At 52.5% G+C, this 138,192-nt stretch overlaps 6 protein-coding genes, 1 long non-coding RNA gene and 1 other non-coding gene across 35 annotated transcripts in view; 3 read left to right on the forward strand and 5 right to left on the reverse strand.

Annotated features, from left to right (window-relative positions):
• LOC142821566 (uncharacterized) overlaps window positions 1-4,536 on the reverse strand; it is an 11,288-nt gene extending 6,752 nt beyond the window's left edge. Inside the window, exons 1-3 of one of the 2 annotated variants that reach the window (XM_075912883.1) lie at window positions 1,443-4,536; window positions 576-596; window positions 245-271 (exon numbers count right to left, since the gene is read on the reverse strand). In XM_075912883.1, coding sequence (XP_075768998.1) covers window positions 2,105-4,093 — 1,989 coding nt within the window. In that variant the 5' untranslated portion in view covers window positions 4,094-4,536 and the 3' untranslated portion in view covers window positions 245-271; window positions 576-596; window positions 1,443-2,104. Of the gene's footprint in view, window positions 1-244; window positions 272-575 lie in introns of both variants that reach the window. The other variant, XM_075912882.1, reaches the window with a different exon arrangement.
• A 22-nt stretch (window positions 4,537-4,558) lies between these two features.
• Window positions 4,559-8,603, reverse strand: LOC142821575 (uncharacterized). Its single transcript, XR_012898298.1, has 3 exons — window positions 8,199-8,603; window positions 7,819-7,841; window positions 4,559-6,558 (listed from the first exon to the last, which is right to left on the reverse strand). It is a non-coding gene; the product is annotated as an uncharacterized LOC142821575 (long non-coding RNA).
• Window positions 8,604-14,705: 6,102 nt separating this feature from the next.
• Window positions 14,706-27,124, forward strand: LOC102458661 (uncharacterized). The gene is made up of 10 exons (XM_075912839.1): window positions 14,706-14,940; window positions 16,452-16,918; window positions 18,361-18,456; window positions 19,038-19,268; window positions 19,556-19,578; window positions 20,203-20,318; window positions 21,194-21,253; window positions 23,198-23,398; window positions 24,534-24,647; window positions 24,858-27,124. Exons 2-10 carry the CDS (start codon window positions 16,547-16,549, stop codon window positions 25,973-25,975), a joined length of 2,331 nt encoding a protein of 776 aa, XP_075768954.1. The 5' UTR covers window positions 14,706-14,940; window positions 16,452-16,546; the 3' UTR covers window positions 25,976-27,124.
• A 7,935-nt stretch (window positions 27,125-35,059) lies between these two features.
• On the reverse strand, window positions 35,060-35,141 carry TRNAS-AGA (transfer RNA serine (anticodon AGA)). The gene has a single exon. It is a non-coding gene; the product is annotated as a tRNA-Ser (tRNA).
• Window positions 35,142-51,048: 15,907 nt separating this feature from the next.
• On the forward strand, window positions 51,049-61,077 carry LOC142821560 (uncharacterized). The gene is made up of 10 exons (XM_075912826.1): window positions 51,049-51,116; window positions 51,330-51,797; window positions 53,193-53,288; window positions 53,856-54,086; window positions 54,389-54,411; window positions 55,270-55,385; window positions 55,950-56,009; window positions 57,923-58,123; window positions 58,650-58,763; window positions 59,119-61,077. The coding sequence occupies exons 2-10, from the start codon at window positions 51,426-51,428 to the stop codon at window positions 60,291-60,293; spliced, it is 2,388 nt and encodes a 795-aa protein (XP_075768941.1). The 5' UTR covers window positions 51,049-51,116; window positions 51,330-51,425; the 3' UTR covers window positions 60,294-61,077.
• An 11,973-nt stretch (window positions 61,078-73,050) lies between these two features.
• Window positions 73,051-88,383, reverse strand: LOC142818192 (E3 ubiquitin-protein ligase TRIM7-like). Of its 18 annotated transcripts, none has more exons than XR_012898322.1 (8): window positions 88,245-88,383; window positions 87,267-87,726; window positions 85,466-85,561; window positions 84,670-84,879; window positions 84,338-84,360; window positions 79,503-81,881; window positions 79,205-79,278; window positions 73,051-76,094 (listed from the first exon to the last, which is right to left on the reverse strand). XR_012898322.1 is itself a non-coding variant. In XM_075913227.1 (7 exons), exons 5-7 carry the CDS (start codon window positions 81,865-81,867, stop codon window positions 75,901-75,903), a joined length of 492 nt encoding a protein of 163 aa, XP_075769342.1. In that variant the 5' UTR covers window positions 81,868-81,881; window positions 84,338-84,360; window positions 84,670-84,879; window positions 85,466-85,561; window positions 87,267-88,043; the 3' UTR covers window positions 73,051-75,900. The 18 variants fall into 18 exon arrangements, 4 of the variants coding, with proteins under 4 accessions (XP_075769342.1, XP_075769343.1, XP_075769344.1 ...); XR_012898323.1 differs by lacking the exon at window positions 88,245-88,383 and adding an exon at window positions 88,151-88,238; XR_012898321.1 differs by lacking the exon at window positions 88,245-88,383 and adding an exon at window positions 88,070-88,176.
• On the forward strand, window positions 88,182-94,451 carry LOC142821641 (zinc finger protein 620-like). 4 transcript variants are annotated; one of them, XM_075913226.1, is made up of 4 exons: window positions 88,182-88,227; window positions 90,799-91,065; window positions 93,757-93,867; window positions 94,162-94,451. In XM_075913226.1, the coding sequence occupies exons 2-4, from the start codon at window positions 90,879-90,881 to the stop codon at window positions 94,275-94,277; spliced, it is 414 nt and encodes a 137-aa protein (XP_075769341.1). In that variant the 5' UTR covers window positions 88,182-88,227; window positions 90,799-90,878; the 3' UTR covers window positions 94,278-94,451. The 4 variants fall into 4 exon arrangements, with proteins under 4 accessions (XP_075769341.1, XP_075769340.1, XP_075769338.1 ...); XM_075913225.1 differs by lacking the exon at window positions 88,182-88,227 and adding an exon at window positions 88,263-88,369; XM_075913223.1 differs by lacking the exon at window positions 88,182-88,227 and adding an exon at window positions 88,396-88,751.
• Window positions 94,452-115,256: 20,805 nt separating this feature from the next.
• LOC142818237 (uncharacterized) lies at window positions 115,257-127,859 on the reverse strand. Of its 7 annotated transcripts, none has more exons than XM_075913067.1 (10): window positions 127,724-127,859; window positions 126,731-127,197; window positions 125,390-125,485; window positions 124,386-124,616; window positions 124,056-124,078; window positions 123,244-123,359; window positions 122,641-122,700; window positions 120,555-120,755; window positions 118,254-118,367; window positions 115,257-117,951 (listed from the first exon to the last, which is right to left on the reverse strand). In XM_075913067.1, exons 2-10 carry the CDS (start codon window positions 127,100-127,102, stop codon window positions 116,783-116,785), a joined length of 2,382 nt encoding a protein of 793 aa, XP_075769182.1. In that variant the 5' UTR covers window positions 127,103-127,197; window positions 127,724-127,859; the 3' UTR covers window positions 115,257-116,782. The 7 variants fall into 7 exon arrangements, 6 of the variants coding, with proteins under 6 accessions (XP_075769182.1, XP_075769187.1, XP_075769186.1 ...); XM_075913072.1 differs by having other exon boundaries at window positions 127,714-127,831; XM_075913071.1 differs by having other exon boundaries at window positions 127,696-127,824.
• Window positions 127,860-138,192: the final 10,333 nt, after the last annotated feature.

A 138,192-nucleotide genomic window follows, 5' to 3' on the forward strand; every position in this document is an offset into this window, starting at 1 on the left:
CCTCTGGGCTCCAGCACCTGGCTTTGCCAGCAGGATGCCTGAGGTCCCCCAGCTCCCAGCCCTGGCCTGTGGGGTCCATGCCCAGTGGTGGGCCCAAGGGTCTGGGGTTATTGCTTCCCCAAGGGCTGGGCTATCTCCCAGCCTGGGGCACTGACACAGCGCCGGAGGGAGAGAGGGGAGAAGGGGGCCAGTCTCTCCCGGGGGCAGGAGCTGGAGTCACCAACACTGGAGCAAGGCCAGTTACCTGAAAATCCTCAGGCTCGCCTGAGTCCTGGAATAAGCGGAGAGAGAGAGGTGAGAATTCCCACTGCAGAGCCCCCCCCCCCCCCCCCCCCCCAGAGCAGGAGCAGGAACACCCTGGCCCCTCCCGCCACCCCCAGCTCTACCCTGGATCCTCACAGAGCAGGGTCCCACCGCCTCTGACTCCCTTCGGCTGTTCTGTCCCATGCTCCCCAGCTGGGCTCCCTCTGCCCCGATCCCTCGTGCCTGCCCAACCCAGGGGCTGCTCCGGGCGGGGGAACAGGCTCCCAGCAGCTGCTGTGCCTGGCCCTAGGGCAGCGCCCCGGGATCCTCACCTCTCTCCGCAGCCAGTGCCCCTGGAAGGGAAGAGAAAAACCCATCACTGGCGGGGGCAGTGCACAGGGCTCATGGCCCAGCTCTGCCCCGCGCTGCCAGAGGGACCCTGGGGAGTGAGGCCCAGGAACCAGCTTCTCTCAGGCATTTCCACCCCCAGCCACTCAGGCCCTGGGATTTCACCCACACCAGAACAGGAGAGGTGCCCAACTCCTATGGGCACCAGTGGGAGTTAGGGTCCCAAGCTGCTCTGGGGCTTTTGAAACTCCCATCAGGCACCTGTGTGACTCGCCGGGCACCTGCCTAGCTCTGAGCATCTGGCCCAAGGGGTTCAGACACCGGGCCCAGGCATGTGGCTGGTGTCAGCCAGGGAGGCTCCATGAACATCCAGAGAGCTGGGACTCGGGCTCTGAGTCTGTGACATCTCCCTTGGCAATCAGCTCCCAGCGTTCCCCAGAAACCTCCTGTCGGGAGGCTCGCCCCGGTCTCGGGGTTGCCACCCCCATCCGGGGCCTAACTCGGCCCGTCTGGGTCTAGCCCTCAAAGTACACTGCCCCTCTCTTAGGGGAAATACGGCCCAGCGGCCTAGTCCTCAGTTCGCAGGCCCAGCGGCCTAGTCCTCAGTTCGCAGGCCCAGCGGCCTAGTCCTCAGTTCGGGGTTTGTTGCCCTGCTCCCCACTTGCCCGGGTCTCGGGCAGCAGGGGTAGGGGGGTCCGGGCCCTCCCTCTCCACCGGACCCCAACCCAGGGCCCTAGTAGTTTCGGGTGGTTTCCACCACTGGCTCGGCGGGGGCTCCTCCCCGCAACGCCCCGAGCCCTCAGGGGCTTCTACAGCTCCCTGCCCTGGGTCGCAGCCTGCCGCGGTCCCACCTGTCGGCGTCGGTCGCCGGGCTGTAGTGGTCCTCCCCCTGGCAGCCGCAGAGTGGGCGGAGTCCGGTCCGGCGCTCGGGTCGCGGGTGGTCGGTCGGCGGCTCCGGCGTTGGGGCCGAGCCCGGCAGAGGCCCGGCAGCAGCACGCTCAGCTCCCTCGGCGACTCCCTCTCTAGCCAGTGGTCGCTAGCTCCTGCTCGGGCCGCCGTCTGCCCCTTCTGAGCAGGCCAGCAGCCTTTTGTATCCCTGCTCCCTTTGGAGCATGCCCAGTAGGGCTGTGTGGGTGGGGCCTTCTCCGCCCCCGGCCCCAGGTGGTTTCCCTGGGCTTGAGTGCAGGGCGGGGCCGCCCCGTCACACCCCCCCCCCCCTTAAGTGGGTACCTATCCCCTCGCTCGTCCCCGTCTCTTCTTCCCCCACCCTGGAAAGGAAATCAGCATTCGTGTGCGCCTTCCCTGGGCGATGGGTTATACTGAAATTGTACGGCTGTAAGGATAGATACCACCGCATTAAACGGGGGTTCGTCTCTTTCATGCTATTTAACCATTTCAGGGGGGCATGGTCTGTCACCACCTGAAACGTGTTGCCCAATAAATAATATCTTAGGGCGTCTATAGCCCACTTTATTGCCAGTGCCTCCTTTTCTATGGTAGCGTAGTTCTGTTCTCATGGGAAGAGCTTGCGGCTCAAGTATACTACCGGGTGCTCCCCTCCCTCTGCCTGTTGGGCCAGCACTGCCCCCAAGCCTCTTTCTAATGCATCCGTTTGCAGTAGGAAGGGTTTTGAAAAATCTGGGTGGAACAGGACCGGGGCTTTAGTAAGCTGGTCCTTCAGTGTCCTGAAAGCCTCCTCACAGTTTGCTGACCATTGTACCTTGTTCGGCTGGGTAATTTTCGTGAGGTCAGATAGAGGGGCTGCAATGTCCACAAAACCGGGGATAAACCAGCGATAGTACCCCGCAAGCTCCAAGAACTGGCGTACCTGCTTTTTGGTCGTGGGTGTCTTGCACTCCTGCACGGCTTTCACTTTGTCCACCAGCGGTCGTACTGTCCCTTGCCCGACCGTGTACCCCAAGTAGGTTACTTCCCGGCGTCCCAGCTGGCATTTCCGCGGGTTGGCTGTGAGGCCGGCCTCCTTCAGGGACTTCAATATGGCTTCTAGATGCTGCAGATGGGCCGTCCACGTTGGGCTATAGATCACCACGTCATCTATATATGCGGCTGCGTAGGCGTGATGGGGCTGTAACAATCGGTCCATTAATCGTTGGAATGTGGCCGCTGCCCCATGCAGTCCGAATGGCATGGTCACGAATTGAAACAGGCCCCATGGTGTAGGGAAGGTCGTCTTCTCCTTGGAGGCTGGTGTCAGGGGGATCTGCCAATACCCTTTCGTCATGTCCAGGATGGAGAAGTATTCCGCTTGGCCGAGCCGTTCCAAGAGCTCCTCGGTTCGGGGCATCGGGTAGGCATCGAACCGCGAGATGGCATTCACTTTTCGAAAGTCGATGCAAAATCGCGTCGTGCCGTCTGGTTTCGGGACTAGAACTATGGGACTCTTCCACTCACTACGAGATTCCTCCACCACTCCCATCTCTAGCATGGTCTGGAGTTCCCGCTGGACTTTTTCCCACATCTTCCTAGGGAGGGGCCTGTGTTGGTCTCGCACCTTATGGCCCGGCCGGGTAGCGATGTGGTGATGCGTGGTGTGGACGCGGCTGGGTTGAGTGGAGAAAAATGGCGCGAACCTCTGGGCCACTCGCTGTAATTCTCCCCGCTGTACTGGATTCAACTCGGGGCCCATCGTTACCTGAGCCTCCCCCTGGAGGTCCTCTACGGCTGGCCCGAGCTCTGGCTCCGGGGGATATGGGGTGACCAGTAGTCCTTCGGCGGTCTTCCACTCCTTCAAGAGGTTGATGTGGTATAGTCGTACCTCTCTCCTCCTCCCCGGCAGCCTCACTTCGTAGTCCACCGTCCCTATTCGCCAGACCACCTCGAACGGGCCTTGCCATCGGGCCAGTAGCTTGGACTCTCGGGATGGCAGCAGGACGAGGACGTGGTCCCCCGGTTCAAAAGAGCGGAGTTTGGCCCCTCGGTTGTAATATCGGGCTTGGACCTCCTGCGCCTGTAGGAGGTTAGCCCTGGCGAATTCCCCTACCTTCCGCAGGCGTTCCCGCAGCTGTAAGATATAGGGTACTGTCCCTTGGACACGCGATTCTTGTTCTTCCCAACTTTCTCGTAAAAGGTCGAGTATTCCCCTCGGCTGTCGCCCATACAGGAGCTCGAATGGGGAGAAACCCGTTGACGCCTGGGGGACCTCCCGAATGGCAAATAACAAGGCTGGTAGGAGCTTGTCCCAGTGTCGAGGGTCCTCAGCCACGAACTTACGCAGCATCGTCTTTAGCGTTTGGTTAAAACGCTCCACCAGGCCGTCTGTCTGGGGATGGTAAACCGTCATCCTCAGAGGGTGGATGTTCAGTAGCCGCGATAGTTCTGCCGTCAGCCGGGACGACACATTGGTCCCCTGGTCGGTCAGGATCTCCTTCGGTATCCCTACTCGTGCAAACAGTTTAAAAAGTTCTTCGGCAAGAGTGCGGGCGGTGGTATTACGTAGGGGAACCGCTTCTGGGTAACGGGTGGCGTAGTCCACCACCACCATAATGTACTGACAGCCTGAGCTGGCCTTTTCTAGGGGTCCCACCAGGTCCAACCCGATCCTCTCAAAGGGGACCCCTATCACGGGCAGGGCCACCAGGGGGGCTTTCGGCACCCCCCTTTCTACTGGTGAGTTGGCACTCGGGGCAGGATTCACAGAAGGCCCTCACGGCGTGGTGTATGCCCGGCCAAAAAAACCTCATCCCTATCCGTTGCAGGGTCTTTTCTCGCCCGAGGTGGCCAGCCCAAGGCAGCCGGTGCGCCAGCCGGAGTACGGCGTTCCTAAACCTGTGGGGGACCAGGAGCTGCCAGATGTCTTCCCCCGTCTGGGGTTCCCGGACCACCCTATATAGCCGATCTGCCTTCACACAGAACCGTGGGCCTTGGGGCTTATGGGGATCTTGGCTGGTCCCCTCCCCTGGGTCCTGTACCTGCTCCCAAGCTCGACTCAGGGTCTGGTCTTCCCTTTGCTCTCTCATAAAGTCGCCCTCTACTTCTAGGGTTTCGACTTCCTCCTCCCAGGCGGGGTGGTCTCCCCGGTTCGGTGGCAGGCCCGTCGCTGTTCCTGGGTTCGGCCTCTCCCCCCCCTTAGACTCCTGCCTTGGGCGGCTTCCTCCAGGTCGTGTGGGGGGGTGCCCTGCCACTGACTGCTGTCCCCACTCCCGCAACACCCGGCCTAGGCCTCTCCAATCGCGGCCTAATTTCACGGGGTAGGCGAGCGTCGGGACCAAACCCACGCTATAGACCCCCACCTCCTGGCCATCATCTAGCCGCACCCATGCTGTCGGGTACGCCCGTACGTCCCCGTGTACACACAACAACCGGATGGGGCCCCCGGCTGGCTCTGGCTCAGATATTAGGTTGGCCCTAACTAGGGTCTGGCTGCACCCTGAATCCACCAGTGCCACCGTGGGGTTCCCTTCTACCCTAAGTCTCACCACCATTTTAGCAGGGTCCGTTGGCCCCCTACCAGGCTCTGCAATCGGCGCTTGCCCAAAGGGGCAGACCCCGGGGGGCACCACCCTTCCCTGGGCCCCCAACTGGCTCGCGACCTCCCGCTCCCATCGGTCCTGTCGCTCTTGTAGGCCTGCCAACTGCCTCCGCAGTTCGGTCAGGTCCCCTTCATACCGCTGTCGCCAGGTCAGCAACCCCGGTTTCTGTCCCCGGGGTTCTCGCGGCCCGCGTCTACCAATCCCCTTTGCCAGCCCCTCTGCCCAGGGGCGGGGTCGTGTACTCACATTCTCCACCATGTGTCGGGGGGCTCGCCCCGGTCTCGGGGTTGCCACCCCCATCCGGGGCCTAACTCGGCCCGTCTGGGTCTAGCCCTCAAAGTACACTGCCCCTCTCTTAGGGGAAATACGGCCCACTGGCCTAGTTCCCAAGTACAATGTCCCTCTCTTAGGGGAAATACGGCCCAGCGGCCTAGTCCTCAGTTCGCAGGCCCAGCGGCCTAGTCCTCAGTTCAGGGTTTGTTGCCCTGCTCCCCACTTGCCCAGGTCTCGGGCAGCAGGGGTAGGGGGGTCCGGGCCCTCCCTCTCCACCGGACCCCGACCCAGGGCCCTAGTAGTTTCGGGTGGTTTCCACCACTGGCTCGGCGGGGGCTCCTCCCTGCAACGCCCCGAGCCCTCAGGGGCTTCTACAGCTCCCTGCCCTGGGTCGCTTCCTACCCCCTGCTCGCAGCCTGCCGCGGTCCCACCTGTCGGCGTCGGTCGCCGGGCTGTAGAGGTCCTCCACCTGGCAGCCGCAGAGTGGGCGGAGTCCGGTCCGGCGCTCGGGTCGCGGGTGGTCAGTCGGCGTCTCCAGCGTTGGGGCCGAGCCCGGCAGAGGCCCGGCAGCAGCACGCTCAGCGACTCCCTCTCTGGCCAGTGGTCGCTAGCTCCTGCTCGGGCCGCCGTCTGTCCCTTCTGAGCAGGCCAGCAGCCTTTTGTATCCCTGCTCCCTTTGGAGCATGCCCAGTAGGGCTGTGTGGGTGGGGCCTTCTCCGCCCCCGGCCCCAGGTGGTTTCCCTGGGCTTGAGTGCGGGGCGGGGCCGCCCCGTCACACCTCCCCCTGCCCCTCGGCCCACGCAGGCTGAGCTGGGGGACTCTCTGCTTAGCAGCAGGAGGGGGCGGCTGCAGGGACCAGGGCAGTGGGGGAGGCACTTTCACTCCCCGCACCTGTTCTCCACCATCCACGTCCCGCTGAGATCCTGTTGTTTTGCTCAGAGCAGCCCCACTCCTCCCCACCCCAGGCTCAAGAGCCCGCCAACCCCCCAGGAGCAGACCCTGGGATCTCAGGGACCCAGCTGGGCCTTTCCACGTCCCTTCCCACACCCTTATACAGTGAGAGAAGAGCCCCTAGCAGTGCCACCCAGTACCCAGGAATCTCATTATGTTTCCCTGGAAATTGTTCTCTCCTGGGAAGTCCCAGATTCTCCGCTCCAGTTCCAGGCACCTGGGCATCAGATGCGGCAACGTCGCCTCCTCACCCCTGCAGAGACACGAGGGTGTTATTGGTCTCCCACCTCGGCCCTTCAAAGCTAGACAAGGTTGCCAAGTGTCTGGTTTTGAACCGGACAGTCCAATACTTAAGCTTTCTCTCCGGGAAACAAATTGAGAAAATACCGGACACATAAATGTCTGGTATTTTCTAATTAAGTAAGTTTTATTATTTTCATGAGTATCAGTATGCAGTTGTGTACTCACACAGCATAAGCGTGTCTACCCGCAGGGGGGAAGGGGGGGAGTTGGGATGGGACGATGTGCAGGGCGGGCAGTGCCCCGGGATCTGCATGCGCCTGGGCTAGGCCCACTTCCCCCTGGCCGGTTCCCCCCCCAGCCATCTCCACTCCCCCCCAACCTCCTCCCAGCTAGCCCTGCTCCCAGCTGGCTGGTTCCCTCCATCCCTTGATCTCTCCCGGTCAGCCCCTCTCCCCTCGACCCCCTCCTGACCAGCCCTGCTCCCCACTGGCCAGTTCCCTCCCCAATCTCTCCCACCAGGCCCTGTGGCTGGTTCCCCTCCCCCATCTGAGATCAAGTGTGTCTGGTATTTTTGTCAAAACCATCTGGCAACCCTAAAGTGAGACAGGGGAGTGAGTGGGGTCTGGGCCCCGGGCCCCAGTGACCTCAGCTGCCCAGGGAGTTTCCTGCCAGCACAACCTGCTGGGCCCAGCCTGGGGCCTCTCTCCAGCCAGAGGAAAAACAGCCTGGGCAGCACCCAGCTTGGCTCCTGCACATCCGGCCCGACGCATGTGCCCCACTGGGGCCTGGCTGGGCCACTCCCAGGGCTGAGAGAGGGGCCTGTTCTCCGGGCGCAGCCACTCCTCAGCTTCTCTGCTCAGCCCCCAGGGGCCTCGTCACTCCGCAGGGCGTGGGGGCTCTGGGATGGGGACACTCCTCCCAAGGCCTGGCCTGAGACACTCGGCTCTTTCCCCATAGCTCTCTCCCTATGGGTCATGCCAAAGCTGGGACCAGGTCCCAGCTAGGCCTTTGGGATGACAGGCCTCAGCCCTATTAACAGTCCCCTGAGCCAGCCAGGTCCCAGGGAAGGTTCCCCATCCCAGAGCTGTGGGACAGTCCCCTACAGGGTGGCTCATACCCTGGCAGTGGCCCCCCGGGCGGTGGGTACAGAGAGGGCAGGGTTCAGAGGGTGAGACAGTCCCATTGTGGGGGGCTGGATTCACAGCCCAGGCTCTGAGCCTGCTCCCAGCATGACGGGGGGGGGGGGGGGGAAGATGGAGCCTGGACGTACCTGCTCTCGGTGCTTCTCACACCCTGGAAGAGAAGGAGACAGAGCAGAGAGTCAGTGCCCATGGCCCAGCCCAGCCGTCTGCTCTAGACGGGTCATGCTGCTCCCCTGCCCCACAGGGGGCTCCCCCAGGTGGGAGACCCACTGAAGGGCTGTGCTAGGGGAGCCGAGCCCCTTTTACATCTGCTGCTCTGCAGGAGGGGCAGGCCCAGCTTTTGACCAGCCTTCCCAATGGCCCAAACTCCTGTCCCTCGCTGCCCTGGGGCCCCGGCCCTGCAGCCACCGCGGGCCTGCTCCCTGTGCTGAATTACCCTGTGAGCCCTCAGTGACTCAGGGGGTCCCCTTCCTGCACTGGGCTCTGAGCGCATTTGACCCCTTCTCACCTGCAACAATTCCAGCACCGGCTGCTGACACTTCTCCTCCAGCTCCGAGATCAGGGCACTGAGCCAGGAAATCTCCTTGCCCAGGCAGGTGGCGTGTTCCTCCCTTCTCCTCCCAATCTCCTCGTCCAGCTCTCCCAGCCAGAGGCGCTCTCACTCCGCCAGGAACTGCTGCAGCCGCTCACACTCCCAGCCCACCAGCTGCCGCTCCACGTCCATCTGCCTCAGGGGGCACAGAGAGGGTGGGGCAGGAATGCAGGTGAACAGGGCCATGGGAAGTGGCAGGGCCTTGTCCGCGCTGCACGGAGCATTTCACTCCATGTCTTTGCCAGGCCTGCTGGGTCTGTCCCAGGTGTTGTTCCAGGGCAAAAGTGTCACCAAAAATCACCCCAACCTCCATCACTGCACCAACAGACTGAGGCAGGGGCGGCAGGTTTATATAATTTTTGGTGGTGCTCCATTAGCCACACCCTCTGACCCCTGCTAACCAGACCTCTGGAGGTAACACATTCAGGGCAAGATGGACACATGACCAGAAGTAAAAGGTGTAATGTCACCCCTCTCGAAGGACTTTTCCCACCATCCTCCTACCAACTGGGATTAGTTTGGCCCCCACCAAATCCCCCTCATGCAGATATCCTGAAATTGCTTTAACCCAATGTATGTGACATTAACTCGGGGACAGAGAGGCTGGCGGAAGTGTTCCCTCTAAAGCTATGTCTACGCTCGCGGCTTCTTGTGCAAGTACAGCCATTCTTGCGCAAGAACCCGCAGAGCATCCACACTGCCCGCCTGCTCTTGTGCAAGGAAATTAACAGTACGGCGTGGTAAGAGAGGGTGTCTTGCATAAGAGCTATGCTCTTTTCTAACAGGTGTAAGGGTATGTCTATACTACCACTCTAATTCGAACTAGGGTGGTAATGTAGGCAACCGGAGTTGCAAATGAAGCCCGGGATTTGAATTTCCCGGGCTTCATTTGCATCTTGCCGGGCGTCGCCATTTTTAAAATTCCGCTAGTGCGGACTCCGTGCCGCGCGGCTACATGCAGCACGGACTAGGTAGTTCGGACTAGGCTTCCTATTCCGAACTACCGTTACTATAGGAAGCCTAGTCCGAACTACCTGTCCGTGCTGCGTGTAGCCGCACGGCATGGAGTCCGCACTAGCGGACATTTAAAAATGGCGACACCCGGCAAGATGCAAATGAAGCCCGGGAAATTCAAATCCCGGGCTTCATTTGCAACTCTGGTTGCCTACATTACCACCGTGTAGACATACCCTAAGCTCTCTTGTGCAAGAGGGCAGTGCGGATGCTCAGCAGGGATTTCTTGCGCAAGAAACCCCTATGGCTAAAATGGCCATTGGAGCTTTCTTGCGCAAGAGTGCGTCCATACTGCCATGGATGCTCTTGCGCAAAAGCACAGCTCGCATATGGCAGTGTGGACATGTTCTTGTTCAAGACTTCTTGCACAAGAACCCTTGCGCAAGATGTTCTTGGGCTATGTCTGCAATGGCGGCTTCTTGCACAAGAGTTTCCTCCCATGAACAGAATGAATTGTGTTGTGCACCAGTACTGAGTTCATGTGGCTTGTTTGGATGTGCCACTGTGGCACCCAAGTTATTAATAAATACTTTATAAACCTCTACCGTTTCTCTCTGCTGCCATGTCTCCTCCCCTTGGTCCATCAGCTCTCCCAGTGCCTGCTGCCCCCCCAACTCCTCACCCTCCTCTGCTGTCCTGACTCCTGCCCTTCTCACTGCCCTCAGCCCTCCTGCAACCTGCCCTCCTGCAACCTGTCCCCCTCCACCAGCCCTTCTCTCCCCTCTGTGCGCACTCCTCCAGTAGCCCCACTCTGATCATATGAGCTACCCCTCCTTATCCCCTCTTCTAACACCTCCCTCACCTCTCTCCTCTGGTGCTGGTCCCTCCCCTGCAGGTGTCTGCCCGTCTGCTTCATCTCCAGAATCCCCTGGCATCTGCACCTTCCCTTAGCCCTGCACCCTCCTGGTGCCCCCCCTTCCCTTACTGTCCCTGCCCCTTTGCCCTCTTTTTCCCTGATGCCCACCCCCTCACCACTCTCTGCCCCCATTCCCCTCATGCCCCTCTGTGCCTTCACACAACTTGCTCCATCCCCACCTTTCTCATGCCCACACCTTCTTTCAAGCCTTCTCCCAGAACCTCCCCCTCCCCCCTGTAGCCCGCAATGCCCTTACACTCTCCTCTCCCAGCATCACTCTGTCCCCCCTCTCACTGACACCTCCCCTCCTGCCCTTTTCCTCATTGTCTGCACTTGGACACCTGGCATTTGTCTCTCCTCCACCCTGCCCCTTGGTTCCTTCACCTTTCTTCCTCCTCCCCCTCCACACAAGCCACTTCCTCTCCCACCCCTTCCTCTTCGCACAAGCCTCTTCCTCTCCCACGCCTTCCCCCTAGTTTTCCCCCTTCCTCTCCCCTACCTTCTACCTTCCACCTTGCGGGGCCGGAGTCTGCGCTCGGGCCCCAGAAGTTCCCGGACTTTGAACCCAGAGCTAGGCCGCGTGGCGCAATGCCACGCCGAGCAGTTTTAAAGTCCCGGGCTATGATGTCACGTGGCAGTTTTAAAGTCTTGGGCCATGATGTGACATCACACCCGGGTGTCTCCCCGCTCACCTGAAAACGCCGTGCATGGCAGCAGCCGGCAAGGGGGAGCCGGACTGAAAGCTGCACATGGCAGGGACGGTCCGGGACCGGGGGGACACGTTCTGGGGCTGGGGTGGGAAGATGCGCAGGGAGGCTGGGGCCCGCTCCAGGCAGGGCCGGGGGAGAGACCCAGCTCTAAATATTGCTGGAGCATGGGCACTGCCCATGGACTGAGGTGCAGCCCAGGCCTTGGCAAATGGTGCCCAAACCAGCCGCTGGCATCTCTGGTGTATCTGACACTCACACCTCTGGGCTCAGCACAAATCTCCCCTCAGCCTGACGTTGCCACCTCTCTGCAGCAGTTTTACCAGCCTCACCCCTGTCTCCTGCAGGAGAGAGGCAGAACCAGAGGCTACTCCCAGTCAGCCTGGGCTGAACCCATTGTCCCCAGAGGCAGATGGACCAGGGTCCTCCAGGAGCCTGACCTGAACCCCACTGACCCCAGTGGGAACTAACGCCAGAGTAACAGAGGAGCCTGACTGTCACATTGCTGGATCTTGAGGGGAGCAGCCAGATCACTGATGCACCCATAGGTGGGGGTGTTGGCCCCAAAAATGGTATAGAAGGGGGCCATGTGAGGTATTGCTTATTATCTGATAATCCTATGTACGCTGTTCATGTGTTTGTATAATGTCTGTGTGTGCAATTATTAGCATGTACTTGTATGGACACTGAAGATTTCCCTGCATGTGGTTAAGCATTGGGCAGGGCCGAGGCTGTGGATATGCTAATTACCGAGGCCCTGTGAACAATGGCTCTCAATGGGCCAAGGACACACCCAAAGAATGGGGGCTGTCACCTGAGAGCAGCCAGCAGGGAACATAGAGAGGCTGAGGACCAGGTGACCTGCTGCATACCAGAAGAGGCCAGGAAGGAGGTATAAAGAGGCCATGAGGTCGATGCCATTTTGTTCTCAGCTCAGCACTTCATCCCAGAGGCAGCACTGCAGGGATCGAAGAGCCTGGAAGACCTGTGAACCCATCCTGACCCTAGGATGTGCAACAAGAACTTTTAAACCAGCAGCTGTAACATCTCTGCTAGAGCCTGCATCGAGGACTGGGAGATTCGGTGCATGTAACGTACTGTACTTTAATAACCTTACTCTCAGGCTTTTCTTTCTTGTAATAATAAACCTTTAGATATAGATTCTAAAGGATTGGCCCAGCGTGATTTGTGGGTAAGATCCAGAGGGTAAATTGACCAGGGATCTGTGGCTGGTTTCTTGGAACCGGACAGAACTTGTTCGGGGTAGGTGGGATTGGGTGCTAGGACCCCCCCCCCCCACCTGTGTATAGGCCCGGGGCCATCTGGGGCACGGATATTGCTGGGGTGTCGGAGGGGTTTTGCTCGTGAGGCTTCAGGCAGGCTGCTGAAGCGCTCTGTGGGACTGGTTTGTGGCCTGTGTGGAGAGGTCACCAGTCTGGGGGCTGTAAGGAGCCCCGGATTCGAGCAATTCACCCTGAGCGGACGCCCTCAGCTGTGCCCAGACACGGCCCGGTGTGTCACACTGACTCAAACCCCAGTGGGGTCACTGTCCTGATTTACACCAGGTAGCTCTGAGCAAAGGCTGCCCCCCCACTGGTTGAAGAGACCCTGAGATGTGTCCCTGCATCGACTCTGAAACCCTTTAACCTTCTGATCAACCCAGATACCAGCCAGCACAGAGACCCCTGGCTGCTGTCGCTGCTCACCCTGTGCAAAGCAGCTGGGCAGGGCTGGGCACCTACCAGGAGCCCTTCACTCTCCTTGGCTCAGTCAGATTCCAGGCCCCGGAGCGTGTCTCTCTCCTCCTGCAAATGCTGCAGGCAGCTCAGGATTTGCTCCTGCAAACACAGAGGCTCTGGGGCTGCTTGGGGCCATTGGCTTGTGCCCAGCGAGAACAGTGCCATGGAGCAGTCAGGCTGGGGGAGCAGGTCCCCCCTCTCCAGCCCCCAGTAACTCCCCAGCAGCGCTGCTGGGCTTGGCCTAGCCCCATGTGGCTGGGTCGTGTTCCCAGGCAAGCCCCTGGCTCTACCCAGGGCAGGTCAGACACATGCAGGGGGCTCTGTTGCTACCCCTCTAACTCTCCGCCCTGCACAGCCTGGTCACTACCTTATACTCCAGGTCTGCCTCCTCGATGGGCACCGTTGTGTGCGTGCTGTGCTCCCAGGACTCTCTGCAGATCACACAGATGGGGGCTTTATCCTCCTGGCAGAAGAGCTTCAGGTCCTCCTGGTGCTTCTTGCACCCTTGTTGCCCCTCGAGCACTGGCTGGCCCCACTCGGAGCCGCAGGCATTTCACTAGCTCCACCAGGTTGCTCAGCTGGTAGTTGGGCCTCAGGTGTCTCTGCGGGGTGGTCTCTCTGCACTGGGGACAGGAAAAGTTGGGCTCCGACTCACCCCAGCACTAGCTGAGGCAGGCCTGGCAGAAGTTGTGCCCACACTCAATAGTCCTATGAAATACTCCAGGCAGATGGGACACGTAAACCTCATCTTGGAAGCTCCCGGCCAGGTCCCCGGCAGCCATGGCCCCTCTGCAACCCAGCCCTGCAGGTTGGTTTCATTTCTGAGAGTGAGGAAGCAGCATAGCCTGCTTTTTTTTTTCTAAGTAGGTTGCACAACTGGGAGTCAATCACACTCGCAGGACAGAAATGAAGAAAGTAAAAAAGCCCCACAGAAGTCAGTGCTCCAGAAATGCTCCCAAACAAGCACCTAAGAAAACTCCCAAGCAGGTACAGACACAGAATCTGAGGCAGTGGGTTGTGCCACAAAAGTTCATGACACTCTCCAGATTTTTTGCTAGTCTCTCAGATGCTACAGGGCCAAGGGTTTCTTAAGGCACCCAGAAGCCAGCGCTGCTCCCGTTTATAAGCATAGGCAGGAGCTGAAGGACTGTGTCCCTTACAGTGAGCTGGGACTGGGGAGGGACCCTGGGGCAGCTATGCAAATCGTTTGCTCCTGCTTTCTTAGGTGTGTTCACTGTCCCACAGATGCACTGGGGTTTTCCCCAGTGTCATCAATGGGCTGGTCCCACGGCCATTGCCAGTTACTGAGCAAAAATCCTCTCAGCTCTGGGGCTTTTCCTCACAGCTTTTGATTGTAGCATCGTCCCCTTTCTGGAGGGAAGCTTCTGCCCTGAGTCATTTTCCTTATTGGGGGGCTGAAGGGGCAAAGGGATTAACCCCCCTATTTACCTCTCATGTTTCACAATCAAATTCTGTTCCCCTTTGCACCCAATAAAAGCAGGGTGCTGCTGAGGCACATGACTCACCCCGTCATAATGATCATCAGAGCCAGGACCCATTTGGGGACCAATGTCTCCCAGCTGCTAAGGTAGGGCAGACCACCCCCAACAGGCTGTTTTACTGCCCCAGGTGGGGTGGAGAATGGGGGTGACAAGGACTGCCACACCCCCTCCCCAGGGGGCTGCTCTCTGCTTTGTTGCCCCGTTTCCCTGGGCAGGGGAGGGGCAGCAGCTGGGACCCGCAAAGTGGGGCTGAGTCTCAGTGGGGGATGTGGCTCTGCCCTCAACCCCAGTGACCCAGTTGTGCTGTCACTGGCACAGAACAGCCACGTGCCTGCCCAGGCCCTAGGTCTGGGCAATGTGGACAGCTACCCCTCTGGGGCCACTGGGCCTGAGCTTCTACGGCCTGAGGGGAGGGGAACGCCAGGGGCTGGAGCAGGCGGGGGCGTGGCCAGGCAGCTCCCGGTCTGAGCTAAGCCCGGGCGCTGATCCGGGAGCGGAGTCACTGACGCACTGCGCACGCGCGGTCTGAGCGCACCGGACAGGTTTTCAATGCGTCTTCCCCGGCCCCTAACCAGGCCCCGCTGCGATTGGCCCCTGGGCGGAGCCCGCAGCAGCGTTTGACTGCGCGCGCGGGTAGAGAGGCGGCCGCCACCGCGCATGCGCCGCGCACTCTCCTGGAGGACTTCTAGGGGAGCGGTTGGGGCTGTTACTCGCCGTGCTCTTTCGGGCGGTGCCGGGACGAGAGCGGAGGCGCCGAGCGGGGTGAGGCGGTTCAATCGCTGCAGGGACAGCGGGGGATCCCTTTTGGACCCAAATCTCGGGGGGTCCCGGCCCGTGTTGGTGCGTTGGGCTCCAGCTGCCGCGGGGGGGGCACGTGACTGACGGGCCGATGGAATCCCACCGTCCCGCTGCGGCTGCGTTGGGCTCGTGCTGCCCGGCAGCCGGGTTCGCTCTCCCCATGTTGCAGCCCCCTCCCCCGCACTGCGGGTTAGCACTGGCACCCCCTCCCGCAGCCTAGGGCTGGCTCTGCTACGGGGGGGGGGGGCCCAATTGCTCACCTCCTGGCCCTGTGTAGCGATGTGAACGGTTGGTGGCCTGTATGAGGAGCAAATGCTGATGGTCTGTCAATAGCCTTCTCCTCCCCTCCCCCCCCCCCTTTCTGTCAGGAGACGCTGAGTCTGGCTCACAGTAAGGGGGTGGTTTGGTGGGGGTGAGGGGTCCGGAGGGGCGGGGCAATAACTGCAGCATCCCTGTACCTGCCCTTGCACTGCTCACGTGGCTCTTGCAGGGGAAGAGGGAGGGGAGCTTTAAAGGGGCCATGCCCTGGGCTGCCTCTTTGAAACACCATGGCTGTGTCTAGACTGGCAAGTTTTTCTGCAAAGTCATCTGCTTTTGCGGAAAAACTTGCTAGCTGTCTACACTGGCCGCTTGAATTTCCGCAAAAGCACTGACGATCTCATGTAAGATTGTCAGTGCTTTTGCGGAAATACTATGCTGCTCCTGTTCGGGCAAAAGTCTTTTTCTGGAAAACTTTTGCACTAAAGGGCCAGTGTAGACAGCAGAGATTTGTTTTCCACAAAAAAGCCCCGATCGCAAAAATAGCGGTCGGGGCTTTTTTGCGGAAAAGCGCATCTAGATTGGCTACGGATGCTTTTCTGCAAAAAGTGACTTTGCGGAAAAGCGTCCTGCCAATCTAGACGCGCTTTTCCAAAAATGCTTTTAATGGAAAACTTTTCCGTTAAAAGCATTTCTGGAAAATCATGCCAGTCTAGACATAGCCCATGTGCAGCCCCAGGGCCTGTTGGGGAGTCCTCCTGGGAGGCCCCATGCTCCCTGCAGCACCTTTACCTTTGAAAAGTAATAACAGCCAATGAATCTAAATGTAACATCTCTCCCCTACTTGACACACAAACCAATGGAAAATTCTTCAGCTCATAATGAGAGAGACCCAGATGCCAGGTAAGAATAATGCTGCCTGAGAGCTTATTTGTTTGCATCTTTTGAGAGGTGATGCTGCCATTCTGTCGATAAAGTGTTAACATTTGGAATCCCAGTGCCTGCTGACATGCATTGTGGTCTGACTTGCTAGTGACCTATTCCCCCTTCATTCCCTGCACCTGTGAAAACTCAGATTGGTAGCAAGGGCACAGAAATGCTCATTTTCGTGCCATTGTGAAAAGTTAACTCAAGGGTTACTGAAAAAAATGTTTCAATCTATCAGTGTTGATACCCATACTTATATATATATCGATGAATCTTGCCTGGCCTGGTTGTCCCTGCATGACCACAGATTATGCCCCCAGGGATTTTTTTTGTTTTGTTTTTAATTTTGTTTTGTTTTTTGTCATCAGTGTTGGTGCATCACGCACACACCCTCCAGACCTTTCCCCACATTGCTGAGCTCAGGATATTGAAACTACCCCTGTTCCCCAGCCCAGAAGCAGCCATGGCTGCAGAGAGTCCGGTGGAAAGTCTCTGGGAGGAAGCGCCACATCCCATCTGTCTGGAGGATTTCACAGTCCCTGTCACTCTAGAGTGTGGGTACAATTTCTGCCAGGCCCCCCTCAGCTGTTGGTGCAGAGATACTGAGCAACAGAGACGCCTCCGGCCCAACCGGCAGCTAACAACCATGGTAGAATTAGCCAAGCCGCTGAGTTTCCAGGCAGCAAAGAGAGCAAGATGGGACAGGCTATGTGGAGAGCACCAGGAGGCTCTGAAGCTGTTCTCTGAAGAGGATCAAACTCCCATCTGTGTGGGGTGTGACAGATCCCAGGATCAAACAGTAGCGCCTATCCAGGAAGATGCCCAGGAGTACAAGGTACAGAGTTGCTGTCCAGTGTAATGGGAAATAAGGTTGGGTTTTAATTAGAGGCTAATTTCATCGACTGTTACCTGGCAGAGGTGTGACATGGCACTTTAAAGCCTTCATGGTACAAGAAATTCTGTAAAAAGTAAATGCTCTGGCTTTGTAGCAACTTACAGCAAATCTTTTCAGTTACCCGATGTGAGAAATGTCTCTGAGGCTCTGAATCCTGAAACCCAGCCCTCACTGGTGACAAGAGGGGATTTTGCACAAGGGAAGGTGTTAACAATCAGAGAGGTTTAGCTCACAGGAGCTACAGGCCAGTCTATGGAAGTGAGCTGCCTTAGGACTGGAGAAGAGGAGGTTACAAGCTGTTACTGGCTGAGAAGCAGAAGTAATCTGTCATTTGCCTTATAAACCTACAATGGAACCAGGGCGCTACACAACACCCAGCAAGGGACAGTCCCTGCTCTGAACAGGTCACAGTATAGTTAGACAAATGGTGAGAAGGGAAAGTAGGGTAACAAGTTCCCTCATGGTCACCAAGCAAAGCAGTGACAGAGTTTAGCTCCGAGCCTTGCTGTCTCCAGGCTCATTCCAAGGCTATACTAATGACTAGGCTGCATTCCCACTGCCCCTCAGCATCACTGAAGAGTAATGAAGTGTGGCTCTTGGAGGGAAAGATGCTTTGTTACAGGCCCCAGGCCAAGCAGGAAGAGGAGGTTTCCCACTGGCATGCTGAACTCCTGGGCTGCTCCATGAGGGGTTAAACTCAGATGCTGCAGCCGGCACTAGAGGAGGTCGCTGGCCTGGACACTGGGTGGGGCCCCAATCGCTTTGAGTCCACTCACAGCACCACTCCAGGCAGCTCAGGTCCATGCCAGGCACTACTGGGATTTGACTGGGTTGTAGCCAGAGTTCAAACTGGTTAACTGATGCGCTAATGCTTATCGGTGCCAGTTACCAGTTCAATTCCCCCCTGTTCCCGGCAGTGCCCGCTTCCCCTGGCATCTAACGTCAGTCTGCAGCTGCTGGGAGTCCCCATCTGCCGGCAGACCTTGTGGCCACCCCTGGCAGATCCCACGAGAGAGCTCTGCCTCCAGGAGAGACCAGGTCTGCTACCAGCCTTGCCTGTCAGGAGGTTAAAAATACTGTCCCTGATAAAATTGTAACCGGTTACGTGATTAATATTTTTTACTCGTTTTATCTCCCACATCCCCACCTGCATCATTCTTTACGAAGGTGCCTCCACCAATCCGTTCCCCACCGTGAAAGGTATCTGCTACATCCACAGTCTCCTCCTGTCTCTTTTTCTATGCATAATGCCACATGCAGGGCTAAGTCCCTGCTAGACCGAGACAGAGCTCCACAAAACTGGACAGTGCAACTTAAAGGCAGACAAACGGGTTCCCAACATCTCATGGGGTTTGCCCTGGTGCTTATTTCTGTTTCTTCAGGAAAAATTGGAGGTGCATTTGAAGACTCTGAGGGAAGAGAGAGAAAAGCTGCTGAGATGGAAAGAGACAGCAGAAGGGAAAAGCCAGGAATGTCTGGTAGGTGCCTGTGGTTATGGACCATCAGGGACTGGCAGTGGGAGGGGCTGTGTTAAGAGGCAGACTCCTGTGTGGCCTTGGTGAGGTTGGGCTAATTTCTCTCTCTCCTGGATCATGGATTGCTGAGTTAGCTCTGTCAGCTTCCTTGTCAGTGGATGAGTTAATGTCTACACCTGTGACTCCCAGAAATCATCCCTGAGGGAGCTGAATGTCCCCCTGAAGGGCTGTCTGCTGGGTCTGCTCACTTGGTGCATTGCAATGTTTGCTTCTTTTTCCTCCCTGAGTATTTCTGTCAGGCTGGTGCTGAGTCCTGCCTCCTGCTGCTCTGGATCTGAATTCCCAGTGCCCATAAAAAACAGAAAATGCTGCTTATTACAGACATGGGAACATCCCTTTCAGAGGGACGCAAGGGCCAAAGGAGATCCTGGGAGAGATGCTCTGCCTCGTGCCCACAGAGTAGAGTCAAATATCACAACTTTTAAGTTTTTCCAAGAAGTTCTTCTGCTGCGTATTCACCTCCCAATGAAAGGGACCCGGGTTCCATCCATGCCCCAAACAGCCCTCTCCCTGTTTTCATACAGAAACAAACACAAGCTGAGAGGCAGAAGATTGTGGCTGAATTTCAGCAGCTGCAGCAGTTCCTGGCGGATCAAGAGCGACTCCTGCTAGCCCAGTTGGAGAAGTTGGATGAGGAGATTGGGAGGCTCCAGACTGGAGCACTCAGGAAACTCTCTGCACAGATTTCCCATCTTAGTGAGCTTATAGAGGAGCTGGAGGGGAAGTGTCAGAAGCCAGCGAGTGAATTCCTGCAGGTGAGACTGAGGGAGAAACATCCTAGCTTCTCCTGTATCACAAGCGCTGGGGTCCAGCTGTCAGATCTCAGTGTAACACGTGCATTGCTGACATGTGAGTGACTGTTGTGCTTTGCCGAGTTACAGGCACAGAGACATTAGAGATGGCAAAGCTCGATTTGCTAAGGGAATCGATGGCACTGGGGCCAGGCCAGGGCCTCTCCTCCCCATATTTGCAAAATCCCTTCCCTGAGGTCCCCTGTGTGTGTCCAATGGGACTGAGATTTTTTTCTGTCTCTTTTCTCTAGGATGTCAGAAGCACTTTGAGCAGGTATATTGCTCTCGCTCCTCTCATGCTGCACCACACAGAGAAAGAGCTTGGAGTTAATGTTAGCACCAGATGTTGAATACAGATGTCTCACCCTCGCACAGTAGACTCTGGAATTCCCCATTCAGGGCACAGTCTGATGTCAAGTGTTTCCTAGAGCTGTCAGCTCCCTGGGGACTGGCTGCCTCAGGACTCTGGGGCTGGAACATGGGCCTGTCACTGCTGGGCACGTTTAGCCCCAGGGCAGCAGGGATCAAGAGTCTGTCCCACCCGAGGGTTGTTTGGATACCTGTGTGGAAGAAGCTGGGGAGGGGGGAGCTGGTGTCTCAGTCTAGTTCCCAGTGGGCAAATTTCTACAGCCCTTAAGGTGCTGAGGGCCAGGTGGAGGCCAAGGAGTGAGATGGGCATGGAGACTCAATTTTGTCCCCCAGCTGGTCTCTGTGGGCCAGAGGTGAAGAACAGTAATGGGTCCTTTGAGGGGAAGGTTGCATAGCCATGGACTTTTGCCCCTGCTCTCAGGCTGGGGGAATTCGAGGAATTCTAACTCCAGGCCTGTTAGAGCTGAGACTCACTCACCAGAACTTATCAGTAAATGAAATACAATCACATGGAATTGTTTCTGTCCAGGTGTGAGATGGGGCAATTCCAGCCACCAGAGGAGATTTCTCTTGAACTGGAAGAACAAGTCAGGGGTTTCTCCCAGAAAATGATTGCACTGTTGGAGACTCTGAGGGAGTTCAAAGGTATCTAGAAGGGATGGATATGGGGAAAGTGGTTTATGTATCTGAGACACTTGAATCTGGGCTGTACAACCAATCTTCCCCTGCCACAATTCCCACATGGAGAACGACAGCCCCATCATGCTGCTCTCCCTAAAGACACTGAGGGTATGTCTAGAGTGCATCCCTCTGTCAGCAGAGGGATGCAGATTAGGCAGGCTGACATGGCAAATGAAGCGGGGATTTCAATATCCTGTGCATAAGGGATCTGTTGAAAAAGGCTTTTTTCCTCAACAGATCCCCCTCTGCACTGCCTCTTTTTGCTGACCAAGTGCTGAGTCGGCAAAAACGGTGGCAATTTTTATGCAAATTAAGCACGGGATATTTAAATCCCTGCTTCATTTGCAATGTCAACCTGCCTAATCTGCATTCCTCTGCCGACAGAGGGATGCAATCTAGACATACCCTGAGTGAACAGACCCACCTCCTTGCAAATTGAGCCAGGGGTTTGTAAACTGACACTAATGGGAGTGTTCAGAAAGGGATCAAAATGGGTAAAGTTCCTGTGGTGGCAACACCTTCCGCCACCACAGCTCTAGGTTATAACAAGAGGCCGTAAGTGACTGAGACACCAAGTGGGAAGGGACAAGGAGGGAAAAAGTAAATCTCACTTACAGCTTGTTTCTCCTGGAATGGGGGTGAGGCTGCAGGGATGTTGGCTCCATTGCTGAGAGGTTCCTGGATGAGAAAGGAGACAGAAGGTTTCAGACCTTTTCATATTAGACACCTGAGTGTGTCTCTGTCTGGACTCTGATACAATTTAAATGCAGAGTTCAATGTGGGGCTATTATAAATAGGAGAGCCTGGAATCTCACTTCTCTTATCCCTTCCCCCACTAGACACTCTGCCCTCTACACTGGAGCGAGCAAGAGGAAAATTCCTGGGAGCTTTCAGACAGGGTGAGTTTGCAGGTGGGGATTCTTTACATAATGAGAAAATTCCTTGTGAAAACATCTTCATGGGCTTGTCATTAAAGTTACCAACCAAACCCAGCAGCCATGGTACGCACAGCCCTAAATCTCACCCAGTGATCAGTGAGGAACCCCAGGGGCATTACATGGGGACCTATGGACACTTTGAGAAATGCTGGTCTGTGGGGTGTGATGCTAAAGGGGTGAATTTAAAGCGCGCAAGGAATGGCACCTTCAGGCTCAGATTTCACTGCTCAGTCAGTTTCCATACAGGGTTTATTTCAAACAGTAAATAGGCTGAAAGGCTGAGAGCTGACTGACTTCCATTGTATCAGTCTATCCATGGTGAGAAACTGCTGATCCCCAGGGGGTGTTGTGCAGGCCTGGGCAAAATACAGCCCATGGGCCTAATTAAACCCGCCAAGCCATCGGATCTGGCTCACGGACGCTGGGGGAGCCGTGGGCTGGTTCAATCCTTTACATGTCCCAAGAGCAAGCTGCTCAGAAAGCCCAGAGGGGGGGGGAGGGTGGCGTCAGGTGCTGCTTTCACCCCCAGGACAATCTTATTGCCTGACTTCTGGCCAGAAAGGAAGCACTGTGCCCCCTCCAGCTCTTAATTATTCTCACACACACATGGCCCTGCAGCCTGTGTGAGGGATAGGCAGGCTCCCTTATCTGCCCGAGAGAGGTGCTTGGCTGCTCGTCAGGAGTCACTCAGGTAAGTCTCCTGGCCAGAGCTTACCTCTGGCACCCCAATCTCTCCCTTCCCCTCCTAATCTCTGCCCCCCTCTCCCCATATTCAAACTCTCTGTCCTACTACATCTATATATACAAGAATTTTCAGTGGTCAGACACTCATAGCCCCTTATTAGTTCACTAAGTTACTACTTTAATTTAAAGTTACTTTAAATATCTAATGAGTAGTTGGCTAATCCAGGTCATACCTGCTTCCTTCACCCAAACTCCCTCCCAGACCCCTCTCTCCCTCCTACATCACAGTCCCTTACCCCAGACTCCCTTCTGCTCCCAATCTCCATCCCAGAATCTGCATTTCCTCTAGTTAATGACATGGAAGAGTACAACTCCAGGCGCTTTCCAAAATTTTAGGGGGGGAAGCACTCTGTCCGCCACACATCAAAATGTAGTGCTCACCCTTGGTCTAATGGTTATGTCTCAGGAGAACCAATATCTGAAAGCTGAAGCCAGACAATTTCAGACTAGAAAGGAGGCACAAATGTTTGATAGGGAAGAGGATTAGCTGCTGAAACCAATGAGTGAAGAACTAGTGGATTCTCCATCTTTTGATGTCTTCAAATCAACACTGGGCAATTTTCTAGAAAACACACTGTAGGGAAACAGAGCTTTGTGCCTGCGTAACTGGACTAAGTGTAATGGCTTGTGCCACAGAGGAGGTCAGACTGCATGACTAAGGATATCTTCTTATCCCATGAATCCATGTATTTTAAGATATCATCCTGCAAGCACTCAGTACATATGTTTAGTAAGCACCTGAATACTTGTATTCAGGTGCTTACTCTCTGTTGTGGAAAAGATTTATAAAATCTGTCATATGAGAGAGCCATAGTCTGTGTTTCAACTCAATGAATGAAAACTAAGGTTTTTAAATACAGCTGCCTAAATGTAACCTGTCTCCATATTCAGGCAGGTGAATGTTTGGCTTATCGTATGGTTGAATGTGAATGTTGCATGTGTAGTACTGTTGTAACTCAAGCTAGGTACAGAGAGAAAAGAATATGGATTAGGGATCTAACTGGTGTGTGGTGTTTATGGAATATATAGACTCAAACTTTTGCCCACAATGGCAGAGTCTAGTATGTCTGTCACCAGGGACAGAGGCTGGGCAAAATGGGTCTGTAAAATCAAATAAAGCCCCTTCTGAAATTTCTCCAATTGCTCTTCTCCCCCTGCCAGGCTGCAGAACACCCATGTCTGTCTCTAGCTTAGTCCCTGGCTTACAGAGCCAGGAAGAGAAAATGGCTGTGGCAGAGCCGGTGAGCTTCGAGGAGGTGGCTGTTTATTTCACTGAGGAGGAATGGGCTCTGCTGGACCCAGGCCAGAGAACCCTCTACAAGGATGTGATGCAGGAGAATTATGAGGCTGTGAGCTGGCTGGGTAAGGATTCCTGTCCCCTCGGGTATGAGAAGCTGGGTGGGCTCTGGAGCAGCTGGGTTGGGTTTGGTTCAGGGTCCCTCATTGCCCCCACCACTAATGTCGGAAGTATCTGCCCCATTGGTCCTGGCTCCTGTGTGAGAGACTGTCACCTCCGTGCCCTGTCCCAGGGGAAGCAAGATCAAGGACATAAGTGGTGCTGCTCTTCCCACAGCGAAGGTCGCAATGTGCTTCCCCATCATCTTGCGTATGTAATGCCTTGGCCGGAGGTGTCAGTGGAAGGGCCCAGGCAGGAATGGCAGGTATCAGAGTTGTGGGGCTGGGTACAGCTGTTGTTAGGGCCTGCAGGGTCTCCTTGTGCTATTGTGCTGGGTCCCTGGAAGGAAGGCTTGGAATGCCCTGGTTGGCCTTGGAAGCTGAAGCTGTTGTGGGCAGCTGGCAGGGCTCCCCCAGACACAGGCAGTTGGGATCAGAAGTATGGAGCCATAGGCAGGCCTTGAAGCAACCAGCCAAGGGTTCATTTTGCTGCTCACATCACTTCCTCTGCCTCCTTCTGGCCCAAGTAGAGCATCTGAGCCAAAAAGCAGGGTGAGCAAAGCCCCCCAGCCAGGAGCTTTGTGGACAGAGCTCTTGGAGAGTTAGAGCTCTGCTGGATCCTTCCTCTCCAAGCCGTCGTGATCCGCCATGTGGCAGCTGCAGTCTGAGCCCTGAGTGGGGGCCTCAGTGTCAGACCTGCCAGCCCTCCCTAGAGCTCTTGGGTATGTCTTTCGAGGGAGAAATGCAAATGTAGACATATGAAATTGGAAATGAAGCATGGTTTTAAATATCCTACGGTTCGTCTGCATAATCGCGGACTGCTCATCTGCGGGCAGGACAGGCCCTGAGGTCATTGTACCCTAGAGTGTGCAACTGAGTGTTCATCTCACCTGGGATATCAGCTGGGCAATTCCCAAGGCAGGGGTATGCACATTTCCTGCAGGTGAGTGTGTCCTGGGATCTTGTACCAGCTAGACCCCAGTCCCTGAAAGGCGGGGAAGGATCCTCTCAGGGTGGATGACTGCGATCATGGCTCTGGAATCAGTAATGGCACAGAACTTAATGAACAAGATCAACTCTTGTTTAATTGCACACTGAGCAGGATTTCCAGTCTTCACAACTCATGTGATCTTCTGGGTGGACCGAAGGGAAGAGCTGCGGATCCCAGCTCTCCAGGGCAGTGAGGAAGGGGACATCAGCTGTGACACCCGTGCAGGTGAACAATCAGCTAAACTGACTCAAACTAATTTCTGTATCCTCCTAGCAGGTATCACGTGTGCATTTTCATCAGTTCTATCTTGAAACTTCAGTCTGAGGGTGCTGGGTGGAGGAAAGAGTTATGGGGAAGAAGGGTGAACTCAGCTCATGGTTATTCAATCTTTCCAACCGTTCTTTGGACATGTTCCCCCTTTTCTATTTGTTTTAGAGTTTCCTTTCAGCTCAGCACAGGGAATGACTCCTGTCTGGATTCTCTCTGTCCCAGCAGGTGATGGGATGCTGAGTGAGAACCAGGAGAAGAATCTTCAGCAGGAAGGACTTGAGCGAATGGCTGCTTGTGGGATGTTATTGGGTAGAGCTCAAGGGCATGATTCTCAGAGTCTTGAGCAAGGAGAGACCTGTAAGAGTCAGTGCAGCCCACACAGGTTGCAGGGAAACCATCCAGGAGAGGGGCAGGGTAAATCCAGTCACAGAAGCAGAGGTTTAAAAACAAACACAAAAACTGTTCAACAGAAAATCCCCCATCAACAGTCACCCTGCGCTAGCAGTGACACTGCAACTCTTATTACACATGAAAGAGCCCACACAGGGGAGAAACTCTTCAGCTGCTCTGACTGTGGGAAATGCTTCAGTCGGCATTCAAATCTTGTCAGACATAAGAAAATCCACACAGGAGAGAAACCTTTCAGCTGCTCTGACTGTGGGATATGCTTCAGTCAGAGCTCACTTCTTCTTATCCATAGGCGAGTCCACACTGGAGAGAAACCTTTCAGCTGCTCTGGTTGTGGGAAATGCTTCAATCGGAGGTCACACCTTGTTATCCATAAGAGAACTCACACAGGAGAGAAACCCTTTAGCTGCTCTTATTGTGGGAAAAGCTTCACTCAGAGCTCACTTCTTCTTATCCATAGGAGAACCCACACAGGTGAGAAACCCTTTATCTGCTCTGACTGTGGGAAAAGCTTCAGTTGCAGCTCACACCTTAATAGACATTTTAGAAGCCACACAGGGGAGAAACCCTTTGTCTGCTCTGACTGTGGGAAAAGCTTCAGTCGGAGATCAAATCTTCTTACCCATAGGAGAAGTCACAAAGGGGATAAACCCTTTATCTGCTCTGACTGTGGGAAAAGCTTCAGTCGGAGATCAAATCTTCTTACCCATAAGAGAACCCACACAGGGGAAAAACCCTTTATCTGCTCTGACTGTGGGAAAAGCTTCAGTTACAGATCGCACCTTAATAGACATTCGAGAAGCCATAAAGGGGAGAAATCCTTTACCTACTCTCACTGGGAAAAGCTTCAATCGATGCTCGCTTCTTATCCATAGGAGAAACCCTTCAGCTGTTCTGACTGTGGGAAAAGTTTCAGTTGGAGACCACAGCTTTTTAGACATAGAAGAAGCCACAGGGGGAGAAACCCAATACCACAGTTAGGGAAAACTTCTCAGCAAGCAGAATTAGGCCCACCTAGTGCTTTGATCCTGCCCATGAGGCAGTGCTAGGCCCTCCCCCTAACGGGCATGTGCTGTAAAGGAAGGAGCTCAGCCGTGCTCTTTCCTGCTGTTCAGGCACTGGAAAGGAGGCAGCCCTGGGGCTTAGACTCCACCACACAATGTGGGGCCAGCCCCAGAGGCCGACATACCGCTGTCGCTGTACTTCTGGCCTCAAAGGCTGGCTCATGGCCACAGCCATAGAATCTTGTGCTTCTGGGGCCATGTGGCCATGGCAGGGGTGCCTTTGGGGTAGTTTCTGGGCTGCATAGCTGTGGCAGTGGCACCTCTGGTCACAAGCTACATGGCTGCAGCAGTAAAGCCTCTGGCCTCCGGGGCTGGCGCTGGACTTTGTGGCTGCCACAGCAGCAAAGCCTTCCTCCAGGGTGGCTGGGACAGCTTGATGCGAGATATTGTTGCTAGGGGGCATGAAGGCAGGTATTGTTCCCCCTCGTACCCAGAGCCCCTCCCATCCCAATCCCCATTTTCCTCCCCCACCAACACCCAGCACCCCCAGCTTACTCTTGACACCCCATCTTTCCTGGCCACATACTGCCCTTTGTGACAGAGCAGGTTAAAGGACTTGGGGGTAGGGGAGAAATGCTGCTCTAGCAGAGGGAACAGCAGCAATCCTGGCTAATTAGGGGCAGCTGAGAGAGGGTGGATGCAAATCAATTAAGGGCCAGGTGATGTTGATTGAGGCTGCCATGGAGCCACTTTAAGAACCCTCCCTGAGGGAGAGAAGGAGCATGGAGAGGAGGAAAACTATCCAGTGTAAAGAAGACAGAGTGGAGGAGCAGGAGGAACCAGCAGCTCTGCTAAATGCTACGGGGGAAGTGAGGAGTTGAGCAGGGGTGTTGGAGGGCTCCCTTACCCTCCACCATTCGGGGCAAAAAGAAGGCTTTCTGGTCAGTCGTGACTGGCCCAGGGCTTCAGTCCCATACAACATCCTTTATGCTAAGGGCCAGGAAGGCCCAGGGACAAAAACCTCTGCAGGTGAGAGCCCTGCTGTAGCCCTCAAAGTGTGGGATAGTGGACAGAACAGTGGTCAGGGTCTCAGGAAGGTCCCTGCCACACCTTGTTTCCTCCACCTGGCTAGACACCGCACTCCCAGCCAGCTTCTGTACTTTAGCTCCCTCCTAGATCCTGCACCCCATCCCTATCCTCTTGTCAGCCCTGGCGCACACACTGTATCCCTCTTTTTTGTCCCATCTTAGAGCCTGAGGAGGTCCATAAAATCCACTAACTCCAGCCCCCCAGAATAGTGAATCTGGGCTGTGGGAAGCCATGAACCTCACTCCCCCCTCCCTCTTCCCTTCCTTTTACCCCATGAGGCTGGGGCACTAGAGTAAGGTGTCTTTAGTTAAGACTGCATCAGAGAGCGTTGGGAAGTTTTGGAGGGGTGGTTCCCCCCCTCCCTTCTCACTTGTGTGGTGCCCCGTGCTTTTTTTCTCTCCCCCTGAGAATCAGTTACCCCCAACCAAAAAATGATTCTCCACTCCTGCCTTAAATAAAGAAAACATTTAAATCTTTTGTGTTGGACATAATGTTTTACTTTATTTAAAATGAAGTTTGACAAAGTAACACAAGCAAGTCAAAACAGTTAACCTCCATGAATTTATCTAGTTTTTATATAATTACATCTGAGCCATTATGCTAGTGCTGCAGGTGTGCCTTTGAGTGGCACTTTCTGCCAGCCAATCAGCTTTGTGGGGGGGGGGGGGGGGCAACAGGCCTGGGATGTTGTCTTAGGCCAGCAAGAGAGCGGCCAATGCCCTACCCCCCAGGAGCTGGCTGGGGATCATGTGGCGGGAGCTGCTGCCACTTCCCCATCTGAGCAACTCTGCCCCCTGGGGCCTGTCTCCATCGCTCCTGTCACTGCTGGGCAAAGGGAGGCTGAGTCCCAGCAGCTTTCTGCCCCAGCAAGGCTGGCTTTTAGGGAGAGCAAATAGGAAGTGGGAGGGGCCACTGGAGGCTCTTAGTCCCCTGGCTGGCTCTGCCTGTGGAAAGAGGAAACAAAGATTCCTCATCACTGGAGAAAGTGGATACCGCTCCCACTGCCTCACGCATGCTAAACAAGCCCTCTGCCACTTGAGCTAACTCCACTCCAAATAATGAGTGTCCCACAAGCAGGGGATTCTTGTATATTTCAAAAGTGGCATGCCCACGTGTAGCCTAGAGTCAGATGGATTGTCCTGCTGGCCCAGGCCTGCATGCAGAATTCTGCATTCCTGCTGTGAAATGTTTGAAATGTGGACGTGCCTGCTGAGTAGTCAATGGAAATTCCATTGACTACTCAACTAGGACATTAACAAACATTTAACATCCTTATTTAAAACAAACAAAAGGAAGTTTTTCTTCACTCAGCACACAGACAACCTGTGGAACTCCTTGCCAGAGGATGTGAAGATTAGGACTTTAATAGGGTTCAAAAAAGTGCTAGATAGATTCATGGAGGTTAGAATCCTCAATGGCTATTAGCCACGATGGGTAGGAATGGTGTCCCTAGCCTTTGTTTCTCTGGAGGTTGATGACAGGGGAGGACTTATGTGAGGGTTACCTCCCACTGGGGCATCTGGCATTGGCCACAGTCAGCAGACAGGACACTGGGCTGGATGGACCTTTGGTCTGACCCAGTCTGGCCATTCTTATGTTCACAGTGAGGCCTGTGTTTTGGTGAGTGGCCAACCACTCACATTAGGTCAGCAAGAAAGCGGCCAATGCCTCAGCCAAAGGGAGCTGGCTGGAGATCATGTGGAGGGATCCACTGCATCTCACATGCCTAGTGGCACTTTCCCAATGTGGCAACTCTGCCCCTCTGGGGCCTGTCTCCACTGCTCCTGCCAGCGCCAGGCAAAGGGAGGCTGAATCCTAGCAGCTTTCTGCCCCGGCAGGGCTGGCTTTTAGGAAGAGTAAGTAGAAAGGCAGAGGGCCCACTGGAGGCCCTTAGCCCCCAGGCTGTAAAAAAGAGGAGTGGGGCACTGGCAAATGTAGGTATCAATGCCATTGCCTCTTGCAGCGTTCTTGCGCAAAAACTTGCAGAGCGTATACACTGAACACGGGTTCTTGTGCAAGCAAATTTACAGTAAAGCGGCAGACCAGAGGGCTTCTTGCTCAAGAGATATTCCTCTCACCACAAGGAATAAGCCCTCTTGTTCAAGAACTCTTCCACAAGAGGGCAGTGTGGAAGGGCAACAGGGGTTTCTGGCACAAGAAACCTCTATGGCTAAAATGGCCATCAGAGCTTTCTTGTGCAAGAGAGCATCCACACTGCCATGGATGCTCTTGCACAAAAGCACATGATGGTGTGGATGTGCTCTTGCTTGCACAAGAACTCTTGCGCAAAACAGTTCTTGTGCAAAATGCCTGCAGTGTAGATGTAACCTCAGTGTCGGTCTGAGCATCCATCTTGCTTTGGGACGTGTCTCTGAGTCCAGAGCCTGCCGAGGCGGCTCTAGCAGTGAGGCCCCTCCCTGGCAGCACCAAGCAGTGAGAGCTGAGTGAAGGGGGAGGCAGGATCAGGGGGAGAAGGCTCCATGACTGTGTAAGAGGGAGGCTCTGCCCTGCCCAGTGGGGAATTGTTGGCCTCAGGTCACCCCATTGGGGACAATGGAGGGAGGAGAAGAGTTTTCCCTGCTATTGGGGGAAGCAGGCCAGGCCAAGGGCCTTTTAGCCACTGGGTCTGTGCAGGGCGGAGCCTTCTCTTGCCAGTTTCCTGAAAGGCTCTTAGCCTTTTGCTTATTTCTGTCCATAGCAGGCAGCTAAAAAGGGGGAAGTCACCAAATCCAAACCTCCCTGTGGCCACCATGGGGGTTGAACCCATGACCTTGGCATTATTAGCACCATGCGCTAACCAACTGAGCTAGTTGGCCTATGGGAGCCCAGCTCACAAGTGGCCCTTTCAGAAAGGCACCTCAGGCAACAGCAAGGACATCTCTGCAGCTCCCAATGGCTCTTCTGTAACAGGGCCACAGGAAACTCACTGTGATATAGGCTGGCTAGTCCTGCTGGTTTGAGGTTTGTGCAAGATGGCTGGTGGCCGGCATGGCGCACGGAGACCTAGGGCAAAGAGGCAGCTGGAATCTCGTGCTGCCAGCATCTTGCCTCCCAGATTCTTCCCTGTCATTGGCAGCCACAGCCCCTTTACCCCTGGGTCAGCCCAGGAAGGGAGGCAGGAATGGGGCAAAGTAGTGAGTCAGGCAGAGGGAGGCAGGAAAATTCATCATTCCTTGAAGGGCCACTGGCAACAGCTTCTCTCTTGTGCGCTGCTGCTGCTGCGAAAAATGCCCTGAGAGAGAAGTGGCAGCCTCAGAGCTGAGGGCTCAGCTGCCAAAATAGCTCAGTTGGGAGAGTGTTAAACAGAAGAGCTAAAGCCCAGGTGGAGCTGAGGCTGCATCACTGAACAGCTGGAGCCTACAGTGCAGAGATTGCACCTGCCTGGGCATAGCCCCCTTACACTCAGCACAGCAGAGTGTTTCTAGTGACATGTGACAAGGCAGGGGCTGTGCCGGGTCTCTGCCTTCCACAGCCTCTTCCCTGTCAGATCCGCATTCCCCATTGTGCACAATGGGCCACAACCCAGTTTCATTCTGCCAGGTGGGTGATTCTGCCAGGGGAGCCCTTCCTCTTCCTTTTCTCTCTGCACAGGGAGCATTGGAACTTGTGCCCAGACCCACATTCCCCAGGGGCAGGGATCTCCTTCTTGCTGTTCACAGGCAGAGCCAGCCAGCGGGCTAAGCACCTCCAGTGGCCCCTCCCTCTTACTATGGGCCTCTCAATAAGCCAGACCTGGCAGGGCAGGAAGCTGCTGGGCCCCTGCCCTCCTTTGCCTTCAAGTGTCTGTTTCAAAACCAAAGGTGAATCTGGATCATTGTGTCCTTGAGGGACAATCCGGCTGAATCCCTGTGTCCCTGCTGGGCGGAAGGAGGGGTCCTGGGCAGCTCCTGTTGCTTTCAGTTTGGCTTTGGGTTTGTGCATCTGGGTGAGCCACAGATTTGATGCCACATTCACGGGACCGTGAGTTCAAGTGAATTGGAACCTTAAGAAGCCAGCTGGGCTGAGTGGCCCGCTGTGAGCAGAACCTGCTGGGCTGGGCACTACTGCAACGTTCAGGCCAAAGGGGACTGTATTAATGCCACAGTGAGAGTAAAGGCAGGAATAGGCTGATCTCATTCTTGGAGCATCTGGGCACTGAGAACAAGCCCTTTGCCTCAAATCAAAGAACCAAGCACAGTCCTTACAAATCTTGTGGGGAGCCTCTTTCTCCCAAGTGTTCATTTGACATCAGAGTTTAATGTGCCAACTACTCTGTGCTGCTGCACAAGTGACACTACTTCCACCCAGTACCATGCAGTACCTGGAGGATTTGCTGTAGGCAACAAGACAAAGTCCTCAGTTACCTCTACATCATCCTAAAAGGTTCTCTCTGTGGCCCACCAGACTGTTTCCTATTGTCCACAGACAAGAGTAAACCAGATTCCAGCACAATTACATGTCCCACTGGGGGGTTTGATGCTGAACCCCACAGCTCAAATATGAGACCCCCACACTCTACCTGAGCTCTAGGAGCCAGGTTTGCTGGTTGAATTCTGTGTGGCAGATGATTTCAGGCTGAGAAAAAGGGCTCTTGGCATCTCCCTGGTGGTCTAGTGGCTAGGATGTAGCACTCTTGCTGCTGCAGCCTAGGTTCAATTCCTGGTTGGGGAAACAATCTCATCTATTCCTGTGCCAAGTCTTTCCTTACTCCTCCATGGCTGATGTTGTACCACCTATGACACAATAGTGGCTTATGGGGGGGGGGCCTTCTAATCTCAACAAGACAAGTCTTTCCAAAGGGGCAGAGCAGCTCACTTGTGCTGCCCTTCTCCTTTTACATATGGGCAGCCCTGCAGAAGCTTGGTGGCGCACACAGCACTAGCCCAGTGCACAGTCAGGTTATCATAAGATCTATTTGCTGAGTTTTGTTGTTGAAGGAGACAAAACAGAACTGGCTCCAGCCCCCACTCAGTAACCTGGGGAAGTGATGCACCAGGCTTAGGCCCCTCAGAGAGGCAATGATTCCCCACTGGCCAGGGCAGAGCCTCCCTCTGACACAGTCATGGAGCCTTCTCCCCTGGTCCTGCTTCCCTCCCCTTCTCTAAGCTCTCAAGGTATGTCTACATTACACAATTTTGTCCGAAAAACTGCCATTTTTCCTGACAAAACTTGAGGAACGTCCACACTACAACTGTGTTCTTCTGCAAGAAAATTGAAAGAACAGAGGGTTTTTTCTGGCATTGCTAATCCTCATTCTATGAGGAAGAAGCCATTTTCTGAAAGAGCTCTTTTGGAAAAAGGCATGTATAGTTGGGGAAGAAAGTTCTTTCAGAAGAAGAGGAAAGGGGGAAAAGCACAGGTGCTCTCGTGGCCATTCCATCCATAACAATCACAGCTTACATGCAAGAAAGCGTCCATTCGGTCCGGATTCTCTCTTTAGAAAAAGCAGATTGCTTTTTCAATGCACTTTTGCAGTGTGGACGGTCTCTTGCAAAAGAAGTTGGTTTTTTTTAAGGCCTTTCCAAAAAAAGCTTCTTTCAAAAGAAGCTGGCAGTCTAGATGTAGCTTCAGGGTACATCTACAAAGCACACTTATTTCAAAAAACGCTATTTTGAAAAAAAATTATATAGCTTGTTTTGAAACAGCATATCCACACTACAGGGAAGCCTCAAAATTAGTCCAAGGAAGGCTCCCCTAATGTGGACATGCTATCTTGATTTAGGAAGTACTGGGGAGTAATTACTTTCAATGGCCCTGGGCAGGAGCTATTTCAAAATAGCAGCAGTGGAGCAGAAGAGGCGTTATTCCTCGTGCAATTAGGTTTACAGATTTGGAACTAAGCCGTGGGTGGCTTTTGGGTAGAGCAAGTAGGAAGAGGGAGGGGCCACTGGAAGCATTTGGCCCTCTGGGTGGCTGTGCCTGGGAAAAGAAAAATGGGGACTCCTCCATCACAGGAGAACATGGGTATTGATCCTACTGCCTCTCATCTGCTAAGTAAATGCTCAACCACTCAAGCTAACTCTTCCACTCAGTGCTAACTCTTTTGGTGACTTTTACCTTCTCCACAGGGACGTCTGTCTTCTAGGTCAGTTATTCGTGGGAAAGGAGACGGCTCCAATGAGGCTCCTCCTCACACTCATGCTTATGACCCTCATTCTCTCTCTGGCCTCAAGGGCAGATCTCAAGAAGGAGACTCCCTGCAGCAAAGTCATTGGGGTCTCTGAGATGGCCCCTGACCTGCAGCCTGTCCCACCTGGCCATTGTCATGAACTCTCTGCGAGGTCATCGCCTCCCAACCTCCATTAGCCAAAAAGCTGAGATGCTGCAAAAGACCCTTGTGATGTCACTGCTACACCCATCCCTGCCATTCAGGGCTAATGTCTTGCCCCAGGCAGCCCCTTTGCATGACTGAGCTGCTCCCAGGGGTGAAAGTGACACATTTGTAGAGGAACTGTTCTACTGGGCACCACCCCTTGGGCATAGGGAGGCTCAAGGAAGGAAGGGGCGGGAGGGGTTGTGATAGGACAGTATCTGTAAGAAATTACAGAGCAGAGTGGGAGGCTCAGGGAAGGGATTTGGGGTGCATATGGGTGAGGTAGGGCTCAGAGTAGGGTTGAGGATATAGAAGTCAGGATTCAGGTCTTGAGGCTGAGCATTGAGGGGACCAATGGGACTAGAATCCCAGCTCCCTCTGTTCTGGGCTCCCTGAGGCCCATTAAGAAACAAGGGATTTCTCTGCAGTGCACTGAGGAGAGAAACCCCTGAGCCAGTGACATGGACTGATCTGGGTGCAGGCAACCAAGTGGGGGCAGGGCAGAGTGTTCAGTAAATCTACATGTGAATAGATCCATCTAGCAGCCACAAGGGCAGGGGTCTTTAGTCAAGGCAGCAGTGACTCTGAGGAAGGGTTGGGGGCTAATCAGATGAACATGAGTTTCCAAGGCCAGGCAGAAATGGATGAGGGGATGTCACAGGCTCTAGCACATCAAGAGGTAAAGAGAGGCTCCTGCTGCACTTCCAGACATGCCAAAGCTTGGACAGAACCAGGGATTTTCAGCTGTTTAATCTAAGGTACTTGCCACTGAGCTACTGCCAACAGGTCAGGGGAGAAAGGCCAGAACAAGACCTGTTTAGCCACTGGATCTGTGCAGGCTGGAGCTTCCTCCTACCAGATCTCTGGCTTGGCTTCCTGCAAAGCCTCCAACAGATGCCTGACCTGACTTCCCCAGGCTGGCATCCAGAGGCATTCTCAGCTGATGTCACCCCCTCTCTCATGTGGGAGTTGGGCTCATCCCAGGCACAGGTCCAGGAGCTGTGCTTACCTGGGCACCAAGGGGAGCTGCAATAAGTGAAGAGACTGTGTTTCTGCCTGGCTTTGAACCAGGGACCTTTTGTGTATTAGACAAACATGATAACCACTACACCACAGAAGTGCTCCTAGACTTAAACTTGGACAAATATTCTGTTACTAACTCTTGGCCAATACTTAGGGGGAAACGGCCAAGCAAGAGCAGGGAACAAGACACCTGCCTTCCCCCGCTACTTCTGTAGACCTTTGCTCCTAACACTGGGAAGGTGGCAGAGGCTTTGTGACACAGGAGGGGTGACCCACGTCACATCCCCAGCATTTCCCCCCTGCATAGATGGACCTTTGGGGACAGATCCAGACTCCCCGACCTCTCACCCAGCTCCTGTCGCACTCTAGAGCAGAGCAGCCCCCAGGGGCAGGGCTGGGCAAGGGGCAGGAGCAGAGTTTACCTGAGACCTCAGGAACCCAGCATGAGGTACCATCCCAGTCATCTCTCTGACAGGAGCAGAAGGGGAGTATGTCTCAGGGGTTGTGTAGCTTGTTGCCCTCATTAGGGGTGTGGCCAAAACACAGTGCTTTGCTGTGAGCAGGATTTGAACCTGCACAGGGAAACCCTAGTGGATTTCTAATCCAACACCTTAACCACTTGGCCATCACAGCTCTAAGAAACTAAACTTCTGTACATAAATGTGGAGAAAAATTCTGTTACTAATTCCTTGGCCAACTCAGATTGCTGTGGGGTTAAGAAATTCTCTCTCATTAATTCTGTGCCCTCAGGAAGGGACCAAATCGCAGGAGGCCAGGTCCCCACCTGGAGACTCCAACCCAAACCCTGAGACCAAGGGGGTTGGCAATCCAGATGATCAATGTTTGCTGCACTTATCCCTCCCCTCAACCCTGCCCAACCTCAAGGCCAACTCTACAGTCCCAGCAGCTGGGGGAGATGTGCATGTTAGAGCCTCTGCCCACTGCATTGTAGCCTTCTGTGCCCAGGGAGACAGACACCGCCAGGATGGGAAAGCTAGAAGGAAATAGGGAATGGCTGCACTTTAGGAGTCAAAGGTGTTGTCTGGGACCATAGAGTAGAACAGTTTTACAATCCTACCTGAGGAGGGCACCATAGCTTTGTTGGGTAAAGCACCTACCTAATAATGGGGATATCCAGGGTTCAGTTCCCAGTGACTCCTTGCTGTGGCCTTCACTCACATTTTCCTAGGTCCTTCTGGGACACAGAAGAGGCCTAACCTGACCAACCATGGAACTGCTTGCTCCTGAAAAGGCTGATTGGAGAGGAAAGTTGGAAAGAAGGAAACCACAAGCCCCTAAAGGCTTCTCTCCAACAGGTGAGAAGCACCTGATGTCCACATACCCTAACTCTCCATGGCTGCAGGAGCTGTAGAGATTGCACCCTCAGGATCTCTGAGCACTGACACCCTCAGGGAATCACAAGGGCATGTGGTGCTGGCTTCCTGTCCTAGCAATTGCAGTCAGAGCCCTGCCTTGCCTGTGCTAGTCACAGCAGCCTCTGCACCCGCTCCAGGCTTGTGGTTCCCTTCTTTCCAACACTCCTCCTCAGTCAGCCTTTTCCTGAACCAGCAGTTCCATGGTTGGCCAGGGGAGGCCCCTTCTGTGTCCCAGAAGGACATAGGAAAATGTGAGCAGAGTCTATAAGGCAGTACTGGGACTTGAACCAAGGATTTCCTGTTTATGAGACAGGTGCGTTAGCCAGCTAAACCATGGCACCCACCCACAAAGCAAACTTAAAACTGTTCTACTTTATGGTCTCAGACAACACCTTTGATTCCCAAAGTGCAGCCATTCCCCATTTTCCTCCAGCCTTCCAGCCCTGGCAGTGTCTGTCTCCCTGGGCACAGAAAGCTACAGCTCCGTGGGCAGGGGGCTTTGGCTTCCTTGACCATGGGATGCTTTTGCAGGAAGGGCTGCTCAGCAGGGATGGGGTTCACCTGTCGAGGAAGGGAAGAGTATTTGGATTCAGACTGGCTAACCTAGTGAGGAGGCTTTAAACTAGGTTTGATGGGGGCAGGTGACCAAAGCTCACAGGTAAGTGAACAACATGGAAACCTGGGAGATGGGTCAGAAATGGGAGAGAGTGTGGGCTGTAACAGCAGAAATAAAGGAGGGATGCGGACCACTGGGAAGCAAACTCTAATCTGTGTCTTAGGGTACGTCTAGACTACTGGGTTTTGTCGACAGAAGTTCTGTCGACAGATACTGTCGACAAAACTTCTGTCGACATAGAGCGTCTAGGCACATTCAGTTCTGTCGACAAAGCAAGCTGCTTTGTCGACAGAACCCTGTAGTCTAGACGCAACCCTACAGGCAATAACACCTTCTGTCGACAGAACTCTGTCGACAGAAGGTGTTATGCCTCGTAAAATGAGGCATACCAGCGTCGACAAAACTGCTGAGTTCTGTCGACATTATGTCGACAGAACTCAGCGGTAGTGTAGACGCTGGTATAGTTTTGTCGACAAAAGTCCACTTTTGTCGTCAAAACTCAGTAGTCTAGACACACCCTTAGACACTGATATAGAAACACACAGGAATGATGGGTAATAAGTAGGAAGAAGTTGGTATCACAGGTACTTGGTGGGATAATACATGACTGGAATTTTGGCAGAGAAGGGTACAGCTTGCTCAGGAAAGGTAGGCAGGGAAAAAGGGAGGAGGAGTTTCCTTAGATATGAAACATGCAAACACTTGGCCTGAGGTGGAGAGGGACACAGGAGACAGACTTGTCGGGAGTCTCTCGGTGAGGTTAAAGGGGTAAAACCCAAGGGTGATGTCACTCTAGGAATCTATTACAGACACCTCCCAGGCAGAAGAGGTACATGAGGCTTTTAAAACAATTAACAAAATCATCCAAAGCACAGCTGGTTTCACACACACACAGCCTCACCTACAGCTGGGGACAGTTTGTAGTGAGCTGGAAAGAAACAGAAAAGGGGAAACTGGAGCCTGGCACAACCAAGTCTTAGGATTCTTCTGTGTCCAGATGTGCTAAGCAGCTGGCAGCTAAGCTCCCAAGTGCTGGTCTGTTCCTGCCCTCCCCAGGCAGGCAAATCCCCTCCTCTGGGTGTTACAGGCTGGACTTTACTTTTGGAGCTGTTGCATGTGAGGCAAACGTGACACCCGCTGCACTGCAGAAACCAGCCTCCTGCCTTTTGGGAAGAGGCCCCTGAAAACACTTAGCCCTCTGGCTGGCTCTGCCTGTAAAACAACAAAACAAACAACTCCTTTCCACTGGAGGATGTGGGTATTGATCCCACTGCTTCCAGCAGGTAAAGCAAGTATTCTACTAGTTGAGCTAATTCCCCTGCCTGTGATTTGCTCTCTTGCCCCACCCACCTTGTTCCAGAGCCAACAACGTCCCTTCTGATAAACCCTCATATAAAAGTCAGCAAATATCCAGAGAAGTTGCGGTTCCGTTTACAAGACTCTGCACAGCTCAGTTCCAATCAGCCGGTCTTCCCTAGAGCCTGGAACATCGACCGCGGCAGCGTCGCTCTTACGCCTAGTGTAGACACGGCCTTAGAGTGTCACAAACCAGCCCCAGACACATTCCTGGCTAGGACCAGTCACAGTCTGGGCTCAGTGAGGGTCCATCCTACCTGAGATGTGTGTGACACAAAAGCCTCCTGTTCCCTGCCCAGTACCCAACACTGGCTGCAGACACAGTGATATTTGGTGCATTAGCTGCTGTCCCTGCTGGCAGGGAGCTGTCCTGCACCTGCAGTTCATCCACCTCCCGGAAAGGCAGCAGCTCTGTGAGGGGGAGAAAAGCGGTGGTGGGGGCAGAGTTCAAGCTGGGGCATGTCCCTGCTTGTATAAATCGATCACTGCTGGGCCAGTGCGCTGGCATCCCTCATGTCTGGAGCATCCCACCAGGGAAAAACAAAAACTGTATCAAGAGATAAGGAGTCAGTGTCCCTCCTAGCAGGAGCTATAGGGCTTGGGGTCCCTCCTCACCAGGAACTATGGGGCCAGGGGAACCTTCACCCCCCAGCAGGAGTTGGCAGGTGCCATGGCGGCTCACACAAAAACAGGTGCATATGCCCTCAATATTGGTGCCCAGGACAAAACTTGCTCTGCTCCTGGAACAGGAACAGTGACTAGCAGTGAGACCCTTCCCTGGAAGCACCGTGTCAGATGGTTTCTTCTCAGCCTGCTACCTCCTGGATGCTGGGAGCAGCTGCCTGGTCTGAGGGCCTGAAGTTCCCTGGAGAGAGGGGCTGGGGCTGGTGACTGCAGGAAAACCCTTCTGCTGTGTCTGCGGCTGAGCTGCACAAAGGAAGATACAAGATCCCTGGTGGAGTCTTTGCCGGATGAACGTGCCTGAGGAAAGAAGCTGGAAGCACAACAGACACACAAAAGGGGCACGAGGGACAGTTTGAGTCACACACACGGCAGGGGGCACAGCACATCCAGGGACCTTATCCACTCACAGAGCCTCACAGCTTCTCCACGCTCCCAAACCCCACCATTAAATTGTCCCATGGGCCTCGCCCGCACCATGTTCAGGGCCTGGGGATTTTCCATCAGTTTGCCAGACCAAATAACTAGCCCCCCACTCATCTGGAGTCTCTGCCTCTCATGGGCCTTCTCACCCTCAGGCTCCGCTTGGTCTCCAGACAGACGCTGCTTTGTACAGCCACCTCCCTCTGTCTGTCACTCCTGGGCCTTCTAGAGCAAAATATACCCCTTCTTTCTGACACCTGGGCTTTTAGATCTGCATCTTACAGCAGCATTTGCTAGTGAGAAGTCTGAACAGCTTCCTTAGTGAGGGAGACAGCCACTGCAGAGCAGCCTTGCCAACTGTCTCAGAGAGCAAAGGAAGGTAAGTTCTTTGTCAGTGAAGGGACACTGACAGCCCAGGTGGGATCTGAACCCAAAATCCCTGGTTTAGGAGGCTAGTGCCTTGTCCATTAGGCCACTGGATCACACAGAAAACCCTCCCAGGTACAGAAATTCACCCTTCTAAATGTCCCTTCTTCAACTTTTAACTCCTGATTAAGCCCCTTTGAAGAAGCCAGATGCACAGGATGGGCTGATCACACCCCTCTGAAAATCAGCTTTCGATAGGTATTTGTAGCTGGCTCCAGGTCATGGGCCTTGAAATCTCGTCTCCCTCCCAAAACCAGGGAAGTGTCTCCCACCGCTGCAGCCTCCTGAGGCTCTATGGCCGTGTCTGTACAGCAGGGACACCAACACTCACAGGTGCCACAGGAGGGCCCATGGCCTAGCAATGTGGCAGCCTGAGCAGCCTCTGATGTTCCCTGCTTGAGCCCCAGAACCAGCCCTGAGTGAGTGGGGGCAGAGGGAGCAGCTCACACGTGCCAAGGGGCTGGCCAGGGGCAGATGAGCCTGCAAGGCAGCAAGGCAGCAGTGACATCACAAGGAAGTTTTGCAGGACCTCAGCTTATTGGTTGGGAGGCAGTAACCTCGCAGAAGGATCATGGTAACCTCCAAGTGTGATAGGCTGCAGGGCTGGGGCAATCTCAGAGACCTCCATGGCCTGGCTATCTGGACTCTCCTTTGTGAGGTTTCCCCTTGAGGGCAGACAGGTTTAAGGGTCACATCTGGGAGTGTCTCTGTCTCTGTGAAGATTTCCCCTTTCCTCAGGCTGCAGTGGGAGGGGTCTGGGGTAGGTAGGTTTACAGGAGGGGCTGGCACTGAACTTCTGGGAGAAGCAAGAGAGAGGGTTGCAAACACCCAATGAGAATGGGATTTGAACCCATGCCTGCAGAGCATAATAGACTAACAGTCCATCACCTTAACCACTCAGCTACTTCATCTGTGCTGTAGAGAGTTGTTTCAAACCACCTGAAGTCAGCACTTCAGGGAACCTTTGTGCCACTCACTGGCAGGCCACGGACAACAGGGTGGGAAGGTTTTGGCTTTTCACAATTGTAACCCTTCTGCTGGGTAGGCCTGGCAGTAACCAGGGCTGGGTTCAATATCTTGGGGTCCATCTCACATAGAACCGGCTCGAGCCCCCACCCAGTAATCTGGGAAATTTATGCACCCCATGGCGCCTCTGAGAGGCAATGCTTCCCCACTCGCAAGCACTGAATCTGAGTGTAGGAAAGAAACATTTAATGAAACAGAGAGAGAAGTCATACGGCATTAACTTGGGGAAAACACCACAAACAGAGTTCATAACCCAAACATGAGCCAAGCCCCCCACCCCAGCCAAGAATCGCCAGAAGTCCAAAAAGTCCGACACCCCAAAAGTCTCTGTTCCTGGTCCGTGCCACCCAGAGTCCCAAGGTTCACCCACAGGGTTTCACCTCCCAGCCTGGGTAGAAATGGCGGTGGGGGGGGGCTAGATAGGGGGCACCGTAGGATGCTAGGAATTATTAGGAAAGGGATAGAAAATAAGACCCAGAACATCTTACTGCCCCTGTATAAAACTATGGTACGCCCACATCTTGAATACTGTGTACAGATGTGGTCTCCTCACCTCAAAAAAGATATTTTGGCCTTGGAAAGGGTTCAGAAAAGGGCAACTAAAATGATTAGGGGTTTGGAACGGGTCCCATATGAGGAGAGGCTAAAGAGACTGGGACTTTTCAGTTTAGAAAAGAGGAGACTGAGGGGGGATATGATAGAGGTCTATAAAATCATGAGTGGTGTGGAGAGGGCTGATAAAGAAAAGTTATTTATTAGTTCCCATAATAGAAGAACTAGAGGACACCAAATGAAATTAATGGGTAGCAGGTTTAAAACTAATAAAAGGAAGTTCTTCTTCACACAGCGTGTTGTCAACCTGTGGAACTCCTTGCCAGAGGAGGCTGTGAAGGCTAGGACTATAATAGAGTTTAAAGAGAAGCTGGATAAATTCATGGAGGTTAGGTCCATAAAAGACTATTAGCCAGGGGATAAAATGGTGTCCTTGGCCTCTGTTTGTCAGAGGCTGGAGAGGGATGGCAGGAGACAAATCGCTTGATCATTGTGTTTGGTCAACCCTCTCTGGGGTACCTGGTGCTGGCCACTGTCGGTAGACAGGATACTGGGCTAGATGGACCTTTGGTCTGACCCAGTATGGCCGTTCTTATGCTCTTATGTTCTTACCTTATACGAAACTCCACCACGCTCCACCAGCTGTCTCCTTCCACGCCTCTGGACGCTCCGCTGGGCACCTGCTGCTGCTCCTCACCTGCCACCGTGCCATGCCACACTGCTGGTTGTCACTCCTCACCTGCCGCCGCTCCACACCATGCCGCTGATGGCCGCTCCTCGCCTGCTGCCACGCCATGGATGACTGCATCTCACCTGTCACCACTTCACTGGCTGCAATAGGTCTGGCACTCAGCCCAACCAGTGGCTTCAGCTCTTTAGCCACCAGCTGGACTGGCAAATGAATCCAGCTTTCACGGAGCTAGCAAAAGAAAAGACTCCTCAGGGAGTCTGCTTTAGATCGGTCCTTAAAACAAAGAGGGAAAGGTACAGGCCCAGTCTTATAGCTCACACCTGCCAGGTGTGAAGCAGGCTGACTCACACCCTTTAATCCTTTCCCCCAGCTCTGTTCACTCAACTCTGGAAGGGGGGAGGCTTGTTCTTCCGAGACCTCTTGCCATGATGGTGGTGTCTCTCCTGCAAGCATTGGTGGCATGTTTTACAGTTCCCACATTTAGGGGTAGCTTGATTAGTTACCCCCACAACAGTCCCAAATTATATACAATACTCCACATTCTATTCAAACACTGACCCTCCATCAGCACTGGCTGAATGGGATTTACATAGCCACACCTCGGATTCCCTCCTGAGCAGTATTTACATGTCAACAGTTAAAAGTTAATTATCTTGCAGAGCTAAACAACTGGGCTGTGTCTACACTGGGCCACTTATTCCGGAAAATCAGCCGCTTTTCCGGAATAAGCTGCAAGCTGTCTACACTGGCCCTTGAATTTCCGGAAAAGCAATGGTGCTCTACTGTACAAAATCAGCCGCTATTCCGGAAAAACTATTCTGCTCCGCTCGGGCATAAGTCCTTATTCCGGAACACTGTTCCGGAAAAGGGCCAGTGTAGACAGCCCAGTAGTCTTTTCCGGAAAAAAGCCCCGATCGCGAAAATGACGCTCGGGGCTCTTTTCCGGAAAAGCGCGTCTACATTGGCCACGGACGCTTTTCTGGAAAAAGGGCTTTTCCGGAAAAGCAGCCTGCCAATGTAGACGCTCCTTTTTCGGAAAAACTGAAAACGGAATAGTATTCCGTTTTAAGCATTTCCGGAAATTCATGCCAGTGTAGACACAGCCCTGTAGTGGGCACACCCACCCCTCCTTTTAGCTGGCTGACAGCAAGCAGCAGTTCAGCCCCTGCTTACACAATGTTCCCTGGGCTATTGTACAAAGCTCAGTGCTAGTAAAAAAACCCAGACACCCCCTGGCTACATCTACCCTGCAGACTTCTTGCTCAAGAATGGTTTTGTGCAAGAGTTCTTGTGCAAAAGGTCTTTCACAACAGTATGTCCACACTTCCATGTACTTTTCCACAAAAGGGATGAGAAATGCAGGTCCCACGTTCAGGGAGCTGGGTCATGTTCTCCTGCCTGACAGTCTCAGTCCTGGCTGAAGCCTGGCTACAGAGAGAAGAGGCCAATGCAAACAGCCCCATGGCTGCTAGGGAGTCAGTACATGGGTGAGTGGAGCAGGGAGCTGGGGGCAAAGTTGGGCTCTAACTCACTAGGGGTCGTCCCATAGCTCAAAGTAAGCAATGCAATTGTGTAGCTCAGTGGTCCCCAACCTTTTGAGGTTGTCGGGTGCCAGGGGGCGTGGCCGTTCGCCTGCCGGGTGCCAGGGGGCGGGGACACTTGCGCGCCCGGGGGTGGCCCCCCCCATAGCCACATGCCCGGAGGCGGCCCCCCCATAGCCACTTGCCCGGGGCCAGGGCCCCCCCATAGCCACGCGCCTGGAGGGCCGGGGCCCTCCCATAGCCATGCGCCCGGGGCCGGTGCCCCCCCCCCCGCAAGCACCCCGCAAGCGCTGCGCGCCCGGGGCCGAGGCCGGCGCTTCCCCCTCCCCCCCGCAAGCGCCGCGCCATGTGCCCGGGGCCAGGCCAGCCTCGAGCACCTGGCGGGCGCATGCAAGTGCCCCCGCAGGCGCCATGGCGCCCGCAGGCACCGTGTTGGGGACCACGGGTGTAGCTTATTCCGTGTCTATGTTGAAATAGCTTATTTTGTAATTTGGTGCTGGCTACACAGCACTTATTTCAAAATAAATTGCAATTCTGAAACATCCCTCAGTCCTTGTACCATGAGGTTTACAGGGATGTCGGAATAGTGAGCCCGTTATGGTTTGAAATAAGGGGCTAGCTCTTAAAATGCGTCTGTGTGATATGAGCACCACGTTCTAAACCTCCAAGCTAGCCGGCCCACGGGTGTCAGTCTCACAAGTGGCCCTTTCAGAAAGGAGCCTTGGGCAGCCTCAGGGATGTTGTGGGCTCTGGAACAAGGTGGGTTCAAACAAACTGCAGCTCAGTTCTCAGCCCTTATTTTCACTGGTGGGGGCTCAGTGGCCCCCTCCCTCTTCCTACCAGCTCTCCCAAAAGAGACAGACCTGGCTCCCCTTCCTTTTCCCCCAGCAATTGTCATGCTGAAAAGCAGAGAGTGGAGGTATCAAGAGCAGTGCTCTATCAGGCTCTGTGGTGCACTGGAAAGCATGTTGGACTTCTAAACTGCAGTGGCTAATGTGAGCTCAGCCGAATGTTCAAAGACTGAGGGTTCAAGTCACTTGAGCTGCTTTCTCATTTCCAGGGCACAGCTTTTACAGAACAGGCAATCCTTAGTCTGATACTGGGGTGGGCTTGAGTCCAGACAGTTCCCAGCAGACCCCAGTGAGGGTGGAGGGAAGGGCTGGGGGTTGTTCTGAAAGGCTGCAGGTGCTGTTAGATGGTTTTGTCCCTCCCTGTCTTCTACTAGTGCTGAGCAACACTCAGGCTATGTCTATACTACACTGTTCTTCTGGAAAAAGTTATGCAATTTTTGAAACCCAATTTGTGTAGCTTTCTCTTCTGCTTTTTTTGGAAGAGGCTTTTCTGGTCTTTGTACACTGGGCCAAATGTCGGGCACAACCCCTTTTTAAGAACAGCCCTTCTTCCTCATAAAATGTGGTTCACAGGGATGCCGAAAAAGCACATCTGCTCTTCCAAAAAAAGCTTTCGGCAGAGCAGATGTGTTCTCTGGACTAAAGTGTCACTCTAGTGCAGACAGAGCCCAGATGTAGCATCTTATTTCAAGTTTAGGGTGCAGCGTAGACAGAGAGGTGACATATGATATGCAATTTGAGCTACGGAAGTTGTCATTTTGAGCTTATTTCAAAAACACTTTGGTATCTTTGCAGCACCAAATATTAAAATAACCTGCTATTCCGAAATGTCCCTTCCTCCTCATGGAATGAGGTTTTCAGGGACGTTGGACTACTTAGTCCATTGTATTTCAAAATAAGGGGGCACTGTTAACATACAGGATGGCTAGTACAGGTGTCTCCGTACCCCGAAATAGCACTGCAGCGTCAAAGTCGCCTTACAGGCCCACAGCAGGGAGCATGTTTGATGCTAAATTTTCATCCTTTTGCTCTTGGGATGCTCTGTTGCTGTCTGCAGCCACGCATAGGCCTGACTCTGCATTGCCAAGGCCCGGCTGCCAGACAAGAGAGAGGGCTGCAGAAGGCACAAATTCCTCTCTGGGGAGCCTGCAGGAAAGGAAGATGGAGTGTGAGGGGTTTGTGCAGCACCCAGCTCAGCCACCCCACTGAGATCTGAACTCAAATTGCACTAGTCAGAGTCCCGAGTGCTGCCCCTTACACCATGGGACCTATGCCAGTCACTGTTGCCTTAGCTGGGTGAAGCTGGAGTCCTGGCCCAGGCCCACTGGGACCAGCTTTGCTTGTTTTCCTTCCACCTAGAGCCCACTTCTTCTCCTGGGCTGCAAGGAGCATTCCTGGGAAGCCCTGAGACAGACACAGGACTCTGCTTCCCCACAGCCAGCCCCACCCCACAGCTTTTGGCAGAACAAGGTGGGGCTCTGTTCACCCTGCTGAGGTGCTGAGGTTCTGTCCTGCCCCTTCAGTTTCGCTTCCCTGCTCTGCCCCATTCCTGCCTCGCGACCTCCTTGGGCAAGTCACACAAGGGAGGCAGCAGGCAGAGGTGGCCCAATACACCAGCTTCCCAGGGCAGGGGAGGCCAAGCCACAAGCCTCCAGCAACTGCCTGGCCTCATTCATCTCGCTTCCCCAGGCTGGCACCAAGGGGCATTATCAGCTGATGTCACCCCCCTCTGTCACATGGGAGTTGGGCTCATCCCAGGCACAGGCTGGTCAGCAGCAGCTGCACTTACCTGGGCACCCAGGGGAGCAGCAATAAGAGAAGACCCCATGTTTTTGCCTGGCTTTGAACCAGGGATCTGCTGTATGTTAAGCAAATGCGATAACCACTACATCACAGAAACACATATGGGCAGTGAAACTTGGCTGACTATTCTGTTACTTGCTCTTTCTAACACCCTGCTCTGCAGGGGAGGGGAATGCACTTTGTGAACACTGCACCTCTTGTTCTCATGGAAGTGATTAACCCGAGCTACCAGCTCCTCATTTCCTCACCAGCCCCTTGATATTTGTAGCTCTAAGCTAGAGCTGCTGTGGCAGGAGGTGAAGCTACAGAAGCTGACAGGGGACAATCAGCAGGTGGAGGGTTATTTTTTCTCTTCCCTGGGCTGATGTGGCTAGAACTGAGAAGAAAATCCTCTTCCCTTCTCCTCAGAAGATGGAAATTGCAGTTTGTTCTCTCTTTGGCTCTACTAAAGCTGGACCCCAGGCCTAGACTTTTTCTTTCTAAAACCCTGGTGAAAAGTGCGATCTAGTAGACTGAGAATGCGAGTTAAAGAAGGATATCAGCCAGCATAGTGCTTGAACCCCTGACCCTGACATTAAGAGGCTCATCTTTTACCAACTGAGCTAGCCAGGTTGTACACAATAGGCTTCCTAATATCCCATCACAGGGTATCAGGAGCCAAGTGTTCTCAACTGCCTGATTCAAGGATCTTTCTTGCTCCCAGTGGGGTGTTCTGGTCTTTGTGGGGAGGTTTGAGCTCAAATCCCACTTGCAACACACCCACTTCTTTCCCTACAAGGAACGGCCCCATTTCCATCTCTCCAGTGACAGGAGAAGGGGCAGGGTTCAGGATTTCATTTAGCACAGCAGCAAAGGGAGGTGGAGGAAATTCTTTGCAAATTCTCCTTTGCAAGCTTTGTTCTCATGACACCGAGTGTGACAGGAGGGGTGTGAGCTGGGGAGCCTGCCCGCCCCCACGGACGGGGCATTTGGGTGCACCCTGGGGCAGCAAGAATTCAGGCCTTCAGGCCAGTGCTTTGGGGACAATGTGTGAGCCCTTCCATAAGTATTTTCTGCTCCCACTGGGGAAGGTAGCTGGGCAGGACTGGTCTGTAGCCCACATCCCTTTCAGCCCCAGGTGCAGGAGGTAACAGAGAAGGGAGGAAAGTCCATGGCCAAAGCCTCCTCCCAGCAGTATGGCCCTGTGCAGAATCTGTGCATGATGAAGCCTCCTCCCAGCAGGGCTCTGGCCTGTTCTCTGCAAAGTGCTGAACACTTATTTTTTTGCAGGAAAGAGTGGGATCCATGCCCCCTGCTCCTCACTGACAGGAGTGTCATCTTTCCTCCTTTTCACAGAGGGTGGCTGTGTCTACACTGGGCCACTTATTCTGGAAAATCAGCCGCTTTTCCGGAATAAGCTGCGAGCTGTCTACACTGGCCCTTGAATTTCCGGAAAAGCAACGATACTCTACTGTACAAAATCAGCCACTATTCTGGAAAAACTATTCTGCTCCCGCTCGGGCATAAGTCTTTATTCCGGAACACTGTTCCGGAAAAGGGCCAGTGTAGACAGCCCAGTAGTCTTTTCTGGAAAAAAGCCCTGATCGCGAAAATGGCGATCGGGGCTCTTTTCCGGAAAAGCGCGTCTACATTGGCCACAGACGCTTTTCCGGAAAAAGGGCTTTTCCGGAAAAGCAGCCTGCCAATGTAGACGCTCCTTTTCCGGAAAAACTGAAAACGGAATAGTATTCCGTTTTAAGCATTTCCAGAAATTCATGCCAGTGTAGACACAGCTGGTATGTCTACACTGCACTCCTCTTTCGAGGGAGGAATGACTAAGACTCACTAAATCAAACCCAGAGGACACCCCCACCGGTTTCCAGCACTTCTTTTCTTTGCTCCCTTTGGCTTCTCACTGTGGGGACATGGCCAAGCTCGACTGAAGGAACCGACTCCAGCTACGTACTGAGGGATGGTGAGAAGAGCAGACACATTGGCCAGGCACCACTGGGGGCTGCATCCCTCACCTCCCCCAACCTGGCAGGTGTCTGGGACAGCTTAGTCATGGGGCCACTCTCTGGGACTTTTCTCCCAGCTGCTTCACGTGTTGCCATTGCCCATCCAGAGGGAGGGAGGAGGAGAGTCACTCTCCATGGCTGCAGGAGCTGCAGAGGTTGCAGCCTCAGGATCTCTGGACACTGACACCACCAGGGAATCACAAGGGTGTGTGGTGCTGGCTCTCCTGTCCCAGCAATTGCAGTCAGAGCCCTGCCTTGCCTGTGCCAGTCACAGCAGCCTCTGCACTGACTCCAGGCTTGTGGTTCCCTTCTTTCCAACACTCCTCCTCAGTCAGCCTTTTCCAGCACCAGCAGTTCCAAGGGTGGCCAGGGGAGGCCTCTAAGAGCTTTTAAATTGTTTCTTATGGTCCCCCTCAAGGCATTTTTCTCCTCAGCACAGAAGAGAGAAGCTGTTGCCAGTGGCCCTGCAAGGCAAGATGAGCTTTGCCTGCCCCCCTCAGCCTGACTCACATCTTGGCTCCATTCCCACCTCCCTTCCTGGGCTGATCCTGAATGTGCCACGGGAGGGGGGTTTGGCCGCCTTCCTTCTGGGGGAGGGGGGAGAATCGTGGGAGGGCGCAGGCACAGGGGACTCTCTGCGCCCACTCCCCTCCTGTTCCCTCTCCCCACTCCCCTCTTGTTCCCTCTCCCCAGTCGCAGAAACCTTTTCCCACTGGCCCCCTGTTCCCTCTCCCCAGTTCTCTCACGCCTCTCCCCTGTTCCTTCTCCCCAGCCACAGAAACCTGTCCCTACTGGCCCTCTGTTCCTTCTCCCCTCCCGGCAAGGAAGATAAAGTTTTAAAAACATATAGGTGAGGTGTACAATAAAGTCCCTCTTAACCAGCTTGATATGTATAATATATGACACAATGTACTGAAACTTTTGTGTGTGGTGTGTTTTTTTTTTTCCTCAACAAAAAATCCTGGGCACCGGGGCCCCATGAAAACTATTCGAATTGGGCCCCGCACTTCCTAAAGCCAGCCCTGAGCAGGTGGCTGGGCTGGGATGGGCACTGGAACTTAAAACCTGGCTGGAGCTTGCTGCTTTCCCTGATGCCCCCATGTGTGCCAGGCTTTGACTCCTGCCCCCTTGGTGCTAATAGGTGCCCCCCTTTAAGCACTCTTTTAAATTGTTCTTGTCCCTTTCAGGGTGTTTTTCTCCTCAGCAGCGCACAAGAGAGAAGCTGTTGCCAGTGGCCCTGCAAGGCAAAATGAGCTTTGCCTGCCCCCCTCAGCCTAACTTGCTACTTGGCCCCATTCCTGCCTCTCTTCCTGGGCTGATCCAGTGGCCGAAAGGGGCTGTGAGTGCTGCTGACAGAGAAGAAGCTGGGAGGCAAGGTGCTGGCAGCAAGAGATTCCAGCTGCCTCTTTGCCTGGGTCTCCGTGCGCCATGCCGGCCGCCACCCACCTTGACCAAACCTCAAACTAGCTGGACTAGCCAGCCCATGTCACAGTGAGTCACTAGTGGCCCTGTCAGAGATGAGCCATTGGCAGCTGCAGAGACATCCCTCCAGATGCCTGAGGTGTCTTTCTGAATGCTAAGCTACTGTAGGATGGCTAGCTCAGTGGGTTAGCACGTGGTGCTAATAACACCAGGGCATAGGTTCAAGCCCTATGTTGGTCACTGTAGCCAGCTAAAAATCCTCTTGCTTTCCTCTGAAATCCTTGGGAGGGAGAATCTGTGGGAACAGAACTCTGTCTTCAGGGCCTCCAGAGGTGCTGGAATAACTATGGCCCTGGATGGTAACCAGATAACAGTGGCAGTTGGGCCAGCAGATGATGGGGGGGGGGCTTGGGCTGCCCTTGGTTGATACCAGTAATTGATATGCCTACATGCTGTCCCAGAAGAGGCATCTGCTGCCCCATCAGAAAAGAATGTCTGGTTCTAATGATTTAGTTACCTCCACTTCACAGGTGCAAATTAAGCTTGGGCAACTCCCTGTGGGAAAGGGTGTCACAAAGATGTTCCAACTTAATTGGCATTTTATGACAAGAGAAGCATCTATGTGACCAACAGGGGTATAAAGTGGGGTCCTATGCCCCACTCTAATTGGAGATCCAACCACATGCCTGCTGGCCAGGCAGTCCTGGACCCCTGAGACTTTTGGGACACCTTCATCTCGTACGGACTGCTTCCCATTGGGATTAAGAGAAACACTGGCTTTGCCAGAGTAAGGATCACAGAGGTGAGAATATACCTGCTAAGTGTCTGTTTTACGGGTATTCAGTAAGAGCTCAGAGAACCAAAAGGGTTTCATGGTACCTTTAAGTGACTTTTATTGTAGTTCTGTCTTGTCTTTGTAGTGACTGTGTTATCTGTAACACAGCAATAACATTTAACAGCTAAGCTTGCCTTGTAATAATAAAGCAGTAACTGTTTAAATCTTAACCTGACTCCTCCTGTTGCTGTAACAGAACCAAACACAATCAAACACATCTGCAGTGCCTCTTGGCCCTAGCGCTAGGCCCTGGGCTCCCAGCGCAGCAGCTGGTTTAAGGCCGGAGAGTGTTTCCGCCCCGCTCAGGGGTCCCGTAGGAAGCTCTCACCTGGGAGACCGTCACCGCCCCATAGGGAGCAGCTCTCGGGCACAGACACGTGGGGCGCTGCTGCGTGTAGGGCGGTGCCGCCACTGGCCGCTGTTTCCTATAGGAGCGCACCCTAGCGAGCGTACCCGTGAGAAAGTACGACCCGCAGCGCATTGCCCAGGCCCGGCTCCCAGAGGCAGCAGCAACATCTGTCCTGGGGAGCCCCTCCCCGCGGGGCTGGGGGCGTGGCCCGGCATCTCTCGATCTGAGGTAAGCCCTGGCACTGGATAACCATCAGAGTCATTGACCCGTTGCGCATGCGTGGTCTGACCGCGCCCGCCCCATTCCAAACTCCACGGCCGAGTTTTCAGTGCGTTCCCGACCGTGCTCAGGCCCCGCTCACTCCGCAGCGGTCTTCTGCAGCGTCTCGCGCCGCGCGCCCTAAGCCGTTCTGAGGGGCCGTTGGCGCCGTTACTCGCTGCGGGGTTGGCGCGGTTGGGGGAGGGACTGTGACCTACCGTCCTGTGCTGCTGGTGGGTCCGGCTTTCGGTATCGGGGCGGGCTCTGGGCGGCTCCGGCTGGGCAATGGCCTCCCCTCGGGCTGGCTCGCTCCCGCCCCGCCTCTGTGGTCGCGTGTTGCTCCCTCTCTCGGGCTGTTGGCGCTTCCTGACGCTCACGCTGGGCTGGGCGGGCTCTGAGCGCTGGGTGCGGTCCGGGGCTGTGAGGGGGCTACAGAGAGTGGGTGGGTGGACGGGGGAGTTAAACACAGGGTGAGGAGGGGCCCTGGCCCGAAGGGCGCAGAGACGGGGGGGAGGGTCTGGCTGGGGCAGGTTGCTGAGGGGCTATGGGGAGGCCCTGGCGAGGGCAATGGGTGAGCAAAGCTTTGGTTTTTAATTCTGATTTTTTTTGTATCCTCAGTGCTGGTACCTCACACACCCACCTCTCCGGACCTGCCCCTCCATTGCTGAGCTCAGGGAAGTGACATTGCTCCTGTCCCCCAGCCAAGAGGCAGCCATGGCTGCAGAGAGCCCTGTGGAAAGTCTCTGGGAGGAAGCGACACATCCCGTCTGTCTGGAGGATTTCACAGCCCCCGTCACTCTGGAGTGTGAACACAATTTCTGCCAGGCCCCCTTCAGCCCTCAGGGCAGAGTCACTGAGCAGCAGGGACCCCTCCAGTCCAATCAGCAGCTGGTAAACATGGTGGAACTAGCCAAGCAGATGAGTTTCCAGTCAGCAAAGAGAGCAAGATGGGATGGGGTGTATGGGGAGCACCAGGAGGCTCTGAAGCTGTTCTGTAAAGAGAATCAAACTCCTACCTGTGTGGTGTGTGACAAATCCCAAGCTCACATGGTGGTGCCTTTACAGGAAGCGGCCCAGGAGTGCAAGGTACAGAGTTGCTGTCCTTTGTGATGGGGAATAACACTGGGTTTTAATTACAGGCTACTTTGACTGACTGTTACTGGGCACAGGTGTGAAACAGCTCTGTAAAGCCTTTGTGGTACAAGAGATGTTGTAAAAAGAAAATCCTCTGACTTTGTGGCAACTTAAGTCAAGTTTTTATTGATACCTGATGTGGGAAATGTTTTTCTGAGGCTCTGAATCCTGAAACCCAGCCCTCACTGGTGACAGGAGGTTGTGTTTGCACAAGGGAAGGTGTTAACAATGAGAGAGGTTTAGATCACAGGAGCTGCAGGCCACTCTGTCAGTGAGCTGCCTTACGACTGAAGAAGAGGTTATAAGCTGTTACTGATTAGATGAACAGGAATAATAATCCGTCATTTGCCTTATGGACCTGCAGTGGCATTTGAGCTCTGTACAACACCCAGCAAGGGACAGTCCCTGCCCCTGATCAGGTCACAGTCTAGTTACACAAACTGTGGGAAGGGAAGGTGGGGCAGCAAGTTGCTCATAGTCACCAAGCGTCTCAGTGACAGAGTTTAGCCTCGAAGCCAGGTCCAACTGTTAGACTACACTGCTCCCTGTCCCTCAGCATCACTGAACAGTAATGAAGTGTGGCCCTTAGGAAGGAAAAAATGCCTTAATAAAGCCCTTGGCCCAGCAGGGAAAAGAGGTTTCTCTCAGGGATGCTGAAATTCTGGGATGCCCAATGAGGGGTTAAACTCAGATGCAGCAGCTGGCACTAGATGACGTTGCTGGGCTGGATGCTATGTGGGGCCCCAAGCGCCTTCAGTCCACCCATAGCAGGGTTTCAGGAAGTGCAGGACCATGCCAGACACAACTAGGATTCAACTGGATTGTAGCAAGAGTTCAAACTGGTTAACTGATGAGCTAATATTTGTCGGTGCCAGTTACTGGTTAATCTCCCCACTGCCCCAGCAGTGCCCGCTTGCCTCTGACAGCTAATGCCAGTCTGCAGCTGCTGGGAATTCCCACCGGCCAGGAGTTCTTCTGGCCACCTGCGGTAGACCTTGCGAGAGATCCCTGGCCCCAGGAGATCCTGTTTCTGCTACCAGCCGTGCCTGTCAGCAGATAAAAAAACTCCTGTCACTGATAAAATTGTAATGGGTTACATGATGAGTAGTGTTAACCACTTGCATCATTCTTTACGAAGGTGCTACCACCAATCTTTCCCCCACCGTCACAGGTGTCCTGCTGCATCCTCAGTCTCCTCCTGTGTCTTTTTCTATGGACAAAACCATGTCCAGGGTTGAGTCCCTGCTGGACAGGGGCGGAGCTCCAAAAAACTGGGACTTAAAGGCAGACAAATGGGCTCCCAGCATCTGATGTGGTTTGCCCTCATGCTTATATCTATTTCTTCAGGAAAAATTGGAGGCCCATTTGAAGACTCTGAGGGAAGAGAGAGAAAGGGTGCTGGGAAGGAAAACTGTAGCGGAAGAGAAACACCAGGAGTATCTGGTAGGTGCCTGTGGCTATGGACCAGCAGGGACTGGCAGTGGGAGGTCTTTGTTAGGAGGCAGACTCCTGTGTGGCCTTGGTGAGGTTGGGCTAGTTTGTGTTTCTCCTGGATCATGGATTGCAGGGTGAGATCCATGTCAGTGCTTGAGTTAATGTCCAGATTTTGTGGCTTTCCCAGACATCCTCCCCAAGTGAGGTGAATGTCCCTCTGAAGAGCTGTCTGCTCACTTGCTGTATTAATGTGTTTCCTTCTTTTTCCTTCCTGGGTATCTCTGTCAGGCTGGTGCTGAGTCCTGCCTCCTGCTGCTCAGGGTCTGAATTCCCAGAGCCCATGAATAACAAAAGATGCTGCCCATGACAGACATGGGAACATCCCTTTCAGAGGGACATGGGGCCCAAAGGAGATGCTGGGAGAGACGCCTCTGCCTAGTAACCACAAAGTAGAGTCAAATGTCACAAATTTTAGGGTTTTCCAAGAAATTCTCCCTGCTGCACACTCAGCTCCCCATGAAAGGGCCCTGGACTCCATCCATGCCCCTGACCAGCCCTTTCCCTGTTTCCGTACAGAAATGGACCCAAGTGGAGAGGCAGATGATTGTGGCTGAGTTTCAGAAGCTGAGGCAGTTCCTGGAGGAAAAAGAGCGACTCCTGCTGGCTCAGCTGGAGAAGCTGGATGAGGAGATTGGGAGGCTCCAGATTGACACTGTCAGGAAACTCTCCATGCAGATTTCCCATCTCAGTGAGTGGATCAGTGAGCTGGAGGGGACGTGTCAGAAGCCAGCAAGTGAATTCCTGCAGGTGAGACTGAGAGAGAAATGTCCCAGCTCTCCACACAGGGAAGGGAGGCTCCTGAATCACAAGTGCTGGGATCCAGCTGTCAGTTCTTGGTGTAACTCCATGTGCATTGCTGCCGTGTGAGTAACTGCTGTGCTTTGTAAAGTTATAGGCACAGAGCTATATAAGAGATGGCAAATCTCGCAGGGAATCCATGTTCCTGGGGCCAGGGCAGGCCTCTCTTCCCATGTTTGCAAAATCCCTTCCCTGAGGTCTCTGTGTGTGTCCAATGGGACTGAGAGTCTTTTCTGTATCTTTTTTTCTAGGACGTCAGAAGCACCCTGAGTAGGTATGTGGCTCTCACTCCCCTCACACTGCACAGCGCAGGGAAAGAGCTTGGAGCTGATGTTAGCACCACGGGTATGTCTAGACTACATGGCTCCATCGACGGAGCCATGTAAACTAGTTTACCAGGCAGAGGCAAAGAAGCAGGGATTATTTAAATCCCCAGTGTGGCAGTCTAGACGCGGATCAGTCGGCTGGGGAAGCCTTTGCCTTAATGAATTCTAGACATACCCCACATCTCCCCAGGGCTCTACAGCCAGATGTCAGATACGAATATCTCTGACTCATTTAATTCTGAGAGTTTCATTCTTGCGCAGCAGACTCTGCAATTCCCCATTCAGGGCACAGTCTGACCTCATGTGTTTCCTGGAGCTGTCACCTCCCTGGGGACTGGCTGCCTTAGGACTATGGGGTGGAACATGGTCCTGTCACTTCTGGGCACATTCAGCCCACGGCAGTAGGATTCAAGAGTCTGTCCCACCTGAGGGTTGTTTGGAGACCTGTGTGGAAGGAGCTGGGGAGCAGGGAGCTGGTGTCTTTGTCTAGTCCCTAATGGACAGATTCATTCAGCCCTTCACCTGGGAACTTCTTGTCCCTCAGTGCCTGGAGGTCAAGGAGTGAGTTGGCTATGAAGAGTCATTTCCTCTTTTGTTCCCCAGCCAGTCTCCCCAGGCCAGAAGTGAAGAACAGCAATGGGACCTTTCAGGGGAAAGTTGCATGGCCATGGGATGTGTTACCCCTGCTCTCAGGCTGAGAGAGAATCAGAGGAATTCTAAGCCTAGGCCTGTTAGAGCTGAGACTTACTAGCCAGAACTTATCAGCAGTAAATGAAATACAATCACATGGAATTGTTTCTGTCCAGGTGTGAGACGGGGCAATTCCAGCTGCCAGAGGAGATTTCCCCTGAACTGGAAGAACAAGTCAGAGATTTCTCCCAGAAAACAATTGCACTGTCGGAGACTCTGAGAGAGTTCAAAGGTATCTTGAAGGGATGAAGGAGGGGAAAGTGGTTCAAGTATCTGAGACTATTGAATCTGGCCTCTGAAGCCAACCTTCCCCTGCCTCAATTCTCACATGGAGAATGACGGCCCCATCACTCTGCTTTCCTTAGAGACACTATGTGAATAGACCCAACTGCTTGCAGATAGAGCCAGAGGTTTGCAAACTCTGAACCTCCCATTCAGAAATCAAAATGGCTTAAGTTACTGTGATGGCCACGTGTCCCACCACCGAAGCTCCAGGTTATGATAAGAGGCAGTAAGTGAATGAGAAACCAAGTGGGAGGGGGTGATGAGGGAAGAGTAAATTTCGTTTACAGCTTGTCTCTCCTGGGACAGGGGTGAGGTTGCGGGGATGTTGGATCCATTGCTGGGAGGTGCCTGAGTGAGAGAAGAAATCAAAGTTTCAGACTCTTTCATACTAAATACCTGAGTGTGTCTCTGTCTGGTCTCTGATACAATTGAAACACAGAGTTCAGAGTGGGGACATTGTTATAAGTAGGAGATCCTGGGATCTCACCTCTTTTATTCTTTCCCTCACCAGGCACTCTGCCTTCTGCACTGGAGAGAGCAAAAAGAAAATCTCTGGGAGCTTTCAGACAGGGTGAGTTTGCAAGTGGAGATTCTTTAAATGATTAGAAAATTCCAGTGATAACATCTTTATGGGATTGCCTTTAAAGTTACCAGCCAAACCCAGTAATCACGGCGAGCACAGCCCTAAATCTCACCCACTGATCAGTGAGGAGACCCAGGGGCACTGCATGGGGACCTGGGAACAGCTCTAAGAAACACTGGTCTATGGGTTTGTGATGCTAAAGGGGTGAAGCTAAAGCACACAGTGGACGGCACCTTCAAGCTCAGATTTCACTGCTCAGTCAGTTTCAATATGGGGTTGGTTTCAAACAATAAATAGGCTGAAAGGCTGGGAGCTGACTGGCTTCCACTATATCAGTTTGTTCAAGGCAAGAAACTGCTGGATCCCCAAGGGCTATTATGTCTAGTGCAAGCCTGGGCAAAATACAGCCCATGAGTCAGAACCACCCCACCAAGCCATCGGATCCAGCCCACAGATGCCACTCCCCATCTGCAAGTCACTCAGAAAGCAACTGTGAGCCTGGAGAGGAGTGGGGAAGGCTTCAGGCGCTGCTTCCATCCCCAGGACAATCTAATTGGCCAGTTTCTGGCCAGAAACAAAGCACTGCGCCCCCTCCGCTCTGCGTCATGATTATTCACACACCCACATGGCCCTGCAGCCTGTGAGAGGGTCAGGCAGGCTCCCTGCCTTCCTGAGATGCTTGGCCTCTGCCCAGGAGTCACTCAGATAAGTCTCCTGTCCAGAGCTTGCCTCTGGCACCCCAAGATGTCTCTTCCCCTCCTAATCTCTGTTCCCCACTCCTGCACTGCACTTTGCATACCCAAAATCTGTCGTCCTGCTACAAGAGCTCTCAGTGGTCAGAAACCCACAACCCCTTATTTGTCCTTTCAGCCACTTATCTACATTGAAGTTACTTTAAATATCTAATGAGTAATTAGTAATCCTGAGTCCTAGATCATAGCCTGCCTCCTTCACCCAAGCTCCCTCCTAGACCCCTCTATTTGTCTTGCATCCTAAACCCTTACCCCAAACTTCCTTCTTCTCCCAACGTCCATCCCAGACCCTGCATTTCCTGCATTAATGTCATGGAAGAGTGCAGCTCTCAGCCACTTGCAATTTGGCCCCCCCATCAAAATGAAGTGTGCATGCCATCAACTGGATAAGGCTCAGTGAGAGCCAATAAGTGAAAGCTGAAGCTGGAGTATTTCAGGCTAGAAAAGAGGCACAAATGTTTGATCGGGAAGAGGATTAAGTGCTGAAACAAGTGAGCAAACAACTGGTGGATTCTCCATCTCTTGATGTCTTCAAATCACTGGGGGACTTTCTAGAAAATACACTGTAGAGAAACAGAGCTTTGTGCCTGGGTAACTGGACTAAGTGTAATGGCTTGTGCCACAGAGAGGGTCAGACTGCTTGACTGAGGATATCTTCTGATCCCATGAATTTAAAGATCTCATCTTGCAAACAGTCAGCGCACGTGTTTAATAATAAGCATCTGAATGGTGGTGTTATCTTCATTGTCTCTCTGTTGTGGAACGGGTTTATATCGTCTCTGTCAGATGAGAGAGCAAAGTTTGTGCTGCAAATTTGTGAATGAAGACTAAGGGTTTTAAATAGAGCAGTCTACATTTAACCTATGTCCATGGTCAGTCAGATGAATATGTGGCTTATCAGAAACACTGATTGCTGAGAACTAAGTCCCATGGTTGCAGATGCATTAATGTTGTAACTCATGCCAGATACAGAGAGAAATGAATATGGATTTGGGATCTAACTCCTGTTTATGGAATATCTAGATTAAAACTTTTGCCCACAGAGTCTAGCTTGTGTGTCACCAGGGACAGAGTCTGGGGAGAATGGGTGTGTGGAAAGTATTAAAGCCCCTTCTGAAATGTCTCCAATTCCCCTTCTTCTCCTGCCAGACTGCAGGACACACATGTCTGTCTCCAGCTCAGCCCCTGTCTTGCAGAGCCAGGGACACAAAATGGCTGTGATGGAGCCGGTGAGCTTCGAGGAGGTGGCTGTGTATTTCTCTGAGGAGGAATGGGCTCTGCTGGGCCCTCGCCAGAGAGCCCTCTACAGGGATGTGATGCAGGAGAATAATGAGGCTGTGAACTGGCTGAGTAAGGATTTCTGTCCCTTTGGGTAACAGAAGCTGGGGTGGCTTTGGAGCAGCTGGGATGGGTTTGGTTCAGAGTCATTCATTGCATCTGCCCCCAATGTCAGGATTATCTCCCATAATAATCCTAGCTCTTGTGTGAAAGACTGTCCCCGCTGTGCCCCCTCTCAGGGAAAGCAGGTTCAGGTGACCATAAGCCTGGGCTATTGTGAACGTGCTGTCCTGGGCATCTTTCCTCAGTCACACCCAAATTCCCATTCCCATCTAGATTGTGGTGCAGTGCCCAGGAAAGCTGAGGCACACACATGGGGTTACTACAGGACAGTAGAAATCAAATAACAAAGTGAATAGAGTGATTACATTCCTGACTTTGTCACATCCCCCACCCTGTTCTGCCCTTCTGCTCTCAAGATGTCTTAGTTACCCCAGTCCCAAGTAGGATCAGATTGTGCTCAGGGAATATTTGTTGTGACACACACTCTGCCCAGATTGCATGTGCCTTCACCTTGCCTGATTTTTACCCTGTGCAGGATTCTCCATTCTCAAACCTGACTTGGTTGCCCAGCTGGAACGAGGGGAAGAGCCGTGGGTCTCAGATTTCCAGTCCTCGAAAGAAATGGAAATCCTGAGAGTCACCCGCACAGGTGAGGAATCAGGGAAACTGACACAGAAACCATTCGGAAAATGCAGAAAAAAGCTGGGACTCCCAAAAATGAGCAGTGAGCAAGAGCCCTCAATTTTACCCCATATCTCCCTGGTAGGGCTGCAGGTATCATCCTAACAAAGACCTGTCACAACTCCCTAGTCATTCTGTTAGCTATCAGGAGTTTCCTCCCTATGTTTCCTTCCCTGGAAATGTTTGGATGGGATGTGGAGGCAGAATCCAATGTCGCGGTCTCTCAAACTATTATTGTGTTGTGCTTTCTGTCTTTGCCATTCCCCTGTGCGTTCTTACTTCCCAGCACAGACAGTAACTCCTGCCTGCATTCTCTCTCCCAGCAGGTGATAGGACAGAGAGGGAGAAAAAGGAGGAAAATCAACCGCATGAAGGTTCTGGCACCGTAGAATCACAGGACTTTTCCCAATATGTAGAACAATGGGAAGCCTGGGGAAATCAACAGAGGGCAGAGAGGCATCTGAAAAACAATTCAAGTAGGAAAGTGGAGAAATCCAGTGAATGTGGGAGAGGATCTAGTGATCCCAAGGAAACACCAGCCCAGCAGGCAAATCACAATGGAAAGAAACCCTGTGAATGCTCAGACTATGGGAAAAGATTGAATGAGGAGTCAGGCCTTATTCTGCCCCAGAGAGGGCACACAGGAGAGAGAGACTGCAAGTGCTTGAAGTGTGGAAAAAGTTTGATTGAACTGTCATCCCATATTGAACATGAGATTGTCTGCAAGGGAGAGAAATCCCATAAATGCTTTGAGTGTGGGAAAAGCTTCTCTTCGAGATCACACCTTAGTAGACATCAGCAAACCCACACTGGAGAGAGGCCATATAGATGCTTGGAATGCGGGAAAAGCTTCAGTCAGAGTTCATACCTTTTTATACATGAGAGAATCCATACAGGGGAGAGACCATATAAATGTCATGAGTGTGGGAAAAGTTTCACTTGGCATTCAGAGCTCATTAGACACGAGAGAACCCACACGGGAGAGAAACCATACAAGTGCTCTGACTGTGAGGAAAGCTTCAGTCAGAGCTCAAACCTTACTGTCCATCAGAGACTGCACACAGGCGAGAGACCACATAAATGCCATGAATGTGGGAAAGGTTTCACCAAGCGATCAGTCCTTACTGTCCATGAGAGAACCCACACGAAAGAAAAACCATATAAATGCCATGAATGTGGGAAAGGTTTCACTATACAATCAGCCCTTACTGTCCATGAGAGAACCCACACAGGAGAGAAACCATATAAATGCTATGCATGTGGGAAATGTTTCACTAGTCAAACAGTCCTCATGAGACATGAGAGAACCCACACAGGAGAGAGGCCGTATAAATGCTGTAAATGTGGGAAAGATTTCACTTGGCAATCTGCCCTCATTGGACATGAGAGAACACATGGGAAAGAGAAGCCATATAAGTGCTTGGATTGTGGGGCAAGCTTCAGTCAGACTTCACACCTTATTATCCATCAGAAACTGCACATAAGAGAGCCTGTATAAATGCAATGTGTGTGGGGAAAGCTTTCGGCTCACCTTATACCTGACTAGACATCAGAGCATCCACACAGGTTTTGCATCAGCAAATTCCTCAGGGAAGAACCCTCTGGCCCGTATGCAGGGAGGGAGAGAAGGCTGCAAAAGAACCCCCCTACAGTCCCGCAAATAAGTATACTGCAGCCAGTCAAGGGAAAGCAGGGGAGGTGCACTGCCTGAGCCTTCCTCCCCCATGTTCTGGTGGACTGGGGGAAGGCTGAAGCTGATTTCCCCATTTACTTGGAGGACCATGGAGGGAGGAGGATCTCCAGTTTGCTGCTATACCACTCCTGCACCACATACCTATCCCAAATCCCCTCATATACAACCGACTCCTGAATCCCCTCATCGCCAGCGCCCATCATCAAATTGGCAGAAAACACCCTGAATACATGCATGAAACTGGATTTGACTAGTTATGATGTAAACTTCAAAGAAATGTGTGAAAAGATGCAGAAATCCCATTAAATAGTCTGTGAGTGTGTTTCATTTATGCTATTAATAATCTCCATGTCAATTATCAATCATATTTAGTTATATACTTTCAGTCATGCAAACAGGCATTTTTATATGGCTCTTTGAGAATCACTTGTTCTGAGTTTTGATGTAGTTCAGCTCTTTGGGGTTTGAAAAGATTGCTGACCTGCACTCTAACAAAAGTATTTTACACACCAGGCCTTACACAGGAATAATTCTGAGTGTGAGTGTGAGAGAGAAATGTGAGGTGCAAACATTTGACTGCATCCCCTTTCCTCCATGGTAAAAAGTTATTCCTCTCCCCATGAGGAATAAACCCTCTTGTGCAAGAACTTGTCCACAAGGAGGCAGTATGGACAGGCAACAGGGGTTCCTTGCTCAAGAAAGCCCTCTGGCTAAAATGACCATCAGAGCTTTCTTGTGCAAGAGAGCATCCACACTACCATTGGCGTTCTTGCAGAAAAGCACTTCTCTTGTGCAAAAACACATGGAAGTGTAGACGCACTGTTGCACAATACCTTTTCCACAAGAACTCTTGTACAAACAGTTCTTGCACAGGAAGCTTGCAGGGTAGATGTAGACAGGGAGCTACGTCTAGACTGGCATGATTTTCTGGAAATGCTTTTAACAGAAAACTTTTCCATTAAAAGCATTTTCGGAACAGAGCGTCTAGATTTGCACGGACGCTTTTCTGCAAAAGCACTTCTGTGCCAATTTTGCGGAAAAGCGTCCGTGTTTTTCTGCAAAAAAGCCCCAATCGCCATTTTCGTGATCGGGGCTTTTTTGCAGAAAACAAATCTGGGCTGTTTACACTGGCCCTTTTGCTCAAAAGTTTTGCGCAAAAGGACTTTTGCCCAAACGGGAGCAGCATAGTATTTCCGCAAGAACACTGACAATCTTACATGAGATCGTCAGTGCTTTTGCAGAAATTCAAGCGGCCAGTGTAGACAGCTGGCAAGTTTTTCCAGAAAAGTGGCTGATTTTCCAGAAAAACTGGCCAGTCTAGACAGCTGGGGTGTTTGCGTTTGTTACCAGCACTGAGCTTTGTACAACAGCCCAGGGAACATTATGAAAAGGCAAAACCTTCTTTCCCTGGGTGTCCCTGGCCAGCCAGCGAGTGGCACAAAGGTTCCCTGAAGTGCTGACTTTGTGTCGTTGAAGCAGGTTTCACATAGCTGCAGTGAGGTGGCTGAGAGGTTAAAGCAATAGACTGCTGATCTATTGCACTCATGGGTTCAAATCCCATACTTGTTGTGCATCTGCAGTCCTTCCTCTTGCTTCTACCAGAAGTTCAGTGTCAGCCCCTCCTGTAACACTGCCTGCCCCAGCCCCCTGCAGTCTGGGGAAAGGGGAAATCTCAACAGAGACGTTCCCAGATGTAACAAAAGACAGGCCTATGCAGAACTTTAAAGACTAACAAGATGGTTTATTAGGTGATGAGCTTCTTAAAGTGCTACATAGTCCTGTCTTTTGTTTCAGCAAGACCAGACTAACATGGCTACATCTCTAGTACTACTCCCTTTCTGCCCTCAAGAGGAAACTTCACAAAGGAGATTCCAGGCAGCCAGACCATGGTGGTCTCTGAGTTTGCCCCACCCCTGCAGCCTATCCCATCTGGCTGTTGCCATGGACCCTCTGTGAAGTCACTGCCTCCCAACCAATGAGCTGAGGTGCTGCAAAAGGACCTAGTGATGTCACTGCTGCCTGGCTGGGCCCATGTCCTGCCCCTGGACAGCTCCGTGGCATGTTTGAGCTGCTCTCAGGGCCGACTTATCCAGTAGGCATAGTGCCTAGGGCCCATGATACTTTTCGGGGCCCACAAAAATGTTTTATTTTCTTTTAAAATTAGAAGAAAAAAAATGAACTTTTAGGGTTAAAGAAAATGTTTTAATTTTTTTCTCAAATCAGAAAAAAATGAAACTTTTAGGGCCCACAAAAATCTATTAAATTTTGCCTAAAACAGAAAAAAAAAATGTTGGAGTACTTAAAGTTATATCAGAAATAATTTTTAATATTTTTTTTATGTAGGAAGGGGCCCATGAAAGCAAAAGTGCCTAGAACCCATGAAAGTCATAATGTGGCCCTGGCTGCTCTCCTTGTGCCCCCCCACTCAGTCAGGTCTAGTTCTGGGGTTCACTCGGGGAACATCAGAGGCTGCTCAGGGCACCACATGCCCCCAAGGTCGCTTTTTAAATGTCAGGGCAAGCCAGGATCTATCCCATCCCTTTTCCCCAAAACCCCACCCCGTTGTTGAGCCCCTGCTCTCTCCAAACCATTCCATGGATTATCCATTGCTAATAGACACTCTCCACTAATGACATAATTATACCCCAGCCATTTTGCTAGGGCTGCAGCTGGGGAGAACAGTTTAATTTAAATAATTAAACAGATTAAGTGTTTGATCATGTTAGTTGATCAAACTTCATTTTAAGTAAAAGAAAACATTTCGGCTAGCACAAAAGGTTTCGATGTTGCTTTATTTATGGCAGGGCTGGGGAACATTCTTTGGATCAGGGGCCACTGATTCACAGAAAAATCAGGGGCCACAAAAGTGAGAAACAAAAACACTCTTCCAAAGGCCCCCAGCCTTTTCTGATGTTGGCCCTAATTAAGACACCTCCCGCCTCTGGCGTTCCAGCCCCCATGGTGTGAGGGGAAGGCACAGGAAGGACTGAGGTTCAGATTTACTTTTCTGGGCCTCCAGAGCTAGTGGATTTTGTGGACTTGCTTAGGCTCTGGGGTGGGGACAACTCTGAGGGGTTAGTGTGCAGGACAGGGCTGCCAGCAAGTGGGATGCAGGACGAGGTTAGGAGGGCAGGATCTGGAAGGGAGTTTGGCAGCAGGAGAGGGTGTGGGATGGGGGTATGAGAAGAAGTTTGGGTGCTGGAGGGGGTTGGGGCAGTAACTTAGAAGGCTGAGCCTGGAGACCCAGCACAAGCTCCCAGCTGCATGGGAGCATGGGGTAGAGCTGGGAAATTGACTTGTTTGCCACTTGTGGGTTATCGACCCCTCATCTAAGCTGTTTGTTAGTAACTGGCGGGTGCCAAAGGACACACGTCCGAACAGGTGCATACGAGCTCATTATTGCTGCACAAGACAAAATTCACTCACTTTGTAGATGGAAGCTCCTAGGCTATGTCTACACTGGTAGGATCTTGAGCCAGAGCTATGCAAATGAGGCTAAACGTGGCATATTGCTGAGCCTCGTTTGCATATCTAATGAGCCACCATTTTTGCAGAAGAGGCTCTTGTGCAAGAAGGAGCTGTCTACACTGCCCCTTCTTGCGCAAGAAAAACCCTCTTGCGCAATGCCATTGTTCCTGAAAATAATCAGTGTAACAGCATTGCGCAAGAGCTTCTTCCACAAAAATGGCAGCTCATTGGATGTGCAAATGAGGCTCGGCAATATGCCACGTTTAGCCTTCTTTGTATAGCTCTGGCGCAAGATCGTGCCAGTGTAGACATAGCCCTAGAGGGAACAGTAATTGGGAGTGTCTCAGGGGTTGTGTAGCTTGGTGCCCTGGTTAGGGGTGTGGCCAAAACACAAGTCTCACTGTGAGCAGGATTTAAACCTACTCAGGGAAACCCTATTGGATTTCTAATTAACCATTCGGCCATCAGCCAAGAGCACAGTAACACCTCAGGGCCAGGGAAACTGGTAAATAATCCCAGTGTCCAGGCCTGATGTCACCTGCCACATAGAATTCACACAGCAAACCTGGCTCCTAGAGTATAGGGGGAGCTTGGGAAGGTCGTTGCTAGGCAGTGGGGTGAAGCATCAAACTAGAGCCTTCTGTGGGGCCTGTGAGTGTTGCTGTTCCTGCTGTATAGACTCAGCCATAGAGCCAGGGAGAGATTCACTGAACAGGCCAAGGTCACTCAATGAGTTAGAGCCAAGATCTGCCCCCTGCTCCACCCACCAACGTGCTGACTCCCTTGCTGCCATGCAGCTGTTTGCATTGGCCTCTTCTCTCTGGAACCAGGTTTAAGCCATGGCAGGGGGCTGGGTATGGGGGGGTCTGAGTGTGGGAGGGGCTGGGTGTGTTCCTTAGGCTCAGCTTTTCCCTTTTTTCTACCCTAGCATGTGCCCTGCTGTAAAGCAGAGAAAGGAGATGTGGGAGAGTTGTAAACTACAGGGCTTCTAAGTTGTGGTTCTAAGTATGAGTCAGAGCAGGCATTCAAAGATGGTGGGTTCGAATCACACCAGAGTCACTTTAGCTACTCTCTGATTTCCAGGGCAGCTTTTACAGAACAGGCTGGACCTGCACCTGTTGCATGATGGGAGAGATAGGGAGCTTGTGATCCCAGGACCTCTGTGTGCGACTTCCCGGGGGGTGGGGGGGTCACTACACACAGAAGAGAGCCCCTGGGTACCACACACTGACGACCGAGTCCTACTCCAGGTTCATCCCAGTGCTCTGGCTGTGAGAGACGTGCCTGTAACTCCCTGCTGGGAGCGTGGGCCCTGCCCTGCCTGATGTGAGAGAGGACAAACACAGGGCCAGTTGACAGTGGGGCCGTCCAGCCCTTCAGCCGGATTCAGACCAGGCCGGCGGGAGCCTCTCGCGCTGGCCAAGGGGGATTCTGCACTTGCTGCCTTGGGAGCCAGGGTCACATTGCAGAGCTCCCCCAGGGCTATCCCACAGTGCTGCCAGGCCAGCTCCAGCTGCTCTCCTGCTCCTTCAGCAGCATGGCTGCATTTTATCCTTCCCCTTCAGTAACAACCAGCCATTCCCCACCCAGCCTCAGCCACTGTGGGACCCGCTGGGCTGCAGCTGTGGGAGACAAGCCCCTGATATTGGGAGGGAGACGAGATGTCAAAGTGTTGAGTTTCGCCCATGACTCGGAGCCAGCTGCAGATACCTACTGAGAGATCATTTTCAGAGGTGTGTCATCAGCCCTTCTTGTACATCTGGCTTCTTGAAAGGGGTTCAGTCAGGCATCTAAAATCTGAGGAAAGGACATTTAGAAGGGTGAATCTCTGTCTCCGGAGGGCTGTTTTCTATTTGCTGCAGTGGCCTAATGGACAAGACACTGGCCTCCTAAGCCAGGGATTGTGGGTTCAAATCCCACCTGGGGTGACCGTTTCCTAATTTTCAGTAAGAGTCTTCCTTTTTTCAGCGAAACAATTGGCAAGGATGCTCCACAGTCGCAATTTCCCTTAGTACAGCAGCTGTCCAGACCCCCCTCAGGAGCAAATGCAGACCCTGGTGTTAGGTGCTGGGATTTGCTAAAAAATGGTGTTGGGGGGATTTGCTAAAAGCTCAGGTGTCCGAAGTGAGAAGAAAGGGGAAAACATTGATCCAGCAGGCCCAGGAGTCAGACAGAGCTGGGTCTGTCTGGAGACAAAGGGGAGTGTTAGGGTGAGAACCCAGAGGAGGGAGGGGCTAGTTATTTGGTCTGGCAAATGGACAGAATATCCCCAGGCCCTCAGTGTGGAGAAGCTGTGGAGCTCTGTGAGTGGATGACGTCCCTGGCTGTGCTTTGTGACCTGCCATGTGTGAGATTCAAAGGCTATGTCAACACTGGTGGATTCTTGCACAAGAACCCCTTTGCAGAAGAATTCTTGTACAAAAAATCGTTCACACTGCCAAGTGCTTTGGTGCAAGAGCATCCATGGCAGCGTAGATGCTCTCTTGCACAAGAAAGCTCTGATGGCCATTTTAACCATAGGGGCTTCTTGCACAAAAAATTCATGTTGCCTGTCTACACTGCCCTCTTGTGGAAGAGCTCTTGTACAAGAGGGCTTATCCTCGTGGGGAGAGGATTAACTCTTCCAGAAGAAGCCCTGTTTTACAATGCTGTGCTGTAAATTTCCTTGCGCAAGAACGCACATGCAGTGTATACAGCCAGCACCTTTTTGCACAAGAACATCCATTCTTGTGCAAGAAGCTGCCAGTGTAAACATAGCCAAACTGTCCTTTTTGCCCCTTTTATGTGTCTATTGCACTTCAAGCTTTTTTCTCAGGCACATTAATCAGACAAAGACCCCACCAGGGATCTTGTGTCTTCCTTTGTGCAGCTCAGACACAGACACAGCAGAAGGGTTTTCCTGCAGCCACTGGCCCCAACCCCTCTCTCCAGGGAACTGCTGCCCCTCCGACCAGGCAGCTTCTCCCAGCATTCAGGAGGCACCATGCCAAGAAGCCACTGTCTCACTGACACGGTGCTGCCAGGGAGGGGCCTCACTGCTAGTCCCTGTTCCCATTCCATGAGCGGAGCAAGTTTTGTCCTGGGCAACAATACTGAAGTTGTGTGCACCTGTTTGTGTGTGAGCCCCTATGGCACCTGCCAGCTCCTGCTGGGGGATGGGGGGGACCCAGGGCTCCATAGCTCCTGCAGGGTAGGAATGGAGAGACCCTGGGACCTATAGCTCCTGAAGGGGAGGACCCTGACCCCTTATCTCCTGATGCAGTTTCAGTTTTTCCCTGGCAGATACTCCAGACATGAGGGATGCCAGCGCACTGGCCCAGTCTGGGCCAGCAGTAATGGTTTTTACACATGCAGGGAAATGCCCCGGCTTGAACACTGCCCCCACTCCCCAGCACTTCTTCCCCTCACAGAGCTGCCACCTCTTGGGGCGGTGGATGAAGTGTAGGTGTGGGACAGCTTCCTGCCAGCAGGGACAGCAGCCAAGGCACAGATATCGCTGTGTCTACAGCCAGTTTTGGGAGCTGGGCAGGGAACACTCAGAGGAGGGGATTCGCCTGCCTGGGGAGGGCAGAAACAGACCAGCACTTGGGAGCTTGGCTGCCAGCTGCTTAGCACATCTGGACGCACAATAATCCCAAGACTTGGTTCTGCCAGCCAGCGGTTTCCCCTCTTCCGTTTCTTTTCAGCTAACTACAAACTCCTGTATCTCCTGTGTCCATCTCCACCTCAGTCCGAGTTTGTGCATGTTTCATATCTAAGGAAATGCCTCCTTCCTTTTTACTTGCCTACCCTTCCCGAGCAAGCTGTACCCTTCTATGCCAATATTCCAGTCGTGTATTATCCCATCAAGTCCCTGTGATACCAACTTCTTCCTGCATATTACCTGACAAACTAGAGGCTTGAAAGATTGTCTAGGGGTGGCGTATATTGTGGCAAGGGACTGAAACCGGGGGGAAGAAAAGCCCGAACTTAAATGCATTTTACCAATTACAAACTTTATTGATTACAGCCTAGCTATATTAAATCACTGTCTCTGATTCGTTTAAGACAACGCAGAATGCAGATGAAAAATACAATGAATATAGCTAATACAATAATAATAAAAACGCCTCCTATGGCCAATCCCTCTATGGTTATCCTGGGGCAACCAGTGGGGTTAGTCATTAAATCACTTACGTATTACGTATCTAAACAACCTTTTCAATTTTTACTTTTAAATCCTGAATAAGCCTAAAGATAGTACGATTATGCAAAGAGTTAGTACAACGCAATATAATATCCTATTGCTACCAATTTTAAATAATTCTAGACTAAGCTATTAATAACACATTAAGCAGTACTTACAAATCCAGCAACAATGATAATACAAAAACACAAAAGAATGTGCAGCATGCTCAGGACTCATGCACCCCTTCTTTCGACTCGGTGGGGTGGGGGGAGGCGGCCTCAGGTGATCAGCTCCTCTACCAGGCAGGATGACACGCGCCTTCTTATTGTAACACGGAACCTCCTCGAGCTTAGGGCTCAAGATCTTATATACTATGATTTGATATCCGGTAACATATTAGGGTCTGTTCTTGGCATAACTTGATAGGCTAAGGGGGTTCGTATAATGAGATAATGTGACAATATTGCCCTATATAGTTTGCCTGGTGTCTACCTGATAGCCTCATGGACAGTGCCTGATGTAGACATGACTGGTGTACATGACAGCTATGTTTCATTTTTCCTGTTTTTGATGCTGGCCTTGGCCGAACTGATATATGTGACAGCTCGCCTCTCTGTCCTTGATGCCAGCCGGGTTAAGCTTTTTTGGCCGACCGCAGCTGTATTTCATCTCCTTATTCTTATCTCCCTGTTTTGGATACCTGCCGAGTTAAGTTCCGTTTACTGAAAACTGCATCAAGTGCTCAGAAATTATGCTTCTCAGAGTGCCTTTTAACTTTCGTCTCTGGGTTTGCTTTAACAGCCTACGTTCTCTGTGAGAGGCCTTAGTGTGGCAGTATGGGCAATACGCACAAGGCCATGGTCAAAAAGACCTGCTCTGCAACATTACCCATTGTTCCTGTGTGTCTGTACCAGCATGTAAAACACAGATCAGATTTTGCTTCCCAGGGGTCCTGCGTCCCTCCTTTATCTCTGCTGTTACAGCCCGTGCTCTCTCCCATTTCTGGCCCATCTCCCAGGTGTCCATGTTATTCACTTACCTGTGGGCTTTGGTCACCTGCCCCATCAAACCTAGTTTACAGCCTCCTCACTAGGTTAGCCAGTCTGCATCCAAACACTCTTCCCTTCCTCAACAGGTGAACCCCATCCCTGCTGAGCATCCCTCCCTGCAACAGTGTCCCATGGTCAAGGAAGCCAAAGCCCCCTGCCCACGGAGCTGTAGCTTTCTGTGCCCAGGGAGCCAGACACTGCCAGGGTGGGAAGGCAGGAGGGAAATGGGGAATGGCCACACTTTGGGAGCCAAAGGTGTTGTCTGGCACCTTAAAGAACAGTTTTAAAGAGCCATTGGATGTGTGCACCATGGCTTAGCCGGCTAAAGCACCTGCCTTATAAACAGGAGATCCTGGGTTTAACTCTCAGTGGTGCCTTGTTGTAGCCTTTGCTCACATTTTCCTATCTCCTTGTGGGGGACAGAAGAAGCCTCCCCTAGTCAAGAACTTATTTCAGCTGGAATGGATGTTTCAAGGGCTTGATTCTGACATGCGCTAAGGTTGTGTCACATTATTGGATTTTAAGGTGAGCAGACAGATCACCTATGGGAGGTTGTTTGCCCCAAAGTCTGTACAAAGGGGGCCATGTGTGGTGTCAAATGAAAGCTTATGTTCTACTGATTCTATATATGCTTCTCATATACTTGTGTGATGTTTGTGTGTGGAGTTATGAATATGGACTCGGTGCTGATACTGGCCTGCACTGCCTGTTATAAAGAAGGAATGTCGAGTGAATGACTGTGCTAATTAGCAGGGCTCCCAAGGACAATGGCGCTGAAGGAGCCAAATACACACCTGAGGAATGCGTCTGGAGATCTGCAAACCAGCCAATATCATGGCTGCTAACATGGGACACAGGGATAGGTCTCTTGGCATGTGATTTGCTCCAGCTTGGAAGGTACCAGAGATGGATATAATATGCCTTGAGGTGAACTCCATCTTGACTTCAGTTCTGCTACTGATCCAAGATGCAGCCTTGTGAGGGACAGAGAGCTAGGAAGGATTGTTGGCCCATCCTGACATAGGATGTACACCAGGGGCTTTTAAGACAGAAGTTTACAACATCTCTGCTGAGAGCCTGCATCAAGAACTTGGTGTCTGGTGCATGTAACAACCTTATTCTCAACCTTTTCTTTCTTTTATTAATAAATCTTTAGATTTTAGATTCTAAAAGATTGGCCCAGCATGATCTTGTGGGAAAGATCCAAAGTGTAAACTGTCTGGGGATCTGTGGCTGGTTCTTTGGGACCAGAAGAACCTGTTCAGGGTAGGTGAGATTGGGTACTATAACCCCTCACCTGTGTGATAGGCCTGGGGCTGATTGTGGTACAGGGAGAGCTGGGGTGTCTGGGGAGTTTTGCTTGTGGGGCTTCCTGCTGGCTGGATTGGCAGCTGAAGCGCTCGGCGTGACTAGTTTGTGGCCTATTTGGGAAGGTCTCTAGTCAGGGGCTGTAAGGAGCCCTGGTTTTGAGCAATTTGACCTCAGTGGTGCCCAGACCCGGTCCGGTCCATCGCAGGCTGCTCTGGCTCTTTCTAAAGGAGCCTCAGTGTCAAAAGCATTGCCAATATTAATGACTTTATGGGTGAACAAAGTTACGGCCAGGTTGGGTCAGACCAAAGACCCCTCTAGCCCAGTGTTCTGTCTGTCTACAGTGGCAAGTGCTCCAGAGAGAGTGAACAGAACAGGGAATCCCCAAGTGATCCACCCCCTTCGCCCATTCCCAGCTTCTAGCAAAAAGACCAGGGACACCTCAATGCTCTGCTTTGCAGGACATTGGGGTGTCTGTCAAAGCACGTGTGTGATGAAAGGGAGGCTTTGGGGGTGGGATTCAAAGTGGTTGCCTGCCCAAGGCAATGACCCGCTGCCTCCTCATGCACATGCACAGATTTTTTCTCTGATAAACAGAGATGACAAGTTCTACGGCCCTGTAGTGAGTCAGCATGGCCTGTCGCTGACTCAGAGGCGGAAACTCCCTTTAAAACCGTTTGGTGGGCAGTGCCAGAGTCACCCAGTCGACCCACAGGAAACAGGAAACCAGGACTGGGTGTATCAGAAGTGCAGCTCCCAGATCAGTTGGCTCTCAGCCACCGAGCAGGGCAGAGGCTCTTCTCCAGCGGCAAAGGGCCTTGCTAGGTTGCTCTCCGATGGATGACTGGGTTGGGCCACCCAGGCCGTTACCAGACCTCGAACTGAGGCCTTGTCCACACCAGCGGCAGCTAGGACAGGACCCTGAGACACACTGGCAGGAAGAACCGCTAGTACCCATCCTCCAACCGAACCCCCAGATGGTCTGCAGGACCCAGCCGAGTGGGCCAGACCACCTGGGCTGGTAACAGACCCAGACCCCAAGCCCATGGACACTCTGCCACACCTGTCGTCTTTGCCCAGTACCAACGAGCAGCCTCCAGCCCAGGTAGGCCCCCAGGGGAACTGGGAAGTTGCCCAGGGACAGCTGACCTTGAGGCAGCTGAGGAAATGGAGGTTGGTTAGGCAGCACGTTATGGCCGGGAGCCCCACTGATCCACTGACCAGAACGGCATGTTATGGGCAGGAGCCCTGCCAATCCAGTGGTGGCTATGCACCACTACTAGGGCTCTGAGCTACGACATGGTGGAGTAGTCAGGGCCCACGTCTTCCCCACCCCCTTTTCCTTGAGTGGCAGATTCCCCCTGTGGGGCAACCCCCCCTGCTTTTCTTGGCTCTCCACTTGGAAGGAGATCTGACCCGTGGTGCTGCCTGTGATCAGGCCTGCACCATTTAACGGTCCTAGTGTTTGACTTCTTGTATCTTGCTTTGCCCTGACGCAGGGCTGGGGCTCACCAACTATTCTGCAGTTCACCGGCCCACTATTTACAGTTAATTATCACCCAGACCCGGATTGGTCACTAGGCCCGTTAATTGGCCGGTTGTTAGGCCCACAAGATTCCAGACTTGGGGAGTTATGTGAGTCAGCAGGGCTCCTGCTGACTAACTACTACAGGCCCCTTAGTGCCCAGGCTCCAGGAAATACCCTGGCCTGGGACCTGCCTTCAGTGCCGGCTCTAGGCTGATTCAACCAATTCCCTCGAATCGAGCCCAGTGCTTAAGAGAGCCCCACGCCCTAAAGCTGTGGTCACCAACCGGTCAATCGCAATTGACTGGTTGATCACAAGGCCTTGACCAGTTGATCGCGAGGCGTTCAGCCCCCCTCCCCACCATTTCCCCCCCACTCCCGAGAAGCCCCACCACCTACTTCCAGCGTAGTGCCGGCTTCCCACAGGGTGGACGGAAGTCCTGCCTGCAGCTTTGTGCCATTTCTGGGGGTCCCAGAAGTGCGCTGGCTTCTCCCCTCCCACAGCTCTGTGGTGTGCCGGGCTCACTGCGGGAGGGGGTGTGGGCCCCAGAGGAGGAGCATGGCGCCAGCGGCTTCCCTGTGCTGCAGGAGGGGTGAGTCGAGCACAGGAGTTTCCCTGCACCACGGGAGGTTTGGCTGCACCACAGGAGGGGGGTTTGGCCCCGGGACAGGCACGCGGGGGGGAGTTTGGCTGCGCTGCAGGAGGGGGTTTGCCCCAGAGCAGGGGTGCGCAGGGGTTTGGCTTCAGAGCAGGCGCTTGTGGGGGGGTGTGACGGCGCGTTGGGGGTCCCCCGTCTCCTGCACCCTGAAATGGCACAAACAGACTGCACCAGCCGGTGGAATAGAGGAAGTTTATTGCCTCTCCAGGATACAGCACAGCACAGCTGGAATCTGGTCACAGAGCTGGGCTAGGATGCCTCAGGCCCCCTTGAGATGGGGGAGACTGGGCCCCTAAACTCCAGCCCCTTTCCCTAGGCTGTCTCCTCCATGCTTCCAGACAGCCACTAACTACCTCTCTTCCAGCCCTGCCCCCCAGCCAGGGCAGCATTCCACCTTCCTTTGTTCCTCTCCATGGGGGGTGTCTGGCCATACTGGGTTGCATAGTGACTCATCCTGTTTTGCTGGGTCGTGGTACCCACGGCAGCCGGGGGGGGGGGTTACCCCAGAGCCAGCAGCATAGAAACCAGCCAGGTACCCCCACTACGTCACAGTTCTCCCCCCTCCGAGAGCGAACTGAGCAGGGTCACTCCGCTCGTGACCTAGGGAAGTTCGGGTCCTCTGCGTGGGAACCCGCCCTGGGGACATGGGTGCTCCCCTTGACTCGGGTCGGCCGCGGCGAGGCCCCACATGAATTGGCTTCCCTCTGTCCACTCGCCACCCCGCTCCAGGGCGACTGGCACAGGCCTGTCCTTGGGGGTCACACCCACCCTTCCGCTGGCCTTGATCTCTGGCCAGGGTCTCTCGGGCCGGGGCCATGAGCCCAGCGAGCCTTCTCTGGACAGTCAGGGCGGCTTCCACCCCTGATGCTCCATCCAGGGAGGACTTCCCCTCCCATAACTCTCTCAGCAAGCCCAGAGGGCCCTCTATCTGGGGTAGAGACCCCCAAGCTGCTTTCCTACTGTCTTGGGCCTTCCCGCCCCTCTGGCAGGAGTCACAGGACCGGCAGTACCGCTGCATGGCTGTAAAGATTCCCGGCCAATAGAAGTGCTGGAGCAGCCTCAGCCAGGTGCTCCGGATCCCCCGGTGGGCCCCAATGGGGACGTCGTGGGCCAAATACAGCAGCTTGAGGCGATACTTTTGGGGTACGACCAGCTGCCGCTGGACCCCCCATGCCCTCACCTTCCTGGGGGGAAGCCATTCCTGGAACAGGAGTCCACGCTCCTGCAGGAATCTCTCCTGGCCACCTCTCCCCCGGGGCTGAGCTACACGGAGGCCAGCCTGGTCCCTCAGCCTCTGCAAGGAGGGGTCTGCCTGCACCTCAGCCTGGAATCCAGCTGCTGAGGCAGGGATCGGGACCTGTTCCCCACCTTTACCTAGGTCCGGAGTCCCAGCCTGGCTGGACCCCGTGTCCACTGGGATGGGACCCTGAGGACGCTGCCAGGAGTCCTTCCCTGGACCCACGTTGTCAGCTCCCCGCTGGCTCTGGCTCTGGGTAGTGACTAGAGCCCGCTGGGATTCATGGGGCCACTCCTCTAGGTCATTCCCCATCAGCACCTCGGTGGGCAAGTGTGGGTGCACCCCCACTTCCTTGAAGCCTTCCTTCGCCCCCCATTTCAGATGCACCCGGGCTACAGGCACCTTAAACGGGGACCCGTCTATGCCCTTCAGGGTCAGCTGCGTGTGGGGTAGTATCCGCTCTGGGGCCACTATATCGGATCGGGCCAGAGTCACCTCCGCCCCTGTGTCCCAGAAGCCCGTCACCTTCCTACCATCCACCTCCAGGGGTATGAGGCACTCGCTCCGCAGGGGCCGTCCTGCCCCCACCCGGTACACGGAGAAATCCGCCTCCTGAGAATCAGACCTCCCAGGGGAGGTGCACTGAGCACCCTTCCCCTCTCTCTGAGCTGAGGTTTGCCTGCCAGCCCCTGCCTCTGGGGCAGCCTGCCCTTCCTCCCGCCCCAGCCAGTTAACCCTGGAAAGTCCCCGGTCATGGGACCTGGTGCACTGAGCCCTCTTGTGGCCTTTTTGCCCACAGCAATGGCAAGTTAGGCTTTGGGCTGTCTCTGTCCAGGCCCTGGCTGGTTCGCTGGGGCACAGACGACCTGTTCCTTAGTCTCGCCCCGTAGTTGACTCCCTCCGTCGCTCAGCTGAGATCCGGTCTCTGCGCGGTTCCCTTTCTCTCCGGGACTCCCGTTCACACCCGGACCGGCTCTCCGTGAACTCATCCGCCAGTCTCCCGGCCTCCTGGGGGTTCTCTGGTCTCCGGTCCTTGAGCCACAGCCTCAGTTTGGGTGGGCACGCTTCATAGAACTGTGCCATCAGGACCAGCTTGAGCAGCTCCTCTGCGGTCTGGGCTCCGACTCCAGACACCCACTTGCGGCCATATTGTGACAGGCGGGAGGCCAGATCCACATAGGTCTCCCGTGGCCCTTTCTGTACCCCCCGGAACCTCTTCCTGTACATCTCGGGGGTCAGCTCGAACTTGTGCAGCAGGGCCTCCTTGACTCAGTTGTAATCCCCTGGCTGTAGGTCCTCTAGCTGACTGAGCACTCCGGCCGCCTCCTGGTTCAGTGCGGGGATGAGCTCCTGCAGCCAGTCAGCTGGGGGAACCCGTTGCAGTCCACAGGCCCTCTCAAAGGAGCTGAGGAACCCGTCTATGTCGCCCATGTCCTTCAATTGGGCCACCACGAGCCTTTCCAAGCGTCTGGCAGTCCCGGGACCCTGGGGCCCATCCGCACTTGGCGCAGCCGGGGCCCCGCCGGTTCTCTGCTCTGCCATGGCCAGCTCATGCTGTCGCTGCCTCTCTCAGTCCTGGCGATCCCTTTCTCGATCTTGGCACTCCTTCTCTTGGTCCTGGCGGTCCCTCTCTCGGTCCTCTACTTCCAATTCCTTGATCCGCAGCTGGATCTCCAGCCGCTGCAGCTCTGCTTGGCTGGCCCCTGCCCTAGATGGGCTACGGCTTGCAGTCCTCCCGGGAGACGCTGTCTCATCTCTCCAGTGGGTTCCAGCGCTCCTCCCCCTCTCTGAGACTGACACACTCTCAGGTGGGGTCTGGCTGCCTCCCCTGGGGATAAGATCCTGGCCCTGTGGCTGTTCATTCTCTTCCAGCTGGGCAATCAGCTGGGCCTTGGCTGCTTTCCGCACAGGCAAGCCCCTCTCTCTGCACAGCCCCACCAGCTCTGCCTTCAGGAGTCGGGCGTAGGCCATCTGCCCGCTGGTCCCCTCGGTGCAGACTCACCAGTCTAGTGCTGCAGCACCCCACGATTCCCAGGAACCGCTTCGCTCTGTCTCCAGCACGCCTGGCTCCAGGGCTCTTGCTTCTACTGCGCCTTGTCGCTCACCGCTGGAAGCTCCATCCATGGGGTGCAGTGCATCCCACTTCTGACACCAGTGTGACGGCGCGTTGGGGGTCCCCCGTCTCCTGCACCCTGAAATGGCACAAACAGACTGCACCAGCCGGTGGAATAGAGGAAGTTTATTGCCTCTCCAGGATACAGCACAGCACAGATGGAATCTGGTCACAGAGCTGGGCTAGGATGCCTCAGGCCCCCTTGAGATGGGGGAGACTGGGCCCCTAAACTCCAGCCCCTTTCCCTAGGCTGTCTCCTCCATGCTTCCAGACAGCCACTAACTACCTCTCTTCCAGCCCTGCCCCCCAGCCAGGGCAGCATTCCACCTTCCTTTGTTCCTCTCCATGGGGGGTGTCTGGCCATACTGGGTTGCATAGTGACTCATCCTGTTTTGCTGGGTCGTGGTACCCACGGCAGCCGGGGGGGGGGGGGGGTTACCCCAGAGCCAGCAGCATAGAAACCAGCCAGGTACCCCCACTACGTCACGGGGGGGTGGCTGTGCCGCGGGAGGGGGGTTTGGCCCCAGAGGAGGCATGCACTGGCTTCCCTTCGAGAGGGGGCGAGAATCCTGGGAGGAGGTGGGTGCAGTGGACTCCCTCTCCCCAGCTGGCCCCCTGTTCCCTTTCCCCAATCCCCAGCCACAGAAATCTATCCCCGCACTTCCTAAAGCCGAGTGGCTGCGTCTAGATTGGCATGATTTTCCGGAAATGCTTTTAACGGAAAAGTTTTCCGTTAAAAGCATTTTCGGAACAGAGTGTCTAGATTGGCACATATGCTTTTCCCCAAAAGCACTTTTTGCGGAAAAGCGTCCATGCCAATCTAGACGCGCTTTTCCCCAAAAAAGCCCTGATCGCCATTTTCGCGATGGGGCTTTTTTGCGGAAAACAAATCTGAGCTGTCTGCACTGGCCCTTTTGCGCAAAAGCTTTGCGCAAAAGGGACTTTTGCCTGAACGGGAGCAGAATAGTATTTCCACAAGAAGCACTGATTTCTTACAGTAGGAAGTCAGTGCTTTTGTGGAAATTCAAGCAGCCAGTGTAGACAGCTGGCAAGTTTTTCCGGAAAAGCGGCTGATTTTCTGGAAATACTGGCCAGTCTAGACACAGCCCTTGTGTATAGCTTTGTATAGTGAGGGGCACAGTTGCTTATTAGCTCAGACATTTAGTCTCATTGGCCCTTATGGGGAAGGGGTTCTTCCCCTCCCTTGCATGACCTGTGCAAAGCCCAGACAAAATGGCAACACCTTCGGAGCTGGGTGGGGGCGGGAAGGCGGGACATGACTCTGCCCTGTAGCTGGGGATTTAAAGGGGCCATGACTTTTTGTGTGTGTGTGCGCAGTGTTTTGGTTTTTTTGTTTTGCTCAACAAAAAATCCTCGCTGCCAGGGCCCCATTGAAACTGTTCAAATTGGGCCCCGCACCTCCTAAATCCAGCCCTGCCTGGCTCTAGCAAAGTTCAGGGCTGGGTCTCTCCTTTCTGCCCCACCTGCTCACCCGCTCCTACAACTTCACCTGCCATCCCCAGGTGATTTAAAATGGCCCAGGGACTCCCTCCACCAGGGGCAGATGAGGATTTTGCAGGCCCCAGGGCAGCACAATTTTGCGGGGCCTCCCCTTTGACACGACGCATGCACAGGGCTTCTTGAAGCGCAGGGCCCGGGGCAGCCACCCCGCTCACCCCGCCCTATATCTGCCACTGCCCTTCACCAGCAGCAGCACAGCAGGGCAAGAGCAGTTTCTTGCCTGCTCACTCCATGTGCAGCTGCTGGCACATCCCTGCAGCCCCATGGTGGGGCCCCACCCTGAGTGCTCTGTGGCCAATGGGGGCTGCAGGAGCTGTGCCTGCAGGTAGCTGCACATGGAGACCCCTGGTCTGTTTGGATCAGTGATGGGATTGGATCTGGTGCCTGTCCTTGGGTAGCGACTACAGAGTCACAGCCTGGCCAGCTCCCAACTTCTATAGCTCCTGAGTCAGGAGCCCTGAAATTATGAGATTGTCCTTACCATCAGCCTTAACATAAAACTATAAGGCTGTGTCTACATTGGCATGATCTTTAACGCAAGAGTTCTGGCATGTGCCTTTGCACAAGAGATGTGCTTTTGCGCAAGAGCATCCATGCCATTTTAACCATCGGGCTTTCTTGTGCAAGAAATTCATGTTGCCTGTCTACATTGGCCTCTTGCACAAGAACAGTTGCACAAAAAGGCTTATTCCTGAGTGGGAGCATCATAGTTCTTGCGTAAGAAGCACTGATTTCACACATTAGAACGTCATTGTTCTTGCATAAGAACTTCCCACCAGTGTAGACAGGCAGCATGTTTTTGCGCAAAAGCAGCTGCTTTGGCGCAAGATTGCACCAATGTAGACACAGCCTAAATGTTGGGTTCTTTCTAGCCACCCTCTGCCTTCTCAGACTATCAGCTTGCACTCTGATCGTGCACACATATACATATTATACAATAATGAAACTTCCTTTGTTTAGGAGAGAGAAACTAAGAGACTCACCTCATCACAGGCTTCCAGGAGCTGGAGCTTTAACAAACACCAATTATCATAAGACCCATTATAGAATCATTAGTGTTGGTGACACTGTGGCTGCTATACAGAGAGCCAGAGCAGCCTTAGTGCACATAAGAATCGTGCCTTTGAAACACTGAAACCAGCTTAACCATGGCTTTGTCCTTTGAATTTTATATAATTAGACATGGAAGTATCTGACTGTATCAGTAGGTACCTCTAAATATTGATTTCACTCCACACACACCAACCATGAAAATACTCCCATTGTCAATCATTAAAATGTACCAAGGGGCACAGTTACGAGCAATGTTCCTAAGAACTTATTAGACTTTGATTTACAAATATTCATTTTGCTTATCTAGACATGTGCTGTGGGCAGTCTGCATTTTAATGGTTATAAAGCTTTGGCTTTTGCAATCTCTCCCTCTTCTCATGAAATCGTTATTGTCTGATCAAAACAGCTTCTGATTTCAACCCCCCCCACCCCCTCCCTGCCACTGCTGCTGCCATGATCTCCTACCAATAACAAACTGTAAATGGATAAACATGTATTGAATGCTTCAAACTCATATTTTTGTGCAACTGTGTGAATGTAAATGATTAATACATATAAAATTGCTTAAAATACACATGCCAACATTTTGTATTAATAAAAGAAAATTCTGCCCACCTGTCACTCCTTACCCACAGCCCCTCCTCCTGCAGGCTCATGGTGCTGGGAAGGACCCGGCCCATCACCTGCTACTGCAGGGAATAGAAAAGGGGATACACACTCAAATAATGGTCAAATTATCATAAGCTTAGCACCCTTCACAACTCTTCCACGGACAAGAGATCCCAGCCTTTCCCCATCCACCATGCTCTGGCTCAAGTTGAAGACAGGCTGAGGGGTCAGACAGACTTCAGGAAAACACACAAGTTACACCTGCTATAAACTGGTTTCTGAGGCAATTTAACTGATTCCTCACATGTGTGGGTGCCGCTGATGATCTCCCCTTCCTCACAACTCTGGGGATCTGGGACCTGCAACTCCTCTTGCTCCACCCAGGAGATCACATGAGCTTCAGAGAATGGAAATCCTGTTTGGAGAGCAATTAATCAAGTGCTGATCTTGTCCATTAAGGTCTGTGTCATTACTGCTTCTAGAGCCAGGATATGAGGCACCGACCCAGAGAGGCTCCTTTCCCCACCTTGCAGAGACTTGGATCTGGCTGGTATGAGAACCCAGGGCACACCCTTGCAGTAAAGGTACATCCCCCCGCCACCTTGAGAATGGCCCAGCTCTTTCCCCAGGAGAGCTGAGCACTCTGCTGCACTCTATAGGGTACAACTCTGTCCCCCTCAAAGCCCATTCCACCCCCCCCCCATTCCCAGTATCTCAGGGCAGGTCAGAGACACACTGCTCAGAAGGGGAGCTCTAGGGAGGGCTGGCAGGTCTGACACCAAGGCCCCCAGACAGGGATCAGACTGTAGCAGCCACATGCCAGGTCACTATGACTTGGAGAGGAAGGACTAGCTCTAACTCCCCAAGGCTCTGTCCACAAAGCTCCTGGCTGGTGGGCTGGGCTCCCCCTGCTCTTTAGCTCAGAGGTTCTACTTGGGCCAGAAGGAGGCAGAGGAAGTTGTCTGAGCAGCTAAGTGAATCGTTGGCAGGCTGCTTCAGGGCCTGCCTATGCTCCTGACTCCTGATCCCGACTACCTGTGTCTGGGTGGGCCCTGCTAGCTGCCCACAACAGCTGCCGTTCCCACGGCTGCCCAGCGTGGCATTAGGCTTCTCCAGGGACCAGCCAGGGTGAAGCTGGGCCATGCTGCTTCTCTGATGCTTGTGGCTGTTACTCAGCTCCCCGTCTGTAGCCTTGGTTCTACTCTGCCAGCAGCAGCCTTTGTGAGGTTTCCCAGTCTGCCTCTTGTGGCGAGCCTGGCCTTTCATTTGGGCCACCTCCAGGGAGGCACAGAATCTACCACATTTGCACCTTGTGAGCACCTTCCCCTCAGCTTTGCCTCCACCCCTTCTTGGACCTGCATTTAGTTTTGGGAAGATCCACCTGTGATGTGACCATGGAGATCATTGTGCTACCACTGTTACACAATGACAAGAAACCTTGTGCGAAGTGTGCTGTGTGCCAAATCAATGGGAAAATTCTGATCTGATGATTATGATTATCTTGTTTAAGTGCATTATTTTTGAACTAAAACAAGATAGGCTTTGGCAGAATGGTGGAGCACTGGGTACCAACTAACCAAGAAATCACATTCCTGAGCAGGAGGAGGGCAATCAACCCACTGCCTGAGGAGCTGGGACACTAGCACCCTGCTCCTTTCACAATAAACCTGGCCGAGTGCCTTAGCCCCCAAATGGAGCCTGGGTCTTTCTTAGCGGCAACAGGAAGATTGTGATGGGCAGAGAACTGAACACAGGTCTCCTGAGCATGAAACCAGACATTCACACAGGAAGAAAAAGCTCCTACCCGAAGATATTTCACTCTAAAAAACAAGACAGATTACATGATTTATCTCCATTGCACACAGAGGCAAGTGAGCCCCAGAGAGAAGGAAGCTGAACTTTTGAAAGGAAACCCAGCCAGTGCCTGAAATGCAAGGAAAGATCTGCTCACGTTTCTCTACTACAGAGCTACCTCAGACAAAATAATCACAGAGCATGAACTGCCTCATCTACCCTCACTCAGCCCCAGCATCCAGCCCCTCCCACTGGCAAGTACCAGCATGTCACAGAGATTAGCTACAGGCAGGGAAGGACTCTAGGAACTGCACCCTCCTTCCAGTGGCTGAGCACACTACCACATGGAGACCCTGCAGCCATTAACAGCAGCCAGACCTCTGGTATCTGCTGTTCCTGCCTGAGCCCTTCCACTCATATCTCTGGTCAAGGCACAAGATGGGAAAGATCGGCGGGAAGTGCAGCGAGACCTTCGGTGTGGGAAGAGCTGCACCATTGTTACATCCCTGAACCTGCTCTCCCTGGGAGGAGGCACGGAGGGGACAGTCTTTCACACAAGAGCCAGGATTATTATGGCAGATACTCCTGACATTGGGGGCACTGGCAATGAATAACCCTGAACCAAACCCAACCAAGATGGTCCAGAGCCCACCCAGCTTCTGTTACCCAAGGGGACAGGAATCCTTACTCAGCCAGTTCACAGCCTCATAATTCTCCTGCATCACATCTCCATAGAGGGCTCTCTGGCCCGGGTCCAGCAAAGCCCATTCTACCTCAGAGAAATACACAGCCACCTCCTCGAAGCTCACAGGCTCTGCCACGGCCATTTCCTGTCCCGGGCTCTGCAGGCCAGGGGCTGAGCTGGAGACAAACATGGGTGTACTGCAGCCTGGCAGGGGGAGAAGAGGAATTAGAGACACTTCAGAAGTGGCTTTAATCCTTTCCATGCCCCCATTCTGCCCACTCTGTCCCTGGTGACACACATGCTAGACTGCCATTGTGGGCAAAAGTTTTAAGCTAGATGTTCCATAAATAGCGCACAGGAGTTAGATCCCAAATACACATTCATTTTTGTCTCTACCTGGCTTGAGTTACAACATTACTGCATCTGCAACAATGGGATTTAGTTTTCAGCACCCAGTGTTTCTGATAATAAACCATATATTCATCTGCCTGAACATGGATGTTGGTTAAATGTAGTCTGCTGTACAGGCAGTCCCCGAGTTATGCGGATCCGACTTATGTCGGATCCGCAGTTACGAACAGAGTTTGCTGCCCGTCTCCCTGGTCTGCTGGTTTCCAGCAGACCAGGGAGACGGGCAGCAAAGCCGCGGAGCATGCGGGCAGCGGACAGCCCAGATGCGCCGCGGCTGTCCCGCTGCCGGCGTGCTCCCTGGCTTTGCTCCCCGTCTCCCTGGTCTGCTGGAAAGCCGCGGCGCGTCTGGGCTGTACCGCTGTCCCTGTGCTCCGCGGCTTTGCTCCGGACACCTGTGGTACAGCAGCTGGGGCGCTGCCGGTTGGTCCCGTAACGCCGCTCTGGGCGCTACTGGACCAACCCGGCAACACCCCATCTGCTCTGCCCCAGGCGTCCTGATTCAGCCACTGCTGATCAGTTTCAGCAGCGGCTGAATCAGGACGCCTGGGGCAGAGCAGCTTGGGTGCTGCTGGGTTGGTCCAGCAGCACCGAGGAGCGGCGCTACTGGAGCAACCCAGCAGCACCCAAGCTGCTCTGTCCCAGGCATCCCCAAGTCAGCTGCTGCTGAAACTGACCAGCGCTGACTACAGGAAGCCCGAGGCAGAGTTGCTCTGCCCCGGGCTTCTTGGAATCAGCCGCTGATCAATTTCAGCAGCAGCTGACTTAAGAACCCCAGGCGTCCCTAAGTTGAATCTGTATGTAAGAACTGGCGTCCAGATTCAGCCTGTTGAAACTGATCAACGGCTGATTCCAGGAAGCCTGGGGCAGAGCAACTCTGTCTCGGGCTTCCTGTAGTCAGCTGCTGGTCAGTTTCAGCAGCGGCTGAATCTGGATGCCAGTTCCGACTTACATACAGATTCAACTTAAGAACAAACCTACAGTCCCTATCTTGCACGTAACCCGGAGACTGCCTGTATTTAAAACCTTTAGTTTTCATTCACAGATTTATAGCACAAACTTCGCTCTCTCATCTGACAGAGACGTTATAAACCCTTTCCACAACAGAGTCATAAGAACGGCCGTACTGGGTCAGACCAAAGGTCCATCTAGCCCAGTATCCTGTCTACCGACAGTGGCCAGCACCAGGTGCCCCAGAGAGGGTGGACCGAAGACAACGATCAAGCGATTTGACTCCTGCCATCCCTCTCCAGCCTCTGACAGACAGAGGCCAAGGACACCATTTTATGCCCTGGCTAATAGCCTTTTATGGACCTAACCTCCATGAAATTATCTAGCTTCTCTTTAAACTCTATTATAGTCCTAGCCTTCACAGCCTCCTCTGGCAAGGAGTTCCACAGGTTGACTACACGCTGTGTGAAGAAGAACTTTCTTTTATTAGTTTTAAACCTGCTCCCCATTAATTTCATTTGGTGTCCTCTAGTTCTTCTATTTAGGGAACTAATAAATAACTTTTCTTTATCGGCCCTCTCCACACATCCACAGCTGGAATTGCCCCATCTCACACCTGAACAGAAACAATTCCATGTGATTGTATTTAGTTTACTGCTGATAAGTTCTGGCTAGTGTGTCTCAGCTCTAACAGGTTTGGAGTTAGATTTCCTCCAATTCTCACAGCCTGAGAGCAGGGACAACACATCTCATGGCCATGCAACCTTCTCCTGAAAGGTCCCATTGCTGTTCTTCACTTCTGGCCTGGGGGACTATAGAGGAATTGAGTCTCCATAGCCAAGTCACTCCTTGGCCTCCAGGCACTGAGGGGCAGGAGGTTCCTAGGTAAAGGGCTGAAGGAATCGGTCCACGAGAGACTAGACAGACACCAGCTCCCCCCTCCCCAGCTCCTTCCACACAGGTCTCCAAACAGCCCTCGGGTGGGACAGACTCTTGGTCCCTGATGCCGTGGACTAAATGTGCCCAGTGCCCAGCTATGACAGGCCAATGTTCCACCCCACAGTCCTGAGGCAGCCAGTCCCCAGGGAGGTGACAGCTCCAGGAAACACTTGAGGTCAGACTGTGCCCTGAATGGGGAATTCCAGAGTTTGCTATGCAAGGATGAGACCCTCGGAATTAAATGAATGAGAGGTATTTGTATCTAACACCTGGCTGTAGGGCCCTGGGGAGATGTGGTGCTAACATCAGCTCCAAGCCCTTTCCCTACACTGTGCAGAGTGAGGGGAGTGAGAACCACTTACCTACTCAGGGTGCTTCTGACGTCCTAGAAAAAAAAGACACAGGAAAGAATCTCAGGCCCATTGGACACACACGGGGACGTCAGAGAAGGGATTTTGCAAACCTGGGAAGAGAGGCCCTGCCCTGGTCCCAGGAACATGGATCCCCTAAGTGAAGGGGGATTTGCCATCTCTAATAGCTCTGTGCCTGTAACTCTACAAAGCACAAGAGTCACTAACATATCAGCAATGCACATGGAGTTAAATTGAGATCTGACGGCTGGACCCCAGTGCTTGTGATTTAGGAACCTCCCTTCCCTTTATGGGAACCTGGAATGTTTCTTCCTCAGTCTCACCTGCAGGAATTCACTTGCTGGCTTCTGACACGTCCCCTCCAGCTCACCGATCCACTCACTGAGACGGGAAATCTGCATGGAGAGTCTCCTGACAATCTCCTCATCCAGCTTCTGCAGCTGGGCCAGCAGGAGCCGCTCTTGTCCCTCCAGGAACTGCCACAGCTGCTGATACTTGGCCACAATCATCTGCCTTTCCGCTTTGGTCCATTTCTGTATGAAAACAGGGAAAGGGCCGGTCAGGGACATGGATGGAGCCCGGGGCCCTTTCATAGAGAGCTGAGTGCGGAGCAGGGAGAACTGATTGAAAATCCCTAAAATTTGTGATATTTGACTCTACTCTTTGGGTATTCGGCAGAGGTCTCTCCCCCAGCATCTCCTTTGGCCAGTGTCCCTTTGAAAGGGATGACTCCATGTCTGTCATGGGCAGCATGTTCTGTTCTTCATGGGCACTGGGAATTTCAGACTCAGAGCAGAAGGAGGCAGGACCCAGCACCAGACTGACAGAGATACCCATGGAGGAAAAAGAAGCAAACATGTTAATGCACCAAGTGAGCAGCCCTTCACAGGGACAATCAACTTCCTTGGGGAGGATTTTTGGGAAAGTTACAAGGACTGGACATTAACTCATCCACTGACATGGAAGCTCAGGGCCTGTCTACACACGGATCTAACCCAGCAATCCATGATCCAGGAGAAACACAAACAAGCCCAACCTCACCAAGGCCACACAGGAATCTGCCTCCTAAAACAGCCTTCCACTGCCAGTCTCTGCTGGTTCATAGCCACAGAAACGTACCAGATACTTCTGGCTTTTCCCCTCTGCTGTCATTTTTCTTCCCAGCAGCTTTTCTCTCTCTTCCTTCAGAGTCTTCAAATGCGCCGCCAATTTTTCCTGAAGAAACAGAAATAAGCAACAGGACAAACCCATGAGATGTCTGGAGCCCATTTGTCTAAGATAGTCCCAGTTTTGTGGAGCTCTGTCCCTGTCCAGCAGGGACTCAGTCCTGAATGTTGCTTTGTCTGTTGCAAAAGGGACAGGAGGAGACTGCGGATGCAGCAGCACACTTGTGAGGGTGGGGGACAGATTGGTGGTGGCACCTTCATAAAGAATGATGTAAGTGGGGATGAGGGAGGTAAAAAGGGTTAAAAATACGAATCATGTAACCAATTACAATGTAATCAGTTACAGTATTTTTTAACCCGCCGACAGATAAGGTCAATAGCAGATGTGGGCTCTCCTGAGAGCAGGGCTTTCTTGCGAGGTCTGCCAGGGATGGCCACCAAGGCTGCCAGCAGGTGAGGACTCTCAGCAGCTCCAGACTGACATTCGCTACTGGGACAAGAGGGCACTGCCAGGGACAGAGGGGGGGTTTAACCAGTAACTGGCACCAACAAGCATTAGCTCATCAGTTAACCAGTTTGAACTCTTGCTACTATCCAGTCGAATCCCAGTGGTGCCTGGCATAGCCCTGCACTGCCTGGAGCCCTGCTATGGGTGAACTCAAGGCACTTGGGGCCTCACACAGAATCCAGTCCAGTGATCTCCTCTAGCGCCGGCTGCTGCATCTGACTGTAACCCCTCATACTGCAGCCCAGGAGTTCAGTATCTCAGTAGGAAACCTCCTCTACCTGCTGAGCCTGGGGCCTGTAGCAAGGCATCTTTCCCGCCTAAGGGCCACACTTGACAGAGAGGTGGGAGGAATGCAGCCTAGTGGCTAGTGGAGAGAGCAGGGTTCAGGGCTATACTCAGTCACTGATGTGCTTGGTGACCATGAGGGAATTTGCTGTCCTACTTTCTCTTCCCACCACTTGTCTAACTAGACTGTGACTTGCTCAGGCCAGGGATTGTCCCTTGCTGGGTGTTGTGCAGGGCCCTGATTCCATTGTGGGTCTATAAGGCAAATGACAGATTACTACTGCTTCTCAGCCAGTCAACAACAGCTTGCAACCGTCTCTTCTCCTGTCCCAAGGCAGCTGACTTCCACAGACTGGCCTGTAGCTTCTGTGATCTAAACCAGTGTTTCTGAACCTTTTTAAAAATAAAGTATCCCTCCCTCCGCCCCAAAATATAAGTATCACTACTACCTACAGTTTTCAGACACACTTTTTTTTTTCTACCATTGCAACACATTTGTTTAAATAACTTAATTGTAGCAGTGCAGGCGATTACATTTTAAGAAGTAAAAAATAATAAAGAGCTGTAAAACTTAAAAAAAAAAAAAGTTCAGTGTTCTCCAAATTTCAGTTGTGTTGATGTACCAAGTACTCTTAAGGGTACTCATACCACTGGTTGAGAAACACTGATATAAACCTCTCTGATTGTTAACACTTTCCTTTATGTTAAAACCCCTCCTGTCACCAGTGAGGGCAGGGTTTCAGGATTCAGAGACTCAGAGAAACATTTCCCACATCAGGTATCTGTAAAGATTTGATGCAAGTTGCCACACAGCCAGAGGATTTACTTTTTACAGAATCTCTTGTACCATGAAGGCTTTAAAGAGCCGTGTCATACCTGCGCCACAGATAACAGTCAGTGAAATTATCCTGTAATTAAAAAACAATGTTATTTCCCCTTACACTGGACAGCAACTCTGTACCTTGTATTCCTCGGCAGCTTCCTGTTTGGGCACCACAGTCTGAGCCTGAGACCTGTCACACACCACAGATGAGAGTTTGATCCTCTTCACAGAACAGCTTCAGGGCCTCCTGTGCTCCCCACAAACCCCATCCCATCTTGCTCTCTTCGCTGCCTGGAAACTCAGCAGCTTGGGTAGTGCTACCATGTTGGCCAGCTGCCAATTAGGACGGAGGGGTCCCTGATGCTCAGTGTCTCTGCACTGAGGACTGAGGGGGGCTTGGCCAAAACTGTGCCCACACTCCAGAGTGACAGGGGCTGTGAAATCCTCCAGACAGATGGGACATGTCGCTTCCAAAGACTTTCTATGGGGCTCTCTGCAGCCATGGATGCCTCTGGGTTGGGGAACAGGAGCTGTGTCACTTCCCTGAGCTCAGCAATGGAGGGGCAGGTCCGGGAGGCTGGTGCGTGAGGTACCAGCACTGAGGATACCGAAAAAAATCAAAATTAAAATCCAAAAAGCCCCCAAAGCTTTGTCCACCCATTGCCCCCGCCAGGACCTCCACTGGGCCCCTCAGCAACCTGCCCCAGCCAGACCCTCCCCTCCCCCGCTGTCTCAGAGCCCCTCATGGCAGGGCCACTCCTCACCCTGTGTTCAAATCCTTCCTCCCCCTCGCGCGGGCTCTGCAGCCCCCTCACAGCCCCTCTGTGCGCCCCCGGCCCGCACCCCCCATCCCGGCGTGAGTATCCGCGAGCTTGCGACCCCTCTCCCCCGCCATTGTCCCCGTGAGCCGCCCGACCGTTACCCCCCCGTCCCCTTCCCACCGCGCGCCAGTTGTAGCCGTTGTGCCCAAAGAGCCAACAGGCGCCGCGCGCAGGCTGGTGTCAAGATCCCCCCACAGTCACCGATTCAACCTCCCAGCCCCCCCTCGCTCTCCTCCTCCGCCCCCCCGGCGCTGCCCAGAAGCGGAAGTAGCAGCGCGGTGAGTAACAGCCGCACCAGCTCCCTCAGGATGCAGCCGGGCTCGTGGCGGGGTGGGCGGGGCCTGAGTAGGGGCAGAGAGGAACGTGGGAGCGGGCAATGAAAAGCCGGCAGAAGGGGGTCAGACCGCGCGTGCGCAGTGGGTCAGTGACTCCGGTGGCGGGCCAGCGCCAGGGCTTAGCCTCGAGCCGCGCACCCAGCGTTCCGCTCCCTCCACCCCCACAACCACGCGCGTTCCAGCCCCGGTCTGCGCCTGCGCGGTCTCAACCGCGGCTATTGCGCATGCTCCAAGGAGGGGGCGTCCTAGGGCGCTGACTCCGAGCCCGGCTGCTGGGGCGGGGGCTGCTCGGGGCCGCACTGACCGCGCGGGTGCAGGGGGGAGCGGATGTGACGGGCGACCCATGCACTGGCCGGGGCTGCGAAACGTTTTAGCTGCAGCCCCTGAAAACCCGCCGAGGCCCGGCCTGGCTCCAGGGCCGGAGAATCCTTGTTCGGCGTCAGCTCCAGGCGGCCTGGCTCGCGCGGGCAGGCAGGTGCCGGGAACCTACGGCCTGGGGACCAGTTATGGCCCCGCCCCGACCTGCCTGGATCTGGGCCCTGAAGCTCGGGGACCCCCCCCCCGATATTGGGGAGTCTGCCCTGGCTTTCTAGACACCCCCGCCGTTGTATGCACCACCACAAAATTTACTAGGCTGAACCGCCCGTGTGTGGTGGATGTGAGGAGTCAGGGGCCCTGTCAGTGAGGTTTTCTGGGTTTTGTTTAGTTTTGCTTCTCGCTTGAATGCCTTTGGCCACAAAAGTCCCCCCCCCCCCCCACACACACTTATGTTTCGGAGGGCGGGGGGGTTTGCAGGAGAGGCAAAGTCTGTGCGGGGGCCACGCTGATGGTGTGGGTGAAGAGATCCTTCAACTGGCTGCACAGCCAAGAGAGGAGCCAAAGAGTAAAATTGGGACAGGCGGCAGGATTAAGAATAAGATCCAGGCCTTCCCAGGAAAAAATACCCACGGGTGGGGTAGGGGAGTGCATTTGCAGTGTTTGTAAAAATACAGGAGAAGGGACAGCACCCACTTCCCAGCTCTGTGTGGGTGGCTAATGCCTGGAGAAGATGCCCCTTTCCTACTTGACAGGTGGATGCTGCCCAAGGGGGTGAGATTCAGCAGCTGGGGGTTGACTGTGAGAGCTGTTGTTTTGCCTCCTGCCCAGCACTCTAGTTAGTGAGAAGATGTCCTGGGTTAAAGGCCTGGTGCAAGGTTCTGGTTTGTTCTTGTTCCATATTTTCTGTCTCCCTCCCCCCATCAGAGCTGGTGAGTCCTGCTGCTGCCAGATCCCTGCTCCCCAGCTGCCCACCCACAAATAGAGAGCAGGTGCGACTGGCTGCCCCAGGGAGTGTCTGCCAGACTGGGTTCAGAGGAGAGCACCAGGTTCAGTTTTAGAGTTGTAATAGTCTAGTCCATGGGTTCCCAACCTGGAGGAGTGGGTGTGAAGAAATTCCAGGGGGAGTGCGAGGCAGCTCTCCCCCATCAAATTTTGCTTTCAAAAATCAAAAAGGGGGCTTGATGCCAAAAAGTTTGGGAACCAGTGGTCTAGTCAGTTAACCAATTAAAGAAAAGCTTATAGGTTAATGCTATAGACAACATATGCCAGTAAATTTTTTAGCAGGCTGGCCAGTCCTGGCTTAAAGTGGATCTGAGACTTCCCCATGCTGTATGTCTGCATTTAAAGTGTTTTAGGAGATAGATCCGAGAGCTCAGAGGCTGCTGTCACCCTGTGCTACTTTCAGAGGTAGCAGAACAGGGCGACAGGCAGCTGGTCCACGAGAAGAGCTGCTTTTTAAATGGGCTCCTCTCTCAGATCAGGTCTTGCCTGGCACTCTGCACTACTGCTTCTCATATATAGCAGCAGTGTGGAGTCATGGGGGCCTCCTCAAGAGTCAAGCTGGAACACATTGGCTGCTGGCCGCACCCCGAGGGGCTATAGAATAGTTGAATGAGATAAGAATTCTTGAGGTTATTTGACTGTTCTATTAACCAATATTTAACAACCCATGTCAGCTTTGCCAGACACCCAATCATGTGACAGAAGTGGGTGTGGGGGGGGGGGGGCAGGGGTATACCCCTTCCCTTTTGAATCCTAAAGCCTTAGTGATAAGAAGGCTCCAGCTACACAGTCATTATGCTTAACAGGGATTTGATGTCAATTTGAACTTTTGTGCAGCTCAGTTCTGATGGATTGCCGCTGAGCTCACTTGAATACGAGTCATTTTACCCTGTGTCCAGTATCCAACATAGGGAAGTATTGTCACCCTCAACCTGGTGCTTTCTCATCTCACCGGCCACTTAGGTAGATTTTGCTTCCTCAATGTTCACTACCGGCCAGGGTTTAAATGTGAAAGCTCCGAGATACTTTAGAAAATAATTTTGTACTTGCAAACTTATTACCAAGATCTCTGTTTCTGAAAGTTATTCCCCATCCTGCAGCCACTGAAGTACCCACCTTACTTTTCTCTTACTTTATTGTATATACGGATATTTTTCAATTTGCTCGTATATTTGTACTTCTCACGTTTTTCAGTGCTAGTTTTCCTGTGTGCTACATCTGTTGTTACAATACATTCCAATGAGGTTCTTCTCCTGACGGGCTGCAGAACACCCATGTCTTCCCCCAGTTCAGCCCCTGCCCTGCAGAGCCAGGAACGGGAAATGGCTGTGGCTGAACCAGTGACCTTCGAGGATGTGGCTGTGTATTTCTCTGAGGAGGAATCGACTCTGCTGGACTCGGGCCAGAGAGCCCTCTACTGCGATGTGATGCAGGAGAATTACGAGGCTGTGAGCTGGCTGGGTAAAGATTCCTGTCCCCTCACGTATCAGAAGCTGGGTGGGCTCTGGAGCAGCTGGGTTTGGTTTGGTTTGGTTTAGGGACCCTCATTGCCCCTGACCCCATAATCTGCCCCAATAATCCTGGCTTCTGTGTGAGAGACTGTCCCCTCCATACCCGCTCCCAGGAGAAGCAGGTTCAGGGACATAACAATAGTGCGGCTCTTCCCACAGCCAAGGTCTTCATGTGCTTTCCACCATCTTGCCCATGTTGTGCCTTGACCGGAGGTGTGAATGGAAGGGCTCAGGCAGGAATGGCAGGTACCAGAGTTGTGGGTCTAGGTCTGGCTGCTGTTAGTGCCCTCAGGATCCCCTTATGGCAATGGGCTGAGCCTCGGGAAGGAGGGTACAGTTCCCAGAGCCCTTCCCTTTCTGTGGCTAATCTCTGATATGCTGTTTTCTGCCAGTGTGAGGAGCTGGAGCTGAGGGACGATGGATGAGGCAGTTCACGCTCTGCGAGCATTTTCTCAGGGGTGGCTCTGTAGTAGAGAAATGTAAGCAGAGCTCTCCTTGCATTTTAGACACAGGCTGGGTTTCCTTTTAAAAGTTCAGCTTCATTCTCTCTGGGACTCACTGGCCTCTGTGTGCAGTGGAAATAATCACGTCATCTGTCTTGTCTTTTTAGAGTGAAATATCTTCGGGTAGGGACTTTTTCTTCCTCTTTGATTGTCTGGCTTCATGCTTAGGAGATCTGTGTTCAGTTCTCTGCCCGTCACAGACTTCCTGTGTGACCTTGATCAAGTCACTTAGACTCTCTCTGTGAGGTCACCTCTCTCTGCAATAGCTATTATAGTGTGTCCTTGTTTCTCAGGGCTGGGAAGGATACTTATACTAAAGAAGTCCATATGAGCACCCTGGTAGCACAGTGTGGTTCTTATTTACACCAGAATTCTCAGGTGCTGCTGTGATTGATAATTTTGCTTCCCGTAGCAAATGTAGTTCCATATGAATTGCTGCTAGCACCACAGAGACTCTTTACAGCTGTTCAGGGCACCCCTTTCTGGAGCTGTGATGCCAGCGGCACTGGCAGAGCGTGTGGCTTGCCCATGCAGCACTCCACAGGGTTGTCGCTAAGAAAGGCCCAGGTTCCATTCAGAGTCTAAGACCCTCAGCCAGGTTTATTGTGAAAGAAGCAGGGTGCTAGTGTCCCAGCTCCTTGAGCACAGGTACAGTGAGACTTGTGCCAACCTAATAACAGTACCAACTCAGTCAGCAGTCAGAAGGCTGCCTCTCAGCCAGCATCAACATGCCCCTCCTGTGACTTCTCCTCTCATACATTGACACAAACAAGATGCGTGTTGTGTTTCATGTGTTCTACCCCCTTAGCCTCCTGTCTGTTTGAACAAAACATCCGTGTCCATTATCCCCTCATCCTGCACTTGTGCACAAGGATCAGTGTCTTTCTGAGCCATCTCTTAGGACTGTGTGTTTGCAGCTACTGCGGAGATCTGTGTGTTGATTGGCCTCCTCCTGCTCAGAAATGTACTTTCCTGGTTAGTTGGTACCCAGTGCCCCACCATTCTGCCAAAGCCCAACCTGTTATAGTTAAAAAATAATGGACATAAACAAGATAATCATAGTCATCACATCAGAACATTCCCATTGACATGGCACTCAGCACACTTCACGCAAGGTTTCTTGCAGTTGTGTAACAGCGGTAGCACAATGATCTCCATGGTCATGTCACAGGTGGATCTTCTGAATACTAAATGAAGGTCTGAGAAGAGGTGGGGCCGAAGCTGAGGGGAACCCACTTACAAGGTGTAAAGGTGATAGATTCTGTTCTGCCCTGGAGGGGAACCAAATCAAAGGCCAGGCTCGCCACAAGAGCCAGACTGGGAAATCACACAAAGGCTGCTGCTGGCAGAGTAGAACTGAGGCTGCAGAGGGGGAGCTGAGCAACAGCCACAAGCACCAGAAAAGCAGTACAGCCCAGCTCCGCATTGCCTCATCCCAGGAGAAGTCCAGCACCATCCTGGGCAGCCGCGGGAATGGCAACTCTTGTGGGCAGTTGGCAGGGCCCATCCAGACACAGGCATTTGGGATCAGGAGTGTGGGGCATAGGCAGGGCCTAGAGCAGCCAGCCAAAGATTCACTTAGCTGCTTGGACAACTTCCCCTGCCTCCTTCTGGCCCAAGTAGAGCATCTGAGCCAAAGAGCTGGGTGAGCTGAGCCCCCAGGCCAGGAGTTTGTGGACAGAGCTCTTGGGGAGTTAGAGCTCTTCTGAGTCCTTCCTTTCCAAGTCCTAGTGACCTGCAATGTGACCGCTATAGTCTGACCCCTGTCTGGGGGCCTCAGTGTCAGACCTTCGAGTCCTCACTAGAGCTCCCCTTCTGAGCAGTGTGTTCCTGTCCTGCCCTGGGATGCTGGGGATGGAATGGGCTGTGAGGGGGATTGAGTTGTATCCTACAGTGCAACACAGCGCTCAGCTCTCCTGTGCCATTCCCAAGCTGTGCCATTCCCAAGGTGGGAGGGGGAGGGGGAGGTGCACCTCTACTGCAGGTGAGTGTGTCCTGGGCTCTTGTACCATTCAGATCCCAGTCTCTGCAGGGTGGGGAAGGGGCCTCTCTGGGTGGGTGAGTCAGATCCTGGCTCTGGAAGCAGTAATGACACAGACCTTAATGAACAAGCAATTGGTTAATTGCTCTCCAAACAGGATTTCTATTCTCTGAAGCTCATGTGATCTCCTGTGTGGAGCAAGAGGAGTTGCAGGTCCCAGATCCCCAGAGCTGTGAGGAAGGGGAGATCATCAGCAACACCCAGACAGGTGAGCAATCAGTTAAACTGACTCAGAAACCAGTTTATAGCAGGTCTAACGGGTATTTTCATGAAGTCTGTCTGACTCTTGAGCCTGTCTGCAACTCGAGCCAGAGCATGGTGGGTGGGGAAAGGCTGGGTTCTCTTCTCTATGGAAGGGTTGTGAAGAAGGCAGATGAACTTAGCTCATGATAATTTGACCATTTTTTGAGTGTGTGTTCCCTTTTCTATTCCTCTTTCAGAGATTCCTTTCAGCTCAACGTAGACACTAATTCCTGTCTGTATTATTTTTCTGTCCTAACAGGTGATGGCACGCTGACTGAGAAGCATAAGAAGAGTCTTCAGCAGGAAGGACTGGAGCAAGTGGCTCCATGTGAGATGTTATTGGGAAGATCTGAAGGGTATTTTCCAGATGTATGAACACGAAGAGGGCTGAAACAAAATACAGGACTATGTAGCACTTTAAAGACTAACAAGATGGTTTATTAGATGATGAGCTTTCGTGGGCCAGACCCACTTCCTCAGATCAAATAGTGGAAGAAAATAGTCACAACCATATATACCAAAGGATACAATTAAAAAAAAGAGAACACATATGAAAAGGACAAATCAATTTTCAGAGCAGAAGGGGGATGCGGGGGGGGGGGGGGAGGGAAGGTAAATGTCTGTGAGCTAATGATATTAGAGGTGATAATTGGGGAAGCTATCTTTGTAATGGGTAAGATAACTGGGGTCTTTGTTGAGACCCACGCGTAGAGTGTCGAATTTCAGCATGAATGATGAGGAGAGAGCTGTGAGAGTAAGCATAGCCCAGAAAGGCATCAGGGAAACCATCCAGGAGAGAGACAGGGTAAATCCAGTCCCAGGAGCACAGGGGAGAAAAGAAACACAGAAACCATTCAACAGAAAATCCCCCATCAGCAGTCACCCTGCACTTGTAGTGTTTGTGAAACTGTTATTGAACATCAAAGAGCCCATACTGGAGAGAAGCCCTTCAAGTGCTCTCGCTCTGGGAACAGGTTCAGTGAGCACTCGCACTATATGAACCATCAAAAAATACATACAAGACACCCTCCCATAACTGCTCTGATTGTGGGAAAAGCTTAAGTAGCAGCTCACACCTTGTTAGATATAGGATGACCCATACAGCAGAGAAACCTTTCAATTGCTCTGACTGTGGGAAAAGTTTTATAGGGAGCTCAGACATTGTTACCCATAGGAGAACCCACACGGGAAAAACCCTTCTAGTGCTCTAACTGCAGGAGAAACTTCAGTAGCAGCTCACACCTTGTTAGACATAGGATGAACCACACAGGAGAGAAACCCTTCTACTGCTCTTACTGTGGGAAAAGCTTCAATTGCAGCTCAGACCTTGTTACCCATAGGAGGACCCACACAGGAGAGAAACCTTTCAATTGCTCTGACTGCGGGAAAAGCTTCAGTCAGTGCTCCTGCATTACTAGCCATCAGATAATACATACAAGTGAGTCACCTTATAACAGCTCTGAGTGCAGAAAAGGCTTCAAACACAGGTCAGACCTTGTTAAACATACCCCACAGAAGAGAAGCGGTGAGGAGTCCTGTGGTACCTTATAGACTAACCGAAGTGTTGGAACATAAGCTTTTGTGGGCAAAGAGTCATTTCGTCAGATGCCACAGAGGAGAGAAAACCATTCAGCTGCTCTGACTGTGGGGAAAGCTTCAGTCAGAGCACAAATCTTGTTAGCCTTCGGAGGACCCACAGAGGGGAGAAACCTGTAATCTGAGTTCCCTTTAAGTTGTCTGGCCAGGTGGCTGTGGTGCAGCCTATTAAATGCCATTCAAGCTTATAGGGCTTCGGTGGGGAGAGATACCTCTACCCACTGGTCTAAACCCTGGCCCACACCTGCCGTGACCAAAGGACAGTTGGCTATCTCATAGCCTCAGTCCCAGAGCTACCATGGCAGGGAGAGGTGTGTCTTCCTCCTCCCCTTTCACAGTAGCACCTAAACTGGGGAAGTGAGAACTCATGGGATTCTTCTCTCCTCAATGTAGCCTTTCAGTGACCTACATGTCAGTCCCCTCCATCTTTGAGATGATACCCCCAGCTTGAGCCCTCAACCAGTATTCCCTCTAAGATTTTCCATCCACGAGTGGAGCGAGTTTTTTCTTGAGCACAAAGAGTGACATCCTATATGCTTGTTCGGATCTGTACCACCATGGCGCGCGCGCGCACACACACACACACACACTATTTAAATTATGGAAGAAAAATACTGAAACAAAGGATAATTAACAAGGTGTATAATCCTGCACACACTCACCCTGAAAACTTCCCAGTTTGGCACCCAGTCTCATTCTCACTCAACCTTGCTCCACTGGTCCTGCATCCGTGAATTCCCCATCTGCTGCACCCCCATCCTCTGCTCCCTTTACCACCATCCCTGCATTATGCCTCTTTGCCCCTAATTTCTGCAGTGTCCCCGTCATCCCAACCCCTGCACTTTCCTCCCAGTCTAATCCAGTGAAAGTGCAGTAATTTGTAAAGCATAAAAAATGAAATGCTCCATCCCTTGCCATTGACTCTGAAGCTCATTCTGCAGTTGCAAGTTAATGACATTCAGAAGATGAATTTAGGGATATGAGCAGAAAATTTCATCCAGCTCTTTTTCGTCAGTCCCCATCACTACACTGTATAGAGGACATATAACCAATAATTAGATTATTTCTTATAGTATCTGCATACTTTAGAGCCCTGTGAATCACAGAAAAGTCCCTTTAATATGTCATTATCAGTTGCATATTGATTTAGCATGAATAGAAAATAATCAACATCCATTAAGAAAGTTTTAGTTGCTCCTACACAGTGCGTGTGAGAGAGTGAAATTGAGAGAAATAACTTCCACAGGGAAAAAAATAGTCATTGACACTATCAACACTATTGAGGTGATTGATGCCTTTACAAGTGAGAAGACTATAGAGGATCAGACAGAATTGTTCTCCTTGACATGGTTTAGGCCAGTGGTCCCCAACCTTTCGGGGCTGCCAGGCATCCGGGGTTAGGGCTACTCATGCGCCGGGCGTCCACGGGCGGGGCCACTCGCGCACCAGGCATCCACGGGAGGGGCTGCCCATGTGCCACATGCCCGGGGCCGACACCATGCATGCGCCGTGTGCCTGGGGCCGGCACTGCGCATGCGCTGCGCGCCCAGGGTAGGGACCGCCCATGTGCCGCGTGCCCGGGGCTGGCACCACGCATGTGCCGCGCGCCCGGGGCAGGGGCCACCCATGCACCGCATTTCCGGGGCTGGCACCGCGCATGCGCTGGGGGCGGGGCTGGCCCAGGTCATTCAGCAGGCACACATAAATGCCCCGGCGGGCGCCATGGCACCTGGGGCACCACGTTGGGGACCACTGGTTTAGGCTCTTAAATATGAACAGGGCCCAGGACATTTCTCTAGTCATTTGCCATCTATTTAATCCCTCAGATAACCTGCAGGTTTACCTTTTGAGATCCTGAGGTGGAGCTCTTTAGTGAAGTGGAGCTGGAACCAGATGTCCTCACCACACGGCCCCGGTCACTAGAACAGCCCAGTTCCTCACTAACACATGTCCCTGGCTCTGGCCTTGGCTGCTGAAGCAGCTTCTGGAACCACCCCACCACCACATCACTCTAGGCTGGGGCCACCAAAGCCCGGGTGAGGTGCACACCGGCTTCCCTCTGGGCGGGTGGGAATCCTGGGAGGAGGTGGGTGCAGGGGATTCTCTCACCCCACTGGACCCTGTCCCCACTGGAACCCTTACCCGACCAAGGATCTGTGGCCCATGGAGGACTTTAGTCATGGGTGAAACTTGACGCCTTGATGTCTCTTCTCCCTCCCAAAGTCAGGGTCTTGTCTCCCACAGCTTCAGCTTCAGCATGGAGCCACGCTGGTGCTAATGCTGCTCATGGGGAAGGGAGCAGGTTCCTCAGTGGCTGGGACTGGGCGGGGAATGGCCAGTTGTTACTGAAGGGGAAGGCTAAAAAGCAGCGACGTTGCTGAGGGCACAGGAGAGCAGCTGCGGCTGGCCTGGCATTGCTGTGGACAGCCCTGGGGGAGCTGTGCAATGTGACTGTGGCTTGCAAAACAGCAACTACAGAATCCCTCTCGGTGAGTGTGATAGACTCCAGCTGGCCTGGTCTGAATCCGGCTGAAGGGCTGGATGGCCCCACTCCTGGAGTGTCAGAGCCCCTGTCCACCGGCCATGTGTTTGTCCCCTCCCCCACCAAGCAGGGCAGGGCCCATGCTCCCAGCAGGAGTCCCAGCCAGTTACAGGCACCTTGCTTGCACCCAGAGCACTGGGATGACCATGGAGCCGGAATGGGCAGCCCATGTGTGGTACCCAGGAGCTCTCCCCCTGGGCTGTGATCCCCAGGGGACTTTCACACACATGTGTCCTGGGGTCACTACCTCCCTGTCACTCCAAACCAAGCAGAAATGCTCATCTCTTGCTCTCTGCAGCTCCTCTTTCTGCCCTGGCAGGTTCTGCCCCTTCTCCCACTGGTCTGGGCCTGGCATCCCGCCCCGAACTGGAAACACAGAAAGCCCCTTGGCATGAGCCTGGGCAAACTAGAGGCCTCAGACCTGTAGTTTCTGAGAGGCTTGTTTGTGCCTTGCCTTCTCTGCCCTTGGTGGCCTGCTCTTCCGACTGCCTCATGGGTGCTGCTCGGCAAAGGAGGCAGCAAGGCAGGAGTAGGGGGAAGGAACAAGTCCCCCTGAGGCCGACAGCTCGGGCTTAAGACTCCAGCCCCAGCACAAAACCTTCAGCTGGGCCCGTGTTGATCCCTTCTGCCCCCGCACAAGCTCTGAGGAGACAGGAGGCCTTCTCTCTCTGGCTCCCAGACCTTTTGTTTTCTGTTGCCCAGGTGCAGGGACCCAGATTCTACAACACTCACAGGCCCCACAGCTGGGGGCTGGTTTGATGCTTCAGCCCATGGCCCAGCAACAAGCCAAGTTTGCTGTGTGAATTCTGTGGGATTGGTGATGTCAGGCTTGGGCACTGGGATTATTTACCAGTTTCCCTGGCCCTGGGGCACTGCTGGGCTCATAGCTGTCGTAGCTGAGTGGTTAGTGTGTTGGGCTAGAAATTTCATAGGGTGTCCTTGCATAAGTTTAAATCTGCTCACAGTGAGGCGTGTGTTTTGGCCACACCCCTAACCAGGGCAACAAGCTACACAACCCAAGACATTCCCCATACTCCCCGTCCCCCATCAATCTCCTTCTGCTCCTTTCAGAGAGATGCCTGGGATGGTGCCTCACACTGGGTCGCTGAGGTCTCAGGCAAACTCTCAGCTCCTGCCCCTCCCCCAGTGCCCAATGGTTCAGCCTTACCCCTAGGCTATGTCTAGACTAGCATGATTTTCCACAAATACTTTTAACAGAAAAGTTTTCTAGATTGGCACGGACACTTTTCCGCAAAAGCACTTTTTTGTGGAAAAGCATCCGTGGCCAATCTAGACATGCTTTTGCGCAAAAAGACCTGCCATTTTCGCAATTGGGGTTTTTTTGTGCAAAACAAATCTGAGCTGTCTACACTGGCCCTTTTGTGCAAAAGCTTTTGCGCTAAAGGACTTTTGCCCAAACGGGAGCAGCATAGTATTCCCGTAAGAATCACTGATTTCTTACATGAGATCATCAGTGTTCTTGCAGAAATTCAAGTGGCCAGTGTAGACAGTCTAGACACAGCCCTAGAGTGTGACAGGAGCAGTGTGGGCCAGAGACACTTCCCCACAGGGGACAGTGGGGTGCATATGGTGAGGAGCAAGAACCCAGGTCATCAGGTCAGTGGGTTGGGGGCAAAATGAGAGCCCTGCCAAAAGTTTCTTTTCTGTCCACTGGAGAAGGCAGCTGGTCCCAGGGCACAAGTCCCTTTGAGCCCCCAGATGAAGGAAGAAGCTGAAAGAGAGGAGGGATGGAGGCTGGGCCTGCACAGGGTCTGTGCATGATGGAGCCTCCTGCTACCACATCTCTGGTCTCCTTTCTGCAAAGCCCTTGGCCTCTTTCTGGTTTCTGCTTCCCTGTCCTTAGCAGGCAGCTAAAGGAAGAGAGGCCACCATCCCAACTTTTTCAGTGGCTGGCATGGGGCATAAACTCACAGCACTGGCATTATTAGCACCATGCACTAACCAGCAGAGCTAACCAGCCCACAGGTGTTAGCCTCACAAGTGGCCCTTTCAGAAAGGAGCCTCAGGCAGCTGCAGGGATGCTGTGGGCTCTGGAACAAGGTGCAGAACGCTTGCTTAGCATGCAAGAGGTAGTGGGATGGATGCCACATTCTCCAGTGGCCCCTCCTTCTTCCGACTTGCTCTCCCCAAAAGCAAGCCATGCTGGAGCAGAAAGCTGCTGGGCCCTGGCCTCCCTTTACCTGGCAGTGACAGGAGCAGTGGGGACAAGCTCCAGGGGGGCAGAGTTGCTCCACTGGGGCTTTCAAAACTAGACTGAAAGAGCCATCTTCTCCCCCCTTCTTGCGTGCAATTTCTTTTCTCTTCTTTCAGTCCCACTCATGTCTCCCACAGCCCCAGCTTCTCTGCTCTCTGCCTCGGAGTGTTTTCCATCCCTGGCGCTGTCACTCTTTGGGAGGGGATCACCTTGCCTGGGGAGAGAAGGAACAGACCATCCCTTGGAAGTTTGCTGGCTTCTGCACAAATCCAGCAGTAGAGAAATCCCAGCTTTTCCTGTTTCATTCCCAGCTGGCAGTTTCCCTCTTTTAGTCCTTTGCAGCTTCATGGACCATTTGAAAGTGAGAAAACAGGTTTCTGGCCTGAAGTATCAGAAATCTCCAACTCACCTAATTAATACAGCACATCCCTTTGCAATCACACTATTCCCCATTTTCCTCCAGCCTTCCCGCCCTTATGGTGTCTGGCTCCCTGAGCACAGAAAGCTACAGCTCAGTGGGCAGAGGCTCTAACAATCACATCTCCCCCAGCCAGTGGGACTATAGAGTGGCTAGTGCTCCTCCTCTCACCTGCAGCTAACTTGGCTCAACGCTGAGCCGTGTGAATCTTCCCATCTGTTCCTTATTCATCATTAGCCACTTGCCCAGATGTAGCCGCAAGGGGGGGCTCCCTTTGCTTTCCACAATCACTGGCAGGGTTTCCACGGCCAGGTCATTTTCTTTTCACAAGAAGAGATACAAACATGGAGCCTCATAGACATGCCGGGTTTAGCAAGGAAGATGAATGTCACCAGGACATGATGCTCTGGAGTGTCTCTGCCTTGGAAAGTCATTGGAGTGCTGTCTGGGGCTTCACCTTTGCTCCCTTTACACAGGGTAGAGACGATTTCCTAGAGTGAGAGGGGAAAAGTGAAGCGCAGCAGAGATATTCTGAGATAACTCTGGAAGTGTCCACACAGCCTTTCCATTGTTTTGAAGTAATTTCAGAATAACAGATGACTTATTTTGACTTCTGTAAACCTGATTCTACAAGGTATAATGCCTATTCTGAAACAGCTATTTTGAAATGAGGCATGTATCTACACTCCACTGCTTCCATTTTGAAATAGCCCCTCAACAGGGCCATTCTAAGTTATTCCTCCTCGGTGCCTTCTGGGGCTCTAAGTCAAGACAGCAAGTCTACATTAGGGAAACCTGTCTTGAACAGATGCTGAGGATTCCGTGCAGTGTAGACGCGCTATTTCAGAATAACTATTCCAGACTAGCTTATTTTGAAATAGCCCTCAGTGACTGATGATGATGAGAGCAATAAGGTGAAACAAATGAGAAAGGGGGGTGTAGCAGGAGGGACAATGTTTCCGTGAAGTGCTGCCTGTTTTGGCAGTGAGAGGAGCAGCAAAGGAGATGTGTTAATGATGAAAAGGAAGGAGAATAGTTGACCTACGGTTGGTAAGGGCACATCTACACGCAGCAAGTTTGTTATTTCAGAATTATTTAGAAATAATAAGCCCTCATTTCAGGATGAACAGCACTTCTTTCAAAACTGTTATTAATGCCCAGTTCTTCCTGGGGCTCTAAACTGATGTAGCGCATGCACTTTAGGGAAGCCTGCTTTGGACTAATTTTGAGGCTTCCCTGTTTTGTGGACAAGTTATTTTGAAATACTTATTATGGGAGCTATTATTTTGAAATAACCGTGTAGTATCAACATACCCTGAGGCTGTGTCTACACTGCACCCCTTTTCCGGAAAAGGGATGCAGATTAGACACTTTGGAATGGCAAAATCCGCGGGGGATTTAAATATCCCCCGCGGTATTTGCATTAACATGGCTGCTGCTTTTTTCCGGCTTGGGGATAAGCCGGAGAAAAGCGCCAGTCTAGATGTGATTCTCCGGAAAATAAACCCTTTTCCGGAGGATCTTTTATTCCTACTTTCAAGGGAAAGTACTAGTTGTACAAGAACTTCGAAGTAGGAATAAGAGATCCTCCGGAAAAGGGCTTTTTTCCGGAGGATCGGGCCGGATCGGGGCCAGTGTAGATGCTCTTTTCCGGCTTTTCTAAAATGCATTTTTATTTATTTTTATTTAAATGCCGCAGGGGATATTTAAATCCCCCGCGGATTTCCCTATTACGATCTGAAAAATTAGCATGCCCCTTCCGGAAAAGGGGCCAATGTAGACGAGCCCTAGGGGTTTCTCGCGCAAGAAATCCCTGCTGAGCATCCACACTGCCCTCTTGCACAAGAGCTCCTGCGCAAAAGTGCTTATACCTGATTAAAAAGAAGCATAGCTCTTGTGCAAGAAGCCTTTTCTTACCACAGCATACAGTAAATTTCCTTGCACAAGAGTGGGCAGGCAGCATGGATTCTCTGCGAATTCTTGCACAAGAACAGCTGTACTTGCCCAAGAAGCTAGAAGTGTAGACATAGCACAGATGAGGACAGGATTTAAACCCATGAGTGCAGAGCACAATGGACTAGCAGTCCATTGCCTTAACCATTCAGCCACCTCAGCTGGGCTATAAAAGTTTTTTTTCAAACTCCCTAAAGTCAGGGCTTCTGGGAACCTTTGTGCCACTCGCTGACTGACCAGGGACACCCAGGGAGGGAAAGTTTTGGCTTTTCATAATGTTCCCTGGGCTATTGTTCAAAGCTCAGTGCTGGTAACAAACCCAAAGACCCCCTGGGTGCCCAGAGATGAACTGGCTTGTCACAGAGCACTCTGCAGTGGGGAGATGCCCATGGAGCAGTCACATGACAGCGGCACATGGCTCTGTTCATGTGATTCCTGCTGTGCTGTTCTGTGGTAAATCTGTGTGTGCCTCAGTTTCCCTAGGCATGACACTGCTATCTAGGGGGAGGGGAATTTTGGGTTTGACTCTCTGAGGCCCACTCTGTACTAGACCTGGCAGGTCAGTTTAAGGGACGTAAAATGTCGACCGGCCAGGGAAGCCGAATCCAAGTATGCATGGTGCATGTCTGGTCCCTGGGCTAACAAGTCTATTCTACGCTGTCCCCCTGTGATGTAACAAACCTTCTGTTCTACCTGCCAGCTGAGTGTCACATCAGGCTGTGGAGGGGGGTGCAGGGACTGCTGACTCTCCACCCCTCAGTGACACCTGGTGACTTACTGGTGTTTCTCAATTGATGCTTAAACCTGCATTAATGGCACCTCAGCCTGGGAGCCTCTGCCTGAGCCTCTTCCTGCTCTTCAGCATCGTTCTTGATCCAAGGCTCATGCCAGGGCAGGAACCCTCATCAGCCCCATTTTGCCGATGGGAGAAGGGAGGCCCACAAGACCTGCCTGGAGTCGGCCAGGAGAAGTTCTATGGAGGGGAGGGACAGAGGGGACAGATGCTTTTTCTTAGGGGGAGGGAGGGTGGGTGTGTTCCTGTTCCCCCCTGTGTCTCCTTTCTGGCTGGTTTGTGGAGGGCTCCTGCCTCCCCCCACTTCCTTCTTGCACCTTCCCTGCTTTGGCTACTGAGGGGCTGCTGGTCCTGGGTCAAGAGGGTGACGTGCCCAGCTGGGTAGGGCTGGGGTGACAGAGGTGAGACTGGCAGCCACATTGCCTAGTGCCTCTTGAACAGTAGCCCCTGACAGAGCCAGCCCCTCCTCGGTGTGGGCTACAGCTGGGTAGAGCGAGCGCTCGTGGGGTCAGACATAGCCAAGGAAGCCAAACACTGGCATTACCAACGATTTGCAGCAAACCAACATTTCACCAGCAGGTCCCAGTGAGGTTGTGGGGCAGGATTCAGACTCACTTGCCTAGGAAGGCACTAGAATCTCCCTGCTTCACAGAAAAATGTTTAAGCTTAGAGAGAAAGCACAGGGGCTATGTTTACACTGATGGGTTCTTGTGCAAGCAATATGCAAATGAGGCTAAGCATGGATTCACACTGCTCCTTCATGCACAAGAAAACCCCTCTTGAAAATAAGCAGCGGAATGACTCTGCACAAGAAGGCTATGTCTACACTGGCAGTTTCTTGTGCAAGAAGTCTTGTGCAAGAACACGTCCACACTGCTATGTGCAAGCTGTGCTTTTGCACAAGAGCATCCATGGCAGTGTGGACGCTCTCTTGTGCAAGAAAGCTCTGATGGCTGTTTTAGCCATTGGGCTTTCTTGTGCAAGAAATCCCTGCCAAGCGTCCACATTGCCCTCTTGCAGAAGAGCTCCTGCGCAAGAGGGGTTACACCTGTTTTAAAATAGCATACTCTTGGGAAAAAAGCCTTCTCTTACCGTGCCGTATTGTAAATCTTCTTGCGCAAGAGCGGGCAGGCAGTGTAGACACTTTCCGGAAGAACAGCCTTTCTTGCACAATAACCTGCCAGGGTATGTCTACACTACAAAGTTAATTCGAACTAACGGATGTTAGTTCGAATTAACTTTGATAGGCGCTACACTAGCATTCTGCTAGTTCGAACTTAATTCGAACTAACGGAGCGCTTAGCTCGAACTAGGAAAACCTCATTTTACGAGGATTAAGCCTAGTTTGAATTAGCTAGTTCGAATTAAGGGGTGTGTAGCCCCTTAATTCGAACTAGTGGGAGGCTAGCCCTCCCCAGCTTTCCCTGGTGGCCACTCTGGCCAACACCAGGGAAACTCTATGCCCCACTCCCAGCCCCGGACCCCTTAAAGGGGCACGGGCTGGCTACGGTGCCCGTGCCAGGTGCAAGCCTGCCAGCACCCAGCCAGCAGACCCTGCACCTGGCACGGATCGAGCCACCCACCCGATGCCCCTCAGCCCTCCTCCTCTTCCCGGGACCAGGCTGGCGGCTCCCGGGAGCTTGCCTGGGACTGCAAGAGGCGGGCACCCGCCTGGACTAGTGCGGACATCGTGGACTTCGTCCACAATCTCCGCACTAGGCACAGGAAAGTGGCCGGCTAGGGCAGAAGAGCTGCCAGTCTGGCCACCCAGGAGCAGGTGTGCAAGAGAATCAAGGGGTTCCACTGAGACCCCCAACTCTGAGCCCTGAGCTTACAATGGCCGTTCTGGGTCAGACCAAAGGTCCATCTAGCCCAGTAGCCTGTCTGCCGACAGCGGCCAACCCTAGGGACCCTGGAGGGGAAAGACCGAAGATAGTGACCAAGCCATTTGTCTCATGCCATCCCTCTCCAGCCTTCCACAAACCTTGGGCAGGGACACCACTCCTACCCCCTGGCTAATAGCACTCCATGGACCCAATCTCCGTGACTTGATCTCGCTTCCCTTTAAACTCTGTTCTAGTTGTAGCCTTCACAGCCTCCTGCAGCAAGGAGTTCCACAAGTTGACTCTTTGCTTTGTGAAGAACTTTCTGTTTCTAGTTTTAAGCCTGCTACCCATTCCTTTCCTTTGGTGTCCTCTAGTCCTTCTTTATGGGAACTAATGAAGAACTTTTCTGTATGCACCCTCTCCACCCAACTCCTGCTTTTAGAGATCTCTATCCTGTCCCCCCTCCGTCTCCTCTTTTCTAAGCTGAAAAGTCCCAGTCTCTTTAGCCTCTCTTCATATGGGACCTGTTCCCAACCCCTGATCATTTTAGTTGCCCTCCCCTTTCCCAGCCTCTCTCTTCCCCTCTCCCACCTCCTTTTCCCAGTCTCCCCCAGTTTTGTTCAATAAAGACAGATTCCATTTTGGAAGACACGTTATCTTTATTTTGTACATCAAGAAGAGGGGCTAGGGAAGGGTAAGTGGAAGGAGGTGAGGGAGTAATGGGGCACGTGCCCCCGATGGGGAGGACTGGGATGGCTCTGCAGGCTTCTCAGGGTAGAAGCTTTCCTGAAGCCCCCCAATTGCTCCCTCTCCCCAGATGGCAGCCTGCGGCAAGTGCAGCCAGGCTGATGGCTGAGTGGTCTGATATGCCCAGTGTGGGTAGTCCGGGCAATCCAAGCCAGGACTGCTTTGCAAGCGGGGCACCCCTGAGAACTGTCTGTCCGGGGTGGGGGTCGGGACCCTTTAAGCACAGCCCTCGGCTAGCCTGAGACAGCATCTCCACGCTCTAAGTCCTCCTCTGATGCCCTGCTGGCACTGCTTCCGGCCATCCTTAAGCCTGGTTCAGGGTCCACTTAATGTGGACATGCTAGTTTGAATTAGCAAAACGCTAATTCGAACGAGTTTTTTAGTCTGGATCCGTTAGTTCGAATTAGCTTAGTTCGAATTAACTAATTTGAACTAAGTTAGTTCGAATTAACGTTGTAGTGTAGACATACCCCCAGTGTGGAAATAATCAGGGAAGCCAGCCTCTCAGGCCATGTCTACACTAGCAGTGTGGACATAGCTGAAGGGTTTTCTTGCACGTGAAGGGGCAGTGTAGACAGCTCCTTCTTGCGCAAACCCCTGTGTCGTGAAAATGGCAGTTCATTAGGTATGCATTTGAAGCACAGTGATAGTCCATGCTTAGCCTCAACTGCATATTGCTTACACAGGAACCCACCAGTGTAGAAATAGTCAGGGAAGCTCTCAGGCTATGTCTATACTGGCAGTTTCTTGCACAAGAACAGCTGTTCTCGCACAAAAACTTGCCTGCTGTCTACACTGCACTAGTGTTCTTGCACAAGTAAATTTATAGTATAGAGTTGTAAAACAGGGCTTCGTCCAGAAGAGTTATTCCTTTCCCCATGAGGAATAAGCCCTCTTGTGCAAGAATTCTTCCACAAGAGGGCAGTGTAGACAGGCAACATGAATTTCTTTCGCAAGAAGCCCCTATGGTTAAAATGGCCATCAGAGCTTAGCGCAAGAGAGCATTCATACTGCCATGGATGGTGTTGTGAAAAACCACATCTCTTGCACAAAAGGACATGGCAGTGTGGACGCTCTCTTGTGGAAGAGTTTTTGCCCAAAGATTGTTCCGGAAAAGAGTTCTTGCGCAAGAAGCCGACAGTGTAGACATAGCCTCAGGCTGTCTCTTCACTGGTGGCTTCTTGCACAAGAACATCCACACTGCCATATGCGAGCTGTGCTTTTGCACAAGAGCACCCATGGCAGTGTAGACGCTTTCTTGTGCAAGAAAGCTTTCATGGCCATTTAGCCATAGGGCTTTCTTGTGCAAGAAATCCTTGCCGAGCATCCACACTGCCTTCTTGCGCCTGTTAAAAAAGAGCATAGCTCTTGTGCAAGTAGCCCTCTCTTACCATGCCATACTGTAAATTTCCTTGCACAAGAGCGGGTGGGCAGTGTGGACGCTCTGCGGATTCTTGCGCAAGAACTGCCATGCTTCCGCAAGAAGCCGCGAGTGTAGACATAGCCTCAGGCTACGTCTATACTGGCAGCTTCTTGTGCAAGAACTCCTTTGCAGAAGAGTTCTTGTGCAAAAACTCTTCCAGAAAAGAGTGTCTACACTGGCATTTGTGCAAGAGCATTCATGGCACTGTAGATGCTCTCTTGCACAAGAAAGCTCTGATGGCCATTTTAACCATAGGGCTTTCTTGTGCAAGAAATTCACGTTTCCTCTCTACACTGGCCTCTTCTAGAAGAGCTCTTGCACAAGAGGGCTTATTCCTGAGTGGGAGCAGCAGAGTTCTCGCACAAGAAGCCCTGATTTTATACATTAGAACGTCAGTTTACTTGCGCAAGTACACATGGCCAGTGTAGACAGACAGCAAGTTTTTGCACAAGGCTTGCAGTCTAGACGTACCCTGAGAGGAAGGAAGCACTCAATCTTAGCCAAACAGCCAAGAAGCAATGCTTCACAGTGAAAAACAGAAGGACAGCTCTTGGTCTGGATCCCTGGGCCATGCAGAGCATCCTGCAACTACTTCCCTGCATCTCCCTTTGCCGCTCTTGAACGTAGCCCAAGAGCTGAGCAACATACAACAATATTTAAGGGTTATTTTGAAAGAAGGGGTTTCTCCCAAAATAACTGCATCTAAACTGCATTTTTTATTTCTAAATAAAGTATTTTGAAATAGCACCCGTCGGCGAATATGTAAATGAAGTGTGGGATATTTAAATCCCGGTTTCATTTGCAATTTTGGATGTCTGCATTTGCATCCCTCTCTCGAAAGAAGGTGCAAGTGTAGACATACCCACACAGGGCAGGGAGGCATGAGCACAGGGGATGGTGCGCTATTGTGACACGTCATGCTGCTCAAATGCTGGGGGTGGGGGGCACCATACATTTCTAACCCCAGGGAGAGCCGTCCTCCCCCCGTCATATGTGCACAGCACCACCTGCTCCTGCAGACAGTGCAGCCAGGTGCTAATTTCCCAACACTGGACACAAAGGCATGATTGCTATGGGGGTGTAGCTCAGTGGTAGAGTGTTTCACTGCAGCTCAAGTGGTCCTTGCTTCAACTCCAAGTGCCCCCTTAAAAAGCTGATTATCTTAAATGGAACAATTGCATCTCCATGGTTGTCACAATTTTGATTTCTGTTGTACAGGGATTCTTAAAATGACTATAGACCCATAATGCTTTCCTGTGCCAATGCACATAAACTAGACAAACCCTTCCCTCAGCTGAAACCAATTCAAAATAGAGATGTTTAAGTCTCACCTTGACAAAGCCCTGGCCAGGTTGATTTAGTTGGGATTGGTCCTGCATAGAGCAGGAGGCTGGACTTGACGACCTTCTGAGGTCTCTTCCAGCTCTATGGTTCTATGATTCAAACCTGTGTATCTGGTTTCTATTCCCATCAGTTCAATGAGGGTGTGTAGCCAGACAGACCCCCCCCCCCCCGTCACATCCATCTTATTTGCCTCTCTGAGGTTCCTGAAGCATACAGGGCAGAGAAGGAGCAATAAAATCAGCATAGTCTATGCTGGCTCATCTGATCCTGAGAAGCTGAAAACATAGATATGAGAAAAGAGCGATTAAGGCAATAAGCTGACCTCGAGGCTGTGAGAACTGTCCTGGCTGGCACCTATGTTGATACGATCACACACAGTCGTCTCTGGGAGAGGAATCTCCCACTGAGAAAAGAATGCCCAGTACTTCCAATTTAGTTATTTATCTCTCTTACAAGTGTAAATTAAGTACATAACTCCTTTGTAAGAACTGGTGTCACAAGACAGACCAGCACCATTTGGCATCACAGATAAGAAAGAGAAATACGTGACAGCATGAGTATAAAGATGGGTCCAGCAGCACACTCACTTTGAGTGTCAATCTACCATCTATCTGCTGATCGGGTTAGGTTATTGACCTCCCGAGGTTCCACGGGGACACCCACCTCGTATTCGTCTTTCCTAGGAATTGAGGGACCAGCCCTGGCTTGACCCGCTGGAGTCAAGAGGCACAGAAGGGGGTAAAAATTGTACCTGGATGTGGTCCTTTGTCTTAAGTGTACACATAGACTTAGAGCTCTTTAAAGATTAAGCTGTCACTTGGTACCATTATTTCTATTTCCTATCTTTATTTTCTTTGTAACCATTTTAAGATCTGTATTTGCTAGCAGTTAAGAAATAGAACAATAGCCATTGTAACCATATGATATATAAGCCTGTTTAATAAACCTGTAACTGTTTAAGTTTTACCCTGACTCCTTCAGTTGCTGTAACAGAACCAAGCACAATCCTGTATCCTAGCAGCTGAAATCTGAGATGTAATAAGCTCTCCCTATAAACTCTGGGGTGTTTTTCAGCCTGTTGGCTGCCCTCCGTGACAGGACCCCGGTCCTAGCGGTAAAGACACAGACGTTAAACCTTTTCTCAGTAACACACACACACACACTGCCCTGACTGTTGGCTGACAGGGTGTGATCTGGATGCCCATTGGCAAGTCCCTGATCTCCATGAGCTGTGCCATGCAGAAGAACAAGACCAATGTCCAGCTGAGGAGGAACAGCCACGCAGAGCGTCCAGTAGCCATATCCCTGTTTGCCACTCTCTAACTTAGCCCAAGATCCAAGAAGCTGTACTCTCTCACCCAAAAACCTCCAGCACTCATCTCTCCCCAGCTTCTTTCTGACCCCTCAGTGAAGTCCTTTCTAGGGGGGAGCTTCTAGAAACCAGCATTCCTGGCTGCAGGGTAAGTCTGAGTTCCCACATTTTGGCAGGGCTTTCATTTTGCCCCCAACCCACTGACCTGATGACTTCGGCTCTTGCTCTTCACCATATCCACCCCAGTGTCCCCTGTGGGGCAGCCTCTCTGGCCCACACTGCTCCTGTCACACTCTAGGGGTAGGGCTGAGCCATTGGGCACTGGGGGAGGAGCAGGAGTTGAGAGTTTGCCGGAGACCTCAGGTACCCAGTGTGAGATACCACCCCAAGCGCCTCTGACAGGAGTAGAAGGCAATTGATGGGGGACGGGGAGTGTGGGGAGAGTGTCTCAGGCTTTGTGTAGCTTGTTGCCCTGGTTAGAGATGTGGCCAGGATTTAAACTTACACAAGGACATCTTATCAAATTTCTAGCCCAAAACTTTAACAACTTGGCCATGACAGCTGTGAGCCCAGGAGTACCTCAGGGCCAGGGAAACTGGTAAATAATCCCAGTGCCCAAGCCTGACATCACCAACCCCACAGAATTCACACAGCAAACCTGGTTCCCAGAGCACAGGGGACATTTTGGGGCTTGTTGCTGGGCCGTGGGTTGAAGCATCAAACCAGCCCCCAACTGTAGGGCCTGTGTGTGTTGTAGAATCTGGGTCCCTGCACCTGGGCAACAGCAAACAAAAGGTCTTGGAGCCACACAGAGCCCCTGCTGGGCAGCCCGGACCTAGACCGTGAAGCAGGAAGTGGCTGAGGCTACGGCCAGCCAGGGAGCTCCCCAGCCCATCCTTGCTGGCATGGAAGCAAAGGGCAAGGCTGTGAGAGAGAAGGCCTCCTGTCTCCTCACCTTTGCCAAGCACTATGCTCTTGCGAACATATTGAGGAATGATTCAACGGTGGCCACAGCACAGAGACCATAAGTCCGAAGCACGCCGATAGTGCTTGACCACTGCTCTGTACTCACCTCGAGTGGAGCACCCTCGGGGACACTACTCGATGAAGAAGAGAGAGTTACTCATCCTGTGCAGTAACGTCTGTTCTTCGAGATGTGTGTCCCTGTGGGTGCTCCACGACCCACCCTCTTCCCTGCTTCGGTGCTTCTGTTTCTCTCTTTCAGATGCTTCCGGTTGGGAGGAAACTGACGAGCCGGCCCGTGCTCAGCTGTAATGGCGCAAGGCAACAGGAGCGCATGCGCGGGCCGGCAGGGCTACTGCTGTGGAAGTTTCTCCGTTTTGCGGCGCCGGGATGGACCCAGCACCGTGAGGAGTGGGAGCTGAGGCACTGCGGCTCTTGCCTGGCTTCTCTGTCGGGTGCCTTGGCAAAGAGCCAGAGGTACCTGGTCTGTCCCGTACAGTCCTGGGCTGTGGCTCGGCATTGCTGAGGTCCTTCTGAGGTGAACGGGACAAGTGAACTCCTGAGGTAGTGGGAGTAGACGTGGTTGCATCAGACTGGAGGGCTTTGTTGAATAAAATCACCCTCAGCCTCATTTCTCTATCGCGCCGAGCGCGGGCTGTCAGTTTCATACAGTGGGGGCACTTCATAGGAATGTGCACGTCCCCTAGGCATTTAACGCAGCGCGAATGCCCATCTGAGTCCGGCATGGCCTCCTGGCACTGGGAACATTTCTTGAAACCAGGCATTTTGTCTATTCTTTCCTTTTCTCTCTCTTTTTCTGTTTTTTTTTTTTTTTGAAAGGCTACTGCAAAAAAATAAACTAGGACGGAAACAAGGAACTTGAGACTAATTAACTAAGTAAAAACTACTAAGAACTATCCTAACTATAAACTGCCAAATGGCAAACAAATTTCTAAATGAAATTCCCTTTTCTCCTCAGGCCAGAGAGGGAGCGTGTCCTAGGTCCGTCTGCGGCCGCGGACGGTTGAAGGAAACTGACGAGCTGGCCCGCACTCAGCTGTAACGGCGCGAGGCAACAGGAGCGCATGCGCAGGCCGGCAGGGCTACTGCTGTGGAAGTTTCTCCGTTTTGCGGCACCAGGACGGACCCAGCACCTCGAGTGGAGCACCCTCGGGGACACTACTTGATGAAGAACAGGGCTTCCTCCTCCCCTCGAAGCTTGTCAGGGGGCAGAAGGGAGTGACGCAGGCCCGGCTGAAGCCCAAGCTGCCTGCCTCAGCGGGACTTCCTCCTTCTCCTGCCTAGCTGCCTCCTTTGGCCAGCAGCGCACGAGGCAACCAGGAGAGCCAGCCACCAAGGGCAGAGGAGGCCAAGCCACAAGCCTCTCAGAAACTACAGGTCTGAGGTCTCTCGCTTGCCCAGGGGCTTTCAGTGGTACCAGGTTGGAGAAGGATGCCAGGCCCAGGCCAGTGGGAGAAGTGACAGTGCCTGCCAGGGCAGAAAAGGGAGCTGCAGAGAGCAAGAGATGAGTATTTCTGCCTGGTTTGGAGTGACAAGGAGGTTGTGACCCCAGGACATCTGTGTGAGACTCCCCTGGGGGTCACAACCCAGGGGGAAAGCTCCTTAGTACCACACACAGGCTGGCCACTCCTTCTCCATGGTTGTCCTGGTGCTCTGGGTGCAAGCGAGATGCCTGTAACTCCCTGCTGGGAGCGTGGGCCCTGCCCTGCTTGGTGGGGGAGGAGACAAACACATGGCTGGTTGACAGGGTCTCTGACATTCCAGCAGTGGGGCCATACAGCTTTTCAGCCAGATTCAAACTAGGCTGGTCGGAGCCTCTCGCACTTGCAGAGGGGGATTCTGCATTAGCTGCCTTGGGAGCCACCGTAACATTGCAGAGCTCCCTCAAGGCTGTCCATGGCACTTCCAGGCCAGCTCCAGCTGCTTTCCCATACCCTCGGCAATGACACTGCATTTTATCCTTCCCCTTCAGTGACAACCGGCCATTCCCCAGCCAGCCCCAGCCAGTGTGGGACCCACTCCCTTCCCCAGGAGCAGTGTTAGCACCAGCATGGCGCCATGCTGAAGCTGTGGCTGTGGGAGACAAGACCCTGACTTTGGGAGGGAGAAGAGACATCAAAGTGTCAAGTTTCACCCATGACTAAAAGTCCCCCATGGGCCACAGATCCTTGGTTTGGTAAGGGTTCCAGTGAGAGCTAGGCAGCGAGGATCACTAGAGTAAGCTGAGTTTTCCTCACCCTGGTTATTGCTGAAGTGTTCATCCTGACCAACAAGCCTGGCTGTGACCCCAACCTCAGCAACAGAAAGCAACTACGGGTAGGCAGCCACTGCATGATAGGAAGTGGCCCAGGGTGGGAATACTTGAATTGCCCCATGGGGGATGGTAAGTTTCGGCTCATCCCGACCAACTCCGGCAGTGGACTGTTTCCCTGCCCTTAATGCCTGGGTGGGACACAGTGGAGAGGGAGGGCCCAGGCCCCCAACCCAGAGGCTGAATCCTTTGCTAGCCCATGCTAAGAGTACCCTGTTGTTGGACTTAAGCAGAGAAAGCTGTACACTTGTTAAGTAAGGACATTTCCCGGGGGACCTTACCCTGGAAGGCTGTGCTTCTCTTGATCTGAGCCCCTCACTGGGGAGCCCCAGCCCGGAGAAGGCTAGGCTTGTGTTAATCAAGGACCCTACTCATAGACTTTAGCCAAGAAGGTGGTGCTTCTGTTAAGGGGCCTGGTTTTGTTAATAAAAGGCCTCTGCTGGACAACTGGAAACAGGGTGCTAGCATTTGTTTTTGAGGGATTCCGGGGGTGCAACTTGGGCTCAGCCCAACTGCATGAAAGGATACCCATAGGTAGGGAATGTGAGACACACCATTTCTCTATTGATACAAAAAAGTAAGTTCATGTGGCAGGATTAAGGCTCAGGGGATTTGGGTTGTGGGAAGGGACTTAGGTTGGGGCACAGATGTCTAAGGGCTGGAGACAAGAGCCTCGGGGATGAGATGAGAGGTTTGCAGTGTGAAGGGTTGAGGGCAGGGTTTCCTCTAAGGTTGAGGCCCACCCACCTCTAACGCAGAGCCACACAGTGACTATTCAACTGCTCTAGGGTGGGTCATGTGGCAGACAGCGCTTATTCTAGAGGCCCCGGACAGGGAAAGGGCAAGAACCACAGCGGGCACCTGCTGCAGCAGCCTGGCTGGTGCCAGAGCCATAGCTGTGTTGTGGGCGGTGCATGCTGTGGCAGCCTTGACTAGGGAGTGAACTGCAGCAGCATCACACAGTGTTTTGGCAGCCCCGTCCCAGAGGCACGTGGTGCTGGGGTCACTCCAGCAGCTGCTTCAGTAGACAAGGCCAGAACCAGGGACACGTGATGATAAGGGACTGGGCTGTTCTAGCGACCGGGGCTGTGTGGTAAGGACATCTGGTTCCAGCTCTACTTCACTAAAGAGCTCAACCTTGGGATCTCAAAAGGTAAATCTGCAGGTTATCTGAGGAATTAAATAGAGAACAAATAACTATAGAAATGTTCTCTGCCCTGTTCATATTTAAGAGCCTAAATCACATCAAGGAGAACAATTCTTTCTGATCCTCTATAGTTTTCTCACTTGTAAAGGCATCAATCACGTCAATAGTGTTAATTGTGCCAATGACTATTTCTCTCGGTTGAAATTACTTCTCTCAAGCTCACTCTCTCACACACGAACTGTGTAGCAGCAACTAAAACTTTCTTAATGGATGTTGATTATTTTCTCTTCATGCTAACTCAATATGAAACTAATGACATATTAAAGGGACTTTTCTATGGGTACATCTAGACTACATGCCTCTGTCACCAGAGGCACGTAGATTAGGCTACCAGACATAGGAAAATGAAGCAGCGGTTTAAATAATCGCCGCTTCATTTAAATTTACATGGCTGCCGCACTGAGCCGACAAACAGCTGATCAGCTGTTTGTCGGCTCAGCGCGACAGTCTGGACGCACGGGGGTCGACATCAAAAGTATTTGTCGACCACCCAGGTAAACCTCATCCCAGGAGGCATACCTGGGTGGTTGACAAATACCTTTGATGTCAACACCCGCACATCCAGACTATTGTGCTGAGCCGACAAACAGCTGATCAGCTGTTTGTCGGCTCAGTGCGGCAGCCATGTAAATTTAAATGAAGCGGCGATTATTTAAACCGCTGCTTCATTTTCCTATGTCTGGTAGCCTAATCTACGTGCCTCTGGTGACAGAGGCATGTAGTCTAGACATACCCTATGATTCATAGGGGTCAAAAGCATGCAGATACTGTAAGAAATAATCTAATTATTGGTTATACGACCTATATACAGTGTAGTTACATGGACTGAAGAGAAAGAGCTGGATGAAATTTTCCAGTGATATCCCTAAATTAATCTTCTGAATATCATTAACATGCAACTGTATAATGAGCTTCAGAGTCAATGGCGAGAGATGGAGCATTTCGTTTTTTATGCTTTACAAATTACTACACTTTGACTGGATCAGACTGAGAGGAAAGTGCAGGGGGGTTGGGATGAAGGAGATACTGCAGAAGTTAGGAGAAAAGAGCACAATGCAGGGATGGTGCAGATGGGGAATTCATGGATGCAGGAACAGTGGAGCAAGGCTGTGTGGGAATGAGACTGGGTACCAATCTGGAAAGTTTCAGGGTGCACGTGTGCAGGGTCATGCACAGTGTTAATTATCCTTCATTTCAGTATTTTTCTTCCATAATAATTTAAATTGTGTGTGTGTGTGTGTGTGTGTGTGTGTGTGTGTGTGTGTGAGAGAGAGAGAAATGCTCCAGCCCTCGCCATTGGCTCTGAAGCTCATTATGCAGTTGCATGTTAATGACATTCAGAAGATTAATTTAGGGATATCGCCGGAAAATTTCATCCAGCTCTTTCTCTTCAGTCCATGTTACTACACCGTGTGTGCATGCAAATATTCTCAGTAACTTGTATGCACCACAGTGGCACACATATGAACAAGCGCATAGGACGTCACTCTTTGTGCTCAAGACAAAACTTGCTCCACTTGTGGATGGAAAATCTTAGAGGGAATACTGGTGGAGGGCTTCAGCTGGAGGTGTTATCTCAAAGATGGAGAGGTCTGAGATGTAGGTCACTAAAAGGCTACATCGAGGAGAGAAAAATCCCATGAGCTCTCACTTCCCCAGCTTAGATGCTACTGGGAAGGGGGAGGAGGAAGACACACCTCTCCCTGCCATGGTGGCTCTGGGGCTGGGGTCATGGGATAACTGTCCTCTGGACATGGCAGGTGTGGGCCAGGGTTGAGACCAGTGGGTAGAGGTATCTGTCCCCACAAAAGCCCTATAAGCTTGCATGGCATTTAAAAGGCTGCACCACAGCCACCTGGCCAGACAGCTTAAAGGGAACTCAGGTTATAGGTTTCTCCCCTCTGTGGGTCCTCCGAAGGCTAAGAAGATTTGAGCTCTGACTGAAGCTTTCCCCATAGTCAGAGCAGCTGAATGATTCTCTCCCCTCTGTCGGTTGTCTTATGTTTACCAAAGTCTGACCTGTGTTTGAAGCCTTTTCTGCACTCAGAGCTGTTATAAGGTGACTCTCTTGTATGTATTATCTGATGGCTAGTCACACAAGAGCACTGACTGAAGATTTTCCTGCAGTCAGAGCAGCTGAAGTGTTTCTGCTATGCGGCTTCTCCTATGAGTAACAAGGTGTGAGCTGATACAGAAGCTTTTCCCGCAGTCAGAGCAATTGAACGGTTTCTCTCCTGTGTTTAACAAGATGTAAATTCTGATGAAGGGTTTTCCCAGAGTCAGAGCAGCTGATGAGTTTCTCCCCTGTGAGGGATCTCTGATGGTGAACAAGGTCTGAGCTCCCTATAAAGCTTTTCCCACAGTCAGAGCAACTGAAAGGTTTCTCTCCTGTGTGGGTCCTCCTATGGGTAACAAGATTTGACTTCTGACTGAAGCTTTTCCCGCAGTCAGAGCAATTGAAAGGTTTCTCGCCTGTGTGGGTCCTCCTATGGGTAACAAGGCTTGAGTTTCTACTGAAGCTTTTCCCACAGTCAAAGCAGCTGAAGGGTTTCTCTCCTGTGTGGCTCCTCCTATGGGTAACAAGGCTTGAGCTTCTACTGAAGCTTTTTCCGCAGTCAGAGCAGCTGAAGGGTTTCTCTCCTGTGTGGCTCCTCCTGTGGGTAACAAGGTGTGAGCTGCTACTGAAGTTTTTCCCGCAGAGAGAGCATCTGAAGGGTCTCTCTCCTGTGTGGCTCCTCCTATGGATAATAAGGTGTGAGCTGCTATTGAAGCTTTTCCCACAGACAGAGCAGCTGAAGGGTCTCTCTCCTGTGTGGCTCCTGCTATGGGTAACAAGGAGTGAGCTTCTACTGAAGCTTTTCCCACAGTCAGAGCAGTGGAACGGTTTCCTTCCTGTGTGGGCCCTTCTGTGTCTAACAAGGTGTGAGTTTCTACTGAAGCTTTTCCCACAGTCAGAGCAGTTATGTGGTATGTTTCTTGTATTTATTTTCTGATGGTTCATAAAGTGTGAGGGTTCACTGAAGCTTTTCCCAGAGTCAGTGAACTTGAAGGGCTTCTCTCCTTTGCGGGCTCTTTGATGTTCAAGAATAGTTTCACAGTCACTATAAGTGCAAGGTGACTGTTGAAGGGGGATTTCCTGTTGAATGGTTTCTGTGTTTTTCTCCCCTCTGCTCCTGTGACTGGAGTTACCCTGTCTCTCTCCTAGATAGTGTCTCTGCTGCCTTTCTGGACTATGCTGACTCTCACAGCTCTCTCCTTGCTCACCTATCTGGAAAACATGCCCTTCAGATATTCCCAATAACATTAGACATGGAGACACTTGCTCTGGTCCTTCCTGCTGCCAACTCTTTTCATGGTTCTCAGTCAGTGTCCCGTTACCTGTTGGGATAGAGAAATAATCCAGACAGGAGTTATTCTCCATGATGAGCTGAAAGGAAACTCTGAAAGAGCAATAGAAAAGGGGACACACACTCAAATAATGGTCAAATTATCATGAGCTGAGTTCTTCCTCCTCTTTCACAACCCTTCCATAGAGAAGAGAACCCAGCCTTTCCTCACTCACCACACTGACTGGAGTTGAAGACAGGCTGAACAGTCAGACAGACTTCATGAAAACACATCGGTTACATCTCTATAGGAGACAGAAATTGGTTTCTGAGTCAGTTTAACTGATTGCTCACCTGTGTGGGAGTTGCTGTTGATTTCTCCTTCCTCACAGCTCTGGGGATCTGGGACCCGCAACTCCTCCTCCCGTTCCACCCAGGAAATCACATCAGTTTTGGAGACTGGATATCCTGTTTGGAGAGCAATGAACCAAGTGCTGATCTTGTTCATCAAGGTCTGTGCCACTACGGCTTCCAGAGCCAGCATCTGAGTCACCCACCCAGAAAGACTCATTTCCCCACCTTGCAGAGACTAGGCTCTGGCTGGTACAAAATCCCAGGATACATTCACCTGCAGTAAAGGTGCATCACCTTCCCACTCTCTAGGGTACAACTCAGTCCCAGGGCTGGACAGGAAGACACCTACTCAGAAGGGGAGCTTTAGTAAGGCTAGTTTGACACCAAGGTCCCTAGGCAGGGCTCAGACTGCAGCTGCCACATGGCAGGTCACTAAGACTTGGAGAGAAAGGACCCAGGAGAGCTCTAGCTCCCCAAAGCTCTGTCCACAAAATTCCTGGATGGTGGGCTGGGCTTGTCCCTATCTTTGGCTCAGATGCTCTACTTGTGCCAGAAGGAGGCAGAGGAAGTTGTCTGAGCATCTAAGTGAATCCTTGGCTGGTTGCTTCAGGTCCTGCCTATGCTCCATTCTCCTGATCCCAATTGCCTGTGTCTGGGTGGGCCCTGCCAGCTGCCCACAACAGCTGGCAGGGTGGCTGCCCAGGGTGGTGCCAGGCTTCTCTCGGGGTAAACCAGGGCAGAGCTAAGACATTTTACTTCTCTGGTACTTGTGGTTGTTACTCAGCTCCCCCTCTACAGCCCCAGTTCTGCTCTGCCAGCAGCAGCCTTTGGGTGGGTTCCCAGTCTGGCTCTTGAGGCAAGCCTGGCCTTTGATTTGGTGCCCGTCCAGGGTTGCACAGAATCTATCACCTTTACACCTTGTGAGCGTGTTGAGGGGGATGAGGGGATAATGGATACGGATATTTTCTTCAAACAAACAGGCAGGAAGCTAAAGGGGTGGAACACATGGAACGCAACAATGTAAGAGAGAAGCCACAGGAGGGGCATGCTGATGCTGGCCGAGGGGCAACATTCTCACTACTGACTAAGCAGGTACCATTATTGGGTTGGGACAAGTCTCACTATACCTGTGCCTGAGGAGCTGGGATACTAGCACCTTGCTCCTTTTCACAATAAACTTGGCCAAGTGCCTTAGTGTCCAAATGGAGCCTTGGTCTTTTATAGCGGCAACCCTGAGGTGTGCTGCATGGATAAGCCGCATACTTTGCCAGTGCCGCTGCCATCAGAGATCCAGAAAAAGCCACCCTGAACAGCTGTAACAACACTCCATGGCACTAGCAGCAATTCATATAGCATTGCAGTCTCTATGGGAATCAAAATTAACAATCACAGCAGCACGTGGGAACTCTGGTGTAAATCAGGACCCCACTGTGCTATTGGGGTGCTCATACGGAGCTAAGCATCACCCCTCTTTAATGTAGGTATCCTTCCCAGCCCTGAGAAACAAAGACACTCTATAATAGCTATTAAAGAGAGAGGTGACTGCACATAGAGAGTCTAAGGGCCTTAATCAAGGTCACACAGGAAGTCTGAGATGGGCAGAGAACTAAACGCAGGTCTCCTGAACATAAAGCCAGACATTCACACAGGAAGAAAAAGTCCCTACCCGAAGGTATTTCACACTAAAAAAACAAGACAGATGTCGTGATTTATCTCCACTGCACACAGAGGTAAGTGAGCCCCAGGGAGAATGAAGCTGAACTTTTGAAAGGAGACCCAACCTGTGCATAAAATGCAAGGAGAGCTCTGCTCACATCTATCTACTAGAGAGTTTCCTCGGACAAAATATGTGCAGAATGCAAACTGTCTCATCCACCCTCCCTCAGCTCCAGCCACTGGCAAGTAGCAGCTTGTCACAGACATTAGTTATAGGCAGGAAGCACTCTGGGAGCTGCACCCTCCTTCCAGTGGCTGAGCACACTGCCACAAGGGGACCCTGCAGGCACTAAGAGCAGCCAGACCCAGATCCAGAACTCTGGTACGTGCTGTTCGTGCCTGAGCCCTTCTACTCACACCTCCAGTCAAGGCATAAGATGGACAAGATAGGAGGGAAGCGCAGTGAGACCTTAGCTGTGGCAAGAGCAGCACCATTTTTATGTCCCTGAACCTGCTTTCGCTGGGAGGGGCATAGAGGGGACAGTGTCAAGATTATTGGGGCAGATACTCATCGTGGGCAAAGGCAATGACAAACCCAACAAACCAAACCCAGCTTCTGTTACCCAAGGAAACAGGAATCCTTACTCAGCCAGTTCACAGCCTCATAATTCTCCTGCATCACATCTCCATAGAGGGCTCTCTGGCCCGGGTCCAGCAGAGCCCATTCATCCTCAGAGAAATACACAGCCACCTCCTCGAAGCTCACCGGCTCTACCATGGCCATTTCCTGTCCCTGGCTCTGTAGGCTGGGGGCTGAGCTGGAGACAGTCATGGGTGTTCTGCAGCCTGGCAGGTGGAGAAGAAGAATTGGAGACATTTCAGAAGGGGCTTTAATCCTTTCCACACCCCCATTCTCCGCAGACTCTGTCCCTAGTGACACACGTGTTAGACTCTGCCATTGTGGGCAAAAGTTTTAGTCTAGATATTCCATAAACAGGAGTCAGATCCCAAATCCATATTCATTTCTCTCCATACCTGGCTTGAGTTACAACATTACTGCATCTGCAACAATGGGATTTAGTTCTCAGCACCCAGTGTTTCTGATAACAAGCCACATATTCATCTGCCTGAACACGGATGTAGGTTAAATGCAGGCTGCTGTATTTAAAACCTTTAGTCTTCATTCACAGACATGTAGCACAAAATTTGCTCTTTCATCTGACAGAGACGTTATAAACCCTTTCCACAACAGTCAGTGAAGTTAACATCACCATTCAGATACTTATTATTAAACATGTGTGCAGAGTGTTTGCAGGAAGAGATCTTAAAATCATGGATTCATGGGATAAGAAGATGTCCTTAGTTATGCAGTCTGACCCCCTCAGTGGCACAAGCCATTACACTTAGTCCAGTTACAGAGCTCTGTTTCCCTACAGTGTATTTTCTAGCAAGTCCCCCAGTGATTTGAAGACATCAAGAGATGGAGAATCCACCAGTTCTTTGCTCATTTGTTTCAGCAGCTAATCCTCTTTCCTATCAAATATTTGTGCCTCTTTTCTAGCCAGCAATAGTCTGGCTTCAGCTTTCACTTATTGGCTCTCACTGAGCCATATCTACTCAACGGGGAAAGCAATTCATTTTGATGGGTGGCCAAATGGAAAGTGGCTGAGAGCTACACTGTTCCATGACATTAATGCAGGGTCTGAGATAGGTGTTGGGAGAAGGAGCACACTTGGGGTAAAGGTTTGGGTTGCAGAATGTATAGAGGGGTCTAGAAGGGAGTGAGTTTCGGTGAAGGAGACAGGCTGTGATCTAGAACATTAGATTAGCCAACTACTCATTAGGTATTTAAAGTAACTCTAATTTAGAGAAGTGACTTAGTGGACAAACAAGGTGCTGTCAGTTTCTGACCACTGAGATCACTTGCATATATAGCTGCAGGAGGAGGACAGAGCTTTGGTTATGCAGAGCAGGGGCAGGAGTGGGGAGCAGAGATTAGGAGGGAAAGGGAGGGATTGGAATGTCAGAGGCATGCTCTGGACAGGAGACTTATCTGAGTGACTCCTGGCCAGAGGCCAAGCACTTCAGGCAAGCAGGGAGTCTGCCCAATCCTGTCACAGGCTGCAGGGTCATGTCCAGAGGGGAGAGGGAGCGGTGCTTTGTTTCTGGCCAGAAACCGGCCATTAAGATTGCCCTGGGAGTGGAAGCAGCACCTGAAGATTTCCCCCTCCCCTCCGGGCTCACAATCACTTTTTGAGGGACAGATGAGAAGTGGCATCCATGGGCTGGATCCTATGGCTTGGTGGGGTGGATCCGGCACATAGGCTGAGAGCTGACTGGCTTCCACAGTATCAGTTTGTTCATGGCAAGAAACTGCTGGATTCCCAAGGGCTGCTGAGTCTAGTGCAGGCCTGGACAAAATACAACCTATTTATTGTTTGAAACCAACCCCATATTGAAATTGAGCAGTGAAATCTGAGCTTGAAGGTGCCTTCCATTGTATACTTTAATTTCTCCCCTGTAGCATCAAAAACCCATAGACCAGTGTTTCTCCAAGTGTCCACAGGTCCCCATGAAGTACCCTTGGGTCTCCTCACTGATCAGTGGATGAGATTTAGGGCTGTGCGTGCCGTGGTTGCTGGGTTTGGTTGGTAACTTCAATAACAATCCCATGAAGATTTTTTCACAGGAATTTTCTCATCATTTAAAGAATCTCCACCTGCAAACTCACTCTGTCTGAAAGCTGCCAGGGATTTTCTTCTTGCTCTCTCCAGTGCAGAGGGCAGAGTATCTGGTGGGGGAAGGAATAAGAGAGGTGAGATTCCAGGCTCTCCTATTTATAACAATGTCCCACTCTGAACTCTGCATTTCAATTATATGAGAGGCCAGACAGACGGACACTCAGATATTTAGTATGAAGAGTCTGAAACTTTCATTTCCTTTCTGACTCAGGCACCTATCAGCCAATATCCCTGCAGCTTCACACCCATCCCAGGAAAGAGAAGCTATAAATGAGATTTACTCTTCCCTCCTAACCCCCTCCCACTTGGTTTCTCATTCACTTACTGCCTCTTATCACAACCTGGAACTGTGGTGGCAGAACACGTTAACTTTAGCCATTTTGATCTCTGAATGGGAGGTTCAGAGTTTGAAAACACCTGGTTCTAGCTGCAAATAGTTGGGTTTGTTTGCTCAGTGTCTCTAAGAAGATCTGAGTGATGGGGCTGTCATTCTCCACATGGGAATTGAAGCAGGGGAAGGTTGGCGTCAGAGGTCAGATTCAACAGTCTCAGATACTTGAACCACTTTCCCCTCATCCATCCTTTCTAGGTACCTTTGAACTCCCTCAAAATATCCGACAGAGCAATTGTTTTCTTGGAGAAACCTCTGACTTGTTCTTCCAGTTCAGGGGAAATCTCCTCTGTCAGCTGGAACTGCCCCATCTCACACCTGGACAGAAACAATTCCATGTGATTGTATTTAGTTTACTGCTGATAAGTTCTGGCTAGTAAGTCTCAGCTCTGACAGGCTTGGTGTTAGAACTCCTCCAATTCTCACAGCCTGAGAGCAAGGGCAACATATCCCATGGTCATGCAACTTTCCCCTGAAAGGTCTCATTGCTGTTCTTCATCTCTGGTCTGGGGAAACTGGCTGGGGGAGTAAAGAGGAATTGAGTCTCCATGGCCAACTCACTCCTTGGCCTCCAGGTGCTGAGGGACAGGAAGTTCCCAGGTAAAGGGCTGAAGGGATCTGTCCACTAGGGACTAGATTGAGACACTAGCTCCCCCTCTCCCCAGCTCCTTCCACACATGTCTCCAAACAGCCCTCGGATGGGACGGACTCTTGTTCCGTGCTGCTCTGGGCTGAATGGCGTCCAGTGGCCAACAGTGACAGGCCCATCCTACATACCTGAGGCAGCCAGTCCTTCAGGGAGGTGACAGCTCCAGGAAACACTTTAGGTCAGACTGTGCCCTGAATGGGGAATTCCAGAGTTTGATGTGCAAAGAGGAGACCCTCAGAATTAAATGAGTCAAAGATATTTGTATCTAACGTCTGGCTGTAGAGCCCTGGGGAGATGTGGTGCTAACATCAGCTCCAAGCCCTTTCCCTTCACTATGAAGAGTGAGGTGAGTGAGAGCCACGTACCTACTCAGGGTGCTTCTGATGTCCTAGAAAAAAGACACAGAAAAGAATCTCAGGCCCATTGGACACACACAGGAGACGTCAGAGAAGGGATTTTGCAAGCATGGGAAGCGAGGCCATGCCCTGGCCCCGGGAACATGGATCCCCTGAGCATATGGGGCTTTGCCATCTCTAATAGCTCTGTGCCTGTAACTCTACACAGTATAAAATCACTCACGTGGCAGCAATGCACATAGAGTGACACTGCGATCTGAAAGCTGGACCTCAGCACTTGTGATTTAGGAGCCTCCCTTCCCTGTATGGGAAGCTGGGACATTTCTCCCTCAGGCTCACCTGCAGGAATTCACTCGCTGGCTTCTGACACGTCCCCTCCAGCTCACCGATCAGCTTGCTGATACAGGAAATCTGCACAGAGAGTTTCCTGACAGTGTCAGTCTGGAGCCTCCCAATCTCTTTGTCTAGCTTCTCCAGCTGGGCTAGGAGTCGCCGCTCTTGTTCCTCCAGGAACTGTCGCAGATGATGAAACTCAGCGACAATCATCTGCCTCTCCACTTGGGTCCATTTCTGTATGGAAACAGGGAAAGGACTGGTCAGGGGTATGGATGGAGCCTGGGGCCCTTTCATGGGGAGTTGAGTGCACAGCAGGGAGAAGTTCTTGGAAAATCCTAAAATTTGTAGGAAGGGATAGCTCAGTGGTTTGAACATTGGCCTGCTAAACCCAGCATTGTGAATTCAATCCTTGAGAGGCCATGTAGGGATCTGGGGCAAATCTATCAGGGATGGTACTTGGCCCTGCCACGAGGGCAGGGGACTGGACTAGATGACCTCTCAAGGTCCCTTCCAGCTCTGTAAGATGGTATATCTCCATATATTATATTATGTGTAATATTTGACTCTGCTTTGTGGTTACTAAGCAGAGGCATCTCTCCAAGCATCTCCTTTGGACCGTGTCCCCCTGAAAGGGAAGTTCCCATGTCTGTTATGGGCAGCATCTTCTCTTATTCATGGGCTCTGGGAAATCAGACACAGAGCAGCAGGGGGCAGGACTCAGCACCAGACTGATAGAGATACCCAGGGAGGAATAAGAAGCAAACAGGTGAATGCACCAAGTGAGCAGACAGCCCTTCAGGGGGACATTCACCTCTCTTGGGGAGGATGTCTTGGAAAGTCACAAAGGCTGGACATTAACTCATGCACTGACATGGATCTCACCCAGCAATCCATAATCTAGGAGCAACACAAATAAGCCCAACCTCACCAAGTCCACACAGGAGTCTCCCTCCTAACACAGCCCTCCCATTGCCAGTCCCTGTTGGTCCATAGCCACAAGCACCTACCAGATACTCCTGGCTTTTCCCTTCTGCTGTTGTTTTCCTTCCCAGCACCTTTTCTCTCTCTTCCCTCAAAGCCTTCAAATGGGCCTCCAATTTTTCCTGAAGAAACAGAAATAAGCATGAGGGTAAACCACATCAGATGTTTGGAGTCCATTTGTCTGCTTTTAAGAGAGTCCCAGTTTTGTGGAGCTCTGCCCCTGTCCAGCATGGACTCAGCCTTGGACATGGCTTTGTCTATAGAAAAAGAGACAGGAGGAGACTGCTGATGCAGCAGATCACCTGTAATGGTGGGGGACAGATTGGGTGGGGCACCTTCATAAAGAATGATGCAGGTACGGATTAGGAAGGTAAAAATGCTTAACAATACTAATCATGGAACCGATTACAATTTTATCAGTGACAGTATTTTTTAACCTGCTAACAGTGAGGGCTGGTAGTGAAAATGGGCTCTCCTGGGGCCAGGGATCTCTCACGAGGTCTGCTGGGGGTGGCCACAAGAACTACTGGCCAATAGGAACTCCCAGCAGCTGCAGACTGACGTTAGCTGCCAGAAGGAAGCAGGCACTGCTGGAACAGTGGTGAGTTTAACCAAGAACTGGCACCAATAAAGAGTAGCTCATCAGTTAACCAGTTTGAACTTTTGCTACAATCCAGTTGAATCCTAGATGTGCCTGACATGGACCTGCACTTCTTGAAGCCCTGCTACGGGTGGCCTAGGGCTTTATCAAGGCATCTTTCCCTCTTAAGGGCCATACTTCATCACTACTCAGTGATGCTGAGGGACAGGGAGCAGTGCAGTCTAACAGTTGGACCAGGGTTCAGGGCTAAACTCTATCCCTGACGTGCTTGGCGACTATGAGCAACTTGCTGCTCCACCTTCCCGTCCCACAGTTTGTCTAACTGAACTGTGACCTGCTCAGATCAGGGACTTTCCCTTGCTGGGTATAGGTCTCAGATGCCATTGCCACCTATAAGGCAAATGACAGATTATTACTCCTGTTGCTCCAATCAGTAACAGCTCCTCCTCTTCTCCAGTCCCAAGGCAACTCACTGACAGACTGGCCTGTAGCTCCTATGTTCTAAACCTCTCTGATAGTTAACACCTTCCTTTGCGCAAACACCCCTCCTGTTACCAGTGAGGGCTGGGTTTCAGGATTCAGAGCCTCAGAGAAACATTTCCCACATCAGGTATCTATAAAGGCTTGACGTAAGTAGCCACAAAGCTAGAGCCTTTACATTTTACAGCACTTTTTGTAGGCTTTGCTGAGCTGTGTCACACCTATGTCCGGTAACAGTCAGTGAAATTAGCCTGTAATTAAAATACACTGGACAGCAACTCTATACCTTATACTCCTGGGCAGCTTCCTGTACGAGCACCACCATGTGAGCCTGGGATCTGTCATACACCCCACAGATGGGAGTTTGATTCTCTTCACAGAACAGCATCAGAGTCTCCTGGTGCTCCCTGCACACCCCAACCCATCTTGCTCTCTTTTCTGCTTGGAAACTCAGCGGCTTGGCTAGTTCCAGCACGTTTGTCAGCTGCCAATTGGGCGGTAGGGGTCCCTGCTGCACAGTATCTCTACCCTGAGGGCTAAGGAGGGCCTGGCAGAAATTGTGCCCACACTGCAGAGTGACAGGGGCTGTGAAATCCTCCAGACAGATGGGACGTGTCGATTCCTCCCAGAAACTTTGCATGGGGCTCTCTGCAGCCATGGCTGCCTCTGGGCTGGGGAACAGGGGTCGTGTCACTTTCCTGAGCTCAGCAATGGAGGGGCAGGTCCGGGAGGCAGGTGTGTGAGGTACCAGCACTGAGGATACAAAAAAAAATCAAAAGTAAAAACACAAAAAGCCCCCAAAGCTTTGCTCACCCCCTATCCCCACCAGGGCCTCCTCTGGGCTCCTCAGCCACCTGCCCCAGACAGACCCGTCTCTGCACCCCTCATGCCAGGGCCCCTCCTCACCCTGTGTCCAACCCCCCCCCCCGCACACTCTGCAGCCCCCTCACAGCCCCTCTGTGCGCCCCCGGCCCGCACCCAGCCCCCAGCCCAGCGGGAGCATCAGGAAACGCCAACAGCCCGAGGGGGAAAACAGGGCTGAATGTTTGTGACGCGACCGTAGAGACGGGCGCGCCCCGATGCCCAGCGCCGGATCCACCAGCAGCACAGGACGGCGGGTCACAGCCCCTCCCGCAGCTCCCTCACGCCGGGCTGCGGCCCCCCCGGCTCTGGCGCCCCGCTGCGAGTAACTGCGCCACCGGCCCCTCAGAACAGCTCCCGGCTCAGGGAGCGCGGCGCATGCGCACTAACCGCGGCGAAGTCCGCTACCTTTCCCTACCCGTGCGCGGAGTCAGACGCAGCGGCGGGGCTTGAGCAGGGACTGGGAGTGACGGGCGGGGACCCGCCGAAAACCCGACCGCGGGAATGGGGCTGGCGCCGTGACACTACGCATGCGCAGCAGGTCCGTGACTCCGCTAAGATTCCAGCGCCGGGGCCTAGCTCGGACCAGGAGCTGCTTGGCCACGCCCCCTACTTCCGCCTACGGTCCGTGCCTGGGCGGGGGGGGGGGGGGGGCGCCTTTGTTGCGGAGGTGAGGCTGAGAGAGATGCCCACGTGGGCCAGTCCGGCTTCTGCCCAGCGCGTCTGGTTGGTCCTGGGGCAGCGCGCGGCGGGGGGATGCTCGCCTGAGAGATTGTGCTAATCCCAGTGTAATATCCGGGCACTGCGCATGCGCAGCGGTTCTGGTGCAGCCCTTGCCCGTTTCTCTGCCCTCGCGCTGTGAGTTTTGTTTAGTCCCTGTTAAAAGCCTTTCACAAGGGGGGGGAGTGGCTCAACGGCAGAGGTGGCTTCACATTGACTTGGCAGGGGGCGGAGCAGATGCAGGCGGGGCTAGGATGGGTTCTGGGCAAAGTCAGGTCTGGTGGGGGGAGGGGTGCCAGGTAAACTCTACAACACCGAGAGCAAAGCCCCAGCACAGGCAGGGCAGAGGTTAAAGCAGCTTCCCCAGTGGGAATGAGGCTCAAGTCAGAGAGTGGCCCTGGCAAGGGGGCTTTTTTATTTACTTAAACATTTATTTAATCACTTATTCACCTCGGAGGCGCTGAGCATGCTCAGTAGGGCTGCAGATGTCCCTGCATTTTGCCATGCCCACTCTATGTTTTTGCTTACTGCATTTTAAAGGTGTTTAAAATGTAAAAAGGGAACTAAAGATAGGACAAAGTCTTATAATGTTTCTCTTGTCTTATTCCCGGGACTCACAGAATTGCTCTCTCATCTCTGCAACCCATATTCATTGTTTTGCTCTATGCTGTAATTACTCTGTGCAATGCAAGTCTAAGTCCTGCTACTTTGAAACAAATTTAAGTAAGTAAAAATCAAAGTAATCTTCTGTAAAACTACTTCAGTAAAAGTACAAAGATTGTACTTAAGTATTCAAAAGTAAAAATTAGTTATCCTATGGAACCGTATGCTTAGCCACCCGAGTTCTTGCAGATCACCATTAACACACACACACACTATATAAACACTTATAATATAATTCTATATTATATACACAACTATACTATACATATTTCAATGATGGAATTCAATGATAGTCACTGCCTTCATTTATGAAGATGAAGAGGGACCAAATTAAATACAAGTAAGATTACAGAAATGTATTTATTTTGTCCATGTTCACGGTGTGCATTTTTCCATTGTAATGATTAATTTCCAAAATGTTTGTTCAACCATAGGAGCATTTTTCGTCAAAATTACCAATCTTTGCTCTTATATTTTTTCATATGAGTCCATCACACAGAATAATCTCTCACAGGCAGCTGATGGAGACAGAGGTCTGTTGGCCCTGGCGCACAGCTCCCTAATTCTAGGAAAAGACTGCAGCAGATCCATGATCTCTCCTGAAGAGGCCAAATACCCATCAAGCTCCTTTGCAGTTTCATTGATCTAAAATGACATAATCTCTTACCTTTTCTAATCCCAATTTCATGCTCGTTCCAAGTGGTCCTAACATTTGGCATCAAGATGTCAGCTCTAGGTCCTCAATTATTTCACCAAAACACTTTTGAATGCCCCACTGGAGTCCATCTACCAGTGGCCTCAAAAGGGCATCTTGTTCCTTGGCAGTTTTGAAACCATCTAGTATAATTTAAACTTAAAAAACAAGTGGTCTGGTAGCACTTTATAGACTAACAAAACATATAGATGGTATCATGAGCTTTCGTAGGCACAGCCCACTTCTTCAGATGACCAGAGTTTTGAGTTTAGGATGTGCAGACCTATTTATTTTGGCTCTGCACATCCTAAACTCAAAACTCCGGTCATCTGAAGAAGTGAGCTGTGCCCACAAAAGCTCATGATACCAGCTATATGTTTTGTTAGTCTATAAAGTGCTACCAAACCATTTGTTGTTTTTTTTAAGTTTTTCATGTACAGACTAACTTGGCTACCCTCTGAAGCTGGTATAATTTAGGCAGCATCCATTCCATTAGTTTGCTTGTCTCTGCTTGGAGAATATTTAGTGCCCTCAGCTCTGGGCCCACAACCAAAGTTCAAAGTAACGTGCTTTTTCAAGTCATCCCTCATACAAAAGGTTTACAGGATGGTGAAATGGCACACCAGTTATGTTTGAAGAAGGCAAGATTTGTGATATGGAAAAAACTGAAAGATTTCAAAATAACAGGTGGTGGGTGTAGCTGTGGGTGCTGTTATCCTGAAGTAGCTGTGCAGTGAGACGTACCCTGACTCTCACGGGTGGACAGCGATCTTCAGCCCGGCAGCACCCAGTTAGCACAGAGTCATTCTCAGCTCTGAGTTGCTCTCTCTTACAGGCACTTCCAGCCTGGTGCTCTGAACAGGAGCCAAGCAGCTGGAGTTACCTGGTGGGAGATGGGGAGGGGGCAGAGGAGCCTTTCTTTAAAGCAGCCCAATAGAACAGGGCTGCTTCTGGGGAGAGGGAGGGGGAGGGGCAGGGGACACAGAGCAGCTGGCCAGCTGCAGAGGCTTTTTTAAAGCAGCTCCTACTCTCCCCCATTTCTATTCCCCCACCAGGCCCCCCAGGTTCCCCATGTCTAGCAACAGCACCCGGAGCCCGCTGGGAGAAGCCCCTCATTAGTCTGAAATTCTCCCCGCGGGGCCACGCAAACTCCCAGCGTACAGGGACCTGTGGCAGAGGGTCCAGCCGCTCCTTTACTGCTTGGTTCCCAACCCCGGTGTGATGCACTGACTGCCAGCTACTTGGAAAGGGGGCAGAAGGAGGCAGAGCCCCTCATAGGAAGAGTCTCCGGCTTCCTCCTGGCTGCCCTGATAGAGAAGTTCATGGAACATCTCAGCTTGGGAAAGGGACGACTAAGGGGCAATGGGACGGGGGTTTATGTGATGATGTCAGGGGTGCAGAAAGTAAATAAGAAAATGTTTTCTCTCCTACTCAGGAGCCAGGCTGACAGAATGAAACTGGTAAGGAACCAAGTTAAAAACAAGCCAAAAGGAAGCATTTTTGCACTGAACTCATAGGCTACGTCTATACTGGCCCCTTTTCCGGAAGGGGCATGTAAGTTTCACCAGTCGTCGTAGGGAAATCCGCGGGGGATTTAAATATCCCCCGCGGCATTTAAATAAAAATGTCCGCCACTTTTTTCCGGCTTTTAAAAAAGCCGGAAAAGAGCGTCTACACTGGCCCCGATCCTCCGGAAAAAGTGCCCTTTTCCGGAGGGTCTTATTCCTACTTCAAAGTAGGAATAAGACCCTCCGGAAAAGGGCACTTTTTCCGGAGGATCAGGGCCAGTGTAGACGCTCTTTTCCGGCTTTTTTAAAAGCCGGAAAAAAGCGGCGGACATTTTTATTTAAATGCCGCGGGGGATATTTAAATCCCCCGCGGATTTCCCTACGACGACTGGTGAAACTTACATGCCCCTTCCGGAAAAGGGGCCAGTGTAGACGAGCCCATAGTCACCCAGTGGAACTCCTTGCCAGAGGAGATTGTGAGGGTGAAGTCTACAAGAGGATTCAAAAAAGAACTGAATAATTTGATGCAGGAAAGGTTAATCAATGGCTTTTAACCACCATGGACAGGGAAGGTGCCCTCAGCCGGTGTTTGCCAGAAGCTGGCAATGGGCGACAGGAGAGGGATCACTTAAGAACACAAGAACATAAAAGTTCTTTAAGAAGCTGGGTTTTAGGCCTTTTTCACCTTTTGTGTCCCTGCCTGCTGGCTCTGGGGGGAGGGGCTGTGTCAGGGGGTCCGCACCCCCGTGCGCCTCAGTGCCCCCTGACTGTCTTCATATAGCCCATCTCAGGGCAGAATACAGTCTGTATGGGTTGCTCATCATAGGCATCTGGGCTTATCTCCGTGGCCCCACTTACCTAAGCCAGGCTGCCACCTGTCTCCACTCCCGGGCCTTTCCTCCGGCCCCTCATCAGGGTAGCCTTAGCTGGCCTTCTCCCAGCTCTAGCTGGCTAGCCCCAGCAGGTCTCCCTCCTAGGAGCTCCTGCTTCCTCCACAGCCAGCCCCTCACTGGCCTCTCTCCCCCTTCTTGAGCAACCTGGGCTTCTTTATATATACGAGCCAGCTGTGCTCATACTCGCCCTAATGGGTTCAGCTGGCTTCTCTCAGCCATTCATGCAGTCCTGGATCCTTGCCAGCTGGGCTCTCCCATGCCCTAATAGGTTCAGCTGGCTTCTACCAGCCATTCGTGCAGTCCTGGGTCTTTGCCAGCTGGGTTCTCTCTAGCCCTAACTAACTCCCGCTGGCCTCCTCTCTGCTAGCCCCGGCTCCGGGACGGAGTCCGAGTATTAAAGGGCCAATGCAGGGCAGGCGCCCTGTCACAGGCTGGGATCCTTAAGGCTCCTCACTAGCTCAGCTGGCAGAGCAGCAGGCTCTGAGTCTGAGGACCAAGGTGCCCAGCCCATGCCCAGGCATGTGGCTTTTAACTTCAATTGTGCACCAGGAGCCCAATGAATCCCCCATGCCTGGAGATGGACCACTCCCCCCCAACCACCTCCATTCCCAGCCTGGACAGGAAATTCCCTTTCTCTTGGGCAGCCCTTCGAAAGCAGTCTGTGGGTACCAACCCACTGGAACTAGGGCTGGGACAGTGAGCCCGGATTTCACACCCTGCTCACATGCACACACTGTTCTCCCTTCCCAAAGGGGCAGCGCATGGGAAGTGTCTCATAATAGAACTGAGGAGAAGAAAATTCTCTTCTCCTGCCTCTCTCTTCCCTCTGTCTCTCCCTGCCCCCCTAATGCTTCCCTCCCACCGTGGACAGCTTCCAGAGGGCAATGGCCACACGCTTCTGGAGGGGCATGGCGGGCCTCATGCAAGTGTCCTTTCTGCGCAGAGCAGGGGTGAGCCACTCGCAGAGCTCCAGGAAGGTGTCCCTCTTCATCCTGAAGTTCTGGGTCCACTGTCTGTCTCCCCAGCACTCCAGGATGATGTGGTCCCACCAGTCGCTGCTGGTGTCCATCAGCAGCTGCTCCATGGCCCCCAGGGTGGCCAGGCGGAGAGGTAGAGTGCTGACGTGCACGAGGTGGTGCCAGGCAGCCTCCAGCCATTGCTGGCAGGCTTGCAGCAGCAAGTCCAGAAACTACCAGAAAGTGCAGGGTAAGCTCTGGCTCCATGTTGCCATCTGCGGCGGCATCCCCGAAGGGAAGCACCGACACAGATGGGCGCAGACAAAAACGCTTTGCTGTCCCTCGGCGAGGTAGGCAAGCAAGCGGAAAAGCTGAGAACCGGCTGTCCAGGGGGGTCCCTTTAAGCACGAGCCTCAGATAGCCTCAGACAGCAGCCACACAAAGCAACTACTGACCTGATGCCCTGCCAGAACCGGTTTCAGCTGCCCTTAAGTGCTCCCCAGCGTCCAATCAGTGTGGACGCGCTAGTTCGAATTAGCAAAACACTAATTCGAACTAGTTTTTAAGTCGAGATGCGCTAATTCGAATTAGCTTAGTTCGAATTAACTAATTCGAACTAAGTTCGAATTAGCGCTGTAGTGTAGACATACCCTCAGAGAGGTAGGCAAGGAAACAGGGAAACCTGAGAACCAGTTGTCCAGGGGAGGTCCCTTTAAGTACAAGGTTCACATAGTCTCCAACTGCAACCACACAATGTAGCTGCTGACCTGATGCCATGCATGAGCTGGTTCTGAGTGGCCTAAAATGCAATTCAGCGTCCAATCAGTATGGACATTCTATTTCAAAATAGCAAAGTGCTATCTTGAAACACACATTGGCTACATCTACACTGCAAGCTTCTTGCGCAAGAACTATTTTGTGCAAGAGTTTCTGCACAAACGGTCTTCTGCAAGAGCTTGTCCACACTGCCATGTGCTTTTGCACAAGAGATGTGCTTTTTGGCAAGAGAGTCCATGGCAGCGTGGACACTGTCTTGCGCAGAGAAGCTGTCTTAATTATGAGGGTTAGCCAGCAGCCTGGGGACTAAGGGGTTAACTACACCTAAGCAAGGTAGAGTTGGCCAATAGAAATGCAGGTAGGAATTTCAAACTAGGACAAAGGAATTTTTGGTTTCTTCCTCCTTTGTCCCTGGGCAGTTTCTCTCCACCTACTGAGGGAGACAGACAGAATGTCTCCCTCCAAGAATAGACTCTTCACCCTTCTGTAAGCAGGGAAAAGTTTAGATAAGTCTGTTAGGTTTTATTGTTTTACTAGCCAATTAGCCAGTCATAAGATGGGATTTTCAGGTCTTCTCTCTTAAGCACGCGCGCTCTCTCTCCTCCTGCTGCCTCCCCCCCCCCCGTCTCTTTCTTTCTCTTCTCCCACTCTCACTCTCCCTTTCTCTTCTCCTCCTCTTCCTGCTTCTCTCTTCCCCCCATCGCTCCCCGCTCCCCCTTCCTCTTCTCTCCTGCCATGGCGCTTGGCTGAGTGCTTCCTGCTCGTCTGGGCTGCCATGAGGGAGGGGGGGCGGGGCGGTGACATACATGCCCAGGGGGCAGGGCCACATATGTCACCACCCTCCCTTCCCCTCCCACTGCGGGGGAGCCCAAATGGCCCCTTGCACTGCTGGCTCCCCTGGCAGCCCAGCTGAGGGGTGCAACACTCAGCTGAATGCCACAGTGGGAGAGGAAGGGGGACGGTGACGTACATGGCTCTGGCCGTGTACATCACTGCCCCGCCCCCTTTCCCTCCCACCCATTGTGGGAGGCAGTGACATTCACGGCCAGGGGACGGGGCCTGAAACCACTGTCATGCCACACGTCACTGCCCCGGGCTGCCATGGGGGTGCAAGCAGCCATGTGGGCCCCATGCTCCCCATGCAGCATGGGCTGCCCAGAGGGAACAGCCAGCATTACAGAGTCATAGACATTGGGCTACTATATATATATATATATATATATATATATATATATATATATATATATATATATATATATATATATATATGACTAGCCAATTAGCCCGTCATAAGACGGGATTTTCAGGTCTTCTCTCCTGAGTGCTCGCGCTCTCTCTCTCTCCTCCTGCTGCCTACCCTCCCCTCAGCTATCCTCCGCCTCCTGCCTCTCACTTTCCCTTTCTCTTCTCCTGCCTCTCTCTTCCCTCTGTCTCTCCCTGCCCCCCTAATGCTTCCCTCCCACCGTGGCGCTTGGCTGAGTGCTGCCTGCTCAGCTGGGCTGCCGTGAGGGAGGGGGGCATCACCACCCTCCCTTCCTCTCCCACTGCAGGGGAGCCCAAATGGCGCTTTGCACTGCTGGCTCCCCCCGTGGTCCAGCTGAGGGGCGCAGCACTCAGCTGAGTGCCACAGTGGAAGGGGAAGGGGGGCAGTGGTGTACATGGCCCCACCCCCGGTTGTGTACCTCACCACCCTGTCCCCTTCCCCTCCCTGTGTGGCGGCTTGGCTGAGTGTTGCGCACTCAGCCGGATCACCGCGGGGCGGTGATGTACATGGCCAGGGGGCAGGGCTGTCTACGTCACCACCCCCCCTTCCGCTCTCCCATGGTGGCCCGGCTGAGGGGTGCACCACTCAGCACCACGGAACCAGAGGCTCCCAGTGCTAATTGTGGCCCATCTCCCAGCTGGGAGCCTCTGGTTGCCAGTCTTCTGCTGGCAAGTAAAGGAAGTGCCTGCTGCAGGCGCAGCTAGAAGGACTCCGGCTGCAGCCAGTGGCTGCACCCCGCCCCCTCGCCAGGTCTGCTTCCTGCTCCCCTTCCTCTGTTCCCCTCTCCTCCTGTCCAGCCCAACGACCCCCAATCCCCCCCCAGTTCTGCTTCCCACCCCCTCTTCCTGCCAGCAAGCCCCATGGCTCCCAGACAACCCCCCCGCCAGCGCTGCTTCCGGCCCCCCCTTCCTCTGGGCCCTCCCATCCTCCCCTCCAGCCCCACAGCCCTCGATCCCACCCAGCTCTGCTTCCCGTCCCCCTTCTGGCCAGCCCTGCCCCCCTTCTCCTCTCTCCATGGCACGCTCAGCTGGTCCCCAGCAGGGTCCATCTGAGTGTCGCAGCACTCAGGCAAGCCACCACAGAGGGAGGGAAAGGGGGGCGGGGCACTGACATACACAGCCAGGGGGTGTGGCCGTGTACGTCAGCGTTAGAGATGCACAGACAATGGGCTACTATATATATATGATGGTTTGGGAAATGGGATCTGATGTCTGTGCATTTAGAAATGGGTTTTCCTCTCCTTTGTAATTAAGTTCCTGTCCCATGGTGGGGTTCCCTCTGCCCCTCATGAGTATATTAATTTGTGACTTTTCCATCTAGTCATTATGCTTGCAACAGGAATATTGTGTTGATAATAATAGTTCTTTCTCTTTTCTTTTTATTAACCTGGCATTGGTGAATTTTTGTGTCCTGGTTTTTACTTTAGGGGTGAGATTTCCCAAGTGATTTCCCCCGATTTTCTTATCCTTACTTGTGTGGTGGCAGCGGCTTTTATCCCCAAAACCTAGGTTTTTCAGATTTTGGGGGGAAGTTTTATACCAAAGCCTGGAAAGAGATGGTTTTGGGGTACTTCTGCAGGCCCACACTTCTGCATTTATCATGGCAGACGTCCCCCTGTGACTCAGTGGGGTGAGTAGAGCCCCACCCTTTGTCCTGCCCAAAGGGTGCGGGTGGGGCTGGCTGTGAGGAGGCAGAATCCTGTGCTTGTTTCAGGGCATCCCAGCGATTGTCCACTTGCAGCCCAGGAGGGAGAGAGGTTTCTGGGAGGAAAGAAAACAAGGAAATTGATGTCCAAGTGGCCATGAAGTGGCTCCATTGGCCATGTTGGGGGAGGGGCTGTAGTGGGCTTGAGGGGCTCCCTGGTGGCTGGCTGGCTCCCCTTTCCTCTCTTGTTTCTTCCCAGCAAGGGGATGAAAAAGCAGTTCTCTGGGACAGGATCCTCAAAGTACAGCCATGGACAGCTCTGGCCCCTGAAACTTCTTCAGCCTGTGCTGTCTCTCCCAGTGCCTCCTAGTTCCCACAAGCAAACCTCTTTTGGGGCTCCTGTCTCTCCACCCACACTCAAGTGCAGCCCCCACATCAGCTACATTGTATGGACCCTCCCAGAGTCACTTGTGAGTCACAGAGTGGCACCAGCCACCTCCCAGCCCTTCCCCTCAGCAATAGGCCCTCTTAGTGACAATGTAGTGACCAGTGAGTTACTGGGCAGTGGGGACATACCAGCCTCTGCAACCCTGAGCCAGCCCCTCCCCAGAAGTTTAAGGCAAATGTGCTGGGAAAGGTAAAGTGTCCAACAAGTGCACTGGCTAGCCACTGGGTAGCCAGTATTATGAGATAGGCAGATGAGAGACTAGAAGAAAGTAGCAGAGAAGCAGCCATCTCATTTCTGAGCCCTGTTGCCTGGGACAATAACTAGATGGAGCAGTTTGTCTATCCCAGCTTCCTCCCTGTTGCACCTCAACCCCATGAAACCTGCCCCTTACACAGCTGGCCTGGTCACTCCAACCCAGCTGCTTCAGCCACCTGCCAGTCTCATTCCTACTCCCTGCCACCTCTTCTTTTAAGTGGCGTACCGGGCAATGTTCTCATGATGATCTAATGACCCTTCAATGACAGGAATGTCCAGCCTCTTTCTAGAACAGTGGTCTCCAACCTTTTTACACCCAAGATCACTTTTTAAATCTCTGAACAGGTGAAGATCTACCGCCCTGCCCCTTCCTTGAAGCCCCGCCCCTTTCTTGAAGCCCCGCCCTCTCTATTATCCTCCTGTCCATCATTTGCTATCCCCAGCCCTTACTTATGTAAGCGGGGGAATGGTCCCGCTCTTGTGGGGAACTTTCCTGGCTTCTATACACCCCGGTGAAATGAACCAGCGAAAGGATCTGAGTCCCCGCTCCCACTTCCTTTACCCCACGGCTCCCTGATCCTGAGGGCTCCCCCTCCACTCTCCTGAGTAGCAGAGCCCTTGAAACCCCAACAAGGCTGGGCCCAGGTTTCCTGGGGCTTAATCCCTGACCTTGTAGTCACTAGGGGCAGGAGTTAGGGTGTCCCCACTCCGAGGTGCTCTCTTTACACTGCAGGCCTTCTTGGCCCAGTGACCACTTCATAAGGTTCAAAGCAAATACAATTTATTAAACATCAACTGATTAAAGAGAATAGAATAAGAAACAATGAGAATGGTTAAATGGGAACACACAGCCCTGCTCTGTAGCACAGGGACATCAACACAGCAGTCTGCAGAGTGTAAGGACAGTTCACAGTCTCTTCCTTAGAAGCCCTGGATGTGCTGCAAGGGGCTGCAGGCTGGACACGCTTGCACTGGCAGTGACCACACAGCCTCAGTCTCTAAGTGGCCAGACCCCTCTCCCAGTCCAGAGCCTTTCCCCACACTTTGCAGGTCCCAGTAGCTCAC

The sequence above is a fragment of the Pelodiscus sinensis genome, chromosome 31 (genome assembly GCF_049634645.1).
Source record: "Pelodiscus sinensis isolate JC-2024 chromosome 31, ASM4963464v1, whole genome shotgun sequence".
NCBI lineage: Eukaryota > Metazoa > Chordata > Testudines > Trionychidae > Pelodiscus > Pelodiscus sinensis.

Bases quoted from the DNA above. Each gene is read 5' to 3' on its own strand.
- LOC102458661 (XM_075912839.1), top strand. From the start codon at position 16,547: ATGGCTGCAGAGAGTCCGGTGGAAAGTCTCTGGGAGGAAGCGCCACAT. The intron at 18,457-19,037 runs GTAGGTGCCTGT...GTTTTCATACAG, and splicing joins GGAAAAGCCAGGAATGTCTG to AAACAAACACAAGCTGAGAG. The intron at 20,319-21,193 runs GTATCTAGAAGG...TTCCCCCACTAG, and splicing joins GACTCTGAGGGAGTTCAAAG to ACACTCTGCCCTCTACACTG.
- LOC142821560 (XM_075912826.1), top strand. From the start codon at position 51,426: ATGGCTGCAGAGAGCCCTGTGGAAAGTCTCTGGGAGGAAGCGACACAT. The intron at 54,087-54,388 runs GTGAGACTGAGA...CTTTTTTTCTAG, and splicing joins CAGCAAGTGAATTCCTGCAG to GACGTCAGAAGCACCCTGAG. The intron at 54,412-55,269 runs GTATGTGGCTCT...GTTTCTGTCCAG, and splicing joins GTCAGAAGCACCCTGAGTAG to GTGTGAGACGGGGCAATTCC.
- LOC142818192 (XM_075913227.1), bottom strand. From the start codon at position 81,867: ATGTTTGTCTCCAGCTCAGCCCCTGGCCTGCAGAGCCCGGGACAGGAA. The intron at 79,614-81,680 runs GTAAGGATTCCT...CTCTCCAAACAG, and splicing joins TGAGGCTGTGAACTGGCTGA to GATTTCCATTCTCTGAAGCT. The intron at 76,095-79,502 runs GTGAGGAATCAG...GTGCCATTTCAG, and splicing joins CATCAGCGGCACCCACACAT to GGTGCAGGAGACGGGGGACC.
- LOC142821641 (XM_075913223.1), top strand. From the start codon at position 88,628: ATGCACTGGCCGGGGCTGCGAAACGTTTTAGCTGCAGCCCCTGAAAAC. The intron at 91,066-93,756 runs GTAAAGATTCCT...CTCTCCAAACAG, and splicing joins CGAGGCTGTGAGCTGGCTGG to GATTTCTATTCTCTGAAGCT. The intron at 93,868-94,161 runs GTGAGCAATCAG...CTGTCCTAACAG, and splicing joins CATCAGCAACACCCAGACAG to GTGATGGCACGCTGACTGAG.
- LOC142818237 (XM_075913067.1), bottom strand. From the start codon at position 127,102: ATGGCTGCAGAGAGCCCCATGCAAAGTTTCTGGGAGGAATCGACACGT. The intron at 125,486-126,730 runs GTATAGAGTTGC...CTGTTTCTTCAG, and splicing joins AAGCTGCCCAGGAGTATAAG to GAAAAATTGGAGGCCCATTT. The intron at 124,079-124,385 runs GTGAGCCTGAGG...TCTTTTTTCTAG, and splicing joins CAGCGAGTGAATTCCTGCAG to GACATCAGAAGCACCCTGAG.